This window comes from Peromyscus maniculatus, chromosome 10 (genome assembly GCF_049852395.1).
Source record: "Peromyscus maniculatus bairdii isolate BWxNUB_F1_BW_parent chromosome 10, HU_Pman_BW_mat_3.1, whole genome shotgun sequence".
Lineage (NCBI taxonomy): Eukaryota > Metazoa > Chordata > Mammalia > Rodentia > Cricetidae > Peromyscus > Peromyscus maniculatus.
Window position 1 is genome coordinate 83,121,529 of NC_134861.1, and position 143,812 is coordinate 83,265,340.

The 143,812-nt window shown below is 44.3% G+C and overlaps 2 protein-coding genes and 1 long non-coding RNA gene across 26 annotated transcripts; 2 read left to right on the forward strand and 1 right to left on the reverse strand.

The window, feature by feature from the left end:
• Nucleotides 1–866: 866 nt before the first annotated feature.
• Nucleotides 867–78,832, forward strand: Rufy3 (RUN and FYVE domain containing 3). 23 transcript variants are annotated; one of them, XM_076546582.1, is made up of 19 exons: nucleotides 14,079–14,112; nucleotides 29,978–30,031; nucleotides 40,669–40,842; nucleotides 42,372–42,489; nucleotides 43,189–43,290; nucleotides 50,791–50,914; nucleotides 53,647–53,708; nucleotides 54,772–54,837; nucleotides 57,409–57,478; nucleotides 59,645–59,737; nucleotides 61,971–62,054; nucleotides 63,283–63,450; nucleotides 64,151–64,248; nucleotides 68,463–68,582; nucleotides 69,741–69,837; nucleotides 71,363–71,427; nucleotides 72,998–73,025; nucleotides 75,142–75,210; nucleotides 77,529–78,832. In XM_076546582.1, the coding sequence occupies exons 3-19, from the start codon at nucleotides 40,683–40,685 to the stop codon at nucleotides 77,670–77,672; spliced, it is 1,668 nt and encodes a 555-aa protein (XP_076402697.1). In that variant the 5' UTR covers nucleotides 14,079–14,112; nucleotides 29,978–30,031; nucleotides 40,669–40,682; the 3' UTR covers nucleotides 77,673–78,832. The 23 variants fall into 23 exon arrangements, 9 of the variants coding, with proteins under 9 accessions (XP_006991714.2, XP_076402698.1, XP_076402693.1 ...); XM_076546580.1 differs by lacking the exon at nucleotides 29,978–30,031 and adding an exon at nucleotides 16,581–16,768 and having other exon boundaries at nucleotides 14,084–14,112; XR_013042990.1 differs by lacking the exon at nucleotides 29,978–30,031 and adding an exon at nucleotides 16,581–16,768 and having other exon boundaries at nucleotides 14,096–14,112; nucleotides 68,443–68,582.
• Nucleotides 78,833–88,524: 9,692 nt separating this feature from the next.
• Nucleotides 88,525–104,512, reverse strand: Grsf1 (G-rich RNA sequence binding factor 1). 2 transcript variants are annotated; one of them, XM_076546585.1, is made up of 10 exons: nucleotides 104,103–104,512; nucleotides 102,057–102,213; nucleotides 100,833–100,988; nucleotides 99,859–100,002; nucleotides 98,974–99,109; nucleotides 94,993–95,177; nucleotides 93,563–93,684; nucleotides 92,636–92,771; nucleotides 91,971–92,047; nucleotides 88,525–89,591 (listed from the first exon to the last, which is right to left on the reverse strand). In XM_076546585.1, the coding sequence occupies exons 1-9, from the start codon at nucleotides 104,454–104,456 to the stop codon at nucleotides 91,998–92,000; spliced, it is 1,440 nt and encodes a 479-aa protein (XP_076402700.1). In that variant the 5' UTR covers nucleotides 104,457–104,512; the 3' UTR covers nucleotides 88,525–89,591; nucleotides 91,971–91,997. The 2 variants fall into 2 exon arrangements, with proteins under 2 accessions (XP_076402700.1, XP_006991717.1); XM_006991655.4 differs by lacking the exon at nucleotides 104,103–104,512 and adding an exon at nucleotides 103,834–104,040.
• Nucleotides 104,513–104,598: 86 nt separating this feature from the next.
• Nucleotides 104,599–108,873, forward strand: LOC121820946 (uncharacterized). Its single transcript, XR_006061587.2, has 2 exons — nucleotides 104,599–104,729; nucleotides 106,127–108,873. It is a non-coding gene; the product is annotated as an uncharacterized LOC121820946 (long non-coding RNA).
• Nucleotides 108,874–143,812: the final 34,939 nt, after the last annotated feature.

Genomic DNA, 143,812 nt, shown 5'->3' on the forward strand with positions numbered 1-143,812 from the left:
AGTGAGCCTCGATTCAAACAAACAAACAAACAAAAAAACTAGGAATTTTCTTTTGGGGGGTGGAAATTTACTTTGGGCACTTACTGATTCAAATATTTGAAATAAAATAACAGCAGCCAATTGACTAACAAAACTCAAAACACCACGAAAGGGAAAACTACCACCCTGTAATGGACGAGTGTCCTGTCAATTTTGAATTTGCTGGTTTAACCCACCCATGCTCCCCTGGAGTTCTGGAAAACCGGGGAACAATGTAAAAAAAAAGCACACACACGGTCTCTCAATCGCCCCCGTGAAATGCAAAGCCGGTGGGAAGAACATCGTCTCCTAGTTTATCCTATACAAAGTTCCTGAATCAAAACCATAAATCAACGGTTGAGAGTTCTAGTGTGTGAACGAACAGCAAACTATAGTCGAGTACCCCTGGCGGCGGGGGTGCGGGGAGGGGGTTGTCATTTAAAAAACAAAAACAAAAAAAACGAGCGTTGGCCTTTTCAGCCCAGATCTTGGTGTCTGTCACTACCCATGAAGTTGGGGGGGGGGGGGGTCACACATAGAAAACGCCGCGGGCTTCAAGCGCCGCACCTGACCTCCAGGGTCGAGCCGGGCGGCGGAGGAGCAGGCCCTGCACACCCTCGGGCCCCCGGGGTCCGGGGTCCGGGAGGGATCGGTGCGCGCGAGCGGAGCCGAAGGTGCGGTGCGGAGCGGCGGCGGCGGCGGAGGAGGAGGGAGGACGCTGCCCCCTAGGGGTGCCGAGCCGCGGCGGGGGGCGGCGAGAGGGGCGGAGGCCGGAGGCGGTGCTGGGCAGGCCGCGCCGTCGGACGGGGCGGTCCTCAGCGGGCCGGGCCCCGGCGGGGCGGGCAGAACCCGGAGCCCGAGCGGCCAGCGGCAGCGAACGGCTCGGGATCCTCGGCGGGAGCCTCGGGCTCGGGCCTGGCGAGGCGGCGACACCGCGCGCTCGCAGCCACCAAGCGACCATGGCCGAGTCCCCGCCAGCGGGCGCGGCGGCCGAAAGTTGCGGCCAGGACCCGGAGAGGGGCGGGGAGCGGCGAGCGGAGGAGCCCGAGGAGGAGCCGCGCGGGGCGGCCGCCCGCGGCACGGAGCGGGAGGACGAGGCGGGGCCCTCGGAGCCGGACTCGCCGGTGGCCGCCCCCTTCTTCCTGCTCTACCCGGGCGATGGAGGCGCGGGCTTCGCGGCGCGCCCGCCGCCGCAGCGCGCCTGGAGGACCCCGCCGTCGCCCGGCTCCCCGCTGCCCTTCCTGCTGCTGAGCTACCCGAGCGGCGGCAGCGGCGGCAAGCACCGTGAGTGTTGGGGACGGGGACGGGGACGCGGCTCAGCAGAGCCCCGCCTCTCGCCGGGCTTAGCAGCCAGCGCGGGCCGGGGGGTGGGAGGGTCCGCGCGCGCAGGGGTGCGGGGGTGGCCGTGCACCCCTCGATGGTCGCCAACCTCTCGGCTCGCCCAGGCCGCGCGACCCCCCACCATCCCCCGCCAGCTCGCTCCCCCTTCCTCGGCCTCCACGTGCTGGGGACCGAGGCGTCCCTTGGCGCCGGCCCGCCGGCTGGCGGCGCCGCCGCGCACTGGGCGCCCTTCCCGGAGGAACCGCGGAGCTGGCGTCCGGGACCGGCTGACGCGCCCCCACCGGTTCCCAGCTGCGGTGGCCCAAGTAGGTGTGGCTGCCGCGCCGCCGCCCTGCGGCCTCAGCCCGGCGGGCCAGGGCAGTGTCTAGGAGCGGTCCCCAAACCCATAAGTGAGAGTCGTGATCCCCACCCCTCCCTCCACTCCTCCCCTATCCACCCCGCAAGTGAGAAAAGAAATGGTCTCGGGGTGCGCAAGAGGAAGGGGAGGGAAAGTGTGGCTTGGGAAGAAGGGCACCTCCCAGTGTTGTGTCTTTTGTCAGGAAGATGCTTCCACGCCTTAAAGCCATGGCCACCACACTCTAGCCCCCTAAATGCAGCGAACCCCCATCGATGCTGTTTCGGGCAACAAATGTTTTTGTTGCTTCTGGCCCCTGAGCCGGTCTCTATTAAGAATAGGTCATGTGAGGACAGGAGTGTCTTGTCGGGAGGGTTTAAAAAGACAAGACCTTTGGATAAGAAAATGTCGCGGACTACTCAGAGGATGCTGTAATTGCCAAATACCTTACTCTAGGTAGGAGTTCTGAAACAGGAGGGAAAGTTGCCTGGGGTAAGTGAGGCTCCCCTCCCTCCGTATTTTTAAAGCTCTCCAGGGCAGATCTTGATTTGACGGCTCTCTGCAGCCAAGAAACTGACTTGGCGTTTTCTGCCTCCCCATTCAGCCTTGTGGAAAAGATAAACATTTGTTGAATGTCTCCTATGTACATGGGCCGTGATTATCATGGCTTGCAAGTCTCAGTGAGTGTAGAGGGCCCCTTTTCATAAGGGGAATCTGAAGATCAGACTAAATTACATTATTTGTCCCCAGTAAACCTACGAGAAGCGAACATGACCCAGATTCCTTGTCTTCTTCCATGACGGTGCTCTTTAGTCAAACATCAGAGGTCCAAAACGGAGATGCTGTATGTCAGGAAGTTAGCAGGAAGGAGCTGCTGGATCCAGCTAGTGCGAGTCCAGTGTTAACCTCCCTGCTTGCCTAGAAAGTGGTTCTAGATTGACCTGGCCCAGTCTTACAAACACAGCATTTCGCTTGAGTTGTGTGCTCTAATCTTCAGATGGGAGAGTTCAGATAGGAGTTGAGTCCTTTTGTGTGGCAGAAGAGGTAAAGATAAGAAGAATATTCTCCGCGCTGAATGCTTTTCCTTTTCAAAGGAATAGGCTTGCTGTGTACGGCGTTTTTGTTCTTTTTCTGTGTATTCTGCTTGTTAAAATCACATTACTGTAGAAGGAGGGAGGCTCTCTCAACAGTCCTGTGCAGCAACTGTACATGATTTGACGTAGATTTTTTTTTTCACCTGTTGGCTGTTGGGGATAATTTGAATTGCACTTGATGTGTTTGACTCTTTGTGCTCAGTAAAGATTGACTTTATTTTTAAGTATTATTAGAAATTTGGGGCTAAGTATCATCGTGATAGGAATTTAACTTCCTGGGTTTGAGTCTTGCACATGCCAGGCAAGCACTCTGCCACCAAAGTCGTACGTGTGATATCACACTGTGACCATACAGCACTAACAAGTATATGGAGTGACTTGTTAGCACACAAACAGCTTAAAATTAACTTTTTTTTCCTGAAATAGTTCAAGGTATAAAAACTCAGAAGAATACTGAGAAAATATGACTCCCTCCTCCTCTGGTTTTAAAAGACTAATTATGGACAATGCATTCTAGCAACAATATCCGGGACAGTGTCTCACTGTGTATCTCTGGCTATCCTGGAACTCTTTTCGTAGACCAGGCTGGCCTCAGGCTCACAGAGATCCACCTGCTTCTGCCTCCCAAGTGCTAGCATTAAAAGTGTGCAGCACTATGCCCTGCTACGTACTCTTGGAAAGATTTATTTTTAATTACGTGTGTGTGTGTGTGTGTGTGTGTGTGTGTGTGTGTGTGTGTGTAGGTGAATGCCAGTGCCCACAGGCATTGGATCCCACTGGAGTTACAGTCAGCTGTGAGCTGACTGATGTGGGTGCTGGGATCCAAACCCGGGTCTTCTGGAGCTTCAGTACACTCTTAACCACTCAGCTGTCTCTCTGGGCTATTGCTGAATACTTTATCCAAATTTCAAATTAAAGTACTTCTTTTGAGTTTTGTGTTTCCATGATTTTATTGGTACTTTAGACCCCATGCAGATGTCAGAAGGCTAAAAGGCCTCTCTCATTCTTACTACCCGGACATGAACTCAGACTCAACCCCAAGTGTCTGACTGTATGGTAGCTTCGCTCTACTTAGAACCCGTCCTCCCCTCCCCCAACACCCTGCTTTTTTTTTTTTTTTTTTTTTTTTGATAGACAGTCCAGATTAGCCTTGAACTTGAACTTGTCTTCTGGCCTTACCCGCTAAGATGCTAGGATTTACAAGTATGTGCCACCACATCCTCAGAACTCTACTTTTGCTTCCTGATCGTGTACCAAACATTTGTAAAATATACTAGCCTTAACGCTGGTGTTAAGATACTATCATTCTATTTTAGAAATTGTGGCTCTTCTTACATGCCTGTTTCTCGAGGCAGACTCTCATTTAGCTAGGGGTGACTAAGGACGTTGTTGACCTCCTGATCCGCTTACCTCTAGCTCCTCAGTGGGATTACAGGCATGGCCCACCACCATTGTCCTATGCTGAATTTTTTACAGTAACCTGAGTTCAGAAGCTTTGTTGTTAAATGACAGTGTGAGTACAAAAAAAAAGTATCCAAACAAACAGAAGAGGTAATCTAGCCTAAAGTTTTTAGGGTTTATACATATGGCATAAAATTGTATATGCTATCATGTTCATAAAAATCAATGTGCAAGAGATCAAAAGAAGGCTTCTGATAGGTTATGATGGGTTTTTGTTTATTTCTGAATATTTCTTGCTAATTTGTTTGTTTTTTTTTAGACTCAATTCTCCCCCCCCCCCACTCCCCCAGAGAAGATCTCACTGGCTAGCCTGGAACTTACTATGCAGACCAGGCTGGCCATGAACTCACAGAGATCTACCTCCCTCTGCCTCCTGAGTGCTGGGATTGAAGGCATGTGCCATCATGCCTGGTTATGCTCTCATTCTTAAATTTTATATTCTCTACATACTTTTGAAAATTAGCCGTATAATAATTACAAATAGCACATAGATCTGCTGACATTGATTAGATGTTTTATGGTACAAGTGTTCAACATGCAAAGTACCTTTCTGTTTTGTGGGCCCCAGTACCACCACCCCATCCATCATGTTCAATGTCAGATGATACCACACTTTTGAACTGGATGAACTTCCAGGACTTTTTCATAATTCATGTGCATCTATGTTCATGTTTTATGGTATCTTTTCCCTCTTGGTAATTGTGACCTGTGGTTTCTGATCAGCTGTTCTGCGATTGACTTTAAATGCCTTCCTTTTTCTGTTAAAACATTCCAGGCCTTCTTGTGAGTAGACAGTACAAAGTTGCAAACTTACTTAAAACATGAGATGGAGGGGGCACGATGAGTTTTAATTACTAGCTTTACACAATTTAGACTCACTTGGGAAAAGTGTCTCAGTGAAGGATTACGTAGATGAGGCTGGCATGTAGGCATGGATGTGAGGTATTATCTTTATTATATTATAGAAGCAAAAAAAGACCTTCTCATTGTGGGGAACCTCGTTCCCTGGGCAGGGGATCTTGGACTGTGTAAGTATGGAGAGGGTGCTGAACACAAGAAGCTCTTGGCCGTGAATGTGACTAATTGCTTCACATTCCTGCTTTGACTTTCCCACAATGATAGAATATCATCACCTAGAATTGTAAGCCAAACAAACTCTTTCTTCCTGGAAGTTGCTTTTGTCGTGGTATTTTGCCGTAGCAACAGGAAACAGAGGTAGTACAGTGTGTATAGTTGTATGTGAGTGAGCATACATGTAAAGTTCAGAGCACAACCTTGGGGGGTTAATTCTTTCCTTCCATTGCGGATTGCAAGGATTGAACTCAGATCATCAGGCTTGCGCAGCAAGTGTTTACCTGCTAGGCCATCTTGCTGGCCTAGTTGTTGCTTTAAACTTGGTTACTTAGTTCTTCAGCAAGAACTTTGTGGATGGCTGGGTTGTGTATCAATATCAAATGTCAGAAGGTTGACTCTCCTCTGGCGGACACGCACCCACCCACGCACGCACGCGCGCGCGCGCGCACACACACACACAACCTCTATCTGTAGTAATTCTCTTCTTTTCTGTAGACCAAGATAGCCTCAAAGATTCCTCTACCTCCCCAGTTTTGGGATTAAAGGCAAGCACCACCACTACCCCACCCAAAAAAGTGTCACTATGACTACCCATTTCAGACAGCCAACATTGAGGACCATGGTAGACATCTGATAGTTCTGCTGATGAGACATGGAGATGAACTTGATTCTCGTGTGTGCACTTGCAAATCCATAATGTGTGCAAGGAACATCTAGATTTACATAAATATGTTTATGTGTATAGGTGTTCTGCCTGTATACATGTCTGTCCCGTGTGCACCTGTGGTGTCTGAAGAGTCCAGAAAAGGACATCGGATCCTCTGGTACTGGAGTTACAGATGGTTGTGAGCGGCCATGTGGGTGCTGAGAATCTTCTACAAGAGCAGCCAGTGCTCTGCACTGACGAGTCGTCTCTCCAGCTCCATTTCTTGTTTTTTAATTGCTCATAGCCATTTAAAAGATATACCTAATTACGAGTTGAGTATTAATTAGTTATAATTCCAATCTGCTGTATATTTTTATACATTTTGAAATGATAAAAGTACTTTGTTTTGCCAGGCGGTGGTGGCGCACACCTTTAATCCCAGCACTCAGGAGGCAGAGGCAGGCGAATCTGTGAGTTCAAGGCCAGCCTGGTCTACAGAGAAACCCTGTCTCCAAAAACAACAACAAAAAAAAGGAATTTGTTTTGTAAATACAGAATCATCTGCCTGAACTAGGGGTTTTAGAGGAGCAGTCAATCAAATCGTGAGCACATGCTCCTTCACCCCCGTTTTCTTTTGGAACAGATTGTGACTCGTTTTGTTTTGTTGAATTTTTTTAGACAGGGTCTCCTGTAGCCCAGCTGGCTTGAACTTGACCCATTGCTGCCTGCACCTCTTGAGTGCATGTCTGGCCGTGACTTTTTAAAGAGTGGCCTCTTCAGGGTTCATCGCAGATTAATGTCTTGGTTGCAGTACTGTAATTCATTATTCCATTCATTTTCAAATAGCAAAACAGACCTTTTTCTGGTCCATGAAATGCCATTTGGTCACATGGCAGATAAATGCACCCATACTGAAGAGGGAATGGAGTCCACCAGAGAACCAGAGTTTAGCCCTTAGGAGAGTCAGAGTGCGGGCGGCCCCCTTTCCATACACGACTGGAGTGTCCTGGGATGTCCTGAACTTCTGCGGTGAGGGGCTAAATCAAGCCCCTGTTTCCCTCCTTCCCACTGGATGCTGCTTGCCCTCCGGGTGCTGAGTGTGTCCACAGTTGTTTAAGCCGTAGCGGTCAGTCTTCCCGGACAGTCCCTCCCTCTCCTCTGCATCCCTCCTCCTCCTTCCCCTGCGCTCTCATTGCCTGTCAGTGTGGAGCGGTCCAAGGAGACGTGATTGACAGCCACGGGTTCAGAGTGTTGTATTTTGTCCTTGAGTCTTGGCTTTTCTTTTGCTGCTTCTCTGTGGGTAACCACAGGTTTGGCTTGGGTTGGGTTTTTGCTTTTTTGTTTTTTAAAGCTTATATATTTTTATTTTGTGTGTATGACATTTTTGTTGTTGTTTGTTTTGTATTTGTAACACAGGGTTTCTTGGCTGTCCTGGAACTCACACTATAGACCAGGCTGGCCTCAAACTCAGAGCCTCACCTGCCTCTGCTGGGATTAAAGGCATGAGCCACCACAACCAGCCATAAATATCATGTTAATGAGTTTTACAGTATGTTACAGCTAGTATACTCCTACTCAAATGTTATTAATATTGAAACTTCTCCCAGTAATGCTAAATAGTTCATAGAGAGTCTTTAAAATTTGTTTTGGAGCCTGGTGGTGGCGGTGGTGGAGGCAGCGGCGGCAGCGCACGCCTTTAATCCCAGCACTCGGAGGCAGAGCCAGGTGGATCTCTGTGAGTTCGAGGCCAGCCTGGTTTACAGAGTAAGATCCAGGACAGGCACCAAAACTACACAGAGAAACCCTGTCTCGAAAAAAAACAAAAAAACAAAATTTGTTTTGGGAAGTTAGTATACCATAAGCTTTCAAGAATTGGTTTGAATTGTAACGGGCCTGGGGTAGAACTTAGGGGTAGAGCTTGTGCTGAGAATGCAGTGGGCCCTGGGTTTAGTCACCAGCACAGAAAGAAACAAAAGAAATTATATGAGAGGAAGCATTTTCAGAATTAGAAAGCAGTGGTGCTTAGAGGACGTTAATATGGTTGTGACCTGTACATACCCTTGTCTGTGTTTGTGAGACAGGAGCTTGCAATGTGCCGGAGCTGGCCTCACACCCACAGTGCTCTGACCTCATCCCTCTCTGCGCTGGGGTTACAGGTGTGCACTGCTATTCCATTAACCACTGAATAAACGTCCATGGTCCTTCTAAAACTTCCCAGGGCTCCTGGCCGGGAGGGCAGTCCTCCTGGTAAATCCTGGCTCTCATCGTGTTGGGCACCAGGTGGAAAGGACACTGAGCTTATGTTGGAAGGATTAGGGATGGGGCAGGGCTGGGCTAGTTTGGAGGAACAGTGTGAGATCCTTTCAAGTGCTCAAGAGGAGATTGGCGGGACAAGAGGCATGCATGGGAAAGCAGCAGAACTCGTCTCAAATGGGGTTCTTCTAGCTTCAGAATCTGTTTGGGGACTCTCCACGGATGTGCCTCTACTTCTGTCTCTTTTAGAGTTGATACTTAGCAGGATTCTGACCCATCTCTCTTCCTTCCTCACAACTTGAAAATTGTCACAGTACACCCTTTCCTCTCATCTTTCTTCTGAGTCACTCTCCTACACATCTGTCCTTACAAATTTATCATGAAGAGAATCGAGTTTTGTGTCTGGAGCATTCTCAGAAGCAGAAGCACTTACTGTAATGACTTATTGTTTGCTGGGTGCCAAATGTCATCCTAGCACTTTATTTACGTCACTTTATTTAATTCTGAAGTAGCTAACATTGTTTCCTGTTTGTTAGTGAAGAAATGGACAAAGGCAGAGGCAGGTGGGTCTCTGACTTCAAGGCCAGCCAGGCCTGCATAGTGAGACTCTTGTCCTCAAGAAAGAGAGGGAAGGGGGAGGGATGAACAACAGATGAGTTAGTTGGGCAAAGTTGCACAGTTTCTTTGTGGTAGACGTGGGACTCCCTGGGGACATTCTGCTTCCAGAGGTGCCATGCTCCACCAAGAACCCCTCCTTCTTCATCTGGAATCACAGACTAGACCTGTCTTTTCAGGCTACAGCCTCTAGAGTTTGTTCTTTACTCACTAAAACCATACCTGAATGAATGAATGAATGAATGAATGACCAAAACCTGTAAGTCATAAATTGGGTAGAATAGTGTATATACACACTGACTAGTCCACATGTGACAGGACTTCAGAACTTCTTGGACACCCGTGGTTGTTGCTTGTGTGTAGTCGTGGTTATTTCTTCAGGATTTCCAGTAGTTAACACTGTGCCTTCCCTGGCTGTGTTAAGTGCCTGAATCTTGTTTACACTGGAAAGGTTACTTTGGGAAGCTGTGGTGGGAGGATCGTAAGAGGAGGCCAGCCTGGGCTACATAGCAAGATCCCGTCAAAAAAGAAGGGAGGAAGGGAAAGCCCTCTTAGATTCTTATTTCGTAAGACGTACATTTAGTTTGATTTTGTAGAGCGGAAAACATTTCAAGATTGAAGTTTTTTTTTTTTTTTTTAAAGTGGGAAAATACCATTTTATGTATAGAGAGTGCTTTAGCATTACATTTCTATACCAGTAAGCATCCACTGAGACTGGTATTGGGTAGGTACTATTTTGAGCAATATCTATAAATAATATGCAAAACAGGTGAATTTCTTCTCATGGGGCTGTGCTCTCTGCAAAGCTGGTAATTTGGTTTATTTTACAGCTGAGCAAATTGAGGTGAGGGAGGCTAAACTTCCCAGAGACGTTTAGTAGTGAGCTGTTGGTAGCTCTGTGTGTGTAAGCCCTTACTTACTGCCACTGAGGCGTGCATGAAGTCAGTTCTGCATCCCAGGGTGGAAGTTATTTCCGGTCTTACGCTGGCTAATTTTATTAAGTAAAGATGAGACGCTGCAGTCCTCTGCTGGCATTTGCTTCTGACACAATAATAACTGAGCTTCCTGGGCGTAATCATTTTATAATTGCTCCCTGTCATCTTTGGTTAATATCTACAAACTGATCATGAGCCTGCCAAGTATATAAACCTCAGATTGAAGAAATCTGACACCACCAGGTAAACCTGGTAGATGTGGGTCCTGGGAAAAAGATACTGGGAAGGAGGAGTGGACAGTATGAAGTAGCCATGATCCTGACCTTCTACCCATGTTAACGTGACGATAACTAGTTAAAGTTTTCCTGGTTCTGGATGTGGTCTACTTCTTGTAATAACCACATCATGCCAACAGTCAATACTGAAATAGGAAAATATCTTTCTTGAGTTGTGAAACCATAAACCCAGAAAGAAGCATTAGGAAACAGAATTTTATGAGCATCTACAAATTGACTTAGTTGCACAAACTGACCATTTTTAAGAAGCCATTATGTGTGGATGAGGAACTAAAGAAAAACAGGAGACAGCTGACTTAAAGAGTGAGAAACGGAGCTCAGTTGGGAGCTTGCACGACTCTGTGTTCAATCCCTGGCAGCTCGTAAATCAGCTATGTATGGTATGGTATTGTGTGCCTGGAATCTCAGGGCCGGCAGATGGCAGCCAGAGGGTAAGTTCAGGATCATTCTCAGCTACATATCGAGTTCAAGGCCACCTTGAAATACTTGAGACTGTGTCTCTAAAACATGGAAAGAGGGGGAACCTGGGGATATAGTTCAAGTGGTGAAGTGTTTGCCACTCAAACTTGAGGACCCGGTTTTGATCCTGTGTCAAAAGGCTAGGTGTGGTCACACATTCTGTAAGCACTTCAGAGAGGCAGGTGGATCCCTAGGGCTTCTGTGTAGCCAGCCTAGCCTGTTGGGTGAGCTTTGGGACAAATGAGAGACCCGTTTTAAACCAGATGAATGGCACCTTTGGAACAACACCTGAGGTTGACCTTGGGCCTCCATACACACATTCATGTTGTTGGCCTGTGGAGATGAATCAGTAATGTACTTGCAAATACAAGGACCTAAAGTCAGTCCTCAGGGCCTGTGTAAAACAGCTGGGCCTGACAGGGAAACTGAGACAGGTGGATCCTGGGACTTGCTGGCCACCCGGCCTAACTTAACTGTTAAGCTCCAGGCCAGTGAGAGACCCCGTCCGACTGAGTGAGCATAACACACACACACACACACACACACACACACACACACACACACACCGAGAACATGCACGCTCGTGCACACACATACAATTGTACACACAGTAAAAATACAGTATTGAGTGAAAGGCTTAGAAGCTATAGTATCATGAAACTGTATTAGAACCAAACTAAATATTGTCTAGTCATTCATATATTTGTGATTCTATTTTTAGAGTAAAGTAGTTGTTTTTTCTTTAAAAATAAATAAATAAGGTGTCACGTAGCTCAGACTGACCTGAAATTCACTATGTAAATTTTGGTCTTCCTGCTTGGGACGGTATGTGTGCGCCACCACCCCTGGCTCTGAGATGACGTTACACAAAATTCCGAGTAGAGTGTCTTAGATGGAAGGAAACAGGGACTGGAGAGAAGGCTCGGCTGACAGAGCACTGCTGCTGTTGCACAGGACCCGCCTGGGTTTGGTTCCCAGCACCTACATGACAGCTCACAGCCATCTGTGACTCCAGTTCCTGGCATCCGACGCCCCTTTCTCGCCTCCTCAGAAACCAGAAACGAATGTGGTGCACGTGGCACGGATGGGGCAAGCCAGACACATAGAACAGAAACACACGTTTGAGAAACACGGGCTGAGAACCGTCAGTGTTGCAGCTCTTTCTGAAAAGCACAGGCAGTTCAGGAGAGAAAGAGCGTAGGTCTTGGAAGTTGTTGCTCCGTTTCTCCAGTTGATACTGGTTAATTCTTTGTAGAATTAAAGTTGTACAGTGAAGTCGTTCTTTAAAAGTCTGCAGTGGGTCATTGTAGATGATTCTCCCTTCATTTACCTTTTTCCTGGATCTGGATGTATCATGTTCTTTTTTTTTTTTTTTTTTCCTTTTTTCTTTTTTTTCGGGGCGGATTTTTCAAGACAGGGTTTCTGTATAGCTCTGGCTGTCCTAGAACTCACTCTGTAGACCAGACTGGCCTTGAACTCACAGAGATCCACCTGCCTCTGCCTCCTGAGTGCTGGGATTAAAGGCGTGGGCCATCAGTCCAGCAGCATCACCTGTTGTTAACCTAGAGGTCTGCCTGAGTAAAGAGTACACAGTGAGGTGCTTACCAGCTCTCTGCCCAGGGTTATAGCAGAGGGAACCAAGTGACGTATCCATCGTGGTGCCTGGGGGGAATTTGGATTAGCTCTTACCACCACATAACAGCAAAAATGTGCCCAGGGTTCTCTCTTTCTCAGAAACATTCCATATGAAGTGTTTCTGAGCTAAATGTGTAAGTCTAGGGGAGGGAGTGGCCGGGCAGAAGAAATGGTTTGGGAGACTTTAGGGTATAAAATGAAAAGGCTGATTTTTTAAAAGTCCTCTTCAGATCAGGAACCGGAAACTCATGTTTAGGATCTTTGAAGGACCCTGCCTGAGTACTGAAGTTGCAGAGTGTTAAAGAAAACACAGGTTGTGTTGTGTGTGTGGGGGGGGTCATTTAGCAGTGTAGAGTAGCAGATCGGCCACCTGGCCTTTGTGTGATCCTGGGCCAGTTCCTTGTGTGTATGAGGAGAGACCAGTGTCTGCTTCGCAGTGTGCTCAGGACGGCTCCATGTGGCGTTTGCTAAGTACCTAACGGAAAACAGAAATTCAGTGAATGAAGTCATTACATTGAGTAGTTTTTCCACCCTGCACACCGGGGGCCTGGGACCTACCAAGTCAGCCTTTGTGTTGTAGGAGCCGCATCTGAGTGTGAGCCTCAGTCTACGAGAAACGTGACTTCTAGCTCAGCTGTGCATCGTTTGCTTTGAGTCACTCGTGTGGAAAGTCCGAGCTGTATAAGCAGGTAGAACACAGTTGATAGTCTTTCGGGATCCCCCCTTCACCCTCCTCACACCCACCTTACAAAAACGCAGTTATTGACAAAGGGGTTCAAATGAGAAAAGCAGTTCAGTGTAACTTTAATTAGTGTATACATGAGAAAGGGGTAATTGTTATTTTTGTGATGCTGTGGACCGAACTTAGTACTTTGTGCATGCCAGGACGGTCACTCTACCACGGCTAAACCATTCAAGTCAAGACTGTATGTCTTTTTTTTTTTTTTTTTTGGAGCTGAAGACAGAACCCAGGGCCTTGCCCTTCCTAGGCAAGTGCTCTACTACTGAGCTAAATCCCCAACCCAAGACTGTATGTCTTACCAATGGCTTAATGTTTTGTTTTGTTTTTGTGTGAAGCTAATGTATTTATGTATCAGTAAAGACCATATATAAAATAGCACTTTGGAATATTTAGAAGTGTTTTTGTTCACTTCTGTGAGCTGTGCTGTTTTAAAATAATCTCATTGCTTCTGAACAATGAGCAGTTGTGAGGATGACTCAGTGGCGTTTATCTGATGGGCAGGTGAAAGTCATACTGAAGGTGAAGGTGCTCTTACCCAACTACAGTTCTTGTTTTCTTCAGTCACCCGAGTCCTGCCACAGACTGACAGATAAGGCAAACTAGCAGGCACGGGGCTGTTCTCCCTAGCCAAAGCTGTAGTTGGATTGGGCTCCCTCTCTGTGTCCTCTGGGGAGCAGAATGGGTTTAGGAGGGGTCAGAGGGATCGTAGCCGAGCTTCTTGCTCACTAGCCTGAGGGTTCCTGCTCTGCAGGTACGTTGTCTTGAGTCCGGATCCCTTTGGTGGTTAGTAAAGGCTGCCTGGTTGGTGAAAAGATAGAGTGTCATAGTGTGTGACCAGTCTGAACTGGTTCAGTATTTGTCCCTTAGCCATGATTTCTCTTTTGGGGTTCACTTAGCGGAGGTCAGCCGTAGTCTGAAAACACTAAGGTGAAAATTCCAAAAATAAGCAATTCATTCCTTTTAAATTGCACACCATCCTAACTAGTGTTATGAGATCTTCCGTCTTTCTGCCCCTGAGCTCAAGACCCAGATTTCTTTGTCTAGGGTGTCCACACTGCTGCCCTCCTGTTATCAGGTCATCCGCCCCGTGTTAAGTTCTCATTATGCTGTCATGTAATGCTATGTCATAATGCCTCCATAATCCACCTCAGCGGGCACTCTTACCATCTCCTGTCACTGCAAGAAGGGACTTGAGTTCAGGGAAATAAGGTGTGTATGTGTGTACGCACACACACTCGAGTACGTGGAGGCCACAGGAAGATGTTATTCCACAGGAGCGCTCTCCACCTTGGTTTTTGAGGCAGTCTCTCATTAGCCTGGAGCTCACCAGTTAGGCGAGGCGGACTGCCCAGCAAGTCCCAGGAGCACACCTGTCTGTCTCCCCAGAGCTGTGCCACCAAGCTGCTTGACTTGGCCCCTGGGGACCGAGTTCAGGTCCTTGTCCTTGAAAGATACACACTTTCCTGACTGACTCATCTCCACAGCACAGCAAGATGTTTGGAGGGTCTGGGAATGTAGTTGGTAGAATGCTTTCCCAGCATTGCACAAAGTTCTGGACTTGATCTCCAGAACAATATAAACCAGGTGTATCGGCGAAACCCATAATTTTAGCACTTGGGAGATGTGGGCAAGAGGATCTGCTAAGGGCATCCTCAGCTATATAGGGAGTTCAAGGCCAGCCAGTGCTACTCAAGTCCCTGTCTCAAAGACAAAGAGGGGAACAAAGACACAGTTATTCGTCAACAGGCCACATTCATTTAACTTTTATTGTGATATATTAATGATTCTACTTTATAATTAGTTACTGATCTCTTTGTTTTTGTTGGTTTGTTTTTCAAGACTGGGTTTCTTTGTATAGCCCTGGCTGTCCTGGAATTTGCTCTGTAGATGAGGCTGGCCTTGAACTTGGGGATCCACCTGTCTGCCTCCTGAGTGCTAGGATTAAAAGCAGGTGTGCCCAGTGGTTTTGATCTCTTACTTTACCTAATTTATGAATTAAGCTATCATATGTATGTACAGTATAAGAAAACAACTATCACTGGTTTCAGTTCTACTGGAAAACATGGAATGTACTCCCTGCAGATAAGGAAGAATCTGTATTGGACCCTAGACAAACACAGAGTACCTAAATTTATTTATATATTTGTTGTTCTATGTTTTCAACTATATCATTGACCTGGAGCCTTTTCTCTAGGTAGTTACTTCCTGGCTTTGTGTGTTTAAGGCATGAATATTAACACAAATTGGATTTCACACATGTACACACATATTGGCTGATTTAAGAATTTAATAATGTGTCCAGTACATTGCAGGATAGGAAGATTTTTAAAAATATGACATGGTTTTAATTTCTCTTTAGAAATGCATTTCATGTTTATAGCAGAAACTTGGTTAATATAGCAATATCAAAAGGAAAAGGAGTTGCCATTGATGAGGAAGTATTTTACTTTTTTAGCTTTAAGATTTTTGTTTGTTTTTTCCTGTCCTGTCTTAACAAGTCAGTCCTTTGTATTTTAGAAAACCAAATTATAAATGCCTGAGAATAAGATACTTAAAAAGCCTGCTTTAGCTTTTCTTAAAATGTCACCTTTTGCCAGGCAGTGGTGGTGCACGCCTTTAACCCCAGTGCACGGGAGGCAAAGGCAGGCGGAGCTCTCTGAGTTCGAGGCCAGCCTGGTCTACACAGTAAGTTTCAGGACAACCAGGGCTACACCGAGAAACCCTGTCTTGAGCACCTTGTATGTAGAAAAGAGTTTCAATAACTGAACGTACAGGGGTAGAAGTGAATTGTGTGCTTAGTAAATTATTCTAATTGCTTTTTATCACAGAGCATTATCTAGTATTGCCCCGTTTTTCTACCCTGCTATCCAAGAGTGTGGAGAATTGATGAGGATCTGTGCATTGTGTTAGGTCTGATCGTAGTTTGACTAGCACAGTCTGGAAGTGGGCTGTGCAGGATGAAAGAAGCAGCCTAATTGCTCTTCCTGCATCAGCAGCATCTATAAAGCATCCTGGGAATTGCTCGCCCAGTGCTCGGAGCAGCTGGTCACATGAGCCTGAATTTTCAGTTCAGTTCATTAGTCAGCCATTTTGGTCAACACCCTGCTTACTGCGCACAGCCAATCCTGTTAGAACTCAGCATCCCGGCTCGTCTGAGCAGGTCCTGTAGTGATTTCTGCTGGTCAAATTTTTTAAGATAAATTGAAAATATAGGTTGATTTTTTTTTTGTATTTTTTCTTTTGTATTTTTTTTTCTGCACCAAGAAGGAGGATTTTTTTTTTTTCACTTATTCGTGCTCAGACCAATTTTTGAAAGACAGCATTGGGTGTGTAGGATTTAAGCCTATAGATAGCCCGGCTGGAATAAAGGGAAAGGAAGAAAAAAGGAGAGGACGCTGAGAGAAGACAGACACCATCTAATTTTGCTGTTAGGAATTGCCAGTAAGAAAAGATAGTGTAGAATTGATTGTTTATTTTGAGGATACAGGGTATTTTTCTTCTCTTGTTCTTTTTTCTTTCTTTCTTTCTTTTTTTTTTTTTTAACCTCTCCTATCCCATTTTCTAAAAGCTTTGTTTAAGAGCTTGGGATTTGGGATTTTCTTTGGTACAGAGGTCTTCTTTATTTGTGTGTGTGTGTGTGTGTGTGTGTGTGTGTGTGTGTGTGTGTGTGGTCCCAGCTGAGTCATCATGTCGGCCCTGACGCCTCCGACCGATATGCCAACCCCCACTACTGACAAGATCACACAGGCTGCCATGGAGACCATCTACCTTTGCAAATTCCGAGTGTCTATGGATGGAGAATGGCTCTGCCTGCGAGAGCTGGATGACATCTCCCTTACACCTGACCCAGAGCCTACCCATGAAGGTATGGTCAGATCCCAGCTGCTGGCACCTGGTCTCAGTGGCGTCTTCGTTGTCACAGGGGTTGGGAGGGTCGGAGGGGACGAGAAGCCCCTCTTGGCTTTATTATTGTCTAGGGCTCAGCTTCCCTGCACCCCCGCCCCTCGTCTCTGCCTACTGGTGAAAGGATTTTTTCCCTACCCCCTGAGGTCTCCTTTCTCTACATGCTTGTGTTCTGTTACAGTTCTTTGTCTGAAAGCCCTTCAAAGGGAACAGTTGAGGTCATTTAAACATCAGTTGCTAACAGATAGGGAAAGAACTATCAATTTTGTGTTCCTGCTTTAAAATATTATCGGAATTAGTGATTCCTAACAGTAAATTAAGAAAACACAATTGTAGTTACAGGATATAGCAAATCTGGTGGGAAAGCTAGAGGAGTGTTGTATCAACTGGGTATTGTTAAACAAGGCAATGGCACCCCAGAAAACATTGGAAAAAGTTTCTCTTTTTAAATAGTATTAAGTGGGAAAGCAGTTTTAAATTCAGTGCTTAAGGAGTATGGACTGTTAACAAAAGTGTATCTTGAAGAGGCTCAGCATTGTTAGTGTGGTCATTCCTGTGTGTGGAATCTGTGGGCCATTGTTTTGTACATGTATAATACATATAAGTATATATACTTGCATACTTGGGTTTACAGTTGCAGCTAATCTTTGTGTGCTCTTGACTTTTTCTAAAAACAAGCTGTAAGGTGTTTTTAGCTTATACTCTTTAATTTCTCTGATGCCGAGCTGCAAATATAATGGCTTCTCATCTATGTTTATTCTCCTTCAAAAAACCAAAGTTAAAAATGTTAGCATGCACCAAGAAATCCTTTATGCATGTCTGCCTGGTACTCAGGCATATCTGCAGGGCAGGTGAATTATGCATAGCAGTTGGAGTTAGGCAAAGTGACTCTGTGCCCTTGACCTTGTGTTGGAATCGCGTCATGACTCAGATCTACTCAACTGTGTGTGATAAGACATGTCTTCTTTCCAGTCAGAGTTAGCCTTGAGGAAGTTTCAAAGTTAAGATCACAAAACAAAAGCAGTCATTTTGCATGTTTCTTCCTAACAGTGTGTTAGTAGTTTTAAAGATGTTTGGCATCTGTTAAATTGATTCTGTCTGCTGACCAGCTTCCTTTAGCTATGTTTCAGAATGTGCACCAGAGTTGGGGCCATCAGCTGAAACCCTGTACGATGCCAGTACTGTTTACACAACCTCCAAAGCCTTAGCAGTCTTTAGGGAAGAAAATTACAGTTTGGAAAAGCTACCAAGAAGTCTTGCAGCTAGTGCTCTCGCCATATTTTGTTGGAAAGAGAATCCCCATTCATTTTGAAAGTCATGCTATGAAATATTACCTTAGTTATAAAATCTAGTTTCTGTTTCCTAAAGATACTTTTGAGTATGTGTCTGACTCCTGTGTTAAAAGTTCTGTGGTGAGCACAAGTTTGTTGTTTGGTTCGTTTAAACATTTGTAATAGTACTGTTCAGATTCTTCATTGAGAAATGTGTTGGGGCTGACATGAGCCTTGGTAGGAAGGGGGAAGAGTGTGAGAAGTGTAGACTATCAGTGGCACAGCCTTTGATCTAGGAAGTCAGACCCTTAGTCAGTTATAAAGGATGTGGAACTCAATAAGACCCTCACAGTATATTTGAGCATTTTCCTTTAAATGAGGTGAAAAAAAAAAAAAACAATTATTTTTTTTAAAAGTCTAAGGCCAAGGAAACATGAGTTATAATGTTCTAGAAAACCAGGAGGTACTCCAGGGGAGGTTCGATTCTTTGCTCTACTGACTGTGTCTAAACAGCCATTTGGATCCAAGAAATGTCTGCTTTTCTTCTAAACCCTTGACAGCTGTATTGGATTTGACTGTGTGGTCAGTGATTATGTGAGTAACCGACAAATGGAGCTCCTAGACAGTCTCCAGGTTGATTTGTACAGAAAAGGTCCGACCCACTCAAACCCTAGAGATCCCTCGATTTCAGAAAAGAAAATGGGCAAAATTGTTGTCTCATGAGATAATGTGGTCTCCAAGTCTTATTTTTCTGTAAGAGTTCCTAGACTTCACCATGAGGCCACTGGCTAGAAAGGCCTTTCTGCAGTGCTTAGGAAATAAACACTTGGATTCTTTATCTCCGTGCCTTTTGGCATTTGGAATGATCCCTCCTTCTTACATGTCCTCTCCTAAAAATTAAAAGCTGATCTCCTGGTCAGAGTGAAAGATTGAGTCTACTGGAAAGGAGAGGGAAGGGCCAGGGAAGCTTCATGGCACAAGGCTTGAGCTAGATCTCTGACATAGTGACCATGGGGCAGGGCTTCTCGGTGCATACCAAGCTGTCCTTGCCAAGGAAGAGCAGGTGGTCAGAAGCCTGCAGGGCTGTGTGTGGCACCACGGGGGGGGGGGGGGGGGGGGGATGAGGTTGGAAAGATAACACTCTGCTGTGGGCCGCCTGGGCCTGACTCTAAGCTGCCGGGGCTTTATACCCGGGGATAACATGAACCGAGGTTCTTTATACAGAGTGAGCACTCTTGCAGCAACGTTGTGGGTAGATCAGGAAGATAAACGCTCTCCAGGGACCCTCGCCCTGACTATTAAAATGGTCCAGATTAGCGATAACGATTCCAGTCGAAAGTAGCAAAAAGTGAACACAGAGGGAAGGAAGAGCCACCCGAGAAGTGGAAGCTGCTTGATGACCCAGAGGCCCGTGGGGCTGGAGATAATGGTACAATGCCTAGGGTGGCTGTCAAGCTCTTATCTCCAGGTCCTCGGTCCCTTTCACCGGTAAAGAATTAAAAAGTAAGACAAAGCTTGCTCTTTGTGCTGCTAGACCTGGCTAACCAAGGAAGCATTATCATGTCATCAGTTTAACCTTCCAGCCGACGCCACAGAAACGTGGCTCACGGAGACTCTTTGCTGGGTGTTATCCTACCGTAGAAACAATACACAGCTCCCGTGAAGAGCTGAATTCACTGATTTAGGATATGACTTGGTTTTCTCTGTCTTGTCAACACTAAAGGAGCAATCTCATTTATGTGAAATTGAGTTTCTTTTGCTGTTAAGTTGTTTTGTTTTTGAGACAGGGTCTCCTATAGCCCGGGCTGCACTTGAATCTGGTATTCAGCCCTTGGCTGGCCTTGAACCCTTCATCCTCCTGCCTCCACATCTCAAGTGCTTTTGTGTGCTGATTTAAGAGACACACAACTGCCAGGGAACTGAACTATCAGAAATATTCTTTGGGTTTTGTTGTTGTTGTTGTTGTTGTTGTTGTTGTTTGAAGTTTCTGGAAGCATAGTGGAAGTTCCCAGTAAAGGACTTGTAAAGCTCTCATGCATGGGTCTGGAACCTGACTGGGGCGGTGAGGGAATGAAAGAAGGACAGACACAGACACGTGGACAGAAAAGCTGGGCTCGGGTGGTGTGGCACCAACTATACCACAGCAATCTGGAACCTCAGTGTTACTGTAGAACACCAGGTGTCTGCAGAGGAGCGGTCTCAGGCAGTAAGCACCCAGGAGGAGGCGGCTGAACTTGCTAGTTTTTGCACACACTGGTCAATCATTTGTAAACACTCCAACTTGTACCAGACAAAGGCCTCCCCAGTCCCGAGCTGTGCATGCCTCAGACAACATGCGTGGACTCAGGGCTTCCTCGGCTCCCTCCGCGAAGCACTCTGGGTACTCAGAGACTGCGCCCTTGGCTTTCTCAGGAATGGAAGCAAAACACCTTACACGTTTGTAGGAATTTAGAAATTGTGCCTTTTCCGAGATGAAGTGATGTGCTTTATAATTAGTTGGGCTCCTTTGTGTCTGGACTTCTTAGAGCATCATTCTTGAAACAAGAATGTTGTGCACTTCCTCCAGAATCAGGAAAACAAGAAACAAGACTGTTTTCAGAAACTAGTAAATGGCAGGCATGGGGACAGGGTAGGTCCCGTCATATTTCCGAGTGTTAACAGCAACCTGGCTGTGGTTCTGACCCCACTTATAATCAGGTTTCCTCATTGGTTACCTAGCTGACAATGTATGCTTACAAATCTTTTGGAACTTTAAAGAGAATCTTTAAAGAATGAAGTCCCGAGCCTTTGTGTTTTATCTGTTATGGGATTAAATTAAATTTAAGTTGAAAGTCTGAAGTAGTATTCTGTTTCAAGAGAGAAAATAGTATGTTTAGGTTTATTACCTTGACTCCGTAAATTGTAGACTTGTGATCTAAATGAAGTCTCTAAATCATTCTCAAACTAAATATCCAGCTTTTTAAGCTCATGTCCCTTTGTCTTCCATATTCCTTCACTTATTTATCTTTTGGGGATATCTGTATGGTTTGGGTGGCTAATAAGTTGTTTGTTTGTTTTTTTTTAATTCCTCAGTGTAGTGCTGTCCAGGGCTCAGTGGGTAGCGTGCTGGCTGTGTGAACTTGAGGAGCTGGTTCTCATGCCCAGCACCCACATGAGAAGGGTGTGGCCGCACAGACGTGAAATCCCAGCACTGGGAGGCAGACAGGAGAGGAGGACCCTGGGGCTCTCTGGTCAGCCAGGCCGGCCTGACCACTGAGTTCCAGGTTCAGTGGGAGGTAGAGAGCTGCTGAGGGTGACACTGACTGTCAATATCTGGCCTCCACACGTGCCCATGCTCGCACACCTGCATCCATGTGCATAGATACATATACCACATGCATAATGACATTCACATGCGCAGAAGTTTGGGGGGGGCACCCATCTGAAATGTCAGCTGCTTGGGATCTGAGGCAAGATGATAAAACCTAGATTAATCCTTACTGCCTTCCAGTTCCTTGGCTCAAAACCAGATAAATGGTAGGTAAGTTACCCTGTTACCAGGAATGGTCTAGCTCTCCATTGCCCTCTGATAGGGAACCCATCATTGAGAAGAGATGCGCAGATGGTTGGTTAACTGTATTAAACATACAAACAAGCAGAAACATTTGCTTAACTACAAATTTGAAGTTCTTTTTTGTTGTAGTTTGTGTAGTTTTTTGTTGTTGTTTCTCTGTGTAGCCCTGGCTGTCCTGGAACTCACTCTGTAGACCAGGCTTGAACTCACAGAGATCCACCTGCCTCTGCCTCCCAAGTGCTGGGATTCAAGGTGTGCACCACCACACCCAGCTTTTTTTTTTTTTTTTTTTTTAAGGCAGGATCTTACAGTGTAGCCTAGCCTACCCCCAACCTCCTGAGCACTGAGATTGCAGGGTTATTGACTTAAAACACTCTTCTCAAATACAGATAGCAAAAGAAAAATACTATGAAGAAATTATTTGTTCATTTATGTACTTATTTATTTTGAGCATGGTCTCACTGTAGCCCTGGCTGGCTTGGGAGGAATTACATGTTTTAGGACATGTTGAGAAATGAAGCTCTGCTCCTTTGACTTAGGTTGCCATAGAGACCGTGTGTGATAACAGAGCATGCAGAGGTTGATGCTGCAGAACCAGGGGTCCCTCCAGCAGGCGCCTGGGCCTTGCTGGTCAGATGTGCAGCATCTGTACTAGCAAGGGAGAGAGGATTGTAGGAAAACCAGCGAGCCTAGGACTTCAGACTAGGAGTGTGTGTTTTTGTCTGTTAGTTTGTTACTACTGTTGTGCATCCCTCGAGGCAGTTTAGTCCTTGGGGCCTTGCTCTCCAAGACCTCGTCATCACAGTGAAGGTTACAGTGAACTGAAGATACCAGAGGTCCCTGTGAAGCAAGTGTGGGCTGCTGGTTTGTCCAAGGGTAGTCCTGTTTTCTTAGAAACTGGAGTGTGGGCTTCAAACCCAGGCAGCACTTACCACTGATGGCATTTCCCGAGAGATGGTACAGGTGCAGGTTTGGAGTGAGGGTTTGGTGTCCAGTGGGAATATACTGCTGGGTTGATCATCTCAAGGTGAGAGAGAAGGGCTTGTCGTCTAGGGACTGTTAGACATGCTGATGCCAAGATCTCCCCGTTAGCATGAAGTACGTCTACCCATTCATGTTTCCTGTATGCAGGCATAGCCAGGGAATCACATAGGTGTTAGTAAAAAAATAAGTACAGTGTGTATTTTACAGGAGGAGCACAAGGAGGTCAGAAGAAGGCATAGCCACTGTGTGCCATAGACACTGTGTGCCATAGACACTGTGTGCCATAGACACTGTGTGCCATAGACACTGTGTGCCATAGACACCTGTGTGCCATCATCAACTGTGTGCCATCACCATAATTTTTAATACAAAAATACACATAAACATGCAAAAGAAAATATAAAAATTGATTATCTCTAGGTAGTGATATTCAAGTGATTTCTATATTTTTCCTACTTCTTTACACCTTCAGCGTAGCCAACAAAGGGTGTAGTTTTCTAATCCAGAAATCACTTTTTTAAAGGTGTTTTTTTTAAATTTCTTTCATTCTTATTTTATGTACATTGGTGGTGTTTTGCCTACATGTATGGCTGTGTGAGGGTGCCAAATCCCCTGGAACCGGCGTTACAGACAGTTGTGAGCTGCCATGTGGGTGCTGGGAACTGAACCCGGGTCCTCTGGAAGAGCAGCAATGCTCTTAGCCTCTGAGCCATCTCTCCAGCCCCTATTTTAAAAAAAAAAAAATGTTTATGAGTGTAGTTGCCCACGTTTCAAAAGAGGATGTCACATCGATAGTTGGAGATACAGACAGCCATGAGCCACCTTATATGGGGCCTGGGAACAGAACTCAGTTCCTCTGCAAGAGCAATACCTGCTTCTTAACTCCAAGCGTCTCTCTAGCCGGGAAAATGACTTCTCACTACAAAGTATTTATGAAAACCTGGGCACTTGTTGACCCATTCATCTCGCTTCTAGCCCAGTACTTCCTGTGAGAGGAGTTTCACGTGTGTGTGAGCAGAGACTGGAGCCCGAAGCAGAAGCATCGCTTTTTTTTTTTCATTTCCCAATATATTTTTCAATTCTTATTTTATGTGTGTGAGTGTTTTGCCTGCATATATGTCTGTGCACCTCATAGATGCAGTGCTAATGGAGGCCGGAAGAGGACATCAGATCCCTTAGGCCTAGAATTATAGATAGTTGTGAGCCACCATGTGAGTGCTGGGAATAAACGTAGGTCCTCTAGAAGAGTACCCAGTGTTCTTAACCACTGAGTCATCTCTCCATCTTTGAATTTGCACTATTTTTTTTTTCACATTTCTGTTAAAAGTGACAGTGTTGTGCTTGCTGGCTGCCATGAGCATGTCAGTGCTGTCACATGCCAAGTACACAGTGACCCCAGGTGTCCAGACCTAGGCACATTCAGCACAGCATCTCCTTTATTCCCTTACATTCCCTTAGCTTTTTGGGGCGTGGAGGGGTGGCAGCTTGTATAGCTCAGGCCAGCCTCAAAGTTGCTGTGTAGCAGGTCTTTGCTCTCTCAGTCCCCCGCCCCCACCTCTTCATCCCAATTGCTGGGATTGCAGAAGGAGGCCTCTGTACAGGGTTTGCTGCTCTCCTGAATGCTCAGAACACAAATCCTGGGGGCCGGAAGGTGGCTCAGTGGATGGGGTGCTTGTGTTGTGCGTTCATGTCTCCAGAGCGCGTTCAGTCTGGGTGCAGTAGTGCATCCCACCTGTGCTGGCAGCGCCGGGACAGGAGGATGGGTGCCTGCTGCAGAGAAACAGAACTCTGGGCTCAGTAAGAGTCAGTGTCTCAAAAAAGAAGGTAGAAAGCGATAGAGGACATCGCCCCGCACCCCCCCCCCCCACAGCCCTTTTGCAATCAGCCCTTGGGGAGACTTTTGGCACATTTGTTGCCAGTGGCAGTTAGTCTTAGGTTTATATTGTCAGGTTCTCAGTCGTGATTATGCGTGCACAAGGCAGTCTTTGTGAACTCCATGCAGAGCCAGGGGCAAAGTACTCTGGACAAGGTTCACCTTTTCTTGTCGCTCTGCTGGGAGAGCAGTGAGTCAGGCCACCCTCCTCGGTAAGTTTTACCCTCCTAGCCTCTGGATTCTGTAACTTCCTAAGTCTGGGTAAGAAATACTAGATTTTGCTTGTGTTTCAGCCCCACAGTCGCCGTCTGAGATTGCTGTAGGCGGGCTGGAGGCCTCTGTAACAGCACTGCTGTGGGGGAAGATCAGAACTGGCCCTCGCTGAGTGGCTTCCTCTTCCTCCCGGAGGTTACTCCTAGCCTTGCTTCTGTGGTTCTTTGCAGAGGCTTACAGTTTTACTCTCCGGTGGACAGAGGTTCTGTGCTAACCTTTAATTTAGGCCTTCAGAAAAATAGACTGTTTGAGTTGTTTTTGTTTAGTTGTTTGGGTTTGTGACAGTGTCTGGCCATGGGCCCCCAGGCTGGTCTCACCCTCCTGCCTCCACCTAGCAAGTGCCAGAGTTTAGTGTGTTCGTGTACCATGATGCCTGCTCCCCTGTGCTTTTAAAAATAAGTAATCATTGTGTGTGTGTGTGTGTGTGTGTGTGTGTGTGTGTGTGTGTGTGTGTGTGTCTGTCTGTCTGTCTGTCTGTCTGAGTGCATGTAATGTGTCTGGGCATGCACAGGACAGAAGAGGACATCAGCCCCCTGGGAGAAGGGATTAGAGACATTTGGGAGGCACCAGGCTTGTTACATGGATGTTGGGGTCTGATCTCTGGTCTTCTTCGGTGCTCCTAGCCAGGAAGCCATCTCCCTCACCCACCCCCACCCTTTGCGTCTTTGTCGTGAATGGAGGAGCCCCCACGGACTCTCCATTGGATCGTCAGCTTCAGCATCACAAATAAATGAAGCCCTTCGTTCTCATCTCTGAAATATAAAATCATTGCAGATTTTTCTAGCAGTGATAGTGGTTACACGAAACTCAGTTTTATCCAAATTGCCAGAGTCCCAAGCCTGGGTATCACGTTCCGGCTGGGAAGAGCGCACTCGCTGTGAGTGCCCACGGGGCCTCTGCTCTCAGCTTCGTTGCTTTCTGGCTTTTTGACAGGGTGGGGTTGGTTTGTGTTTCTGTGGTCCTGAGAAATCAAACCAAGGGTCCCATGCATGCATCAGCAGGCACTCAACCACTGAGCTGCATCTCTAGCGGAGAGCTTTTCTCTTGTGGTTTCTCTAGCCCCTGCCAGTTGCTGTGACCACCCGGAAGTGTTGGGGAATCGCTATGTTGCCCAGGGTTAACTTTGAGTTCGGCATCCTCCTGTCTCAGCATTTTGAATAGCTTTCAGGGGAGTAATCCTTTATAGTTTTTGTTGTTTTGTGTGTGTGTGTGTGTGTGTGTGTGTAAGCGCGCGCACGTGTGTGTAAAGTGTGTGTATGTACACAGTATGTGTAGGTATGTGTGTCCACATAAAGAGGCCCGAGGTTGACCTCAGGTGTCTTCCACTATCTCTTCTCCACTTTACTGTTTGAGAGACAAGTTCTCGCACTGATTGGCTGGACTGGCTGGCCAGCAGGCTCCACCCCAGAACTGCGGTTTACAGATATGGATAACCACGGGTCTTTGGGGTTCTACACTGAGATCCTCACCCTTGCACACCAGGTATTTTGCGCAGTGAACCATCTCCTCAGCCTCCAGTTTTTGTTGGTTACTGTTCTAGAGAAAAAATAGGATTCCTTGAGCTAGAAACATTTATGTAGATAAGTGAAACTGTTCCTAAGCAATTGTCTACTTTTCAGCATACTTAAATATCCCCAAAATACAAGTTTCTGTGTCAATATGTTCCAAGTAGTGGAATTTTTAAAAAAATGAAATGTTTAGTGTTATTATACATGTATATTTTCATTGAAACAACTTTATTTTGCTAAAGTCACAATAGACAAAAAAAATATAAAATAAGAGGTAATACATTTTACTTAATCTAGATGCTCTTTTTGAACATGCATGCCCAGTGTTCACATACATACTCACAGTGTTACACATCTGTGGTCATCTCCTGCATTACCTGTATGTTTTCCCTGCAGTATCTTAGACCTGTAATTCCAGCTGCTCAGAAGGCTGAAGCAGGATGTTCAAAGGTTCAGGGCCTATGTAAGCTACAAGAGTGGGTTTGAGGCCAGTCTTGGCAATTTAATGAACTCCTGTGTCAAAATTTAAAAGTACATTTTTTTTTCTCCTCGAGACAGGGTTTCTCTGTATTTTAAGTGCCTGTCCTGAAACTAGGCAGGCCTCAAACTCACAGAGATCCATCTGCCTCTGCCTCCCAAATGCTGGGATTACAGTCGTGCGCCACCACTGCCTGGCCTGGGTCAGTTTTAGAGATGGGAATTAAGCTGTTTAGCCAAAGTTGCTTCAGAAGCTTCCTGGCCATGCTTTAACACTGACATCTGGTGCAGTTATGAATCTATATAGCAAATACTTTTTTGTTTTGTTTTGTTTTTTTAATACTGAGTCTCTATGTAGTCAGGAAGTCGCTCTGTAGACCAGGTTGGTCTCAAACTCAGATCTGCCTGCCTCTGCCTCCCAAGTGCTGGGATTAAGGGAGTGTGTCATCACCGCCTGGCCTATAGCAAATTCTTAAGCCAGGCCTATCTGTGCTGTTAGCTAGCAGGTCATTTGAGATTGCTTTCGATTCCTGTAAAAAGCACCAACTCCGCCGGGTGGTGGTGGTGATGCACAGCTGTAATCCCAGCACTTGGGAGGCAGAGGCAAGCAGATCTCTGAGTTCAAGGCCAGCCTGGTTTACAGAGTGAGATCCAGGACAGCCAGGGCTGTTACACAGAGAAGCCCTATCTAGAAAAACACCAACCCAAACCAACTCTGGGCAAGAAAAGGTCTGTTACATCGTACATAATGGAGGGATGTCAAGGTGGTATGTATGGCTCAAGCGAGAACCTAGAGAAAATTGCTGGAGGTTCCCTCTTTCCAGGTTACACTAGCTCAGTGCTTCTCAACCTGTAGGTGGGGACACCCTTGTGGGTCGAATGACCCTTTCACAGGGGTCGCATGTCAGATAGCTTGCATATCAGGTATTTATTTTACGATTCATAACAATAGAAAAATTACAGTCATGAGATAGGAACAAAAATCACTTTATGGTTGAGATCACCACAGCACAGGAACTGTATTGGAGGGTTGCAGCCGCCGTTCAGAAGGTGGAGGAGCTGCCGTAGGTTGTGTCAAGTTGACGAACTAACCAGCCGACAGGCATTGCGACTGCGCTTGTCTCTGGTTTGTAAGTACGCGTTTTCTTGATACTTCCTGTTAATATGGTTGTTTAGAGCAGGAAAAGCATGCTTGAGGCAAAAATATACTCTTTCGAAAAATGGAGAGTTAGGAAAGAAGCAGGTGTTGTCTGCCCCCCACTCCTTGAGTTAATGTATCAAATACTGTTGTAACTGGAGAGGCAGAAGCAGGTGGATCTCTGTGAGTTTGAGACCAGCCTGGTCTACAGAGTAGGACCCTGTCCTCAAAACAAAACAAATATTTTATAAAACTTAGAGTTTGGGTTATAAAAGGATAGCATGCCCGTTCTTTTCTGGGGAGGTGGAGTGCTTGCTAGCCACACCCCAGCCCACTGTCCGTTCTGCAGTAAATTCCGGGGACACCCGAGGAAAGAGAAGTGAACGTGAGACAGCTCTTGACCTCTGTGAGAGGAGACTCTTCTCGGTGTTTGCGTTACTCACATACCTTTATTGAAAGGAAACCGACCTGAACATGATGGTGTATTTCTGAAATCCCACCTACCCCATAATCCCAGCACTCAAAAACCTGAGGCAGAACGATTGTTCTGAGTTCAAAGCCAGCTTGAGTTACAAAGAGTGTTCTAGGCCAGCCTGGGACAGGCTATGAGTGTGGTCCTGTAGAGATGGGGGGTGGGGAGGGGATCCAAAACTGTGCTCCACATAGGACACACTGAAGGAGACATCAGAGAGACCCTTGGTAGACACTACGCTTTCCAGATCCTCGGCACAAGTCTTGGAAGAGCTTTGTTTTTGTCTTGCTAAGGAGAGATTCTGTTTTATTAGGTGACCAGGTTTTAGTGAGTGGAAGGTAAGATGGGATGTGCAGCCTGTTGACTGGCAAGATGCCACAGTGGATCTGTAGAACAGTAATGTGAAAAGATGGCTGAAAGCATGTTGGCATGAACGGTGACCTTTCGTGGCGTACAGTGGCTGCACATAACACAGTCAAAGGATTATAACTAGAACAACATGCTCAGCTGTGTCTACACTTGAGATGTTTAGGTGCCGGCTCACTGTGACGATGGGAGCATCCTTTTTCCTATGTGAGACACTTCCTAAGGGATATTTGCACATACAAAGCCACAGCTTTAAAAAACAGTCTCTGGGAACTGGAGAGGTGGCTCGGGGGTAAAGAGCACCTGCTGCTGTTCCCGAGGACCAGAGTTTGGTTCCCAGCACTCACATTTGGCCACTTGGGTTACAACCACCTATGGCTGCAGTTCCAGGGACTCTGGCGCCCTCTTCAGGCTTCTGTGGACACCAGCACATGTGCAGTCTACACACAGAAACACACGTACACATAAAAAAACAATCTTTAGGAAGAAAACAAACTCCTGGAAGCCTGAAGTGTTTTTCATAAGTGTTCCTGAACTCATTTGGTAATAACGCATGCCTTGCATTTGCTTGAGGCTATATTAGACTTTATTATTTAATCTGAATATCCATTTATGTCCTGCAGAATGGATATTCATATTAAATTAATATTTGTGGTTGTGGGATGCTGCCCACACCTTCCTAATTCTGCATGATGAAGGTCACCTGACTTTAGTGACTTTTAGGTGGTTTATTTTATGTGTCTTCAAAATAGCATCTTTTGTCTTTGTCCTGTGGGCAAGAGTTAGAAATTATGCTTAGATTTTTTTTTTATTGTTTTAAGAAAAGTCAATTATTTTCATCATGAGATTTGCCCTGAGTCTGAAAACAATTCCACATGCTTTCAGCTGTACTGAAGTGGTCAAATAAGTGCCGAATGGTATTAATGTGGCATACATTAGATTTCAGAGTCTGATACGGTTTTCAACAGAAGAAAATCTGTGTTGCTTGTTTGTGAAGTGAGCGTACTTGTTTCTTCGCATTGAAAACCGCGGAGTGACCAACCTTAGCTTTGAAACATTCCGTAATCACAACGGCACCTCGGCCTCCTTGGTCATAGTCCCGGCCCCTTTCCCTGCTAGCCTCTGTGTTAAATGACTGAACCCCAGGCCGCCTCCCTCTCGGTACCCCTTGTGAAGTCTTATTTTTAATAGCACTTTCCTTTCTTGGCTTGCATGACATTTTTCTTTCTTTTCCTTTCTTTTTGCCGTTTGCAAAGACTCTTGGGAGGATTTGACAGATTTGGTGGAGCAAGTGCGTGATGATACAGAAGGTGCGTGCCACACCAGCATCTTTCAGCTTCTCCTTTCTGTTTCCTTTTCCTTTACTCCTTTTCTTTTTTTATTTTCTAACCACCTATCGATTGTCTTCCATAAGAAGGAGTGTCTGATTTGGGTTTTGTGTACCATGGCGATCACTGAGAAGTCCCTGTGCTTGCCTGCAGGTAGTACAGTGTTCTGTGTGTTTACAGTGCTCCTCAGGGTAGTTGTCCACAATTTTAATGACAAGGGACATTGATTTTTTAAGATAAAAAGAGTAACATTGTAAGATTACATCAAACTTTTCTATGACTTATTTTCAAATTTGCTTTTATATTTGTGAATTTCACAGCGGTCAAAAGTAATAGTAATTTTTGAAAATATTAAAAGTCCAGCCCACTTTTTAGAGTATTGGATCTCTGATATCTTTGTTTCAGTGGTCTGCATCAAGATGATACAAATTATGCATCACTGCCTCTTGAATCTCTTTAGTTTTTTTCCTAATGACAGCGTTATTGAGATGAATTTCTCACACCAGGTAAAGACTACCCTTTTACAGTATACACAGTGATTGTTAGTGCATTCACAAAGCTGCGTGTTTCCGTCACCACCATCCAATTCTATAATGTTTTCATCTCCCTAGAGCGGAACCCCTGCACCCATTATCAACCATTCCCTATTTCTTGTACCTCCCTGTCCGTGCCAATCCCCCGTGTCCTTTTCATCTTTGTAGATTGCCTGTTCTGGACATTCCATAGAAACACTGTCATGAAATACACGTCTGTTTGTTTGTAGCTTCTCTCATTTAGCATGTTTTCAAGGTTCGTCCATGTTATGGCCAGAAAACACTCTGTGGTATGAAATGCCATATTTCGTCTATCCATTATGTGTGTGGGGAGATATTGGACATGTTTGGGGCTAATTGTAAGGAATGTTTATGTGAAAACACACAATGGCTCCATGTTTCATATTGAGAAAATATCTTGAAGTAGAATTCTAGTATAAAATGATAATTCAACAATTTTTAACTTATTTTTTTTACTTTATGTGTATGGATGTTTTACCTAGATCTATGTCTTTGCACTACAGGTGTACCTGGTGCACATGGGGTCCAGAAGAGGGCATCATGGGACAGTTGTAAGGCTCCATCCATATGGGTGCTAGGACTCTAAGCCAGGTCCTCTGGAAGAGCAGTCAGGGCTCCTTACCAATGAGCCCCGTCTCCAGCCCAGCCCCTGACATTTTTGAGAAATGTCGGACTTGTCTAAAGCACCTGCACCATTTACATTGCAGCCAACAGCGCCTAAGATTGTAATTTCTTTAGATCCTCCATTAGTACTTGCTAGTTCTCTGTTTTCTGTTTTTAAAAACGTGTTATTAGTTTTGTGTCTGCATGCATATATGTGCAGTGTGTGTGTGTGTGTGTGTGTGTGTGTGTGTGTGTGTGTATGTGTGTGTTGTCCACGGAAGCCAGAAGAGGGTATCAGATCATCTGGAACTGGAGTTACAGATGGTTATGAGCTGCTGCTATGTGTGTGCTCATGTCTGAGCCGTCTCTCCAGCCCTCTTCCTTCCTTTGTTTTGCTATTATTTATTTATTTTCTAAAGATTCATTTATTTATTATGTATACAGTGTTCTGCTTGCATGTATGCCTGCACACCAGAAGAGGGCACCAGATCTCATTATAGATGGTTGTGAGTCACCATGTGGTTGCTGGGAATTGAACTCAGGACCTGTGGAAGAGCATCAATGCTCTTAACCTTTGAGCCATCTCTCCAGTCCCTTGTTTTTTATTTTTAAGACAGGGTTTTACTGTATATTTTTGGCTAGCCTGGAATTTTATATATAAACCAGGCTGGCCTTGAGTTTAAAGAGAGAGCTGACTGCCTCTTTCTGCTGAGTGCTGGAATAAGGGCATGTGTCTTTTTACTTTCTTGATTGTGTTCTTTGAAGCACAAATGTTTTGTTGAAATAAAGCTCTTTGTTTTTTTTTTTTTTCTTTTGTTGCATACTCTTTGGGTCTAGTCTCATATATCTAAGAAAAGATTGCCTATCCCAAGTTTACAGAATTTTGGATCTATGTTTTCTTTTCTTTTTTTCTTTTTAAGATTTATTTATTTATTATGTATACCGCATGTCAGATCTCATTACAGATGGTTGTGAGCCACCATATAGTTGCAGGGAATTGAACTCAGGACCTCTGGAAGAGCAATCAGTGCTTTTAACCGCTGAGCCACCTCTCCAGCCCAGATCTGTTTTCTATAATGAGTTTTATAGTTTTAGCTCTTGAATTTTGGTCTCTGGTTCTTTTCAATGAAAATTTTAAAGTTGATGTGTGTGTGTGTGTGTGTGTGTGTGTGTGTGTGTGTGTGTGTGTGTGTGTACACGCACAAGTGCAGGTGCCTGCAGAGGCCAGAGGTGTCAGGTTCCCTGGAGCTGGAGTTGCAGGGGGCTGTGAGGTGCTTGCTGTGGGTGCTGGGAACCGAACTCGGGTCCTCTGCAAGAGCACTGTGCACTCTAACACTGAAGCGTCTCTCCAACCCTCTCTTTCTCAGGATTATTTTGATTCATCTGGGTCCTTTGTATTCCTATAGGTATTTTAGGATAAGTTTGCCAGTTCCTGTAAATAAGACAGCTGGGGTTTTTGTTTTGTTTTCAAGACAGAGGTTTTTTTTTTTGTGTAGCTTTGCGCCTTTCCTGGATCTCGCTTTGTAGACCAGGCTGGCCTAGAACTCACAAAGATCCGCCTGCTGTGCCTCCCAAGTGCTGGGATTAAAGGCGTGCGCCACCACCGCCCGGCGACAGCTGGATTTTAATAGGGATTGCTTTGAATCTACATTATCTCAAGGAGTATTGCCATCTTAGTATAATTAAGTCTTTGAAATCCATTGACATTGGATTTCTGTTTATTTTGATGCTTTAAATTTTCGTTTTCACATTCTGTTTTCAGTGCACAAGACTTGCACCTCTCTTGTCAACTTATTTCTAAGTATTTTCTTTTTGGTACCATAGAAGTGAAGTCATTTGTGAGCTGCTCATTGCTAACTTGATCCCTTCTCATCTCTAAGGAATATATTCCAGATACAGTTGATTCATGAAACTGTAGTAGTACTAAAGGCTATATGCAATATGATTTTCTATATATTTCTCAAGGAAAACATTCTGTTTACTAGGCAGGATGAGAGATTAACATTAGCTAATAAGAGATAACAATATAACAGTATAGCCTAGTAAGGTTGATTGGACATGAGCCTCACATGCTTTGTGATACTGAAGCACAGCCACAGCGCATCTTTTCTTTCCTTTTACAGCTGAGGATGTTCATTTTCTCACGGAACAATACACTGTCCAACAGACTGTCTCTTTGGCCTATCTAACTTTACAGCATCACTACTCTTGCATTTTCAGGCCATTAATAAATAATGGCCATTAATAAATAACAGACACACTATAATACTATAACTAAGGCAGCTTCTGAGTGACTGACAGGCATATAGCTTATATTGCATAGTGTTGTTTGTTTTGTTTTGTTTTCTTTTAGGGGCCTGCCACCCAGCTCCCAAATAAATCACACATGGAAGCTTATATTTAATTATGAATGCCCGGCCTTAGCTTGGCTTGTTTCTAGCCAGCTTTTTCTTTGTTTGTTGAGATGGAGTCTTTTTCTTTTTTCTTTTTTTCATATTTCAACATGGTAACAGTTTAATGAAGATTTTATAGTTACAGAAGGAAAAAAAGTCGTAAATCAAGACACTTCTCAAATACATGGGTGGATCATTAGTTAGGCAATTACTGCAAAATGGGGAAATCTCTGTTACAGGCTTCAGGTGACATTCTTAGCCTTAGGGCTGGGGGGAAGCTGTGGTCTCCTAAGTTCATACAACCTAAAAGGTTTCAGATTATAGCCAGCTTTTCTTAACTTTAAATTATCCCTTCTACCTTCTGCCTCTGGGCTTTTCCTTTCCTTATTTCTGTAATTTTACTTTTACTCTTTTTTTGTTTGTTTGTTTGTTTGTTTGTTTGTTTGGAGACAGGGTTTCTCTGTGTAGCTTTGTGCCTTTCCTGAAACTCCCCAGGCTGGCCTCGAACTCACAGAGATCCGCCTCCCTGTCCCTCCCGAGTGCTGGGATTAAAGGCATGTGCCACCACCGCCCGGCTACTTTCACTCTTACTCCGTGGCTTACTGTGTAGCTGGGTGGCTGCCCTCTGATGTCCTCCTCCCCCTTTGGCTACTTCTTCCCTCCCAGATTTCTCCTTCTATATCTTCTCTGCCTGCCAGCCCCACCTATCCTTTCTCCTGCCTTGCTATTGGCTGGTTCAGTTCTTTATTAGACCATCAGGTGCTTTAGACAAAGTAACACAGCTTCACGGAGTTTAATAAATGCAACATAAAAGTAACACATCTTAAAATAATAGTCTATAATAGCATAGAGATGCCCAGACAAAGGGGTGATTCATTTCCACTGTGGGCAAGAAAGGAATACATTTCTATTACACTGCATAGAAAAGCATGCAATTTAAAACTTATTAGTCGTTTATTTCTGGAATTTTCCATTTAATATTTTTAGATCACTGTGACTTGCAGAAAGCAATATGCCAGGGGAGAGACTGGTATACAATTAAGTCTTGTATTGATCTTGTATCCTGCAGCCTTGCCAAGTGCACTTATTAGCTAATACTTGGTTTGTTTATGGATTCTTTAAATCTACAGTGTAGTCTCTGAAAATGTGATTTTACCCCTTGCTTCTAATCTAGATTATGCCTTTGTTTTTGTTTTTCCTGATTGCCATGACTCTCTTCTATGGCGTTATTTAGAAATGGGAAAAGTGATCATATGAATCTTGTTGCTGACCTTCAGCGGTCTCTCCTACCCATAGATACTGTATTAGATAGGAGTTTTTCCGAGTGCATTTTACCAGCTTAAAGGAATTATCTTCTCAGCTGGCCAGCAGTGGTCACGCCTCTAATCCCAGCACCGGGGAGGCAGAGGCAGGTGGATGGATCTCTGTGTATCTACAAAGCAAGTTCCGGGACAGCCAGAGCTGTTACACAGAGAAACCCTGTCTTAAAAAAACCAAAAGAAAAAAAAAAGGAAGAAGAGGAAGAAGAAGAAATTCCTTTCTTGTCCCAGTTTGTCATAAATGTTATAAATGTTTCTGGACATGTCAGCCATTTTGTCTGCGTCTCCTGGGATCACAGTCTCTATTGACTTGAACTGCATTGCTTGACTTATGTATGTTGAACTTCACACCTTGCCTTCTGGCATCAGTCCTCCTTGGCTGTGTTAGTGATCTCTGCATGTTGCCAGTGTTTTGTTGAGGCCTTTTTTGTCTTCATTCACAAGGAATATTCCAGTGCAGGTCTCTCTTTTCTTCTTCTGTCCCAAGGAGATATTGGTATGGTAGAGAAAGTTAGAATAGTTTGTGAAACATTGATATTAATTCTAAATGATTGATTAACTTCAACAGGAAGGTCATTTGTTTCTGGTCTTCTCTCTGTGGGACTTGGTTTATGCTTTATTACTAATTCAGTGTCTTTGCTGTTATATCTTTACTCGAGTTTTCTGTTTCTTGTTAGTTCTGATTGGTATGTATTTTTCTAGGAAATCACCCACATACATTTTTCCTTTACAATTTCGCTTGTTGCGTGGTGGCTCACACCTTTGATCCCAGCACTTAGAAGGCAGAAGCAGGTGGATCTCTGTGAGTTCAAGGCCAGCCTGGTCTACAGAGTGAATTCCAGGACAGCCGAGGACACAGAGAAACCCTGTCTCAAAAACAACTTTTAAAATTTTTTTTTCTGCTTGTTTCTGTAAGATGAGTGAGCCCAGTGTCTCGTCTTTCCTTTCCCTGGTTTCAGCCGTTCGACTCTTCTGTTGGTCGATGGATAAATGTTGGCTAATGTTTTCTTCCTGTTGTTGTTTTATGGGAAGAAGGGATTAGGTGGGATTACAGTGTGTGAAGGGATCTAGCTCCTCCAGGCAGGGCCTCCGGGCAGGGCGGATGTGGCACTGGAGCAGGAGGTGGCTGTCATTACTCTCCAGTAATGAAGCCTGGTGTTTTTGAGACATAGCATTGCCAGGTCGCCCAGGCCGACCTCGGGTCATGACCCTCTTGCCTCAGTCTCCTGGGTACTAGAATTGCAGACACGGGTCAGTGTTTCTGGCTTTCATATCGTTGACCTTTATCAGATTCAGCTTTGAGTTTTGTGATTTTTCTGAAGTTTGGGGTTTTGTTTGTTTTTTTTCCCCACTATTTAGTTATTTCTTCTCCATTTAATTTCATTCATTCTGCTTTCTGTTGAGCTACCTCATTTATATTTATAGTATTAGATGACATATTATATTACTGTGTTATTTGCCTTTGTGGAATCCTGAAGTTTTGACACACTAGAGACAAGGATCTCCTAAGCCGGTGCCTCTTCAACTTGAATGTGTAAGCAGATTGCCAGAGTTTCACTTCCTGGTGAAAGGTCAGAACATGGTTCACTAGCACCACTAGGCCTAAGCTCTAAACCCTAACAGTTCCCGTGATCTGATGCTGATGCAGGACCACAGAGGTCATGGTATTTGGTGTCAGAGTAATGGGGGGGGGGAGGGTTCTGAATGGGGACATGGCTGTTTCTCTATATTCGTGGATCTTTCTGAGCCACTCGGAAAAGAACCAGTGCCGCAGTGTATCATGAGGATGGTTGCTATCAGTGTTCGCTGTTTTCACAGGACAGAGTTATAGAACTCGTCCAGCTCTCTCACTGTTAGTTCACTGCAGCGGATGTGACCTCCAAGTGACAGGATTCCTTGCATAAAATCAAATGTTCATTTACACAGTAAATAGTTGATACCAAAGATTTAGAGTGGCTATAAACTTTTTAAAAGAGCCCAAGTTCAGCAGAGCCCATTTTGGATTATACGGCGAACAAGAAAAGATAGCAATAAATGTGAATGAACTTATGATTAGATGCTCTTGACCGGCCACTTTCACAGAGTGTGCCTCGTGACAGTGGTGCAGAAGTCAGTTTCTTCCGCCTCACTTCCGCCGAGTAGAAATGCGTGTGATAGCTGACATAGAGTTAGGAGCGAGCGCAGCCAGGACCATAATAATCAGGTTAGCGATGAAGACAAAGTTCGCGTAAATCAGCGTCTTCACGTTAGTTAGATGCTATCTTATTACAAAGGCTTTTTTTTTTTTTTAAAGAGTATTCATATAGTTCCCATCACTCTCTCTAGCCTCTGCTGCTCAGACTGCTTCCACTTCCTCTTCCCACACGTTCCCGAGCCTTGCTGGTGGTGTGTGGTGGTGTTCATTCATGTTTTTATTCGTTTATCCAGGATCAGATTTCCTTGTGGCTTTCTACACATCACTGGTTTGGGGTTAACCTCTCCCTCTGCTCCCTGTCCTCAGCTCCCTGCACTCCCCCACTTAACCCTTTCCGCCTCCGATACCCCCCACTGTCATGCGGCAGGCACCCTGCTGCCCTCCCCCACCTCCACAGTTTCCCCTTTGACTCGGTAATCCCCTTTGTAGTTTCCTTAGGTTCTCACTCACATAAATGCACATACATGGAAGTTAATAACCAAGATCTGCATTTAAAAGAGAACATGTGTTTGTCTTTATGAACCCGAGCTCTTCCCTTAGTACAGTATTTTCTAGTTCCATCCCTTTTCCTGCAGGTTTAACGACCTCATTTTTCTTTCTGTCTGAATAAAATTGCGTTGTGTCTGTGTACTACGTTGTCATTGTCCTTCATGAGCTGGTGGACATCTAGACTGGCTCCATTTCCGTGCCGTTGTGACTAGAGCAGCAGAGAACGTAGATGTGCAGGTGTCTGCCCTAGACCAGTCGCTCTATAATGAACAAAGAGAGCCAGCTACATCTGGGGCTCGAGAAGATGGCTGAGCTGGCAAGAGGGCGGACTGCTCCGCCAGAGGACCCAAGTTCAATTCCCAGCACCCACATGGCAGCCCACAAACCATCTGTAACTCCAGTTGTAGTGTGTCCCATGCCCTCTTCTGGCCTCTGTGGGCACCGTGCACACATGTGGTGCATAGATATAATGTGCCTGCAGAACACCACATACATGAAAAAAAGAGATGTCTGAAGGTAGCCTTAAACATGTTAATGTGCAAGAAATAAGTAATGGTAATAGTCCAATTTTGACGTCCACGCAAACTGTTTCTCTAGAATGTTAACCTAAGCTAGGTGCAAAGGCTTTTGTCCTTTATCTTGGCTGCTGAGGATGCTGAGGCATAAAGACTGAATTCAAGACTGGCCTGGACTACATAATGAGATGCTCCCTCTAAAAGTTAGTTAACCCGGTAATTACAATACCTAGGAGAACACTACAACAAACCAGAATTTTTAGTTAGGGCTGTAAGTCTGTTAGTCTCTAAAGTAAATGTAAATTAGTTTAGGATATGGTCATTTTTGCTTTATTGACTTTTAATGTAAATTAGTTTAGGATATGGTCATTTTTGCTTTATTGACTTACCTATGAAGGAATGTATAAATGAAAACACAGTGTGACAAAATGGCCTGTTTCGTCTCATTGTTTATTTGAATTATGTAAGTGTGATTTTAGCAGGACTTTGGTCTTCCTGAGCAGAGGCTAAGTGTTTCATAGAGCTTTTAGTTTATTTGCACAAACTGGATATGTGCTGATGCTTGGGAGGGTACACACTTACATGGTGTATTCCTATGTAATTTCTATGTATATGCATGCACACAGCTTTCATGGCAAGTCCAAGTCCAAATATTCCTTTATGGATTGTGGGACCTCCAGACCACAGCACTGTTATGTCCCTGCTCTGTTACCTAAACTGAAGAGGAAGCAGGGCTGGGGCCCCTTAACAGCACTTGCTGCTCTCAGGGGACCTGGATTCTCTTCCCAGCATATACATGGTGACTCACAAGAGCTACAGTTCCAGGTGATCTGTCATGCTCTCCTGGCCTCCAGAGGCACTGCATGGATGCAGTGTGCTCATATGCAGGCAAAACACTCATTCACATAAAAATAGATCTTAAGACGGGACAATACTTCGACAGTAATAATGAGACAGTGGGTCCATAAGATAATCATGTTAGGACTGGAGATCAACAGCATCTGTTCCCATCAGTTCGTTTGTAAGTAGATTGTGGTGGGGGAAGAGCACAGGCGTTGTGCTTCGAGTTGAACAAGGGCATTCTGGACTCTGGTTCTGGCATTGGTCACTGTGCTGTGGACCAGCTGTGTAGCTCATTACAAGAAGCAGTTAAGACCACAATTGAATATGTTTGGTGATACATGGATATAATCCCAGCACTATGGAGGCTCAGGATGAGACTAAGGATTGTTACTGGTTCTAGTGAAACCTTGTCTGGGGTTGGGGGAGGATCATAATTCTAAGAAGCACACAGTAGTACCTGGATCTTCTGTGATCAAATAGTTTCTCTCTGGTACTAAGAGCCAGACACGGTGTGCTGAGTGTTGAAAACTTGGAAGCTAATTTCTTTTTTCTTTCTCTTTCTTTTTTTTTAAAGATTTATTTATTTATTATGTATATACTCTTCTGTCTGCATGTACACCTGCCTGCCCAGTAGAAGAGGGCACAGAACTCATTATAGATGGTTGTGAGCTACCATGTGTTTGCTGGGAATTGAACTCAGGACCTCTGGAAGAGCAATCAGTGCTCTTAACCTTAGAGCCATCTCTCCAGCCTGGAAGTTAATTGGACCATACTGTAACAATAGTTTGTAATATTTAATGAACTAATTTAATAACTAATGTCTTAGTTAGCATTAGTATTGATGTGATGAAACTCCATTGCCCCAAAGCAGCTTGGGAAGGAAAGGGTTTATTTGGCGTACATACCCTGAATCACAGTCCATTGAGGGAAGCCAAGACAGGAACTCAAACCAGACAGGAACCTGCAGGCAGCAGCTGATGCAGAGGCCATGGAGGAACATCGGTTACTGGCTTGCTCCTCAAGGGTTGGTTTCTCAGCCTGCTTTCTTACAGCTTCTAGGACCACCAGCCCAGGAGTGTCCCCGCCTACAATGCAGTCACTAAGAAAATGCCCTACTGGATTGCCTGCAGCCCGATCTTTTAGAGGCATTTTCTCAGTAGAGGTTCCCTGAGTTGACTCCAGCCTGTGTCAGGTAGACATAAAAACTAGCAAGCGAGCTGGCCGTGGTGGTGCACTCCTTTCATCCCAGGAGTGATCTGTACTAATGCGAAGAAAGTTAAGTGGAACACTCGGAGCAGCTTGTCCAAGCACTTTGCCCACCTTGGTTCTCGTTAGGCACTCCACAGGCTACCAAACAGAGGGCAGTGAATGGCAGCTGAGCCATCTGTCAGTGTAGCCGAGTCGTAAGCCTTGGAGGTGCCCAGATAGGGACCAGAGGCGTATTTAAGACTTAAAGGCTGATAAAAATAATTCAATTTTTCTTTTAAAATGATTAAACAAGGAAACTGACATCTTTTCCTGCAGCACACGGCCGGGAAGAATACAACCAAAACTAATAATTTGGTGCCAGTTCCTCGGCTCATGACAGGTCACCAGCAGCCTGAGCCACCATTGCGTTTATGCCATCAATGCAGGCAGGCATCGGTGTGGTGAAATGATACTGTTTTCATGGTGTGCTCTCCACTAAGTAGTGCATTCCCTTCCCGCAGATCCTAATTACCTCATGGCTAACGAACGCATGAACCTGATGAACATGGCAAAGCTGAGCATCAAGGGCCTGATTGAGTCAGCGCTGAACCTGGGGCGGACCCTGGACTCCGACTACGCACCTCTCCAGCAGTTCTTCGTGGTGATGGAGCACTGTCTGAAGCACGGCTTGAAAGGTGGGCTGCGGCCTCGGAGTGCAAGCGCGCGGCCAGTCCTTAGCAGTGCCCAGATGGAAAGAAAGCCTTTTCCATGGAGGCAACAAATGAAAACCTTGCATGAGTAGTATTAATGGACTTGGCCTGTGGCTCACACCTTCACTTCCCAGCACTTAGCAGGCAGAGGCAGACACATTTCTGTGGGTTCAGGACCAGCCTGGTTATCGAGCAAGTTTCATGCCAGCCAGGGCTACATCATAATAAGAGACCTTGTCTTAAAAAAAACAAAACAAAACAGTGGAATACAACCTGTATAGGAGCAGAATTTTAATTGACTTAAAGGACTTATAGTACGTAAAAGTACTTTTGATGTTAGAGCTGAAAAGTCCTTCATAAATAAGCAAATCAAGATGGCCGCTCCATCTGATTCAGGGAAAATAGACCTGCCTAGAATGGACTAATTACCTGCCCAGGTCATAAGTTGGGGCAGAGCGCTGCTGGAGTCGGGTTTCCTGCTCGCTCACTTAACCAGTGTTGGGGTAGGCCCTGGTCTAAGTCTCCCTGTTTCCTTCCTCCCTCCCTTTTCAGTATTCAGTTTTTCATGGGGATATTTTCTTCACTAATACTATATGGTTTTCAGGACTAAATCATTAAATATTATTATAGGACTAGATCACAAGTCCTTTTTTAGTTTAATTTTATTTTGTATGTATATGGGTGTTCTGTTTGCATGTCTGCCTGTGTACCATGTTTGTGCCTGGTGACTACAGAGACCAGAGATGGCATCAGATCCCCTGGAACTGTAGTTACAGATGGTAGTGAGCTGCCATGTGGGTGCTGGGAGTTGTTTCTGGGTCTTCTACAAGAACAGCCAATGTTTTCATTGCTGAGCCATCTTTCCAGCCCCAATCACAAATTCTTCTTTAAAAAAGGAAGAACTGAGTCTTGGAAGTACAGATTTTTATTTTTGTAAATTTTTATCTATTATGAAACCATAATTTTTACCTGTGTTTCTGTGTATATATCTGGGTGCACACGTGTATGGGTGTGTGTGTGTGTGTGTGTGTGTGTGTGTGTGTGTGTGTGTGTGTGTGTGTGTGTGTGTGTGTATGGGCCAGAGATTGACGGTGAGTATCTTTTTCTGTTCTCCACTCTATTTACTAGCAAAGGGTCTTTGCAGTCTGGAACTCACAGACTTGGCTAGTGTAGCTAGCCAGCTCGCCCGAGAATTCCCTGTCTCAGTCGTCCTTGTGCTGGGGTCATGAGCCAGCCTCCATGCCCACCTGGCTTTTACATGGGATTAGGGATCCAAACTCTGGCCCCCACTTGTGTGGCAAACACTTACTCACTGAGCCGTCTCTTCAGCCTGCATGGACAATTTTTAAACTAATGGCGTAGGATTGGATGCCTAGAAAGGATGTTGGAGAGAGAGGATGAGAGAGTGTGAATACCTGTGCAAGCACAGATATACAAGCACCTTGATGTGTATGTAGTAGAGAGTATTTATGTTGGAAAGAATATTAAACTGCTGTTTTGTTTTGTTTCCTTAGCCAAGAAAACTTTTCTTGGACAAAATAAATCCTTCTGGGGGCCCCTCGAGCTGGTAGAAAAGCTTGTTCCGGAAGCTGCAGAGATAACAGCGAGTGTTAAAGACCTCCCAGGACTTAAGTGAGTCTCAGGCTGTTTTCTCTCTCTCCTTGAAAACTGAGGCTAATGATACTGTGCACATTTTTACAACAATCCAAGTCTGGAATGTTGTTACCACTAGACACTGTGAAGAAATGTGTACTCTTGAAGGGTGCTTACAGAAGAAGGGCCGGCCATCTTCATGTCAATACCAGACATCTCTGTTTTATTAACCTAGGGAGATGTTATGACTGGCTTGATTTCAGGAAAACGACTGTATTCCATGGGTTTTAAAGCCAAGATTACGTGAGCCTGAGAACATAGGGCCTGCCTTCAAACCTGAGGGAAAAAAAGGAGAGATTAGCTTCCCACAGGAATCTGATTTAATGTTAATTGGATAAAGCACAATTTGCCTGTGCCCATCTAAGTATCCGATTTCTTACATAATCCACTCTAAACTCAGGTTTCATCAGCTACTAAATTGATGGGACTTTTCCAGGTGAGCAGAAGAGTGCTCTGGTCTCTGGACTACAGCACATTTACTCACTAATACAAATGCAAGGTTATTTGTCCCAAACACCCAAGACTCACGATCCCACACAGTTACACGTACAAGCACAGGTGGGGGACCTTGCGAAGGGCTTTAGTGTTAACTACTGTAAGACGTGTCCTGTCCCACACTGGACCCGCCCTGCTGCCTTGGCTTGTCTCCTTGGTCACGTGGTTTCTGTGCTCTTGTAGGACACCGGTCGGCAGAGGAAGAGCCTGGCTTCGTTTGGCATTAATGCAAAAGAAGCTTTCTGAGTATATGAAAGCCTTGATCAATAAGAAGGAACTTCTCAGGTATGAACACAAGTCAAACTTTCTTCTTGACCAGTTCTGCCGATATCATACGGAGTCAAATCATAGAAACGTGCTGATTATGTAGGTCAGAAACACTTGATATGTGTAGCAGTTTCATCAGGTCTCTGTACCACAGCTCACACACTCACTCGTAGTCCCAAAAGGGTGTTTTATACAATGTATATTCTCTGTGGCTGTGGCTATATGCGTTCCTTTGTAGGACAGTTCAAAGTTTTGCACCACCAGAAAACAAGGAAATCTTATGACAAGAAGTTGACATTCATTTCATATGTACCATTAAAAAACATTCATATAGATCATGAATTGCCTAGGTTACATAGCAAATCCCTGTCCACAAATAAAAGGCAACCTATAGAGTGAAGGAGATGTTTGTAATAATTATTTTATAAATATATTATTTACATGTTCAACAAAGAATGTATATAATAAGGGATTCTACTGGCTGGCATAGTGGTGCATGCCTTTAATCCTGACACTTGGGAGGCAGAGGCAGGAGGATCTCTGTGAGTTCACGACCAGCCTGGTCTAGAACATAAGCTTCAGGACAGCATAGAAAGACTGTACGAATAATAATAGTAATAATAATAATAATAATAATAATAATAATAATAATAATAACTCTACTAAAGTAAAAAACTACAAACATATGAAGACAAACAGAAAATTTAAGCTTCAAAAAGAAAAAATGGGCCGGGCTGTGGTGGTGCACGCCTTTAATCCCAGCATTTGGGAGGTAGAGGCAGGTGGATCTCTGTGAGTTCAAGGCTAGCCTGGACTACAAAGTGAGTTCTAGGACAATCAGTGCTACACAGAGATACCCTGTCTCAGAAAAATACAAAAATTAAAAAGTGACTAGTAAACATAGAAAAAGGTGTGTGACTTCATCCACCATCATAAAAGTGCATATGAAAACACGATACAGGAGTCAGCAAGATGGCTGAGGGGGTAAAAATCACTTGTCCATGAGCCTGGTACCAGAGTTCAAGCCCCAGGACACACATGGTAGAAGGAGAGGACCAGTTCCTGCAAACTGTCTTCTGAATTTCATGCACATGCTGTATGTAGCACATACACCCATACACAAACACAGTAAGTAAATACATGTAATAAAACAAGGAGATACTGGTATTTACTCAAAATAACCAAAATGGAAGGGCAGATGGTACCACCAATTGGCCAGGTATAATGGCACACACCTGTAATCCAACACCAGGACATATGAAGGATTGCTCCAAGTTCTAGGCCACCCAGGCCTGCATAGTGAGACTCTGTCTCAATATATATACATTATATATATATCATATGCATGCATGTACGTAATGTTAGAAAGGATATGAGGTAACTTTCTGCTGATGGGAGAGCTAATTGGCACAGAAGACTTAAGGAACTATTTGATACTGTCTGTCAAGGCTGAGCATATGCCCTTCTCATGCAACTTGATTCAGTGACCTGGTTATCATAGCCAGTAGAAATGCACTGTGTCCAGTGGAAGTGCATGAACAAAAATGGTTATAGATGTTTGTAATAGCCACAGATGTGTCTGTTACACAGTTAATTACAAGCATGTCTTACAGTGTACTGACCCTAGTTACAATAACCAATATAAATATGTTATGTTCAACAAAATCCATGAACAACAGTTTTCATAGAAGCCAGCAAGATAGCTCAGTGGGCAAAGGTGTTTGCCACCAAACCTGAAGACCTGAATTCGATCCCTGGTACACACATGGTAGAAAGAAAAAACTGACTCCTGTAGACTGTCCTCTGACTTCCACACCTGTGCATGTACACAAATAAATAAATGCAATTGTTTTAAAGTTTTAAAATAATTTTCATAGTCATTACAATGTTTGTAGCCGGGCGGTGGTGGCGCACGCCTTTAATCCCAGCACTCGGGAGGCAGAGGCAGGCGGATCTCTGTGAGTTCGAGGCCAGCCTGGTCTACAGAGTGAGATCCAGGAAAGGCGCAAAGCTACACAGAGAAACCCTGTCTCAAAAAAACAAAAACAAAAACAAAAAAACAAAACAAAAAAAAAACAAAAACAATGTTTGTAATAAACCCCAAGTATCTATTTACAATAGAATAGATAAATAAATTGTACCATGTATATATGATGTAACATGTAGCAGCTATGTATAGCAACATGGATTAATCCTATTGAGTATATTGTTAGGCAGACTAATGAGTCACAAAAATACGTGTTGCTGCATTTACATAAAGCTTAGAAACATGTACAAAAGCTATCTTTCCTGATAGAAAAGAGACTCATCTTAGCCAGGTACAGTAGTCAGAATCAAGCCTGAGTGGGCTTCTGAGTTTCTGCTGTAAATTGCTTAATCTGGGTGCTGGTTTAATGAGTGTGTTCTCTTCATGAGCATACATCTGGTGGCTGGACATGATGGGGAATGCCTGCATAAGACATTCTAGACGTAAGAGCTAGACTTCTACAGGAGAGTCAAGAATTAAAAGTCACCTTCAGCTACTTAACTAGTTCAAGACCATCCTGGACTACATAAGAATCTGCCTCAAAACAAACGTGTGTGTGCATGTGTATGTGTACAGTGGCTTAAAATGTGTGTGTATGTGCATACATATACAATGGAAAACACATACTTTTTAGGCCAAAAGAAATTCAAATATGGCACTGGAGAGATGGCCCAGAGGTTAAGAGCACTGCTTGCTCTTCCAAAGGTCCTGAGTTCGATTCCCAGCAACCACATGGTGGCTCACAACCCTCTGTAATGAGATCTGGTGCCCACTTCTGGCTTGCAGGGATATATGCAGACAGAACACTGTTTACATAATAAATAAATCTTTAGAGAGAGAGAGAGAGAGAGAGAGAGAGAGAGAGAGAGAGAGAAAGAAAGAAAGAAATTCAAATACAGAAGCTGGCCCTGGAGAATAGCATAAGGAAAAGCATGTCATAAGAGTGTAAAGGGGAAGGGTTGGGGATTTAGCTCAGTGGTAGAGTGCTTGCCTAACAAGTGCAAGGCCCTGGGTTCGGTACTCAGCTCTGGAAAAAAAAGAAAAAGAAAGAAAAAAAGGGGTATAAAGGGGTGACTAGGTCCCAGGGAGCATCATGTTGGTACTGCTGCAGCTACAAATGCCGGTATTGTGTTCTTCCTGAGAAAGGGACAGAACGGGAGAATGAGAACTGACCCAGTCAGCAGAGCAGGGGCTCAACTTCATAGGAATCTAGTCTTGAGGTGGCAGGAGTCTAGCGCTCAGGCTGCAGGTAGCTCAAGCAGGGTTCTTCACCAAAACCGTATGCTTCTAAATGGGGTCTGAAATATTAACGCTTGTCCTTGTGAACTGGATGGAGAGGGTTTTGCTATATAGAACTTCATTCCATTTAACTCAACAATTAAACTCCTGAGTATGTCTAACAAAAATGTATCTGTGTTGCTCAGTAGCATGGCATGCACCTTTAATTCCAGCACTAGGGTGCAGAGGCAAGTGGATCTCTGTGAGTTCGAGGGCAGCCTGGTCTACATAGTGAGTTCTAGGCCAGCCAAGGCCATATAATGGGACTCTGTCTTAAAACAAAAACAAAAAGGCATCTAATGTGTCTACCCAAAAAATACACACAGCAGTGTTCTGAGAAACACTACAACTTCCATACACTGTGGACAACCCAGGTACCAACCAATGATAATAACCAGGTGTGAGAGCAAACACTTATGAATCTAGCCAGCACTCAGAAGGCTCAAGCAGGGGGATCCTGAATTCAAAGCCAGCATGGACCTGTAGCTAGAGTTTTCCTGCTTTGCCCACAGTTAGGACAAATCTCTGTCACCTGCCAGTCCCACAGCCACTCAGACCCAATCAAGTAAACACAGAGACTTATATTGCTTACAAACTGTATGGCTGTGGCAGGCTTCTTACTAACTGTTCTTATAGCTTAAATTAATCCATTTCTATAAATCTATATCTTGCCACGTGGCTCTCACATTCCACTTGTCCTGGCGGCGGCTCGCAGTGACTCCTTCTGCCTTCCTGTTCTTTCTTTTCTCCTGTTAGTCCCGCCTATACTTCCTGCCTAGCCACGGGCCAATCAGTGTTTTATTTATTGACCAATCAGAGCAATACTTTTGCCATACAGAACATCCTACAGCATGGACCCATTGTAAAGTCCAGGCCATCCTGTCCTAGATAATCAAAACTAAAAGTAGAATGGATAGTCTTATCTTATAATACAGCCCAGCAATGAAAACAAATGAACTAAAGTTATATACATCACAATTATCTTGTAAAATATACAAAATTCCAAATCCAAAGAAAAGTCAGGTTCTGTATAATTCACTACAAAAATTCAGAGATGGTTAAATCATTCTATGGTGGCAGAAAGCAGGGTAGTGGTTATCTTGGGAAGGGGAGGATGGGGATGGGGGAAGAGGAAGGTTTCTAAGAGTCTTTCTCTGGTTCAGTTAGTAATTGCACATATGAATGTGCTCTTGAGAAATTCATACACTTACACATGCATGATTTACTTATCCTTCTGTACCTACGTTAAAATTCAAGTCAGAGAGTTCTCTCTGACGCTCTTGAAATGTGTGATGTTGGCACGTGGCTCAGCTCCCGAGCTAGTGTGGAGAATGGTGAAGGTGCAGTCTGAGATTCAGCTGTTCAGCAGCACTGTTGGCGCCGTTCTGCTGAATCTCCTTCAAAGGCTGTCAGAGAACACAACAGCACATGATTAGTCGCTGAGAGAGTTGGTAAACTTGCCAGCAGTGTGCTGCTTTGAGCTGTTTTATCATTCGCTAATATACTTTGTAGAGTCAAAGAAGAAACAAGAAACTAAATTCGGGGTCCTACCCTAGTGGTTTCCAGAGATTGAGGGCGACCTTGTGTGAGGACTCCCCAGGGACTTACTGGACACCAATAGAGTAGAGTGTTTTTTCAAAACTTGATGTCAAGGTGGTGAAAGTTGTATGGCATGTCTCTGAGTCCTTTTGTTGTTTGGTTTTGGCTTTGGGGGTTGAAGGTTAAGCACACAAACTCAGACATGCTACACATACACACATGGTTTGCCTTGGAGCAGGGTTGCATTTGGTGTTTTTAGAGGGTTTGCCTATATAATCCAGACAGGACTTGGATTCAGAATCCTCCCAGATGCTGGGGTTACAGGCGTGCACCACCAAGATTGACTTCAAAAAGCTCTGTGAGTGTGTGTGTGTAGACAAGGTCTCATGGCTAGCTCAGTTTGACCTGGAATTCACCATGTTGTCTGGCCTTGCACTTGTAGTCTTTCTGCTTTGCCTCCCAAGTCCTAGGATTATAATTGTGAGACACCACGTCCAAACCAGAAAACCTAGACAAGATCATACTGTGGTAGCCCTGTTGGCCTGGAACTTACAATGAAGACCAGGCTGACCCCTAAAAGCATTTCAGTAGACTGGTTTTGGAGCCATTATAGATTCACAGCAATAGAGTTCAAGGTACAGAGACAGAATTCTTATATCCTCTGCCCTGCGTGTGCACATGCAGGTGCGCAGGCACACACACATGAACACACAGGCATATCTTGGTCTTTGGTTTGCATTAGGGCTCACTCTTGTGCTGTACATTCTGTGAATTCTGAAAGTGTGTCGTTGCTCTCATGGTCTTAGGTTCTACTATTTATGCCTCTCATTCAACTCTAATCCTAATCACTTTCCTGTCTCTTTGGTTTGCCTTTTCCAGAATATCAGCCAGTTAAAATCATAAATATAGGGGCTGGAGAGATAGCTCAGCGGTTAAGAGCACTGGCTGTTCTTCCAGAGGTCCTGAGTTCAATTCCCAGCAACCACATGGTGGCTCACAACCATCTGTAATGAGATCTGGCGCCCTCTTCTGGCCTGAAGGGACACATGCAGGCAGAACACTGTATACATAATCAATCAATCAATCAATCTTTAATAATAAATAAAAAATCATAAATATATATAGCCCTTTCACTTAGTAATATACACCTAAGGTGCTCCATGATTTTTCATGGCTTAGGAACTCACTTTTAGTGCTAAATAATATTCCATTCTTTCTGTGTTTGTTTATCCATCTTAGTTGCTTCCAATTTTTAAGTAAAGCTGCTCTCAGAACCCCTGTGCAGGTTTTTGTGTGGCTGTGAGCTTCCAGCGTGTCTCATTCATTCCAGAGTGAATGCTAAGAAACGTAGTTGTGAGATCATACAGTGTTTGGATAATATAGGTGTTTAACCATCTGTGGGTTTTGAAGACTCTCTGCCCCTTCATAATTTTCTAAATACTTGGGGTGTTTGCTTTGCTTTTTTGTCTCTGGGCTCTGTGGTGGTAAAAGCTCAGGCCTCCTGTTTCAGGGAGGGGCTGGCTAAAAAAGGGGAGTTTGCTAAATAATCACATAATACAGTGGGATACTATAAAACTAATGTAAACAAAATTATAGGAAATTATTTTTTGAAGTAAATATTTATAAGCCAGAAACTATTTTCAAATTTAATTACAATGGTATAATTGCTCTTTGGTTAATTATGACATATTTGCATATATGATATAATGATATACGTATTACAAAGTATATGTGTTTCATAAGTTATCAGACATCTTAAATCACTGGTAGATGGAATTAAAAGGTTTCATATGCATCTCTTTTATCTTTTTTTGTAATAAGAACTAATTTTATAATTAATATAATATTAATTTATAATATTATAATAATTAATATTAATTAATAATTATAACTAATAAGTTCTAAAGGAAATGAGTCTTTAAAACTTTGAGATTATCTTCAGGCTATTTACTGTACATATTATTAGGTAGGCAACTGTAGGGCTGGGTGGAGCTTGGTGGTAGAGGACTTTCGGAGCATTCGGAAAGGTCAGGGTTCAGTCTCCAGCAGAGCCTCATTTTCTAGCCGTGTGTGTGTGTGTGTGTGTGTGTGTGTGTGTGTGTGTGTGTGTGTGTGTGTGTATTACAATTTGCATTTTAAAAGATTCACTCATTAAAGAAATGTGCTTAAAATATAAAATATAGTTAGAAGAAAATAGTTTTTTAAAAGAAAAGAATGTCACCGGGTGGTGGTGGCACACGCTTTTAATCTCAGCACTCAGGAGGCAGAGGCAGACAGATCTTTGTGAGTTCGACGCCAGCCTGGTCTAGAGAGCAAGATCCAGGAAAGGCACCAAAACTACACAGAGAAACCCTGTCTTGAAAAATGAAAAAAAAAAAAGAATGTCTTAAAGAAGTGCATGAACGCTTGCAGCCTTGTCCCATGTCATCATGAACACAGACCAATCAGTCGAGTCCGTCTATTTGCCTCAACCACAGCAGCTCCTAGTGACACTTTTCCAGCCCAGCCAGCTATCTAGTACCTGCAGGGTTTACTCATGTGCCTCTTCCCAGAAATGTCTGCTTACGAAAGTACTCTCAGGATGCCCATGCTCATCAATGAGACGGGAGGTTTTCTCGTTGCTTCGTGCCTCCTTGGAGTGCCTTGTGACGATGCTGTGTGGGTGTCTGTTGCAGTGAGTTCTATGAAGCCAATGCCCTCATGATGGAAGAAGAAGGAGCTATTATTGCTGGTCTTCTGGTGGGTCTGAATGTCATCGATGCCAATTTCTGTATGAAAGGAGAAGACCTGGACTCTCAGGTATGGGAAAACTCTGATATAACCAATGGCGTCACCCTGTGTCCTGTCTCCTCGGGGCCTGGGTTGATTAGATCACACCAACCGAGTTAAAACACATTGTAAGCATCAAAACCAGGATTTCGCCTTCTCACTTGGTTGTTCCTATAAAGTTAATATGCCTTTGAAGTGAGAAACCGCTCTGCACACTTAGAGATCACTAGCGGAAAAGCTCGTCAGTGTGTGACTGGTTCTGGCTAAGCACATAAGGGAGCCAGCCTCAAGTGGTAACTTACCAGTTTATCTGTATGGGCCCCAGGCTTGTGCAATGTACACATATTGTCATCCTTAAATCCCCGTCAGGTCTCAGCCCCAGGTTACACTGTGAACCATTTCAACAGAGCTAGGAAAGTGTAAGTCTGGCCGTTTGGGCAGATGGGAGATTTACACAGCGCAGATAATGCCCGATTTCTTGAGTACACCAGTGTTGTTACCCAGGTTCAGCTTGCCTCGCTGTCAGCGTTGTGCTTTTCCTGTGAAGAGCACTGGGGACTTAATGGCAGACCAGGATTTAATGATGGCTGTGACCCTCTCACTGGGAACTTAATGGCAGACCAGGATTTAATGATGGTTGTGACCCTCTGGTGTTCCTAGAGCCCCTTAGAGGCTTGTTTTTTGTTATGGAATGGTCCTAATGGCCAGTTAAGAGTCAGAATTGTCTCCTTTTGTTGTGGAAATGGAGTCTCATTGGAGGTCAGTCTTCATGAACAGATTAGCAGAAACTTTCTCAGCAGCCCTAAACTTCCAATTGAGGAACAAAATGTTCTTTCTCTCAGTTTCTAACAAGCCTGGTCAGTACATTATGGTTTTCCAGTCATATTGGAGGCAGCGTCTCCTTAGATAAATTAACTTTCTATAACTTATTTTTCCCACGTAAGTTTATTAGTAAATCCCTCCTAACATCAGTTGTCCTGCCTCAAGTTCCTCTGCATCTCAGTGTGAATATAAAAAAATAGATTTTTGTCTTTTTCAAGCTCTTGCCTTCTTGGGTGTACCTCCTTTAATATAAGGATCTAAATTAAAAGTCAGGCTCGAATAGGAGTGCCATGAAGGCGATAGAGCCCGACTACTTAGTTTCAAATCTGTCTTATTTTCTAGCTGAGTACATCTTGTAGTTGGTTTTGGTGCTTTCCATGTCTTGATATATACAGGTAAAAAGGGGTAGTTAGAGGGGTTCTTGTGAGCCATAAAGGAGTTTGTAAATGCCGTTCACCTTGATCAGAGCCATGCTTGAGTTAATTGCCCAATAATAAAGAGTTCACTGAGACTATTTTTCACCCCTTCTGTAGGAAACAATGTGATGGGTTTTGTTCCGTTTTACTCAGGGAAAATAGGAAAGGATATGCTGTGTGATTTGGGTTTTTAAAAAGAAATAAGTTGTGTAATGAAGTGGCAGATCTGAAAAATGAAGATGTTCCTCATTGAAAGTTGGAACAGACACCAAAGTGTTAGTAGTGGTCATTTGGGGTGGTGTGAAGAATGTGGGTATTTAAATTGCTTTTGTTTTTCTGATCCTGTGAAACATAAACAAGGGAATAGGTGTTGTTTTTTAATTATAGCTGTAATGGTTTTATTATTTTTTGACATTATAGTGTAATTACATCATTTCTCTCTTCCCTTTCCTCCCTCCATATCCTGTAATCACCCCCTCCTTAGTCTCTTTCAAATCATAGGCCCCCTTTTTAATTGTGTTACATATATATATATATATATATATACATATATATATATGTATGTATGTATGTATGTATATCCCGTAAATATAACCTGCTCCGTCTGTGTACTGTGACGTGTGTGTGTGTTTTCAGGGCTGACCATTTGGTATTGGAGCACACGCCGCTGGTGTGCTCTTCCCCGGAGGAGACTGTCCCTCCTCTTGTCCGCAGTCCTTAGTGACCTGGAGTTCTTCCTGTGGGCTTGGGGCCTGACGGTCCCCTGTCCACTGTGACATGTATTTTGTTGCTGTCCTTGGTTACCTCAGGCTTAGGCGATCGTGTTGGGGAGACTTTGTGATTTAGTTTCTGAGTATAAATTTTTAAACTGTGAAACTGAATAGGTGACCACAGAGGGGGACATATGAGGTGCTGACAAAGATGGGGGGAGGTCAAAAGGTCACATGTGATCTGAAAGTGCAAAGGAAGCTCTAGGGCAAGAAGGCGGGGGAGGGACAGGGCACTGGGGAGTGTGCAGTGAAGCCCAGTTCTTGGCAAGCTCGTAGAAATTAAGTTAAAAATAACTTTTAAAAAGTTTTTCCTAGAAGAAAATAAAATCAGTAGCAGAATGCCTGAAAAGGAGAAAGAAAATTTAAACCTTATTCTTTATGTTCACTGTCATGAATTGTCTTTTCTTTTCTTTTTCTTTTGTTATTTTTAGTAGTGATGGTGTGTGTGTGCGTGTGCGTGTGCGTGTGCGTGTGCGTGTGCGTGTGTGTGTGTGTGTGGGCATGGACTAAGAGTTTGTGCCTGTTAGGGGAATGCTCTGCTGTTGGGCTGCACCCTCAGCCCCTGTGACTTACCTTGGCTCTTCTAATTTCTCCCTTTACCATTATATTCAGAGTAAAATGTTAAATGTTTACCATATACGTTCTAGTGATTGTCGTGGTTGTGTTGTTTTTGAATGCCTAGAAAGCAACATTGTTTTATGTCTTGAGAATAGTATCATATTTTTTTATTAACTTCTAAACATTTTCTCTGTAGGTTGGAGTTATAGATTTTTCTATGTATCTCAAAGATGGAAACAGCAGTAAAGGTAGTGAAGGGTATGTATGAAGAAATTGTGTTTCCCTTCCTCTCAGATGTAGCATATTTTTCCTTGGCTAGTTTATAACAATGTTGTATTAGCAGATTTAGTAGAAGAATTTTTCATTACATAACTTAATACAGTCTTGACAAAAATATCTGATTATTGGGTCTATGATTAAAAGGACTTTTAGGTAAATGACTCTCTGGCTAGGTATTTCAGGGGTAGACATAATAAAGATATATAAAGTCAATTCAATTCTCCATATTGTTTGGTTTTTGTTTTTCTGGTAGAGTTGCATACTCTAGCTCAGACTGACCTAGGGCTCCCCATGTAGATCAGGCTGGCCTTGAACTCACGGCTTCCCTGCTGCCTCTGCTTCTCAGCATAGGATCCAAAGGTGTGAAATCACCGTGCCCAGCCAGTTCTCCAATAACTTGAAGTAGGGCGTGAAAATTTGGACAAGCTCAGCATTGCTGTGCCCTGTCTATGTCCTACTGTGGGAGGCTGAGCCTGGATGACCAGAAACTCAAAAAAAGAAACAAGCCAGGCATGATGGCGCATACCTTTAATCCCAACACTCAAGAGGCAGAGACAGGCAGATCTTTGTGCATTCCAGGACAACCAGAGCTGCATGGAGAGACCCCGTATTTAAAAAAATAAAATCAATGAACAGGAGCTGGTGAGATGGCTCAGTGGATAAGAGCACTAGCTGCTCTTCCAGAGGACCTGGGTTCCATTCCCAGCACCCCATATCGTGGCCCACAACCATCTGTAACTCCAGTTCCAGGGGACCCAAGGGTACTGCACACACTTGGTGCAGACATCCACAAAAGCAAAACATGCATTCACACAAAATAGTTTTTAAACTATCTTGACCCTCATGAAAGCCTTACTAATGTGGGTTGTTTTTCCCACTTTTGAACCACTGACTCTTCCTTGTTGAGATGTCAAAATAATGATGTATCAAGTGTGACTTCTGGTTCAGTGTGTATCCTTTAGGAAACGCTCGGGTGAAAGATGTATCTTGGTATTTCTGTCACTTCTCTTACTTCTGTTTCTGCCATTATTTTCTCCTCCAGGGATGGTCAGATTACTGCAATTCTAGACCAGAAGAACTACGTAGAAGAACTCAACAGACACTTGAAGTAAAGAATGAATAAAATTCTTTTATTGGGGGTTTATTAAGAGAGCAAGGAATGAGAAAACAATGAGCAATGAAGACCCATTTGGTCAAAGTTCAGCAGATTCACAGAAAAATCCATTTGCCATTCACAGAGCTAAGTACTGGATAAGTTAGGTAACTTTTAGTGGAAGGCAGTAAAGGATTATCCTGAGATTGTAACTCTGGAGGTTAAGTAAGTATATTCGATTAAGAATTATAAAATGTTGCCGGGCGGTGGTGGCGCACGCCTTTAATCCCAGCACTCGGGAGGCAGAGGCAGGCGGATCTTTGTGAGTTCGAGGCCAGCCTGGGCTACCAAGTGAGTTCCAGGAAAGGCGCAAAGCTACACAGAGAAACCCTGTCTCGAAAAACCAAAAAAAAAAAAAAAAAAAAAAGAATTATAAAATGTGACCCGAATGCGTGATCCTGGCCTCCGATAAAGCACCGACCACAGTACTGGCCTTGGGTAAACCATCTCTTGTTCCCGTGCGTTTCTCACTTCCACACTCAGTTGATAGTCACTTTCCCTCTCTGCTTTCACTACCAAGCACTCACCAGACACTTCAGACTCTCCAGAATTACTTAATATTCTCCTGTTAAAATTGGCTTAATAATTTTAGGAGAATAACTAACATTAATGCAGTCATTAATTATTATCTTGTTTGTAGCTTACAGAGCCTTTGTAAGGTCTGTTATAAAAGCCATCCCCCCCCCCAATACCCCTCTGTCTCTTGAGACCCTGTGTAGTCTTAGCTGGCTTAGAAATTACTATGTAGACCAGGCTGGCCGCTGGCTTTGAACTCATGGAGATCACCTGCCCCTGGCTTCAAGTGCTGGGATTAAAGGTGTGTGCCACCATGCCTAGCATAAAAGACATTCTTAATTGACTTAAAATGTAGATATGTTTCTGTAGGCACAAAGGCAGAATACCCTTTGTAGGTCTCTGGTCTCATTAATAGAATACTTTTAAAATGGACTGGGGACTGGAGAAATATCTCAGCAGTTATGAGCTCTGACTGTCCTTCCCGAGGATCCAGGTTCGATTCCCAGCACCTCATAAGGACTCACAACCATCTGTAACTCTGGTCCCAGAGGCTCTGATGCCCTCTTCTTGACAGCTGCTGAGCTGAAGAATGGGCAAAGTTAATCTGTAGCAATATACAAGTAAGGCTAAGTTACACATTCTGGGAAGTGGGGGGAAAAGCTGCGTTGGAAGGCAGGTCCTTACCACTCTACTGAAGGGTGCAGTCTTGCCCTTCTCACAGAGTATGTGAGTGTGAGTGCAAAGCAGTATTCTGGCCTGTAGGGCCAACCAAGGAAGAGATGTTTACTCTGGCTCTTTTCTTTAGTCTGGTGGTCTAAAGAGTTGCTCTGGGTAGCCTAGCTGTGAGGATGTGTCTGAGATGGAAGGGTGGTAACTGGCTGCGTTTCTGTCAGTTATGTTCTTCTGACCTTAGCTCGGGGCCGGGAAGGCGTGGCCAGCAGCAGCTGCTTCTGTGGGTTTACCTTTGACTTCTGATTTTGGGCTAGTTGAAAGGCAAAGCACGTGCCATTGGTTTATGTTTGACCTGGCAGTTTGTTTCAACTTCTAGATCTATGTGAACTGCCTGGAAGGCCAGTCACAGGGGTTTATTCTTAATCTAGCTGGGAAGGCTAGCACTTGAAAGTAAGTTAGGAGAGGCTTGGGGATTTTCCACAGGAGTGCTTGATACTGGCCTCCTTTATATATTTGTATTTATACATTTATCTTTGGTTTTACCATGATATTCTGGCTGTTATTTGTCGCAGAGGAAGCTGGCATATTGATACTCCTATTTCAAATGTTCCCTAAGGAAATGATAGTGACAGAGGACCCTTTTAATACTGCCTAGGATCCTCTATCAGTGTCAGTATAAATTTGAGTAGTCCTGGTTCCAGCTAGGAAATTCAAGAACAATTTAAACATATTTTCTCTGGGGATTAAGAAGTAAGCATGGCTATAATGATCTGTCAATGCCAGTCAAGCAAAGATGTGCATAATTGATACCCAAATAAAAACTCGATTCTTCCTCACCCTTTCTATACCGCAGTTTCTCTCTCTGTAGTCAGAGACACCTGACAGAAGCTACAGAAAGAAGGAAACGATCGAGTGCAGTGAAGCCAGGGGAAGAGTGGTCCGTGTGCACGTAGGCTGTCGTGTCTCGTTTAGGGAGAGTTAGGACACACCGTGTATCCATCCATCCACTCTTTCATTTCACTCAGCAAATACTGGACACTGCCTCTGTGTCAAGGACACAGCAGTTAGGGGCGGAGCTCCTTGTATGCGGTCTCAGAGCATACAAGTCTGGCAGAAATTGAGTGCATTAAAGAAGGTTTGGGGATATAGATGTGATCAAAATGTGTTGTATGCCTGTATGAGAAATCACAAACTCATTCTGTATAATTAATGGGATCTAGTTAAACTTGTGAAGAGTTGATATGGACTGCTAAGTATGATGGGGTTAGGGTTAGGGCATGGACAGGCTGTTGTACTGGTTTTTCAGAAGAGACTGTTCTGTTCTTCTTGTCTTGATAGTGCTACCGTAAACAACCTGCAGGCAAAAGTAGACGCACTAGAAAAATCCAACACGAAACTGACAGAGGAGGTAAGTGTTTTGGAAACTATTTGACTTATAAACTTAATAATATAAATTAGTGAAACCAGTCATGCCTATTACCGTGTGAAAGGATGATCATCGGCGCTGGTTACCGGCAGAAAAGTCACGAGCCAGGGCCACGACTACCAGAATTACAGAGAGCTTTATTAGAGGAGAAGTGAGGGGACCAGGCCTGGTGAGAGAGAACGATGGTGGGCTGGGGGAGAGGGGAGCAGAGCAGAGAGAGAGCGTGGGGTCTGCATCCGGCTTTTTAAGGTGTATACGTCGCCCCCAGTGACGTAAGACGCAAGACCCAGGGCTGCGCATGCACAGGAGTGAGGGCAGGATCCTAACACCATGGACATGAAAGATTTGACCCTTCAGATAAGAACTGTTGTAGGACATAACTTTTGTTCTGGCTCAGTAGTCACTCCTTTTCCCGGTGGGATTAGATAGAATGCAGAGTGATACTCAGAATTCAGGAAGCGTTTTGGCCACCGTTGATGTGGTACAAGTGGACAAAGACTGCCCCTCCCCCACCTCTTTTAGACAGATTTCTCTGGAACACTGATTGTGTTCCAAGCTGGCGAGCCCCTGACCCCTTCATCCTGTCTGCTCTTGAGCATGTCTAACACGGGCAGAACTGGTCGGATGCCAGCATGCCTGCTTCTCATTATGCTTCTTACCGTCATGTGCCCCTGACTAAGCTGGTCACTTGACCTCTGAAAAAGCCCAGTTCCCCCGCTGGCAAATGGGGGTGCTTATACTTCCTCTTTCAACTCCACGATGACTCTGGAGAGTAGGCAAGAATGTAAATGTGAAAGCTCTTAGAAAAGTCCTTAGAATAAGAAGAGGACATTAACCTGATGGATGACATCTGATTAGTAGGCTAAATCTGTAGCTTAGCCTTTGTTTAATAGAAGTAGATGTTTTCATCAAGATCTTAAGTAAATGAGCCAGAATGCAAGCTCATTTGCTGTTTCTAATCGTCCTGTTAGGCACAGTGAGATAAACTTGGTTTAAATAAATTCAGTGCACTAATTAGGAGTATGCTAATTAGCTTTTGTTTAGAACTTAGAGAAAGAGAGATAGGCAGGATAGATAGATAGATAAATAGATAGATAGATAGATAGATAGATAGATAGATAGATAGATAGATAGATAGATAGATAGATAGATGATAGATAGATGATAGATAATATATAGTTGCTGTCTTTTTTGAAACACAGTCTTATTTAGCTCACCCTGGCCTTACACTTAAGCCCTCCTGCCTCAGCCGCCTAAGTACTGAATTACCTATAAAAGGTCTTTGGAGAGTTCGCAGTGTGACTCCCTTGACAGGAAGTGAGTACTTTTTTAAACCTTTGTTTAGATATTGTTTCACAATCTTCTGTTCATTTGTTTTTGAGACAAGACCTCACTCTGTGAATATTTTAGAAGCATTCTTAATAACTGTGTTTAGAATGTAGCCATGGAGATGCTCTGGAATCAAACAGTCTTACCACTGGGGCATAGTAAAAAGGTAACAGCAAGAGATGATTAAGTGAATAATGTGTTCTCTGTGTAAGCATGAGGACCTCAGTACCTGTGTGAAAACTGGGCCTGGCAGCACACATTTGCCGCCCTAGTCCTGGGGGATGGACACCGGCAAGCCCTGGGCCTCACTGGCTAGTCGGTGTAAGCCAAAGCTGGAGTGTCAGGTTCAGAGAGAGAGACCTTGTCTCAAACAGAACGGGAGAGGACACTAAAGGGAGACTCCCAGCACAAACCTCTGCCCTGCACACACGCACACACACACTCAGACGTGCGCACCTGTGCACACACATCCAAAATAGAAGTATTCCAGAAGCAATATCAGGTGATTTTGATTTCTATTTTACCTACTTGAAAGATACTTCCCCTATGTACCTCATTAGAACACTTATTTTGCTGAGACTGGATCTCACTTTGTAGTTGAAGCTAAAGAGAATTTACTAACCCCAGCCTCCAGAATGGTGGGATCACAGCATACACCACATAACTGACTTGAGAACAGTTTTAGTAGGTGATAGATAGCTTCCTTTAGCTGTAGATTCCGAAGAACATTCAAGCCGAAAAGTTATGCCTTAGCAGATAATAAATTATTCTATTTAATAAAAGAATAAAAGGGTTTTTGGTTTTAATTTTGGTCAACAGCTTGCCGTTGCCAACAACAGAATTATTACCTTACAAGAAGAAATGGAACGGGTTAAAGAGGAGAGCTCCTATCTACTGGAATCCAGTCGGAAGGTGAGTCCTGAGTGGGTTCTAAGACTTGGTGGAGCGGACACGGCACTGGTGTGAGCCACAGGGAGGCGGCCGGGTCTGGACCCTGACGCCTGTCGATTGCACTTTTTCCCTGGACTTGCGCCTGCTCCGCCACAGCTCATCATTGCTCACATTTGTTTAGAGACTTGGGAAGTCTAATTGAGGCTCTTGTTTGTGTGCGCTAATAATTTATACTGTGTCTAGCAGTTAGAGTCTGGATAATGGAGCTGGAGAGGTGGCTCAGCGGTTAAGAAAGTTATTGCTGTTCCAGAGGACCTGGGTTCAGTTCTCAGTTCCCAAATGGCAGCTCACAGCTGTCTGTAACTCCAGTTCTAGGTGATCCAGTTCCCTCTTCTGCTCTCTGGGATCACCAGGCACACAAGTGTGCATAGACATTCATGTAGGCAAAACATTCATGTCGTAAAATAATTTTTTTTTATCTGTTGCCACTGGGAAAGGTTAGCATGCAAATGAATTTTCTATATAACAACACTTTCGAGGACCAAGCTTTTGTTTTGTTTTATGTGAGAGGGCTGTTTGTTTGTTTATTTGTTTGTTTGTCTGTCTGAAACAGGTTTCTCTGTGTAGCCCTGGCTGTCCTGGAACTCACTCTGTAGATCAGCCTGGCCTCTAACTCATTAGAGATCTGCCTCCTGAGTGCTGGATTAAAGGTGTGCACCACCACTGCCCAGCCAAGGACCAAGTTTTTATATAGTGCAGTGTTTCCGGATATTTGATTACAGTGTATAAAGATAACGTTGCTCTGATTGGTTTCATAAAGAGCCGATCAGCCATTAGCTAGGCAGGAGACACAAAGCATGCTGGGAAGAAGGACAGAGTTGTCATCCAGGCACAGAGGAAGCAGGAAAGGAGCATGGGTAGTACAGAATAAAGGTAATAAAGCCACGAGGCAGAAAGTGAATTAATAGAAATGGGTTAATTTAAGTTGTAAAAGCTAATTAGTAATAAGCACAAGCTATTGGCTAAGCTTTTATAATTAGTAATATGTCTCCCTGTGGTTATTTGGGAGCTGGCTGGCAGGACAGAAAAATCCACCTACAGTGTAGTTTTGCAAACTTATTTTATATTGTTCAGTTCTGCCTTTTTATTTTTCTTGTTGTTACTCTTTGAGACAGAGTCTCACTGTGTGACCCAGATTGACCTCAGACTCTTGCCTCTGCCTCCCAAGCTCTGGGCTTGCAAGTGAGCATACCTGTGTTCAGCCTCCGTAGGGAGCATAATGTGATGCTTTCAGCCCTGATGATGATACTCTGATGATGGTACCCTAGTTGTTCTAAATTAGGATAGTGTTACTTCAGGGGAATATTCTAACTGATAGATCTATCAACTGCGAGTGTAGGGTTGCTTGTTGTTTGTTCTCTGACTTCACCGGCATCTTTCCTTGCTACTGCTCGTGTTTCTAGAGGTATAAATGGGATAAGAGCAGTTTCCTGTATATTAGTGTTTGACTTTTATGCATGACATCATTAAAGCAACTGTAAATGCTCAGAAGAATTTCCCGAATGGCCTCCTTCCTTTTTGTCATGATCTTTGGACAGCTACATGTGAAATCTCTGGGAAACAATGGAGTACCACCCAAACCTCTGAAGTAACTCATGTTTTGCAGTGAATCAGGGTATCAGGGTTTTGGGTTTTGTTCTTAATTGTTTTTGTTTTTTGTTTTGAACCATGGTCCCATGAAACCCAAGCTGGCCTAGAACTTAGTATATAACCAAGGATGGCTTCAAACTCTTAATCCTCCTGCTTCTACCTGGCAAGTGCCAGGGTTAAAGATCTGAGCCATCGTTCCTGTTTTATGAGGTGCTAGGGATTGAATGCCAGGCTTCGTGGTTTTTGTTTGGGGTGTGTGTGTGTGTGTATGTGTGTTTCTTTTTTCTTTTTTAGACCGTGTCTTAGTCTGTAATCCAGGCTGGCCTCAGACTCTCCACAGTCTCCTTGCCAGGCCTCCAAGTGCTCAGACTACAGGCACTGGCAACCAACCACACAGCCATGATGGTATTTTCCAAGACTGATGTGAGGGATCTCCACCACCAGTTTTGGGAACTCTCTTTTGGGTTGTAAATGAAGAGACAGCAAACTTCCAATTCAACATGACCTTTTAAAATATACTCAGCTTGAATTTCTTCATTGTATCTGCTGATTTGGTGCAGAGTCTTTAAGTCCTTAAACATGTGCTCGTATTTACCTTCCCAAGGCTCCTAAGCAAGACCGATCTGCCGAAGGACAAGCACTGAGCGAGGCGAGAAAGCATTTGAAGGAGGAGACGCAGTTGCGACTGGTAAACCTCCTAAGTTCTGGTAGCCGGGACACTCGAGAAGGCCGGGCTCTGGGGAGCTTCCAGTGACGAAGCAAGGTCCCGACGCCCAGTAATGCGCCCTTGCTTTTACAAATCCTATAAAATTATTTCTTACCCTTGTCCATTCTGCAGTATCTCTAAGAATGTGGAAAGTTGAAAATGAGGGGTGATTTTAATTAGTACTAATTAGTTACTTCAAGGTAAGAGTACATGGCAGAGGGGCTGGAGAGATGGCTCAGAGGTTAAGAGCCCTGGCTGCTCTTCCAGAGGACCTGAGTTCAATTCCCAGCAACCACATGGTGGCTCACAACCATCTATAGTGGGATCTGATGCCCTCTTCTGGTGAAAAGTTGTGCATGCAGGCAGAGCACTCACACATAAAATAAATCCTAAAAAGAAAAGAGTACATGGCAGAAATTGAGGTTTCCTAAAAATACAACCTTCTTAATGCACTTTAAATAACATTTACTCTCTGTATGATTGTAAATTAGATATTAAAATGGTTTCCATAAGAAGTATCCTAGAAATAATGTCAGCATGTGGTAGCATGATTCATTTTTATCATAACTATTTAAAGAATGAACACCTGATACAAAATTTGAAAGTTGTTACATGCTTGTACCACATTAAGAGACATGAAACTAAGACGGTCCAAGGTATGCCCTGAACACAGCCTGAATGCAGAAGAACTCCAGTCTGTATCTTTGTTCTGTTAAATATTACTGCTGTGATTATGGTAGAAACTGGAGTTTCATATGAAGTGATAAGATTACACTCTGCCTTATTGACCATTCCCAGTAACTGAACTGTTATTCCAGGGGTCTTAGCTATATCAAGAACATCCCAGCAAATGTTCCTCTCAATCCTAATAGTTGTTATTATTATTATTTTGTTGTTGTTTTCTGAGACAGGGTTTCTCTATGTAGCCCTAGTTTTCCTGGAACTCATTTTGTAGAGCAGGGTGGCCTCCAACCCAGATATCCGCCTGCCTCTGCCTCCCAAGTGCTAGATTAAACGTATGTGCCACCACCACCCGGCTCTTAATAGTTTCTATTAATGTCACTTATCAGTTATTATTATTAATGTCTCTTAAAATAAATACCTTCTACGAAAATACTCAGCATTGAGAGTGTTCATCTGCTTTTTCTTGTGAAATGCTATGGCATTTACTTAAGGAAAGAGTGTAAGCAGTTTATTTGCTTTGGGGCAGGACGTTGAAAAGGAACTGGAACTCCAGATCAGCATGAGACAGGAGATGGAACTGGCTATGAAGATGCTGGAGAAGGATGTCTGTGAGAAGCAGGATGCCCTGGTGTCTCTGCGGCAGCAACTGGACGATCTCCGAGCTCTCAAGCATGAGCTTGCCTTTAAGCTGCAGGTAGGAAAAAGACGAGTAGACGCCCTGGCTCTCCGAATGCCTGATGCTGTATTTAAAGTTAGTGTGTGTGTTTAAATCTAGGTTCCACATGAGAGGACATGTGATATTTATTTGTCTTTTTATTCCTTCCCATTCATTACCCTCTTTCCTCCGGTCCCCACTTCCCCCGTAGACTCCTCCTCTCTCCACCTAGTTCTCTTTCTACCTTTATGTTGTATTTCTCCTCTATATAATATTGAAATATATTTATAATTTATTTAATATAAATATTTGTGAGAGTGTGTGTATTGGGGGGAGGGGATGGAAGGGTGGGACCTGGGATGACTGGGAAGTGAGTGTAATCAGGGTGCATTATGTGAAATTCTCAAATCACTAAAAATATTATGTTGGGAAAAAAGCTACAAAGATAAAAAAAATAATATAAATGTGTGTATCCTACAATGTCTACTTTGCAGTGTAGCATATCAGCTGAATTGTAAACTGCATTAGATCTTTAATGGACAGAAAAATCGATGAGCCTTCTGATACTGTGATAAGCTTCATATAATAGTACTTATTTTAGCAAAAATGCTTCTTGGTTTTCTTTTTCTACTTAGAAATGAACTGACACACAAATGTAGATCAGTTCCCTTTATTTCCTGTTTGCAATTATGATTAGAACAGACATGTCCCATAGATCTGTACAATTCTTTTCTCCCAGAGCTCAGACCTAGGAGTGAAACAGAAAAGTGAGTTGAACAGCCGCTTAGAAGAGAAGACCAATCAGATGGCTGCCACCATCAAACAGCTGGAGCACAGGTAACCGCGCTGTTTCCGTGATGCCCCTTTCCGTGTCGGAAGTGCCGAGAACAGGCTCCGCACACGGAAAGTGCGCAAGTGGATGCAACCCAAGTCAGACACGTTGCTCAAATTTTATCTGTGTGTGTTCCACGATGTTCCTGAAACATTGTTAAGAGTGGTCTATAGAATAGACAGGCTAACGTGGAATGAATCTCACATGCCCGCACCCCTAGACCCAGAACTACAGGTGCCTAGCAACAGCTGAGAGAGGGAGAGATAGTCATGATGAGCCTCCTAACTGGGTATCCAGTACCAAGTGGCCAGTTCTAAAACCATGCTCATACAAGCAACACAAAATGGACTCAGCAGGTTGTGTGTGTGTGTGTGTGTGTGTGTGTATGCACGTGCGAGTGCGATAAGAAAAAGAGGTCATGGGTTTGAGAGGGAAGAAGGAAGGTAACAAATTATGTAATTATATTTTAATTAAATGTTTTAAGTTTTAAAAAAATGGTCTGTATATAGTGAGTTCCAGGCTAGACTGGGTTAAAGCATGAGACCCTATCTAAAGAAATACTGTTTGGGGGTTGGGGATTTAGCTCAATGGTAGCGCACATGCCTAGCAAGGCCTTGGGTTCGGTCCTCAGCTCCAGGGGAAAAAAGAAAAAGAAAGAAATACTGTTTGTAATTGTATAGTTTTGTTTGTCACTACAGTCTTTAACTTTTTCCATACTAGGTGAGGTAGGAATTCTGAAAGGCAGATGTCCTCCAAGTATTGATCATGGCTTGTTCTCTCATCTTGAACTCCTCTCTCTGTTCTCTCTCACCTCCCCTCTGTCTTTCTCCTGAAGAGCTGGGTGCTTTCACTAACTCCAGTACGTCTCCCTGACCTCCACCTGTCACCCATCGGGAGTTTTTATCTTCTACTTGATCCTGTCCACCAGTGCTTGTAATTCTCCCCCAAACCTGTCTTCTTCCTGTGACATCCTCTTTCTCCTTCTGTCTGAAATCATCCAGCGGTGGAGAAGTGTTTGAGACTTCACAGTTGAATGCATTGTAGCACCCAAGACATCTGCCATTTCTCCCTCTAACCTGCCCATCACCCTTCGTCTACTCCGCAAACTAAACCGCGCTGGCCCTGCCTTCTTTTCCATCCCTCATCATTCTGACGGTTCCACCAGCTAGGAACGCTCCCTTCCCACTCCCTTCTTCAAATCCACTGCTTACATGAAGGCTCGAGGGCCACCACCCGACATTGGCTTCCTCCCATAGCTCTTTCCAGCTAGAAATGGCACTTCCTCTCCACTGCTCCCCATTCTGCCTGGCCTCTCTCACTGTGCGCCTCACCGTAGTCTGTTCAGGGTCTTGTCTTCCGAGAGTGTGAGCTCTTTGCAGATAGTTAACTAATTGTTCCAGTCCTGTCAGTTCTTGAATGTACATGGCATATGTTGATGAATGAATGAGTGAGTGAGTGAATAAATGAATGAGATGGGTGACTTCCTTCAAATGATTCTTCACCAGGAGGGAGTGTCCTGAACAGCAGAGCATATTTGTGTTAATAATGAAGCTAGTTGCAAACTTAGAAATAGGTTGAAACCTTTGGCATGATTGATACTGCAGTGACTGCTAGATAAGAATGAATCCATTTATAGACCAGGTTATCCGAGTGCTTGTTCATAAGCACTGATATGTGTATGATTTAATAGACCGATGCTCGTGTTCATTCATAAGTGGTACTTTTGTAATGTTTGAACTATTCCTCGGTGATTTTGACTTGGCATTTAAGGCCAACAGAACTAAAATAATGACTCATCTGACTTTGTTTCTTACTGTCTTTGTTTCCTGTTTATCCATTTTCTCATTACCCTTCCAACTCATTTTTTGTTTTTATTTCATTAAGTGAAAAAGATCTGGTGAAACAGGCAAAGACCTTAAATAGTGCAGCAAATAAACTGATCCCAAAGCATCACTAGACACTTGGGAGCTGGTCGCCTCACAGTCTGATGTTACAAAATAACTACAAGAGGAAGAAGTCAGAAATCCCTACATTTAAGCTCTGATTCTATATAAAAAGTCACCAAAACTGACCTTGAATTTGTTGGACTTAAAAAAAAAAATAGTTGGCTATATAGGCTGGGTTTGTTGTTGCTGCTGCTGCTGTTTTCTTCCCCAGAGTTAGAAATTTTGGTATGGGTTCCTCATTAAATACCAAATAAACTTTGAGAAATTTTTCTGAGTTGAACAGTAAATCAAAAGACCATTTTCAGGAAGCCTGGGGAACGGAAGCCTTGTACGTGTGTCCTCGATAGTGATCGGACTCTGAAGGTGGCCTGTGTCCACAGCAGGGAGCCTGTTCTCTGCGGTGCGACTCCTACAGGTGTCACCTGGTGACCCTGGACCTGAAGTAGCTCTGTCTTAGCCCATGAACCCTCTCTTCTCTTGCCTTGTGTAGGTTTAATCCCCAGCCCAAGAAAAGTACTTAGTATTTCATTACAGTTCTATTCTCAGTAACCAAGATTGCTTGCAATTTATTTTTCCCTTAGTGATTTTGGACAAAGAAGAAGAACAGCATCCTTGCATTTCTTTAAGTACTTAGAAACCAAGTAGTAATTAGGTAGCTCTTAACATCACAGTGCAGAAGCTGGGAAACCCCCTCAACATGCGTCATCTTCTACCTCTGCCCTTCTCTGTCACTCTACTTACGACTTAGGTAGCTCAGAGAGAACAATTTGACACAAATACGATGTTCAGATCTCCCCTGCTTGTCCTACTGGGAAAGAGAGGCCACGGTGTAGTCTCAACTTCGGGCCTGCCGTCCGTCCTTGCCTGGAACACTTGCCCAGGCTTCTATCACTTTTTCTGTGATGGGAGTTTGCTAAAGGTTCTGGAAAACTAATCTAGCTACTAAAAAAACAATTTCAAATGAGAAATCAATAATGCGCTGGCATTGGTTAGTATCAAATAAAGATCCACAAGCAATACTAGCAGGACTGCTTTTTCTAAGTGACTACAAATCTAACCCTTTCTAGGCTCTACATTGTAAATAATCCTATAAATACTTTGATTTAAAAAAAACTATTTTTGATTTGGGGAGGCAGGCTTTTATAGACAGGAGCCTTTACTCCACCCGGCGGGTTTGGCGCAATGCCCGGGTTCTGTTCCGTTTCCCGCCCTTCCTCCTGGCGTGCTGCGTAGCATTGCCCCCGCTAAGAGAGAGGCGAAGATAATTCCTTTGCTTCAAATGTTTTACCTTCTTGGCAAACCAGAATTAAGAGTACAACAGAGTTCGCGTGTTTTTATAGGTCCTCAAAGGGCCGGCGTTAGAGCCAACTTAGTGGAGGGTCCTTGAACTCATTTTAATTCTTATAATTTTGCACCTGTATTAATAAAGCTCCTACTGCGTTCTGCTGTTCATCAGCCTTTTACGGTGATGAGTTGCCTTTTACATGAGCATCAGAAAAGAATAATCAAATCAATAAAAGTTAGACTACACATAGCATGCCTCTAAATTCTATTATAGAAAGCCTCAAATATTTCACCTTATCAAACATGATTCTTTATAGGTGCAAAGTTATAAGACATTTAGAAGAAAGCATCCGTAAGAATCTTCAGAGAATATGGTCAGGAGTCTGACAAACCCCAATGTGGAGTTCTTGTCGCTTGGTCACACACCACCTGATAGGAAAGGAAAGACACAGCCAGGCGTTCAGAGACGCTTGTCCTTGTGGAGTCGGGAGCCTGGCTAAGGGTTGCTAGAGATTGCCCTCCGGCCTCCTGTGGTCCAGGGAAGGATCAGGAAATCGTGCTAAGCCCACGTGAGAAGCAGCTTGGCCTGCTCGTTCAGCTATATGTGGAAGACAGAAGGATAGCATACCAGCTGTTAGGAAAGAGAGACCATGGCATCAGCATAAACTGTTGTGTACTTGAGGGTGGCTCTGGATTTGGATTTCCAAAAAGTGATGTCTTGTTGTTGATCATCTGATGGCTGTAAACTGTAGTACTAGAATAAAAACATAGAACACCAGCTCTCCCTCTGCCTGGTTCACCTTCATCTTGCTTTTCTTTAGAATTTGTTTCTTCATATTTTTCCCCATCATAATTTCTTCCTGTGTCCTGCTTTTTTTTTTCTCCCTGTCCTTCTTCCTTGGGTTGTTTTATTTTGTGTTTGTGAAGTTGGTCTTCCTCCCCACCATGGCTTTTGTTTTTTATCACAAGTTCATATGGCTCACATCCAGATTGCGCCAGGCTGAGCGAGGCCGCCAGTCTGCCGAGTTGGACAATCGGCTCTTCAAACAGGACTTCGGAGACAAGATCAACAGTCTGCAGCTGGAAGTGGAGGCACTCACCAGACAGCGGTGAACAGGGGCAGCGTCACCAGCAGGGTGGTGGTGGGTACTGCAGAGGCTAAACAAGGAGGAGTCAGGTCCTGGGCCGTCTCGGCTTGGTCTTTCCAGCGTCCTTTATGAACAGTTGGAACTCAGAAAGCTTCACATGGGTGAACAGTTCCAACATCTACTCAACATCCTTGTAATCAAATAGTGTGGAACTGGCTGCTGGCCATGGTGGCGCAGGCCTGAACTCTCAGGCGAGACAAGAGCCCAAAGCCAACTTGGGCAGCACGCAGTGACACTCTGGTCTTCGAAAACTAAAATAAAAAGAGAACTAGAGACCAAGTTCCCAAATCTGTAGTAACTGATATCTAATCCGATTTTAGTGATAACACTTAACGTCTCCTGAATTCCCGCAGTATGTTGTGTACGTTTTACAACACTTCACACACTGGTGTTCCTAGTGTCTTCTGGCAATCCTTTTAATAGGTGACGTTATTGCCCCTACCTTCAGATAGAGTGACAGCTTAGAGGGGTTCAGTTTGTCCCAGTTCACACTGTTAAGCTAGGTCAGTGGCTACAGTGTCCCTTAAAGGGACAAAAAAGAAACCTGTTTCTCTGACTAAACCCCAAGTCCTCTCTCATGTCACCTCTTAAGTTGGTCGTACTTTGGTGATAAAGCCACTGACTGCAGATGAGGGAGTGCGGTGGCTGTAAAACACAAAGCTACCAAGGACGCTGCGTGGTTTGGGGACGGGGTGTGTGGGGACTGATTACATAAGCATAGGGACCAGCCAAAGAGTATGAAATAGAAATGCACCGCCTAGCCTTTCAGTGTGTCTTACTGAAAACGTAAAAAGGCTCTCCTTCAGCTGTAGTGTAAGTGCATTGCCATCCAGGTCACTGCAACTCAAGAATTAATGTAGAATAATTGACCTGCTGGACCTGGGTGCTCCTCGCTTACATTCTGAATTCCCAGAGAAAGAGCGCACCTGTGTTACGTGTTATAGAATTGCTAGTTTACGGTATTCTGATATTTCAGAGCTTGGTTGTCCACATATCCCTGGTAACTTTACCAGGCATTAAAACTTAACTGCGGAACTTTAAGGGAAAGGTCTGGCATTCTTTAGAATATATGAATACAGAAATCAGAATGTTCGTCCTTCTCTTCTCTCGCCTGACCAGGACTCAGCTGGAGTTAGAACTGAGACAAGAAAAGGAGAGGAGGTCACAGAGCAGGGGCACCCCAGGAAAGGGAGCCCCGAAGCTGGAGCCCCCGACGGTAACGTGTGTTCTTTATTCCCCTGCTCTGTTCCTACATCCCGGGCTAGCTTTATGGGTGCAGCGGGTCTTTCCCAGCCCACATGCTTAGTTCCTGTGGTCTGTAGTGTGCAGACAGCAAAGCAAGCTTCCCAGAATGGAGGAAAATGTGACCCTGAGCTGACCTCTAAGATGGCCTTGGGCCTGCTCCACTGGAGAGAATGACTCTTCCTTTGGACTGTTCAGTAAAACTGTTCCGGTGTCAGAGTAAATGTGCCTCTTGGAGTCCTAACTAATGCTCTGTACTTTGTATAATGGTCCCTCCTAGGCCCAAGTTCCCCTTCAGCAGAAGCCCCTCAGCTGCGGGTTGGCTTCTTGAGGCCTCTATATCATGTGAATTCCAGTGTGAATATACGCAAGGAGCTTCTTTTAGAAGGAGAAGAAGCTCGAATTACAGAAGGGAACATTGTGTAGAATGGTTAAAGAACGGAATAGAACTTTCTGTACAACAGTCCTGAAAGTCGCCAACACCTGCAGGGGTGAGGAGCCACAATTCTGCAAGAGCATCTCTGGGACCAGGAACAGGGCCAGCCTCCGAAAATGATGCAACATAAAAAGCATGAGACATGTCTGTTCTATTCAGAGGCGCAAGTGCTTTTGTCTGTGTTAACGCATAGAGCATAGGGCATGCTTTATCATTTCTAGAGAGCGAGCTGCTAATCTGCTGCAGAGTCCACAGGAATGGTGAATAGAAACTAGTTACGTAATACACATTGCTGTTTGAAATGTGCAGAGAACCACCATGCAGTGTGCTCTTTACTACTTTGAGTACGTGTAAATCTAAAGGACTGAGGGGGTCTGCCTATCTTACTTTTCTTTCCTAAGAAGGCTGTAAGTTTCTGTCTTGAATTGCCCTGAACTGGGCTTCTTGGAGGGTGAATGTTGCATTGACCTCTCTTGCCTGATACCTGAGTGGTCTAAAGAACTTAGTCTGCTTTTGGAAGCAAGTGGACTGCAGTTCAGAGCAGGCAGTGGTGTGTGTATGTATATATATATATATATATATCACACAGAAGCTGACCTAAAAACTACCCAGGCCACCTTAGCAGCCTGGGTCCATTGCCCTTCAGAGCAGAAAACTCACCTGCATCCAGGTTGGAGTCACTGGCAGTGGGTCAGCTGTGTGAGTGTCCAGAGGGTCACACATCCAGCTGGATAGGCTGTGCTGGGTTTGGCCAGCTTCAGGAAATAAAATACTCCAAAAATAACTCATTCTAAACTGTATCAGAATGTTTTAATAACTACTTACTTGGAGCAGAGTATGAGAAAACTTGTTTGAAAGTTGAGTCCTTTCTCTAAGTAAGTAAGTAAGTATTACATATGGAAGGAGAGAGACAGAGACAAGGAGAGAGATGGGGAGGGAGGGAGGGAGGGAGAGAGAGAGAGAGAGAAAGCTCCTCTCTTTGTACCCAAGCTGAGACACTACAGAGGAAACTGTGGTGCCCTCACCATTGAGCATCCTGAATAATGCTGTTTTCTTTTGGCAGGACGGGAAGCACAGAGTTCAAGAGGAAAATGTTACATTAAAAAGGCCGCTGGAAGAAAACCAGAGGTGTTTGTAATGCACATTAAGCTATAAAGTCATTCTGGGGTGGTGGGAAGGGGGGCTCCTGTTAGAAGGACACTGACCTCAAGACAGGCCAGACATGGACTGGTAAAGTAGAAAGACAGTTAAAAGGGAAGCTAGTAGATAAGAAACCAGATAACACAATTGCCACATCAAAAGAGGATTAACCTTTTTAAACTTGTTTGAAAGTTAAGTCCTTTCTCTAAATAAGTATGTAAGTATTACATATGGAAGGAGAGAGACAGAGAGGAGAGAGACACAGACAAGGAGAGAGATGGGGAGGGAAAAGGGAGGGAGGGAGGGAGGGAGGGAGGGGGAGAGAGAGAGAGAGAGAGAGAGAGAGAGAGAGAGAGAGAGCACCAGCCTGTGCTCTGACTTCCCCAACTTAAATTATCATTTCAAAAGGTTATTTCTCAACTGAGTATAATTCTTCACACCCGTAGTCCCAGGCCTTGGATGAGTAAAGCAGGATATGAATTCAGTGTCAACATGGTTTACACTGGGACACCCTGTCCAAAAAGAAAAAAACAGTGTATATATATTTCACCCGTGAGTCACTCAGGGTCTCAAGAGAAGGAAGCACTAGTGATCTCAGGTTTGTGAGTGAATGCTAGTGTGAATTGTTTCCACCCGCCTGCGAGGTTTGAGATAAACGTTCTCATTCCCTCACATCAGTGTTTTGGTTTTGTTTGTTGAGACAGGGTTTTCCTATGTGGGCTGTTTGGAAACTCACTCTGTAGCCCAGGCTGGCCTCGAACTCACAGAGATCCACCTGCCTTTGCCTCCCGAGTGCTGGGATTAAAGGCGTGGCGCCACCGCTGCCAGCTCCTGTTATTTTTAATTCCTTTATCTCTGTGACATTGTGGCAGCGTCTAGAACCTATCTAGAACTGCAACGGCAGAACACAGAAAGTTAACCGGGGACATTTGAAGGCTTGGGCACCGTAGGTGTTTGTCTGTCCTCTGCCTCTCAACTGAAGTTCACGGGAATCATAGCTGTGTTATATTTTACTGAATAGGAGTGGCCTCTTTGCTAGGCTTCTGAAGGAAGAGTTCAACCTGTGTGATAGGATTTGTATATACAATCTCATGACAGTCTGATTCATTTATTTCCTTGATTAGTTTCCTAAAGCTTCCAATTTAAGAGTATTTGAGGCCTGTAGATGAGTACATGGCACATGATAATGGGTAGATTCCCATGTCACATACAATAAAACTTTAAAAAAATGTATGATTAATGAGCCACTGGAATTTTACATGATATAAGACAAATGCTATTTTTTTCTAGGTAGTAAAAAGGAAAGATAAACTATAACTCCATATATATTTGTAAACCAGAACTGTGGTGTGTATCAGGGATCAGGTAGTCTAGTAAAAGATTTAACCCAATTGCCCAGAATCTCGGAGGTCAAGATTTACAATTACACTGTCCTCAGCAATGTGAAGGGGGGCAGCATTGCTTGTTGAATGAGTATTGTCCTGAGCATTTCTTGAGATGATATAATGGAGAAAACAGTAAGTTAATATTTGTTACCCTTTTTATTTCTCCCCTGTAGACTGCTGACCCAGCCTGCAGATGAATTGGTAAGTAAGGCTCCTGTTTTAAAATGTCACGCACACAATTACAAAGTCAGTGTGTCATGACTAGCCAGTAAAGACATAGTCCTCAGTGTTACATCTTAATGACCTTTTAATTTTATTTATGATTAGTTTTTCAAGACAGGGTTCCTCTGTGTCCCTGACTGTCCTAGAGCTCGCTCTATAGACTAGGCAGGCCTTGAACTCACAGAGATCCGCCTGCCTCTGCCTCTCCAGTGCTGGGATCAAAGCGTGTGCCACCGCTGCCTGGCTATCTTCTTAATAGTCTAAAATGCACCCCCACATGTTGAAAAACAGATGTTTGGCGTGTTGGAAAACAAAAGTGAAAATTGTAGCCAAATTTGTAAATGGGAATCATAATGTGACTGGGGGTCAGTGGTGTGGCTCAGAGCACTTAGTACACTGGCCGAGCCAACAGCGATCTCACTTTCTAGCTGATGTCACCTCTGATGAATCTGCAACTGAGAATGCTCACCGCTCCTCTCTTTCTCCCTGACATAAAATAGATAGGGAAAAGATTTTTTGGTCACTTTAAAAAAAGGTTTTGTTGCCGGGCGGTGGTGGCGCACGCCTTTAGTCCCAGCACTCGGGAGGCAGAGGCAGGTGGATCTCTGTGAGTTCGAGGCCAGCCTGGTCTACAGAGCGAGTTCCAGGAAAGGCGCAAAGCTACACAGAGAAACCCTGTCTCGAAAAACTAAAAAAAAAAAAAAGTTTTTATTGTCATTTTATTTTACATGTATTGATAATCTGCCTGTATGCCGAATGCATGCCTGGTGCCCATGGAGGCTAGAAGAGGAGTTATGGACAGTTGTGAGCTGCCATATGGGTGCTGGAAATCGAACCCAGGTCCTCTGAAAGAGCAGCCAGTACATTAACTGCTGAGCATTCTCTCCAGCCCCCTTTTGATCACTTCTGAACATTTTAAATTTTTCTTTTATCGACTCTCACGTTGTATCCCGACTGCACTTCCCCCTTCCCCTCCCCTCCCAGCTGCCCTCCCCCCTCCACTCCTGTTTCCTTTCAGAGAAGGGCAGGCCTCCAAGGGATATCAGCCAAACATGGAATATCAAGTGGCAATAAGACTAGGTACCTCCTCTCACGTTAAGGCTGGACAAGGCAACCCAGGAGGGAAGGGACCCCCAAAACAGGCAAGAGTCAGAGACAGCTGCCCCCCGACCTGCTTCTACTGTTAGGAGTCCCACAAGAAGCCCAAGCCACCCAACTGTAACATATATGCAGAGGGCCTAGGTCAGACCCGTGCGTGCATGCTCCCTGGTGATTGGTTCAGTCTCTGTGAGCCCCTATGAGCCCTGGCTAATTGATTTTTGTGGGCTTTCTGGTGGTCTTCTTGGCCCCTCTGGCTCCTCCAATCCTTCCTCCCCCTCTTCGGCAGGACCCCCCAAGCTCCACCTAATGTTTGTGTGTGGGTCTCTGCATCTGCTCCCATCAGTTGCTGGGTGAAACCTCTCCGGTGGCTGTAATGCCAGGCTTCTATCTACAAGTACAGCAGAGTATCATTAGGAATCGTTTCATTGACTCTGTTTGGTTCTCTCCTCGGTCTCTGGGTCCCGGCATTCCAGGCAGTGTCGGGTGGGCTCCCTCTCGTGGCATGGGTCTCAGGCTGGACCAGTCATTGGTTGGCCACGCCCACAGTTCCTGTGCCACCTCTACCTCAGCACATCTTGCAGGCAGGACAAACTGTAGGTCGAAGGGTTTGTGGCTGGGTTGGAGTCCCAATCCCTCCACTGGCAATCTTGCCTGGTTACAGGAGATGGTGGTTTTGGCCGTTATAAAACACCTTGAAAATACAATATGGCCACCCCATGAGAAAGACATGTACTACTATGCCTGAGGCATATCATCACCTTACAAGATTTAAGATGGAGCCAGTGTTAACATGCTCAGTGGAGAATGGAACAGGGATGAGGCCATGAACGCTTGAGTTCTCTTGATATAAGTAAAATTCAGAGTTAAGGTGATAGGATATGGCGTTTGTTTCTTCACCTCCAGTGTGTAGTCTGGTTTTAGTAGCTAAAAACACAAAAGCGTTCATGTTCCTTGTGTTCAGGGAGGTGACCGGCTTACTGTGTGTATATCTTAGGGTCAACTCAAGCTCTCTGAAAAACCACAAGCGTGTCAGCTCTGCCAGGAAGACGAGAGCCTGACAAAGGTGAGTAGTCTTCACAGAGGTGGTCTGCTCCTCAGCTCCTTGTCCAGAGTCAGTAGGACTTTGATGTGCGGACACAGCATGCTTCTCATGGTGCCTGGAATGAACTAGAAAGCTAAGACGAGGAACTTATTCTTTAAAAGAAATACAGATAAGTGCATACATACTTTGAAACAAATAAGGGGGTGCTAATCTACAAAGTACAGTGTTTGTTGTTGTAACTGGGTGAGAGGGAGGGACATTCCTCATATGCCGTGGTGCCCATGTGAAGGTCAGAGGACAGCTTTGAAGGGTCTCTTCTCTTCTCCAGCCATGGGTTCTAGTCCTCGCTCTTTCATATTAAGCCCCGTTACCTGCAGAGGCTTCTCACTGGGCCCCTGTCTGGGTTTTGAGCCCCAGCCTCCTGCGTGGTCCACATGGCCTGGGGCTGGCTGAGTAGTGGGGACGTCACCAAACATGTCCGCCTCCTGCCCATGCCCACGTGCTGAAGTTGCAGCGCACCATATGCCTGCCCGGGTCTGTGTGTTCCCTTTTCTGTTCTGTTGATGGAATCCAGCCCTGGTGTACACTGGGTACCTGCTCTACACTGAGCCACATCCAGCTCTCTACTACACAGCACATTATCCCAGGTCCGTGTGCTGAAGACGGCTAACACTCAAGTCCTAGTCCCTGGCTCATGTTCCTTCCAGGTTGCCGTGTGCTCAGAGGAGCGGAGGACTGTCCCCACTGGGCCCCTTTCCATTTGCCTTCATAGAGTGGGTGAAAGCCTAGATTAGAAAGTCCTCACGGCTAGGCCTCGGACTGGCTAATGATAGAATCATTCAGCATCAATATGGTGCCCAGAGAAGCTCAAGAGGTATTATGTTCAAAGGGATCTTACAAATAAGTGCTTTAAGAAGTATAAGAAATGTGCCCAAATTCTGGATTACATCATGCTGAATCTTAACAAAATTACAGTGTGATCTAGCCTTAGATTAACAGAACCATTGCTATATGGATGGAAATTCATAAATACTCCAAAACAGAAGACACTGCTAACTTAATTCTGTCTTTCCCCTTCTAAGCCCTGTTAACAAACTTCCAATAAAAATGACAAACCTATGCCAACAATGCAGCACTTAGGAGACCGAGGCAGGAGGGTTCCAAGTCCAAGCCTTCTGCACTACACAGTAAAACCTTGTCTTAAAAAACAGCCAGGTGCCAGGCAGTGGTGGAGCACGCCTTTAATCCCAGCACTTGGGAGGCAGACCCAGGGGGATCTTTCTGAGTACAAGACCAGCCTGGTCTACAGAGCGAGTTCCAGGACAGGCACTAAAACTACACACTGTCTCAAAAAACCATCCCAGCATTCCTGGAGGCAGAGCAGGCAGGTCTCTGTTAGTTCAAGACCAGCAAAGGCTACATGGTGAGACCCTGCCTCAAAAACAGCAGCCCTGCCCATCTCATTCTGTGCACTCTGCAGATGATGAAGTCTTTCACAGGAGAAGTGACTCTCTGAAGCCTCTATGAGGAGCTGGCTGTGTGACCAACCCTGCTGTGGTCGCATTGCTTGGCTACCAAAGGTTCAGAATGTTTGTAGAGACAGCTTCCCTAGAAACGAGGTGCAGGTCGCAGGACAGGAGCTGTGCCCATGGGCATCAGCGAGAGGCATTAAGCTGGCGGTGCTCTGGGAACTTAAAGTGTCAGCTTCTCCAAACGACTGCTAGTTCACTGCCGCATTTCGAGTTTCGGTGTGCTTAGGTATTTGCTAGAATTTAGAATTAGCCTACCCAAAAGTGACTCTAAGGATCAAAAGTACAAAGTGTTCTCCAGAGACTGGATACTCTCTTTTCTCCTGGTTCTGTGACACCATGCTGCTTCATTTAGATCTAATAGCTGACCTCATGCTCCTTATGAACAAGTCTGGTGTAGAGGACCAGCCCCCACCATTATTTACCCCAGGAACTCTTGAGGAATGAGGGATAAGAGACTTAGAAATAGAGAGGGGAGAAAACACAGGATAGACTCAGATGGGCCTGGATCCTTATCCACCAGCCCAGAACTTTATTCCAAAGGTCTATTTATAACAATGCCAAGGGTGGAGCAAAAGACCTCCCCCTTGCTAGTTACAGTCACCTGGTACCCAGGCCCGTGGTCTAATCAGCCTCTTACGCAGTCCTGCTGGGTACAGCCACTAGGAAACCTAGTGGGCTCCAACAGTCTGGTCAGGGCCATTTGGCACACAGCAGCCATGCCATACCTGATTCTGCACTGAGCAGTTCCATATTTGAGCCTTTCTATCCTTAGCATGTTCTTGTGATCCCTCCCCCCTCATCTTGCAGAGCATGTGTATGAACTGCAGAGGAACCTTCTGTGATGCCTGCACGACCAATGAACTGCCTCTTCCCTCAAGCATCAAGCCTGAGCGCGTGTGTAACCCCTGTCACAAGCAGCTGATGAAGCAGTATTCCACCAGCCCATCCTAGACCGGAGGCCAAGACCCAGGCCAGTGTAAATGCTGGGCCTCTCCCTCCGCCTGTGAGTCCTCAGAACCAGCCGTAGTTGGTAGGAAAGACGGCAGTGAACCGGGGGAAGGCAGTGAGTGGAGGAGCTCAGACCTTTGCTCACCTCCTCTAACGAGTGTATCAATAAAAGTTGCTGAGCCGTTCTCTTGGACACCTAAACAAGCCCGCTTTGGAGGGTTTAGAAGCGTAGCGTTGGGCTTTTTTATTCTTACGAAGTGATAAAGCTGGGCTGCAGCTGAGTGGAAAAGCATTGCCTGGCAAGTGTGCGGCCCCGCCTGCAGCATCACTGCCAGAAACGACGGAAAGAAACATTGCGTCTCCATTCTGAGGGGGTACCGTGAATGTTCACAGATAGAAGTAAGTGCTGCCCAGGTGCCACTGGACACACAGTTCCTCTCACCTTCCACCACCTACCTCTTTAATCTACCAAACTGTGAACCCAAGCTCAGGGACAGAAACGAAGAGTAATATAAATTCTGAATGTATTAGTAACAATATTGTAGTGCACTATAATTTCAGGACCAGAATTTATCTTTTTTTGGGGGGTGGGTGGGTCCTTTATCTAAAGAGTTTTCATTCTGTGAACAGGAACATCTCTTGTTTTTCCACATAATGGCTCCAGAAGTGTCTGCTTTTTTCAGAATCCCTACCACAGAGCAAGCCATCTGTCTCGCCCAGTGCCTCCCTCTTGCAAGTAGAAGATTAAAGTAAGGCTAGGCCAGGTACACTTACCACGGACTCTGTTTTGTCAGTGGCTAAGGACAGTAGCTCAACATTTATTAAACTGTTTACTTGATAACAAGTCCTCCTTCTAAACTACAGATCAGAACCTGTCGTCAGGGTTCCGGGAAAGGACAATACTCAAACATCTCTTCATAATAAACCCTCTGTAGAAAAGTGGGGGTCACTGAACAAGAGATGGAAAGAAATGGTTTAATTACTACGATTATGTTGTATGTCTGGTTTGTTCGATTCCAGTTAAGACTCAGAAAACATGATTCTATGCACACTTGGAATCTGGGAAATGAATTCTGTCTCTGGGGAAGTCACTCTCTCACAGTTTGGCCTGCTGGTGAAGCTGAAGTGGGAGAGTATTAGGGGAATAAAATTAGCAATTCTGACCTATTGTATCGGTTGCCTTTTCTCTTTAAAAGAATTGTTTAATGTTTATATGTTTGTCCTGGAGGGCTGCCTTGTGGGTGATGAGACCTGAACCCCAGTCCTCTGAAAGAGGAGCCAGTGCTCTTAACCACTGAGCCACATCACATCTCTAGCCCCCACCTTTTTTCTGCAAAATACTTTTTTCGGGGAGAGGGCGTTGAGACAGGATTTCTCTGTGTAGTCCTGGATGTCCAGGAACTGGCTCTGTAGCCCAGGCTGGCCTTGAACTCACAGAGATCCGCCTGCCTCTGCCTCATGAGTGCTGGGATTAAGGCGCATGCCACTGCCGCCTGGCATGCAATTTTAGGAACTACATGTGAGGTCCCGAAGTCCTGATTAGTTTTGAATTAAGTAAACACTTGGGAGTGCAGTCACTTTGCCTCTTCAAACAGCCCCAGAGATTTGTGGCTGCTGTTTTTTGCATCCCCATCCCAAAGACAAGGGACCAAGTCATGGACACTCCTGTAATATCCCCTAGGGAATCTTAAATAGCGCTTCCAAACATTTAACAACAGCAAGAACCAAGTGAAAGTGAGATTAACTAGAGGTGAGACCTCACACAGTAAAACCACAGAATGTTCCACATGAAATTAAATGACGCCGTGTGTTCATAGACTAGACACCGTCACCGCACAAACACTGCAGGAGGCAGGCCCTGAATCCAGCACATAAAGCCCGAGGCAAAGGGATCACAAATTCAGGGCCTGACCCACATGGGACAATCCTAAAAAAAAAAAAAAAAAAAAATACCCATAAGACCTAAATTTTCTGTAGAAATGGGGAGGGGGAGGATCTTTCCTAAAATTTTATACATACTATTTCCGGGAACTCTCTAGTCAACTCTATAAATTATGAATTCAGGAGCCATATAATTGATTTCAAAGCTTAAAACTACAGTAACCAAGTCAAAATGATACTGGCATAAAGCACAGACAGTTGTCCAGAAATAAACTTTTAAGTATAAAGTCAAATCATCTCTGACAAAGGTGCCAAGACCACTTGCTGCAACAAAGTACTGGGAAAACTGGACACCCATGTGCACAGAGATGAAGCTGGACTCTTGTATCACACAGACTAAGTATAAGAGCTAAACCTCTGGAAAAGCTTCATGACATTGGATTTAGTGACGATTTTCTAGGGCTGACGTAGTAGCATGGGCAACGAAAGAAATAAAACCTGCAGAAATAAAAGTCTGTATGTCTAGCTGAGCATGTGTGTCCATATAGTGCCAGCATTTGGTAGGTTGAGGCAGACGGCCGAGTTCAAGGCCAGCAGGAACTGCAGGTGGAATGGGGACCCAAAACAGAAAATGTCTGCAGCGTGTCCAGTGTGCTAGCCAGTTCTGTGTCAGTTTGACAAACGCTGTAGTAATCTGAGAGGAGGAAACGACTGAGGAAACGCCTCTCTAAGATTGGGCTGCAGGGCATTTTCTCCTGGCGGAAGCCCAAGGCTCCAGTCCATGTCAACGGGACCACCCCTGGACTAGTGGTCCTGAGGAGTATTAAAAAGCAGCAGTTCGCCAGGCAGTGGTGGCACACGCCTTTAATCCCAGCACTCGGGAGGCAGAGGCAGGTGGATCTCTGTGAGTTCGAGGCCAGCCTGGTCTACCAAGTTCTCCACGGCTCTGCATCGGCACCTGTCTCTGGGCTGCTGTCCTGATGGCTTTATTGGTGAACTGAAATAGAGAGGTATGAGTGGAATAAACCCATCCCTCCGAGCTGTTTTTGGTCATGGTGTTTCATCACAGCAACTAACCCTAACTAAAGCATCTGGTAAAGGATTTCTATCCAGAATACATATTTTTAAACGAGAAAAGTGAAAAGATATTTCTCACAAAGAAGATACACAAATGTCCAATATGCACGTGAAGCTCAGTATCAGTACTGCAGATGTACAAATCAACCCTCCCTCTCCCCCACAAAAAATAGCACTCACACCCAAGATCTTGTCAGCATTCTGTTTTCTTTGTTGCTTTGTTTTTCAAGACAGGGTTTCTCTGTGTAGCCCTGACTGTCCTAGAACTCACTCTGTAGACCAGTCTGGCCTTGAACTCAGATATCTGCCTGCCTCTGCCTCCCAAGTGCTGGGACTAAAGGCATGGGACACTACTGCCTGGTCAGCATCTTATTTCCTAACACCATCCTCCAATAAGGACCAGAAGGCCTCATGGGAAATGACTAATTCCAGGTCTGGGGTATCTTAGAAGCTAGGAATTGCTAACAGATAACAGGGACAAAGGAGCCAACTGAAAGGACTCCAAATGGCTAAATAAGAAACTCTGAGCAGCAAGTTATATACTGTAGGGTTATACCTCCAGTGGTAGACCACCCCCAGATGCATATGTAAGTGGAACTGAATTCCCCTGTGCTATGTAAATTGTTTCAAAAGAATACAGAAAGCAGGGAGTGCTTCATACTGACTGACAATTGTGGCCTTGACCAAATGATGAAAGTTACCCTATCATTGGTAAATCTGGCAACAGGACTTGATAGAAGATGAAATGCCCCTGTGGGCATTGCAGAAACCCCTAACTCCAAAGAAAACAGAAGGGAAGACGCATTTGAAACATTGTATGTAAGTATGAAAAAAAATTAAAAATAACTGAGCAGTACTTAATCAGGTAAAAGGCTGAGAATCTGAGGTCAAAAACATCTGTGTACACACACACACAAAGTGGCACTTTTCATACAATTTACAGCCTACTTAGTAGAGCCTGAGTAAGACTCCCTCGTGCAGCTTATTTGCAAATAAGATCCAAGGATTTTTTAGAATTGATAAGCAGATGTAGAACACTGAGGTTGATTTATTAGTCAAATCAACTTCTGAATAAGGACTCCAGGTACTCAAAAAAACCCAACTACTGACCATGTGCGAGTGTGGACACACACGCATGTATGCACACGTGCGCACACGCACGCGCGCGCACACACACACTCTCTCTTAAAATTTTATTTCAGGATTTATAGCAAAATTCCTTTTTAAATGACTTATTAAATAGTCAAGTGTTCCAGTCAAATTTCTGGTTTGAGGATTGTCAGCAATCTTGGTCTTCCATTCTCAACACTCCTAAGACAGGTGGTTAACATACAAATTTCTTTCCTATTATATGTGCATGTCATTTAATAAAGCAAATCAAGCCGGGGAGTGGTGGTACACAGCTTTAATCCCAGCACTCTAGAAGCAGAGGTAAGATCTCTGTGAGCTCAAGGCCAACTTGGTCTAGAGTTCAGGACAACCAGAACTGTTATGCAGATAAACCCTGTCTCAAAAAAATACACACACACACACACACACACACACACACACACACACACACACACACACACACCAAATCAGAAAACAGATATTCAACAAGCAATTTCTACACATAGAAGAAATTAATTCTGACAGGATATTATTTTGAAATATAAAATCAGTTTAAAAACAGAATCAGTAAGCAGTTGTAAGCATTGCTGAGGATAGTGGAGCCTTTGGGTTAATAAGAAAGTGGAACAGAGCTGCACAGGCATCCAGGAAGCAGTACAGCCTCGTCATTGGGGGCGCTGCTTCCTGGCACGAAAGCATCTATCAAATTGCATGATCAGTCACAAATTTGGCTCACTACACACACACACACACACACCCCACTTCCTGCTTTAAAAGAACTATTTCAGGATTTATAGCAAAGTTTCTTTTTATAAACAACTGCTTAACAATTCTGATTTTAAACTAATTTTACATTTCAAGATAATATCCTGTCAGAATTTGTGTCTTTTACTCTGTGTAGAAATTTCATTCTTATAAATTAGAGCAGGTGAGACAGTACCATGGCAATATCACGTGCTGTCTTTCATGAGGCGTGAACAGCATCACAGCCAACCTATCAGAACTTGTGACTCCTTCAGCCTCTGCCACTTTTCATCAGGCTTCAAAGGGTAAGGTTATTTTAGTTAGAATCATGTGTGTGTTGAGATCACAAGCTTTTTAATATACGTTTGAAGTTTGCCTGTAGGCTTCAAATTGTGATTGCTGTCCCCACCTACTTGCTTTGCTGGGAATGACCTAATACCTTTTAGGCAAAATTTCTATCCTATAACCTCTTAAAGGCTATCTTTGGTGATCCTGTGACCCTGACTCCAGTCATATCCCAGAGTTTACCATGCCACACACTTCCATGCCTCACCAATCAGAATCACTTCGTTTAGACACCTTGATCCTTATACAAAACCCAGAAACTATAAAAGGGGCAATAGGAGGATTAAGCCATTGACCCCCATGTGATAGATTGCACTTGAAATCCTAGCACTCAGAAGATAAAGGCCGAATAACAAATCTGAGGCCAGCTCAGTAAGATCCCATCGTAAAAACTAACCAAAAAACATGCACCACAAGGTGCATTCTGCTGATTATCAAAGAACAAAATAGAGTGTAAGTATTATTAAAGACCAAACTCAAGAAAACTTACAAATAAACATCAAAAACAATCCAGTAACTAGCAAATTCAAACAATAGATTGTACAGGTGATTAACTTGTATTCAAAAAAAAAAAAATCCCGAGTTTGCATTTTGTGTTAATTAAATAAAATCAATCGGATCAGGAGGCAGAGACAGCAATTAGTTCACAGAAAGTAGTCATAGTAAGAGGGAGTCTGGAAGACGGAAAGAGATGCACATGTAGTAGAAAGGGACTTCACAACAAGAGATACGCTATTTCTGAAATGCTGTCGAAGAAAGGCCAGCTAGTCGCTGCTCACCCTCTCTGAGCTAGCAGGTTCTCACCCCAGCCTCTGACTCCTAAGTCTTATTGGTAAGCAGAACAAGAAATTGAGCTTAAAACTACATTAGGCCGGGCGGTGGTGGCACACGCCTTTAATCCCAGCACCCAGGAGGCAGAGCCAGGCGGATCTCTGTGAGTTCGAGGCCAACCTGGGCTACCAAGTGAGCTCCAGGAAAGGTGCAAAGCTACGCAGAGAAACCCTGTCTCAAAAAACAAACAAACAAACAACAACAAAAAAAAAAACACAATAAATTAAAAATCTTAAAAAAAGAAAAAAAACTTCAAAGGCTACACTAACACGTTCCACCTGCCTGTAATTCAAGAAAACCAGTTCAAACACAAGTGCTGAGAAGTTCAACAAGAAATCATCTACAACAAAATTATGTTGTAGATGATTTCTTCTACAACATACTTTGCTATGGAAAAAGACTGATGGACTGGGGCTGGAGAGATGGCTCAGAGGTTAAGAGCACTGACTGCTCCTCCAGAGGTCCTGAGTTCAAGTCCCAGCAACCACATGGTGGCTCACAACCATCTGTAATGAGATCTGGCGCCCTCTTCTGTATACATAATAAATAAATAAATCTTAAAAAAAAAAACTGATGGACGGACAGGCATGACAGAATGAGGCATGGTGTTACTTGTAGCATTTGAGTACAAAGCATACTGGCCATTCAAATGCTAAGTATGCTTTAAAGTTTCATTTGGAAAAAAACCAAAAGGTGCAGGGCAAAGCAGGCACAGTGTCCACTACAACAGACTGTCTGGTCTTGACTCACACCTTCCTTTGACATTGCAGATAATTGCATTTTTTAGAAATTAACTTTTTAAAGTTTTCTTTAAGTGAAATGCTTACTGAAATTCATACAAATGGATTGTTACGTAGGGATTTAAAATGGGGAGAAAAAAGGTCACATGGAATGGAGTGGACCTACAGTCCCAGCTCCTCAGGAGTCTGACCCTAGAGAATTACTTGAGCTCAAGGATTTGGAAGCAGCCTGGGCAACAGAGATTCTTGTTTTGTTTGTACCAGATGGTCTCACTGTGTAGCTCAGGCTGGCCAAACTCATGATCCTGCCCCAGCCTCCTGAGTGCTGGGACTAGAGGCATGTGCCACCAATCCTGACAGAGAGCCCTGTCTCAAAACTTAGTGGGCAGAGACTGTATATGAAACAATGTTGACTATGAACTGGTAACTTCTGGCTCTGTGGAGGGTGACTGTCCAAGTGAAGACTTATTTAAGAGAAAGGAAAACCGCAAGAAGCAACTAAGACATTTCACAACTGTGGAGGAAGGCTGTCATGGAACAGGGCCTGTTCCGACTATCAGACTTGCAGGGATTGCAGGCTGCCGGCAAGGCTGTGGGGACAGGGTTCCTGAGGGTCCGCTGTGCTCCATGGGAACTTCAGATCTGAGGTGAGGATGGACACTGCAAGTGCACGCTAGCTCACCACTCATCCCACAGAAACTTAGGTCCACACAAATGGCACACATCTGTACAAGTAGTTCATTTCAGCATTTTAACAGCAAAACACTAGAAGCAATTTAAACATGATCGTCAGTACAGGACCCGTTACATCGCATACACCTACACTATACAACCTGGAGAAAGATTTTTTTTAAATACAGATATAAAATAGTCAGGCTGGTAAGATAGCTCAGCAGGTAAAAGCTGAGTTGTCAGTCTGCTGCCTGATAACCTGAGTCCGACACCTGGTCCCACTCTAGGAAGACCCCTGAAAGTTGTCCTCTGACCTACACACACCGTAGTACGTGGATTTTATATGCACACCTGCACACAAACCCATCTTTAGGTTGGATAAGTGTGTGTGTGGGGGGGTGGATCAGAGTACTATGTATACTTTACTTTTTAAATTTGTAATTTAAAAAGAAATCATGTGTCTAGTATTTGCTTATAGATATAATAAAAATCAGTATGCCTAGGAAGCTGGTAATGGGGAAGCCTGAGAACTAACTGGCTAGTATATAAATGGGAAATAGGCTGCCTGGTGTATACCCTTTACTGCTATTTTCTTGAAAAACAAAAAACCATTATTCTTTTCATATCAAGACTTTAGTCTGAAATCTTCATATCTCCTAATACCCAGTAAAAATAAATTTAAAAAATTGTGCAAAAGACTTAGACAGACTTCCATAGAGACAGTTTACAGATGGTGGTAAGTATGTCAAAAGACCTAGACAGACTTCCAGAGATGGTCTACAGATGGTGGTATGTATATAAAAAGATGTTTAATGTCATCATTGAACTGAAATTCAAACAAAAACATATACCCTATTAGAAAAGTTAAAACCCAAAATAACACTACCAAACACTGAGGGCACGGAGCTGCAAGACCCATTCATCAGGGTGGGGCTACACCAGGGAAGTAAGGTTTCTCTAAGACCCCTCCAGCATACAACCCAGCTAGCACCTCCCCAGTACTCACCCCAAGCTGAAAACACGTCCACATAAACCTGCATATTACAGTTTATAGCCACTTGATCCCCCACCTAGAAGCTTATGAAAATACTTTCTCGTCTAGTAAAACCAGGGGCAGAAGTATTTAGACATTAGAGAAGTCCTATTAGTCAAAGCCTCTCAACTTGAACCTGCCTGTACTTCACACTGCCGCCACCAACTGGACGGGAATTCTTTCCCATTCTCAGAACTAAATGTAGTGTTTTAATTATATGGTGAATAGTATGTAACACCAAGTAGGATAAAAATCTCCAGGTGAAACCTACTGAGGATTGTTGGTGGCGGAGGATGCTTATAGGAATGTTATGCTAACCAATAAGTGGGGTCATAGCATGTCACCTTTGTTAGGCAAAAGCAGACCAAACACCTGGTATACCCCCTAATCCTGTTTCATGGTTTTTTTCTTTAAAAGAAGTTTGTAGGGACAAGATTTCACTATGTAGCTCAGGCTGAACTCTAACTTGTGATCCTCCTGCCTCAGCTTTGTGACTGCTAGGGTTATAACTATGACCCTCATGCTTAACTCCACTACTCATTATGACAGCTTTACAACAAATATAAGGAATTCCAAACTAATTAGGGAAAACCATCACTGATGCCTGTGAATAGCAAATCACATCTTAAGAGAAGAACACTGGCTGGGCGGTGGTGGCACACACCCTTAATCCCAGCACTCGGGAGGCAGAGGCAGGCGATCTCTGTGAGTTCAAGGCCAGCCTGGGCTACCAAGTGAGTTCCAGGAAAGGCACAAAGCTACACAGAGAAACCCTGTCTCGGAGACAGAGAGAAGAACACTGGATATGCCTCGACTCAACAGAAATTAAACTTTTTCAAGTCATGTGATTCTCCCCAAGTAACTACACTTACTCTAATTGAATGGCCTAAGTTCTGAGAAATCCTAAAGTGAGAATGTGAGTTCCTAACTTTTCAGGGTTAGCCCTGCTCTGCATGGAGAATTCAGCCTCCAGAGAGGTAAGCCACATCCCCTCAAACTTACTCAACACACAGTACTTAATGCTTTCGCTTTCATTCTCATCCCAGAGATGGACAAATGAATCTCATGAGTTGAAAATAAATTGGAAATGAATCAGTTCTTCAACAACCCCAATCCCAAGAGACCCTACAAATCTTGCCCACAGCAATTTAGAGACCAGCTATGACAGAAAGATCACACCCTCACATATCACATAACTCTAGATCAGTTCTTGTGGTCTGGTCAACTACTTACGAAAACATCCCCAACCTAAGTTGTCTACTGTTAAGTTGGTTAAGCCATCGTAGTTGGATTTTTCTTTGGGCTGCCAGCTCACAAATGACAGACTTGTTACCAATTTTGAAAGCTCAGCCTTAGCTTCGGCTTGTCCCACTAGCTCTTACAACTTAAATTAACCCGTTTATTTTAATCCATGTTCTGTCACACGGCTCATCACCTCATCTCCTTCCTGTAATGCTCATATTGCTTCCTCAGTGTCTGGCTGTCAACTCTGCCCTACTTCCCAGAGTCCTCTCTCCCGGAAGTCCTGCCTAATCTCTTCCTAGCTATTGGCCATTCAGGTTTTTATTTCACCAATCACAGCAATACATTTTCACACAGTGTACAAATATCCCACAAGCCATAATTTGTTTGATTTTTGAGACAGGGTCTCACTATGTAGCCCTCGTTTGCCACAAACTTGCAGAGATTTGCCTATCTCTGCCTCTAGTGTGTATGGTTTGTTTGGTTTTTGAGACAGGGTCTCACAGTGTAGCCTAGTTGGCCAGGAACTCAACATTTAGACCACTCTGGCCTCAAACTTACCAAGATTTGCCCACCTTTAATCCAGTGTGCTGGGATTAAAAGCTTGTATGCCACCACTACTGTACACAACCCTAAGCCACTTTCTTATTGATTTTTTTAAACATACCTGAAAACCATCTCTTATATATTAATGCACCAGGACTTGATATAATAAACAAATTTAGTTGACTCATACATTCCAATAATAAACACTCTTATGCAATCTCTCACCTGAAACAAACCTCCACTTATTGTCTACAGGACAGTTGTCTTGACCCTTAGCTAGTAATCAAAAACAGTTATATACTAAGTGATACACGTTTCCAGGTTATCACTTCTCTGTAAGCTCTGAAAATTCAATCTTAAGAATGAGAATTGTTGCCAGTGGTGGTTGTGTGTGCCTTTAATCCCAGGACTCAGGAGGTGGAGGTGGAGGCAGAGGCAGGTGGATCTCTGTGAGTTTGAGGCCAGCCTGGTCTACAAAGTGAGTTCCAGGACAGCCAGAGCTACACAGAGAAACTCAGTCTCGAAAAACAAAAACAAAACAGTGAGATTTATTATATCTTGGTGGCAGCTGTCACCCCGAAAACAGGAACAAGGAAAAGAAAATATACAGAACTTTAATTCTTCTACACAGGTATACATAAAGTTAAGTTTATTAATGACTATTTTTGAAGCCAGCCATTTTGTCCAATATTTAAATAACAAGCTATTTAGTATTAAAGCAGAAGGTACTGCCACAACGTGACAGAAATACAGCTCTATCCATACACCCTTCACACAATTATATTAAATGCTAGTTTTATTGAAGCAAGGCACCCCTACTTGTTCTACATAAGGGTTGGCCACCCCACTGGGAAAGCAAATGAGGAGACTCAGATTGGTTTTGTGTTTTCCTATCTAGAGCTGGTTTAATTCAAGTGAAGCTATTAATGTCCTTACTAGTCTGGACTGCTTTGATGTGTCACTGTATGATTTTAAACCTAACAAACAGCCTTAGGATTGGTCTAAAACCAAAAAAAAAAAAAAAAAAAAAGGTGAAGGAAAGGGAGACTCAGTGAGGTTTTAAGTTAGCCTAGACTTCCGTGACACAGACAGGCACCCACGTTAAAAGCCTTTAGGTCAAGGCTTAGGGAGGCAAAGTGTCTCTAAAGATAAAACTGCCAAGTGACCACTTACACTCAATAACCTGTGGTTTGTATGTTGTAAAATTTCTACTCCTACACAATCAAATACAGACAAAATTAAACAGTACCGATCAGATCACACTGGCTTATTAAAGTTCTGAGACCTTCCCTTGCTTTGGTGAGTGTTTGGTAAAAATACACCATTATTTTATTCCATGAGAAGTTTTATATCAGAGCTCTCAATCATAGGCAAAAACAAGCGGGAGTAAGGTTCTGAAGAGCAGCACTGAATGGAAACATCATCTCACAACTGTAATATATCTTCTACAACAGAAAACTAAGTTACAGAAACCAGACTTTCTCAATCAGATCCAGGACTGTTTAAACGGAATTTTAAATTTGTAACTTATTTCATAATTCTAAACTGAATCTTTCTCGATCTGAACACTCCACCATGAATTTTTCTTAGAAGCACTATGGTTAGCTGCCCAGATCCCTTCTCCAGCGGCCGCTGCCAATCGAGTGGATCTTTATATCCCATGTTCGAGAGATGTGCAAATGAGATGCTTCCTGCTTCATCCTGAAAACAAACAAAAGTGCTGTGTGTTTATTCACAATGACGGATGTTTGCATGTTTCCCCACATGGCTTAAAATGACAAATTCAACCCTCCCCCATTAGCCAATAAAACAATTAATACAGGTAAGGAAAATTAGGTATTAGGTAGGTACGAAGCCTGGAATAAATCCAGAAGTGAACACAAAATATGTTTTTGCAGAAAACTGATCTATATGTGTTTAACAGTTATAAAGTATTGGAGCTTTATGTCCAAAAATATATTACCATGTTTTTAAAAGACAGCAAGCTCCTTAAAGAATCCATCATTACATTCAGAAAAGAGCTACAGCGCACTATACTGAAACACATTCAAACATGAAAGAAAAAGAGCACTTCATGTTTATAAGAGAAGCAACATCAAGATGTGTCTAGCCAAATGTTGCAGGTAAGTTAACCTAGATATGACATCGAGTACTTAAGACAGAAACTTACTTTACAGCCAGGTGCAGTATACATGAAATAAACCCCAGCACTCAGGACACTAAACTGAGAGGATTAAAAGTTCAAGGCTAGCTTGGCCTATATAACACAAACCCCTTCTCAAAAAGCCAAAACCAAAAAAGAAAAAGAAAGAAAAAGAAAATTATGACATGAAAAAATCAAACAGTGGCAAATTAGCTCTGAAACAATGATAAGACCACGTTCGGTACAGCACTCACCCTCATCAGAGGAGCTTTCTGCACGAGAAAGACTATTACAGGGATCCAGAACTGGTAAAATGCACAGAATAAAGGACTGTGGGTGGCCAGCCGCACGGATACATGCACTACACACCCCACACCAAGGGTTAGGAAGCATCTCAGGAGAGGGGTGGGAAAAGGATAAATGCCAGACGCTCAGCATGCCTGAGGCAGCAGTGTCTTCTAGACAGGAGAGGGAAGGCTGAACTGTGAAATCTCAGTAATATGGATGACACCACCAGCTGGCATGTCAACATGGATGGCGGAAACGTCAGAGGCTCCAACCTGGATCAAGAGCTATAGGAATCAGCTGGGCAGTGATGGCGCGCGCCTTAATCCCAGCACTCAGGAGGCAGAGGCAGACGGATCTCTGTGAGTTCAGGGCCAGCCTAGGCGACAGAGTGCCAGGAAAGCCAGGACAGTTACATAGAGAAACCTTGTCTTGGAAAAAGGAAGAGCTAGCAGGTGATCAACAGCAGCTGAAAGGGAGAATAATCAGCTTTCTCTAGGGATGAGACGTCAGACAGGCTATCCAATCCCAGGTGCTCAGCTCAGAACGAACATACAGGGAACACTAAAGGACTCCATAGGGGTGAGTGTGTATGTGTGTGTTGATCTACTGTGTCCCCCAATATATTGTGCATCCTAATAAACTTATCTGGGGAGAGTGAGTGAGTAAGAGTGTGTGTGTGGGGGGGGGGTGATATATTGTGTCCCCCAATATACTGTGCACCCTAATAAACTTATCTGGGGTCAGAGGACAGAACAGCCACTATACAGACATAGAGGCCAGAAAATGGTAGCACACACACCTTTAATACTATCACTTGGGAGGCAGAGATCCATTCAGATCTCTGTGAGTTCAAGGCCACAATGGAAACTGCCGGGCATGGTGACTCACACCTTTAATCCCAGGAAGTGATGGCAGAAAAGCAGAAAGGTATATAAGGTGTGAGGACCAGGAACTAGGCTAGTTAAGCTTCTAGGCTTTCGAGAAGCAGTTCAGCTGAGATTCATTTGGATGAGGACTCAGAGGCTTCCAGCCTGAGGAAACAGGATCAGCTGAGGAATTGGCAAGGTGAGATAACTGTGGCTTGTTCTGTTTCTCTGATCATCCAGCGTTCACCCCAATACCTGGCTCCAGGTTTGATTAATAAGATCTTTTAAGATTCCTGCTACATGTGTGTATAAAATATTCAATGCAGTAGCCATTAATTTGAGAGGAAGGAGGGAGCTTGGGAGGAATTGGAAGATAAGGGTAGAAAAGATGTAAATAGAGCACTCAAATATGAAATTCTAAAAAGAAATTTATGTGTGTGTTGGTGTGTATAGATATATTACAACTGAAGAAATGTACTTAAGTTTTAAAGGAATAAAAAGCTAATGTAAAATACATTTTCTGTGTTATGGTTATAGCTATTAACCATAGCTGTACAATTAGTTTAGGCATACAGCATGATGTGAAGAATTATGCAAAATGATTCTATATAAAGATGATGCTTAAAGCCATACACAATCAATTTTATTTTTCACAATTTTTTATATTGATGCTTCACAATCATTAATTTGATCTTTACTGGAGAGAATGGTTTCTGTCATATTACCAATTAGTGAATTGATTATTAATTAACACAAGTTTTTCCACAGTTGTAATTTAATTACCTTATCATCTGGGGTTCTGCTCAAGTCTTATTTTCCTTTAGGACATGAATTTAGGAACAGCTCAATATACCTATGTTCTGAATTAAAAAAAAAAAAAAAAGGTTAGTTTTCCAAAGACTAAAAAAGACTTAAAGCCCTTTTAATCATACTTTAGAGAGCAACACAAATCCTTTACCCTTTCCCTAATTAAATAAAAAACAAAGCTAAATGTGGTGGCACACACCTCTATCCCTAGCTACTTAGATGCTGAAGTGGAGGCTCACCTGAGCCCCTTGAGTTGAGATCAATCTGGATAACATAGTGAGATCCCCATCTCAAATGATAATAACGGTTACTATTATGATATAGGTGTGCTGGCCTACATCTGTAACCCTGGTACAGGGGAACCTAAGGAAAGAGAACTCTGAGTCTGATGCTGGTCTAGGCTACACAGTGAGACTTTGTCTCAAGCTAAATACATACGTAAAATTAAAAAAATAAAAACAGGTAGACATCAAGAAAAACTAACTCTAGACAGAAATATGCAAAATAACCGGACAAATTTTGATCCTTGGCGTCCAATTTAGTAGTGCTAAAGGAATGCAATTTGCAAAGGAAAAGTTCCGGGCCCATTCCCCAGTGACTGTCTGAACAAAGCGCTGACGGAGAACAACGGTCATACTCACGAACATGGGACCGATCCTTGAGCATGGCTGCAACGGCGTCCTCATGGGTGTCAAAGTGCACGTCAGCTTCTCCAGTGGCCTTCCCACTAGAGCTGTACTCCATGGTGATTCTCACAGGCTTCAACGGAGCAAAGAACTAGACAAGGCCAGGCAAACAAACAGCTGAACTAGGAAGTGTAAATTCATTCCGTTCTTTCTCTAGTTAATATACCCAGTGATATATACTGGGTGAAGACACTGGGAAATGGCCATCGAGATGACTCGGCAAGTAAAGGCACTGACCGGCCAATCCCAGGACCACATGGTCCCGCTAGGTGACTTCTGACCTCCATATACACACCATGGTTAGCCCCCCACCCCTCCAAATTTCACACGATAGTTTTTAAAAGCTGTTGCCAAGTGGCAGCAAGCCAAAACTCCCAGTCAACCATGAGAACAAAATCATTACTCCCCAGAAGCCAAGCTGGGTTCAGCAGGTAGCTGTATGAAGGGCACTTTCAACAGAGTATCGGGGACACAGCCCCTGAATGCAACAGCTGCCCTGTACTGGCAGCCGGAGCCTAAGGGCCTAATCTACAACTAAATGGAGTAAACCAACTTACTCAAAACCAACCTTTCTTATGCTGATTATTAAACCTACACCTTATTTGTCTGTGTAAAATCCTGATGTTTTTCCGCTTTAAATTATAATACGCTTTTTGGAAGTGATAAACTCTAACTACAGTGTCCAAGCTGGCCTCAAACTACTGGGATCATGTCCTCTGTCAGGCTCGCACTTCAGCTACAGAGGATGGAACGAGCCTCTGCTGGGATGGAGATGCTAGCTAACAAAGGACACTCCATAATTAGTGCTTTCCCCGACTTTCCTCAAATTAACACAAGTCTAACTGTAGACTGCTCAAGCCTACGAAGCTTACTGCCACACACATTTATGATGTCTTGGGCATTGGCTTGGAAAGGCAATCCTCTCATGTGGACAAAATGAAGTGATGGTGTAGATCCAAAATCAACAGCCTCGGGAAGTTTTTCCGACATCTCCTTAGGCAGCTCTGAGGAAAAACAACAAAAGTCAAGGACACAAAACTATTAGCAGATTATAATGAGATATGACCTTTAAGTCAAAATCCTCAATTCATTTTGACCCTAGAGCACTTGGGCTTTAAAGGGAAAAACATGACATTTCTGCTACTTCAGAGCTGTCACCTGAACAACCATTAAAAGCACTTAGGGCCGGGCGGTGGTGGGAAAAAAAAAAAAAAAGCACTTAGGAACTCAAGCCATTCCCAAATGAAGACTTCATCTCAAGTGACCATAAGATAAAATAGCCATTAATTAAACTGTAAAATAAGAGAAACTGTCTCAGTTGTAGGAACTAAAAACAAAAAGATAGGAAATATAGGGACGGGATGATCCCAGAGCACTGGATTTGTAAGCATTTCCAAATTTCAACGATCCAAAATGTTGCTTAGGAGTTACAGATGAAAGAACTAAATCCAGAGGCAAACAAAAGTCCTTAGTCAACATTCTGCTGTCTATCCAAATGATTTCCCACTTGAGTTTAAATGCTGGCATTTTTTCTTTGATCTGAAACATTTGCACTACCCAGCTTCTGAAACAGTCTACAAAATGATCGGGGTAGAAAACAAACAAGTGGTATCGGAACAATAGCTCGGTGGTCAGGAGCAATGGCTGCTCCTCCATTCCCAGCACCCACACGGTGGCTCACAACTGCCTGTAACTCCTTGTCCAGGGGATCTGAAGGTACTATGTGATACACAGATTTACACCCACACAGAAAATAAGTACTAATAGTAATAAAAACTAATAGAATGTTGTGGGGAGATGGCTCAGTGGCTAGCATGCACAACTCTAGCAGAAGAGCCGAGTTTAGTTCCTAGAACCCACATCAGGCAGCTCCCAATTGCCTGTAACTCCAGCTCTAGGATGCCCTTTGGCCTTCATGGGTACCAGCACATGTACACGAACACAATACACTAATTAAAAATAATAGTAATTTTAAAAACTAACAATAGCTGTCAGTCAAGATTGTTCCATTAGTAAAGGCAACCAACGTAAGTTCTATTCCTGGGTCACCTAGTGGAGAGAACCAACTCTGGAAGTTGTCCTCTGACCTCCACACATGTGGATTCACATAGATATTCATACAAAACACATGCAATTTTTTATTTAAAAACATAAACCTTTGTGTATCTAGACAAAGTACATTCTACACTCATATTCAATCTTTAACTCAACCCCTCTGTTCTGAATCTCCTAATTTTATATAAGCTGATGATGAAAACAGTTTAACAAAACCTAAATACACAAGACAATCTTCAGAAGAGGCAGGACCTTACCTATCTCTTTCTCACTTTCAAAAGCTGTCATAGGCCGAATATCCTCATTGACTTCATGTTCCTCAAATACCACTTCTGGCTCAGTTATATATTTAGCAGGAGGGGACAACACCATTTTCTTTCCCTTATGAGCTCCAACATGTGTTCGAACTTCATTCCTTCTGCTTGGAAATATCTCTATGTACCTATAATAACAAAGCAAAATGAAAAGGCACAAATGGTGTAAAGTAACTTAAAATAATAATCATTAGATACGTGTGGCTAGAGAGATGGCTCAGCAGCTAAGAGCACTTGTTCCTCTTCCAGAGAACCCAGGTTCAGTTCCCAGCACCCACACGGGGCAGCCCACAACCATCTGTAAGCCCAGCACAGGGGATCCGACATCCTCTTCCAGTGTTCTGGGGCACTTGCACACACACAACATACCAGTTTTTTTAAATCAAAATAACCAGGTATATATTATATTTCCACAGCTTATAACACATAGATATCCAAAGATATCAGCAAGAATAAAAAGTCCACCTACACATTAGTTTATGACAAAGTGCTTTCAACAGGATAGGTCAACATGCTAATTTTAGTCAATAAGACTTTTGCTCCAAAATATCAGGCTCATTTATTTATGTTTACATATATATGGTACTTTTTACTTAGGTAGTTTTTAAATTGTGTTTTTTGAAAGAGCTTATTGTTGTTGTTACTACTACTACTACTACTACTACTACTACTACTACTACTACTACTTGGTATTTCAAGACAAGTTTTCTATGTATAACAACCCTGGCTGTCCTGGAACTCACTCTGTAGACCAGGCTGGCCTTGAACTCCTGCCTCTGCCTCCCAAGTGCTGGGATGTGCCACCACTGCCCAACCATTGAAAGAGCTTATTAAATATGACCTTTTTTTTTTGTTTTGGTTTTTTGAGACAGGTTTTTTTCTGTGTAGCTGTAGAGCCTGTCCTGGATCTCGCTCTGTAGACCAGGCTGGCCTCGAACTTACAAAGATCTGCCTGACTCTGCCTCCTGTGTGCTGGGATTAAAGGCATACACCACCACCACCCGACACAAATATGACCTTTTTAGAATTTAAATCTCACAGTACTTAGATGATTTTTGTGCACACATACCATGACTGTGAGCTCCCTGCTCCCCCTTTCAAGTGAAAAACTTAAAAGCTAACATCACATCACATCTACTTAAAATATTTATAATAGTATTATTTTGCTTCATGAGAACAACTACACTAAAGTTAAGTATGTTCATGAAAAGTAACCTGAAAGCTGGGCATGGCAGCACACACCTGCAATTCTAGCACTCGGAAGGCAGAGGCAGGTGGATCTCTGTGAGTTGGAGGCCAGCCTGGTCTACAGAGAAAGTTCCAGGACAGCCAGGACTACACAGAGGAAACACTGTACTGGGAGATACTATGGAGCCATTAAGAGATGAGGGAGAGCTTTTGGTCCCTGGGACACTGACGATGCAAAGTTCTCGGGCCACGAGAAAACTGTTACAGAAGTCTGACCACACATAACCTCTAAGTCATCTTATTTATAGCTTCCTTTTCCAAAATGTTTTCTTTTAAACTTATTATTGTGTAAATTACGGCAGGATATTTGATCACACTGTGAACCCCAAGATTGCATTATTTACTGGAAAAACCTGTTACTAGCTGTGGTGTGGCTCAGCTCTAACACACACTTTTAATCCAAGACCTTTCTGCTTGAATATTGTAAACAGGACTAAATAGTCAACCACAGGTCAAGAGGCGGAGCAAGCAACCAGCTGACAGGAAGTGAACGTAGGATTATTAAGAAAAAAACCACAGAGTAAGGGGGAGTCAGGAGAGATGCACAGGAAGTAGAAGGGAGGGACATCCAGTTTGAAAAGAGAAAGATCAGCTGGGTGCTTCCTCTGCCCCTCTGAGCTAGCAGGCTTTCACCCCAGCATCTGGCTTAGCATGCACAAAGCCCTAGGTTCCATCCGTAAATCCCAGGACGGACAAACAACGAGGACTATCAGGTGGACACCACTTCTTTGAATGACAGCAGTGGTGACACACACGTAATACTGAGGAGGCAGAGGCAGGAGTCCGGCAAGTGTGAGGCCAGCCTGATCCATTAGCAAGTTCCAGGCCAGTCTAGGCTACACAGAAAGACCTTGTGCCAGTCAGTAGTTAAGAGACTTGCTCTTCCTGAGGAGCCAGGTTCAATGCCCATCACCCCATGGTGGCTCACGACCATCTACAACTCCAGTTCCACCAGATCCAACAAGAGGCATGCATGTGGTACTCACACATGCATGGAGGCAAACCAGTCATACATATAAAATAAAAATATTTTTAAAAACAAAAAAGTCTTTTTAAAAGGCCTTGTGCCCTCCAAAAGAAAACAAGGAAAACTCAATCAATTCTTTAAGAGGATCCTGAAATACACTAGCTTTGAAAAACTTCCTTTGCTTTGAATTTTAAAAGGAATGAAGTAAAAGGCACCAAAGCAGACTGGAGCTGGCTCAGCAGTTAAGAGCACTTGTTCTTGCAGAGGACTGGGTTCAATTCCCAGCACCCAGAGGGTGGCTCACAACCACCTAACTCTAGCTCCAGGGGGTCTGACACCCTCTTTTGACCTTCTTGGGTACTAGGCATGCGTGTAATGTACAGATAATCCATGTGAACAAAACATAAGTAAATCTAAAAAAAAAATTTTTTAAAGAACATAGCAAAATAGATTTAAAAGAATGCATTTTTACTAGATCTCCAAAAATGAAGTTAAAACACGCATCTCCTACTTCATTATTCTAATATGATACGAACATGAAACACTATACAAGACAACTGACTTCTTTAAAAAGCTGACCATCACATTCTTAAAAGGAGAGGGACTGGGCTAGGGAGCAGGCTCACGTGGTTGCATGCTTGCTGAACCTGCGAGGGGATCTGAGTTCATGTACGCTTACAGTATCCATGTGAAAGCAGGCTGTGCAAACAGCTCTAACCTCAGAGCTGGAGGGGAGGAGGGTGGAGGCAGGTGGGTCCCAGGGGCTTGCTGGCCACCAGTCTATCTAACCAAGCTCCAGGTTCAGTGAGACTCATCTCAAATAAATAAGGTGGAAAAAATTGAGGAAGATACAATGTTAACTTCTGGCCTCCAGCATCCACATGTACATGCCTGGGTGGGCAAGCACACCTACCACATGCACACACATAAAAAGGAGAGGGACTGCCAGCGGCGGTGGCACACGCCTTTAATCCCAACCCTCCGGAGACAGAGGCAGGAGGATCTCTGTGAGTTCAAGGCCAGCCTGGGCTACACAGAGAAACAGAGAAACCCTGTCTCAAAAAACAAAAACAAAAAAAAAAAAAAAAAAGGAGAGGGACTGGAAAAAAATGTGGATGTGCTCTAGTTTCCTAAAATTAGTGATGTATCAAATGGATTATATGAATGCTTAGATTCTGTTCACACAAGTCAATTATAAAGACGTTTTTGTTACCAATGGAAAAATGTGAGTGTGGGCAGCTATTAGACAATAACATAGTGCTAATTTTGTTAAAATGTGATTATGAAAGAAAACTTCATGAAAAGCACATACTAAAAAACAAAAATAACAGAGAGAGTTTTTGCTGGTCAGAGGTGGCGCTGAATAGTCCCACCACTTGGGAGGCAGAAGCAGGTGGATCTCTGTGAATCTGAGGCCAGCCTGGTCTACAGAGTGAGTTCCAGGGCAGCCTGGGCTACACAAAGAAAGCCTGTCTTGAAAAACAGAAGCAAACAAAGGGAACACAGGACACAGCTACACTCGGATTTTAAGGACTGCCTGTCACTTAGCCTCCCACTTAACATTATCAAAGAAATTCATCCGAGTGATGAGCATTTCCTAGCTCACCGTGTCCCCCTCATTTCCTAGGTTTGGACAATCTGACAGCCACAGTACAATACACTCCTCAAAACCACTGACAGACAGCTCCGCTAACCCCTGCTTCTCTCACCTGTTACCAATTTCCTCCCTGTGCTTCAATAGTGCTTGGTTGGCCATCTCTGGTTCTTCAAACTGCACATAGGCTTCCCCTGTTTTCCTTCTTCCTCTATAGTCCATCACGAAAGTAATGTCTACTATGTTCAGTCCTAAGATACAGAATTTACACATCAGTGTTGCCCACAGCAGCTTTCTCCAGTAGACCTAATGAGTTTATTCATGCGCTAATAACATTTAGATACTATTTACCAACTTCAAAGCCATACAAGCTCAAGGACAAAGAATCATTATATAACTAAAACCCCAGCCCTTGTCAGGCAAAGACAGGCAGATACAAAGTCAAGGTCAGCCTTGGCTTCATAGTATGTTTGAAGCCTTGGGAATGTTACAAAGATATACACATGTATCTCCCGCAGTTTTTCCTGGGGGGGGGGGGGGGGAGGGGGAGGTGGGGGGGGGGTGCACTGGTTATATTTTAGGAGACAGTATTTAAACAAGCAGAGTTACTGACAGGCATATTTTGCAGCTAGAAGTTAGATAATGCTTTTTCTTCCTCTTCCTGGTGTTGGGATTATAGGTGTGTACCACCATACCCAGGTTATGTGGTACTGGGATCTAATACAAAGCTTTGTGAATGCTGGGCAAGTAATCTACCAACTGAGCTACATCCCCAGCCCAGATGCTTTTAAGTCATGTAAATTATTATTGTCTTGGACAAATACGACCACTATTTTAAGAAAATAGTTTCTTCATAGTTAAACAAATGTCATGGATCTATTCTGAAAGTTGACATGCCCCGAAGATTTGTCTGAAAGACTGAAACACATCCAAAGTACAAAAGGAAGAATAATGATGGGAAAGAGAATGTAAGTCCAAACACGAGGTAACTGCCAAGCACCTGCAAAGAAGTCGACGATGTCTTTCTCGTTGCAACTATAAGGAAGTCCTCTCAAGCGAACCACACCATCATTTACCACAGGTGAAGATTTGACCTGCAGGCTCTTCATTAAGGCATCCACATCTTCATTGTTTATCTCATATACTACAAAAAAAAAAAAAAAAAAGCACAAAAATGTATTCAAAACTTATACAACAAAGGAAACCCAACTTAAAAAAAATCAAATTACACTGTTGAATTCAAACATTGTTTTAATCCTTATGAATTTAATCTGTCAAGAATATAACAAGTAACATTAACTGAATATTTACTGTGTTCCAGTTATAATCATTTAATCCTCACAACTTTATAATAAACTTGGGCAATACTTTAGATTTAAAAACTGAGATTGAGCCAAGGAGACGGTTCAGCAGTTCCAAGTGCACTAGAATCCACAATGGAATCAACTTCCTCCAGCTCTTCTCTAGTATCCCCATGTGGACCCTATCACACATACACAAAGAATCAGAAAAACTATCTTTAAAAAAGAGAGAGAGAGAACAAGCGAGCTGAAGAGATAGCTCAGCAGCTGGAGGCAAGCACTTTTCTTCCAAGAGGACCCAGTTTGGTTCCCAGCAGCCCCAGCAGGTAGCTCACGACCTTCCACTAACTTCCGCTGCAAGGGATCGGACACCTGTCAGCTCAGGCGCCAGCCTTCACATATACATTCCACACCCAGATACAGACACACAGACACAGACACACAGACACACACACACACACACACACACACACACACACACACGCTTCACTTTCACAAGCTGTAAAATAATGCCTAACACGCTGTCTGAAAAATGCTAATGACACTTAATTCTTAGTAAGCTAATGAAAAACCCAGTGAGATGTGTAACATCTAACTACTGTACACTGTTAAAGATGTCCTGACAACGGCCTGGAGAAGCTGACAGTCTCAGAGTTCACCTGAGTTCACACACCTTCCACGTAGCGCTGCCCCATGTACATCCGGTGCTTTTCTAAGGCCTTCTGCACGTCCTGCTCCGACTCCATCTCAATTAAGGCATCGCCCCTCCGTTTCCCATCTCTATTTAAGAGGAAATGGATTCCATTCTCACTGTTGCGGATCCTGCAGTCTAAAAACACATGATTAAAGTCACTTAAAAGTAGAAATCAAACTTTTGTCTCAATTCTACATATCACTACAATGCAATTTTCCAACAATGCAGGAACCAAAAATGCCTACCAAATCCTCTTAATCTTTTTGTACAACACACTCATGTCACATTTTCCCTCCTTCAACCACTCCACTCCCAGATTCTTTTCTTACACCCACCGAAACCATCCAAATGCTAATGAAGGTGGTGGCGGAGTCTAAAAATGTCTGGTCCAAGTAGAAAAGATAAGTGGCGCACGCCTTTAATCCCAGCACTTGGAAGGCAGAGGCAGGTGGATCTCTGAGTCTGAGGCCAGCTTGGTCTACAGAGTGAGTTTCAAGACACCCAGGGCTACATAGGGAGACCCTGGCAAGTTGGGGGAGGGGAGATTAAAAAAAAAAAAAAAAGAAAGCAAACCAAGCTCAGAAGCTCACTGTTGCCCAACCATTAAATGGTATCTTCCTTTAAAAACAGATCCATAAAGTACTTCCTGCAAAAATAATCACTACAATAATCTAACTTCCCCCCTTTTCCTTACACCCAAAGACAACTTTATACTGTGCATTTCTTATTATGCAAACCCAAAACATAAGCAGTGAGTGACTTTTAGAATGTCTGACCCACATGGCGCCATCGAGTTTACAGTAGTTGATATGTTCGGTTTAAGAGGAAAACTTAAAATCACAGTCAGAGTGGTAATAAAAACTGACCACACACTGGGAAATTTCCCAGACATAAAAGAACTGGCGAGGATCTTCTAAAACTCTACTACAGATCCCTGTGGGCATAGTTACGCACATAGTAAAACTTGAGTGCTAACTGATTTCACACTCCATAATTTTAACAGTACTTACTTTTGTTATATTCAGTCTTTAAACCTGTATGTACTACATATGGTACCCACAGTGGTACATGGTATGAATGGGTAATCAGCCAGAACAGGGACCATTCCTCACCCTCAGGGCTGCCTCCGGAGCATCTAGACTTGGATTTTGTAGGACTTCCACTCAGACCAAACTGCTTACTCAAAACACATGTAAGATATACCTGAGAAAAAGTTAAGAACATCTTCCACAGTGCAGGACCAAGGCAGTCCCTGAGCACGAATGAGATAAACATCATCCACCTCCTGTCCTAACTTGGACGGGCTCAACTCATACTCGGGCAGTGGTGGGAGGTCTTCCAGGTAGGTAGTTTTGGACTCCTTTTAAGAAAAAAAGAATTATAAAAATATTTTTTGGACAAACTACTTAGAAAATGCTTACACCTACAAACAGATGCACATAATGTTATTCCAAGTGAAAAACACACTTCTCCATCCTCTGGTTTTGTTTCAGTTTGAGCATGTGTTTCTCCATGTAACCCAGACTGCCCCAACCTCACCATAATCCTCCTGCCTCAGCTTCCAGAGTGCTGGCTACAGGCTTACTCTACCAGTGTGGCTTTGTTTTGGGTTTCTATTTTATATCCTAAGACAATATGCAAGTATATTCTGGTGGCAGTACACGCACTAAAGGCAACAGTGCCTTCCAAACACTGGCAGTTAAGAGTAACTCCATTAAAATCGGTACAATGGTCCCTGCAATTGACAATATTTAAGGGCCCCATACACACAAAACATTTCAGGCTATCATCTCAAAGCACTATCTAGAACAAGATGACTTATGTGTTCTTTATGTGTTATAATCAAAATATAAAATATTGGAGATTAAAAAATACTGAAAAAAGAATAAAGATATGAGATGGCCTTATAAGAGATAGGGCATTCCGATTTAAGAGGGATGGGGAAATAGTGGCATTTGAAAAACCCCAATCCCATTTGTCTAAATTGGACGGTAAAATTAAAAGCCAAACATGAGCCGGCAAAAAAAAACATGAGCTGTCAGTACCAGACAGTAGCGGCTGGCCTTGCGTGTTGGACTCAATGAAGGACACTTCACTTGCTAGGCAAAGGGAGTTAATAAACAGACATGGGGACGTGGGTAAAGGATTAACGTGAGAACAAGTGGATAAGGGAAAGAACATCAAAGGCAACACTGCTCCTTTCCTTGTTTTCCCAGAATTCCATTAACAACTCAGGCTTTTGCCGAAAAGGGCAGCAGAAAGTATTGGGCCGGGATTCAAATCAATTAGCTCAGCTACTGGCAGACATCAGCCATGCAGATTCACCTCCCAGACAGCATTAATTCAAGCAGACGCAAAACTGAGTTAAGATAAACATGGCCCGTGGCATCAGGGGATAGCCAGACCAAAAGCGTGCGCACACTTCCTGGATGCCATGTAAGACACGAAAGAGAAATGCTTCACATACAGAGGACAAACAAAACATTTGCAATATGAATTTTTAAAACGTCTTTCTCAAAACGATAGAGAAAAAGAGCCTCGGTTCACAACCGAGGCCCCTAAATCCTCAACCCACGGACGCCCCCGCCCATCATCACACGTTCTCCCCAATTTCCCACGGTCTCCCCACAGCTCTCCGCGTCCGCGGAGACCCGCGGCCCGAAGGCCCTTCTGCCAAGGCAAGTGGACTTGCAGAGGTGACCTTCAGTCAGGTGGACGCCCGCCTGTCCCCGCGGACGCGCGAGAGAGGGGCGCGCGGGGGGCCCGTTCCCAGGCTAGCCCACGCTCCCGTGCGCACGGGGCTGGCTGCGCGTCGGTGGCCGGCCGAGGAGGCCCGAGCCACCCGGCCTACCGCTCCCACCGCACGGCCGGCCCCGACCCTCGGCGGGCTCTCCGGCCTCTCCAGCTTCACCTCCAGCGGGCGGGCAGAAGGCTAGGGGGACGCGGGGTGGGGGCGTTCGGCGGGCCCCCCAAAACCTACCATGGGCCCGGCGGGAAGCAAGGCCTCAACATCCACCCCAGCCACACTTACACTGCCCAACCGCCCAGACTCGGAGGGAACAAAACAAGGAGAAGAGCCGGGGCCGGGGAGAGCGTCCCTTGTTCCCGTGCCCAATAGGAGGACGGAGCGGGAGGGAGGCGGGGGTGCGGCGCGTGCCGCGGATCCCCCGGCGCGCACGCGGGCGGACGGACGGACGCGGGGGCGCGCGGCCGGCGCCGAGGGTCCCTCCCGCGCGCGGCGCCACGTACCTGGCTGTAACCCCGCGCCGGACCCGCGGCGGCCGCCAGCGATCGCGGGAGCAGCGGGGCGCGCAGGGCCGAGTAGGACGCGGCGGCGGCCGCGGCGGCGGAGGGCCGGGCAGGGACGGGACCCGCCAGTCTCCCGGCGGGCGCAGGCCCGAGCTGGAGGCCGCGCGTCTGGGAGGCGGCGGCCGCGGCGGCCCCGAGGAGCAGCAGCAGGCGGCGGCGGCCCGACACGCCCGACGGGAAGGTGCCGGCGGCCGAGTAGAAGGGCAGGCAGGCGGCGCCGGTGCGCCGGCAGCTGCTGCAGTTGCAGCCGCAGCCCCGGAGCAACGCCCCTAGCACCCAGCGCGTCCCGGCCATGGGCTCCGGAGGCGGCGCGGGGCCCGGAGGTGGCCGCTGTGGCGCGAGCCGAGGGGAAGTGGAATCCAGGGCGGGGGAGGGGGCTCCGCGCACATGCGCCGCGCGCACCAGGGCGCTGAGACCGGAGTCCCGGAGGTGGAGGAGAGCGGCCGGCTCCGCCTGGGCTCCGCCCTGGGGGCGGGGCTGCCTGGCGGGTAGGGGTGCGGACCGGGTGCGGACGGGGTGACCTGAGAGCCTCTGGAGTAGAATCAGATCTAGGCCCTCCTGCTCAAGGTAGAGCTGAGATGTTTCTGGAAAGAATGTGATACGTGACTCTAAAACGTGTTGGGACGATGCTGAAGGGGGCGTTCGGGAACCCTCAACCTTGAGATGGGTTCAGAAGGCCAACTCTGTTTTGAACTGAAGCACTGGTTTTGTGTGTGTGTGTGTGTATAATTTATGTTATATAATTCACACACACACACACACACACACACACACACAGAGACACACACACACACACAAAATGAAACCTTCCTTAATAAGACAGTATAGTCACAAATGGATGTGCAGAGATTATAAATAAATAAACGAGTGGTTTGCAGTTTTCCTCCTGTGGCCAGGACCTGTCAAAGGCAAAACAGATAAAGACAAATAGTTCTTAGATTTTAAAAAGTGGAGAGGCTGGTAGTGTGGGAGAACTGTATCAGTGGGGTGTAGCTTGGTGGCAGGGTAATAACCTTGATTGCCCCAACCTCATAGAGATGTGGATACTCCCTCCCCCCAAGCTTTCTATCACGGAAAATTTTAACATATTTCAAAAACTTCAAAATTCAGCCTTTTCAATTTCTTGAAGTAAAGGAACCGTCTTCACATTTTTCATAGTCACTTTTCATTTTTGCCCCATTGCTAGCTCTAAAACATCTTCTTTTGAAGTGTATAATGGCAATCATCCTATGGTATTTATCTTAAACCAATACAGACTAAATTAACCAATTTAATTAATTGTTTTTATTTAAATGTACGTGTGTGCGTGTGGACACCAGACAAGGGCATTGGATCTCCTGGCACTGGAATTCAAGAAGGTTGTAAACCACCATGTGGGTGCTGGGGATTGAACCTGGTCCCTCTGAAAGAGCAGCCAGTGCTCCTGAACAGTAAGCCATCTCTCCAGCCCCAAAACAGACATTTTTAAAAGTAATATTATGATATTACCTTTTAGATTTTTAGGATTATTTTGTTTAAACTTTGGTTTGTTTAACCTGGGCTACTTTTAGATAAGGAAAGCTAAGTATATCCCAGACAAAAACCTTCCTCTGCCCAAGAAGAAAGAGTGGAAAACCTGAGTGGTTTGTACCTTTTATACCTGAACTGTCCAAGACGAGAGGCTCTTCCTCATTTCATCTATGAGACAGAAATCCAAGTGTTTCTCAACCTTCCTAATGCTGCGTGCAACCCTTTAATGCAATTCCTCATGTTGTGGTGACCCCCAACCATAAAGCTATTTTCATTGCTACTTCGTAACTATAATTTTGCTACTGTTATGAATGGTAATGTTAATAGCTGTGTTTTCAGACGTTCTTAGGTTACCCCCTGGTGAAGGGTCATTTGACGCCCTTGGGGTCGCAACCCTCAGGTTGAGAATCATCCTGGAGGTTTGTCTGCCTTCTCTCTCTTTCTTCCTTGCCCAGTTCTCAGGCTGGGGACTAGAGATGCCTCCCAAACCCCAGGTAAGAAATCATCGACCGAGGTATATACTCGCAGCCAGATCTATTAAATGTTTCTTTTTCCATTGCATTTATTTATTTATTGTGTAATAATAAATACACAATATTTATTATTATTGTTGCAGGTACCATGGCCCCAGTGTGGTGGCCAGAAGATAGCTCAGGGGTCAGTTCCCTCCTTCTGTGTAGGTCACTGGGATGGAATTCCGGTAGTCGGGCTTGGCAGCAAGGGTTCTATCCACCCAGTCATCACAGCTCCTATAAACTTTCCTTTCCAGAAAGAAGATGGGCAGTCCCTTCATTGCAGATTATCAGCCCAAGGGAAAACCTGCAGAGTTATTGAAGATTCTCCTTCTCCTCCTTTTCCCTTTTTGTGTCTCTGTGTGTGCTTGTGCAGGCCAGAGGGCGACATCGAGTGTCATTCTGTCACTCTCGGCCTATGTTTTAGACAGGGCCTCTCACTGAACGTGGAGCTCACCGCGTCCACTGGCTTGGCTGTCCAGCAGGACTCCCCAGATGTGTCTCTCTACCTCCCCACACTGGGGTTATGGATGTATACTAATTAATGTACATGGCTTTTACACTGTGCTAGAGAAAGGAACCTAAGTCATTGTTTCACACAGCACTTTACAGAAATCCATCTGCCTCCTGAGTGCTGGGATTAAAGGCGTGTGCAGCAGCAGCAGCAGCAGCAGCAGCAGCCGCCGCCGCCGCCGCCGCCGCCGCCGCCGCCGCCACCCAGCTTTCCTCTTTTTTTTTTTTGTTATTGTTGTTGTTTTGTTTTGTTCAGTAGCTGCAACAATCATTCAAAATGTATTAGTCAAAATTGCCAAAACCCACAGTACATAAAAGGATAACTTGTAGCTTTTTTGTATGTTTGTTTTTGAGACAATGTGTTACTATGTAGCCCTGGTTGTCCTGGAACTCACTATGTAGACCAGTCTAGCCTTGAACTCACAGAGATCTCCTGCCTCTGCCTCCCGGGTGCTGGGGATTAGTCAGGAGTAAAACCAAAATTCTAATAGAAAACTCCTTTTTACATAGAGGAAGTTGGAAGGGTTGTAAAGGAGAAAAGAAGCTGGAGAATTATTCATTTGGCTAACAAACATGCACTGTTATTTTTCTGTTCCACGTAGAGTGCTATATATGCCTCGTACATTCAGAGATGTCATGGGCTTTCAGGTGAACTAGAGTGATGTGTACTTTACCAGGCAGTGGTGGCGCACACCTTTAGTCCCAGCTCTCGGGAGGCAGAGCCAGGTGGATCTCTGTGAGTTTGAGGCCAGCCTGGTCTACAGAGCAAGATCCAGGAGAGGCATAAAAACAACACAGAGAAACCCTGTGTGGGGGGGGGGGCAAAAAGTGCTGTTTACTTGGGTTTATGTATAATAACGTTTTGGAACATTGTAGCACTGCCAGCAGGGTGGCACATGCTTTTAATCCCAGCACTTGGGAGGCAGAAGCAGGAGAGCTCTGTAGGTTGGAGGGCAGCCTGGTCTACATAGTCAACCAGGACTGCCACAGAGCAATTCTGTCTCGGAAATAAGGAAACATATTATTTAAAACTCCACTATAAATGGCTGTGTGTGTTCTGTTTGGATTACATCTGGTGCTATTCGAGTGATGTTGGGAAGGGTTTAGTCGATAAGGACTAAGTAACGCGGAGAAGCCAGGCAGGCTTGATGTACGATGAGTTCCAAGGAAGGTAAAACGGCAAGCGTCAAAGCTCAGGTACAGAGATTGCTTCAGAGAGCAGAGAGCACTGCTGTTTATCTGTAAGTTAATCATAAAACGCTGTTTTCCGGTTCTGTTGTAGCGATCTCTTAGGCATAGCGCTGGCGGGTTGTCAACCGACTTCCTTGATGGCTTTTCAGGTAAAGCTGGTCTACATTGCTGGAAACACTAGTTGGGGGAGAGTACGGAGAAAAGCCGTCAAGCCTTCACAGCTCTGCAGAAGACATTACTATGAGCTGGGGGGAGCTAGAAGGGGGCAATTGCTCTCGTTGCTAATAAAGGAAGAGTTCATTTTATTATCTGTGCCCTTCCATTGTGAGAGGTGAGCATGCGCTTCCTCTGATGTGTAATGAAGCCGAATTCATCTCAAAGGACCCCCCCACACACACCCCTCTTTGCATTTGAAAGGAACTAAAAATCGTGAGCCACACATGGCAGCGAGCCCGGGGTGGCAGAGGGAATTGCAGTCATGCAGCACCATAAAGAAATGGTGCCCATTTGTGTGACCTTGGGTTGAGGTGCGAGGCCACATCCAAGATTAAAGGAAGTTTATTAGGTTGAGTGGATGCAAAGGAGCTTGAAGAATTGGGGCTCCCAGTTATTTCCAGGAACAGACAAAGAACCAGCTTTGTTACCGCCATCGCTCCCCGTTCCTTTTATCCGAGAGGAAACCTGGCCCTCTAGAGTTACGAACGCAGACTCGGCAATGACGCGAGCCTTGCTTCAGCGGTTGGCTTCCACTCGCGACGAAGAAATCTACACCAAGCAGTTTTTGTCTCTCACATGGATTCCGTCTGTGAAGGAAGAAAATATACTTACTTATGATTGACAGCTGACAAAGTAGTACATTTCCAAATGCTGCCACATCTCCTCTGGTTAAAATTGAACCAGGCCCTCTGGGAAAGACAGCAGTTGGTTACTTATTTGAATGAAATGTTCTGTCAAGAAAGGATAGTTTCAATAAAAAGTAAACCAGATGTTTTATATTTATTTTTTAATTGCATTTTATTAATTTGGCAGGGTTGGGGCGGGAGCACGTGGAGGTCAGAGGACAGCTCACCAGAGTCAGTTCTGTCTCTATACCCTGTGGGGATCAGGGATCAGGCTGTCTGACTTGGCAGCGAGCACCTTTCCTGCCCCATATTTTTTCTTCGGGAGACTGCGACTTGCTGTGTGGTGCGGTCACCCAGCTGAAGGACCTGTGAACGCCGAGTCAGCGCGACTCTGAGAAGTGCAGTCTGGGACTCCTTAGAAGGTGGAAGGATGGGGTATGGCCTCTTCTAGCCATGCTCATGAAAGCAGGTGGAAGAGGTGCTTGCCGTTCAGCTGCTGAGCAGTTATGTCTCATGTTTCTTCCAGAACAGCAAACAGTAGTTTATGACCATCTAGCCCCAGATAGAAAATGTGAGGACTATGAACTCTTGCTCAATAGGCACCATCCTCAATCATCACCACTTCTATATAGAGGACACATAAACAGGGTGAAAAAGAACCAGGGAAACTGCAAGAGTGGACCTGCACACATGCAAGTGTGTTTGCACACTGCTTCTACCTCAGCTTACTCTAGTGCAGGAGTGTATCTGCACACATACAAGTGTGTGTCCACACTGCTTCTACCTCAGCTTACTCTAGTGCAGGAGTGTATCTGCACACATACAAGTGTGTGTGCACACTGCTTCTACCCTCAGCTTGCCCTAGTGCAAGAGTGTATCTGCACACATACAAGTGTGTGTTCACACTGTTTGCTTCTACCCTCAGCTTACTCTAGTGCAGGAGTGTATCTGCACACATACAAGTGTGTGTCCACACTGCTTCTACCTCAGCTTATTCTAGTGCAGGAGTGTATCTGCACACATACAAGTGTGTGTTCACACTGTTTGCTTCTACCCTCAGCTTACTCTAGTGCAGGAGTGTATCTGCACACATACAAGTGTGTGTCCACACTGCTTCTACCTGAGCTTACTCTAGTGCAGGAGTGTATCTGCACACATACAAGTGTGTGTCCACACTGCTTCTACCTGAGCTTACTCTAGTGCAGGAGTATATCTGCACACATACAAGTGTGTGTGCACACTGCTTCTACCCTCAGCTTGCCCTAGTGCAAGTGTGTATCTGCACACATACAAGAGTGTGTGCACACTGCTTCTACCCTCAGCTTACTCGGGTGTCATCCGGTCCTCGAGGTAGATGCTGTTCCCACGTTCTGGTGTATCCCTTTCAGGACGGCCACGCAGTGTTTTTTCACGTGTAAATTTGGTGACTTCCCTGTGCCTGGGGTTCTGACAAGTTTTGTACCTGCTCTGAAAGGGCATGCTGAAGCTGCCGTCCTCCTAAACTGAGAAGAAAATAAAAAGGAAGCACAGTAAGTGAGTGAGAGCGAGCCTGTATTACAAGGAACAGGGGACACTGAGGAAAAGACACAGACGAAAGCCAGCAGTAAATCCGTGAGAACATCTGGCAGAATGTCCTCCTTCTTCAGCAACACAGCTTAGAACGTAACTTTAAGGTTGTTTTCTTTTTCCATATAATTTGCTTCCAGGGGAAATTCATGTTCCTCAGGAAAGACACTGCCCTATGTCCCTTTATGCCAAACTAAAGTATAAACAAATATCACAGCAGAGTTGGAGGGTAGAAACATACAAATAAAACACAAGACTTTAAAATCAGACATTTTCATATGGCTGTATCACATCTAGCTTTGGGACTTTGATGAAGGCATTTCTCTCTCTGAACTTTGTTTTTCTAATTAGAAATACCGAGATAATGCTAACTACCATGTAGAGTGATGAGGTACCTCATTCATTACGTAGGGAGACCCGGTAACTGGTGACTATCATTATTTTGTTAGTTATTGTTAAAATGGTAATGGTAGTGGCTTTGTGTGTGTCTTCCCTCCAATTCCATCTCAGTATTTACCTGTTGATAATCTGTCTTGACTCCAAAGGAGTATAAGGCAGCTGCCATCAAAGGGAAACAAATTTTCTTTTAAACAAATTCTGTGGAGAAGGGAACTGTCAGGCTTAAGTTACGCTTTAAGAGGCCTGTTTAGCATATCCAGCGTGTGGGACAGGAATATGCCCAGCGGGACAACAGCACATAGGAGGGATGCGGGTTTGGGGTTTGGATTGGTTGGCTTTTGGTTTTTTGAGACAAGATTTCACTCTTGCCCACAGTGGCCTGGGAACTTGCTAGGTAGTCCAGGCTGGACTTTGAACTTGCAGGGAACATCCCACTTCAGCTTCCTGTGAGTGCTGTTATTATAGATCTGCACTATGGTTTATTTGTAATATCTCTAGCACAAAAAAAAAAATGTGCAAACAGCCAATGGTAAATTAGATTCTGGATAGGATTTTTTCCCCTAATGAATATAGAAATATATACATTTTCAAATTTCTCTTCATGTGCATAGGTGTCTGTGTGAGTGTGTGCCACTGCTCTCAGAGGTCAGGAGTGGCATCATATCTCTTGGAGCTGAAGTTACAGCCAGCTGTGACCTGTCTAACACGGGTGCTAGGAACTTGGGTTCTCTTCGGAGAGCAGCAAGCACTCTTAACCACTGAGCCACCTCTTCGGCCCAGACACTTGAGCTTGGGAATAATCTTCCTGTGTGGTTTTAACTGTATTTGTAGGTTCCTTTTATAACAAACACTAGAAGCCGGAGGAAGTGCAATTACAGCAATTTATATCGTCATTTAAACAAAAGCCATACCTTTACTTATGGGATAACATGGGAAATGATTCAACCAGTGTAGAATCCGCTATGCTCAGCTGCAGTCACTATTCTGTCTGCTTTAGGGGAGAGTGGAGCTGCGCCTCTAGTGCTCCTGTGGACTCACCTCAGGGCAGATGCAAGACAAACAGCCCACCACAGAGCTACAGCAGCAGCCCCTCTACCTACTACAATAGCCGTGATTTAATCTAGATTTCAGGATGGGATCAACTGGAATTCACAGGCCTAACTAGGTTTGGTTTGGTTGGTTGGTTTATTGTTTCTGTGTGGTTGGTTGGTTTGAGACAGGGTCTAACGATGTAGCCCTGGCTGGCCTGAAACTAGCTGTGTGTAGACCAGGCAGGTCTTAAATTCTCTATGTAGCTCGGACTAGCCTTAATGTCACAGAGATCCACCCGCCTCTGCCTTCTGATGCTGGGATTAAAGGCGTGTGCCACCGCACCTGGGTTGGGAGGGTTTTTGTTTGTTTTGTTTTTATGAACATGAAATAGTTGGGAGCCTAAGTTCTCATAAGAACTGTCCCCAGAAATTTCCAAGAAAGTTAATTTTATTCCCCCCACCACTGCCACCACCTATGACACTCCTTGTACTCTGTGGGCATCGTCCGAAGCTCTAGCTCTCACTCCATTAAATGTGTATGCTGAGGGTATTTCAGCAGTGTACCCAGCCGTGGTGTGGTCTGGTCTTCTGCGGTACTTCCCACACAAGGGTTTGTTGCTTTGCCATTCACTGAAATTCTGTGAATCTGATGGTGAATCTGACCTAATCCTTTTTCACAACATGGAGTTGGGAGTTATCTATATTATCTGAGATAATTCCTTCCAGAAACAACAATGTGCACTTTTTGTGCCAGAGACATCTGCAAATGAATGTAGTCCTTTCTTTCAAGGTTCTCACAGTCGAGTATGGAAAACAGATAGGAAGCCAACTGTAGAAGGGTGCAATTAGTGGCTGTAATAAACTTTCCTTAGGACGCCATTGGACTTCAAAGGAAGGGCATTTCGCATGCTTATGGAATGGAAGATGACAAGAGGTTGACATCAAAGTTGGATTGTAAAGAAATAAAGATTAACAAAATAAAGGAGAAGCCTGCTATTCAAAGCCTAGGGAGCTTCCCCCCCCCCCCCCCCCCCCCCCCCCCGCCTTGAAAGGGAACCTGGAGAATTCAGTGAATTTCAAATGGTTTATACTGAGGATTTGGGGGTGCCTAGCAGAAGTAGGGACATTAAAAGGCCCCATGCATGGGTGTGTGTTTGTTTTCTTTGTAGTGTTGGGCATCACACCCAAGGCCTTGGTCACGCTGGGTCTGTGCTCTGTCACAGAAGGCCGTCTTTAACCTTTATGTTTGAAGCACTTGAACTTTTATATGGAAGAAGATGGACAGGCTGTCTATTGAAGTAGAAAGTGGAAAAAAACAGATTTATATTCAGAAATGCCATGGATTCGAGGAAGGACTGTAGAAAGTCAAGAGACAGAGGTAGTTAGGGGGCTGAAGCAATAACTCAGGGGAAAGCAGGCCCTGGAGCAGGAGAGGGACTTCAAAAGCAGTGTGGACCGTCTCTGAACTCATCCTGGAAGAGCCTTTTCTAAATCCTCTGGTGACCTGAGAAAGGCTTCCAGGAGGAGCAGCCAGCAGAGGTGTTTGTGGGGAAAGCTTTAATCCTTCTTGTCATAAACGGGAAGAATAAAAAGGTTCTTTTGGCTCTGTCAGAGGATAATAAAGTCTTTGGGAAGAAAAAAGTATTAAAGATTATTGAAAGATTCTAATCCAGCTTAATCCCTTTTACAACACCCCCTGCCCAGTAGCGACTCAGTCTATGTTGAACAAACCTGTATTCCCTGGGGAAAACATTCCCTGTAAGGAAGGAAGGGGAGAGGGGGAGGGAGAGGAAAGGGAGGAAGAATGGAAAAGGGAGAGGGGGAAGGAGAGAGGAGGGGGAAGGAGAGAGGAGGGGGAGAGAGAGAGGAGGGTCAGTCAATAAGACTTGAAAGTAACGCTCCCAGGTGCTGCCTAGATTTTTCCATGGATGTCATTTGCACGTTCATCATGAAGTTCATCTCTGCGCAGTGATGTGTGATTTGTACGTAGAGGACAGACTATACAGTGGGTAAAAGGAAGTGATTCCGAAAGGCATCCGTGGGGCCAGGGAGCAAAGCTTTTCTTCCTTCAGCCCCTCCCTACACTAACCTATGGTAGGGTCTCAAATCCACCATTAGCATTTCTGAAGAAACGGGCACATTAAGTCACATTAAGGTGTTAATGACCTATCAGATAGCCTTCAAACTGGTATAGGGACCCTAGGAAGAACAGAACAGCCAGCAAAAGGTCCCTAAGAGAAGAAACCACCCAGATTCCTAGTGATTGATATGGGGGTAGGGGGTGTAACTGAGCTCAATGCTTTAGGACCTAGAGTTTGTTCAAAATACTATTTTCCAGGACTTCCGCTTGTGTTATTTTGTCTCAGTAATCCAGGGTGGGTTTCGGGGAGATTTTTTATATGTAGCTAAATTTAAGAGCTGTTAACTGTGCTGGCTCATCAGCACACCACACCAAGAACTCCCACTTCACACAATCACAGGAAGTCAGGCTGCATGCAGCCATCTTTGGTCAGCCAGAGCTAACGTCTTCGAGACAGATGTTACGGTTTAAAAAAAAAAAGGCACACGAGGTGCATGTTGAAATGTGTTGCTGACATTCAAAGTTTCTGAGTATACCCCAGCCGCTTGTGTGTGTGTGTGTAATGTAGTATACGTACTTGTTAGCGTGTACATGCAGGTGCCCATGCCCCTTCGTACACACGTGTAGAAGTCAGATGCACGGGAAGTCAACATGTGCATATATCTTTAAATAAGTCCGAGGGTTAGGAAATGGCTTTGAATGTGTTGCTAGATGGTGCAAGGTTCAGATGGTTGAGAAATGAAAGGAAAATTTAAGTGAATAAAATAAAAGACCTTTAGGGGCTGGGGAGATGGCTCAGTAGATAAGAGCAATGGCTGCTCATGTGTAGAGGACCTGATTTAAATTCCCAGTACCCACAGGGTGGCTCACAACTGCCTGTAACTCCAACTCCAAGGGACCCAATGTCCTTTCTGGAATCCAAGGTCACTAGGCACACACACAGTGCACAGACGTTCATGCAGGCAAAGCACCCATGCATATAAAGTGAGAGATTTATTTATGTATTTATTTGGCTGTTTTGTTTGGAGGCAGAGTTTCACTATGTAGCCTTGGGTGGCCTGGAATTCACTACACAGATCAAACTGGCCCTGCACTCACAGAGATCTGCCTGCCTCTACCTCCTGATTGGTAGGCTTAAAGGTGTGGGCCACCAGGCCCATCAAATTACTTTTTAATTAAACAGTAAATGCTTGTTAATAATTCAGTGGTTACAGAGCATGCTAATTGGCTGCTTATTTAGAATACTATTACCTTCTGTATATTTGGTATTTCACAACTTATAAAGTGCTTAATGTAAGAGTTCAGATAAGAATTTAAGAAAGTGATCGTATTATTGTCATCTTTCCCCAAGATCCCAACTAGCCAGTGACTTGTGTGTAGCATCATTTCTTCTGGTCAGTGAGACGTAGGTCTTCAAAGTGAGCTCTGTAGTGCGTTAGCTGCAGCCCTTCCTACCATGTGGCTATTTATTCATTCTTTTCTATAAAAGCATGCTGTATGTTTTCATGTTTACAGGCAGGATTACAAAGTGCTCTTTCAGTCCGGTCCTCAATTTTGTCATCACTAATAGAACAAGATAATATACTTCCTACTGTGCACGAGATCATTTATAGCATCATTAGCCTTATTCTGGGCAGGTTGTGTGTCTTGAATCAGTATAAGACTTTTAAACTCTTTTACATTTGGGGTGTGTGCGTGTGTGTGTGTGTGTGTGTGTGTGTGTGTGTGTGTGTCTGTATCTGTGTCTTTCTCTGTGTCTCTGTCTCTGTCTGTCTGTCTCTGTGTGTGTGTGTAGGGTGGGGGGGGGGGGGCGACATTAAGAGGACAGTTTACGGGAGTTCCATCTCTCCTTCTACTGTGGTTTTCCTGGAGATTGAACTCAGGTCATCAGCCTTGGGTGTCAGCAGCATCTTTGCCTGCTGAGCCTTCTCACTGTTTAGCTCCCCGTTTCTAAGCCCTTTATATTGAACTTCCAGTTGACAGGAAACGCGGGGTAGAACTGACTTAACGAGCAGCCAGCCGCTGGACAAATTCTGAATGTAGCATATTTGATCTCTTCAACAGGTCCGCGTCAGGAAAGAACAGTGGAGGTGGGAGGCAGGCAATGTAGATTTAGAGAATGCCGAAATGCCACTGCTTCACGGTTTCAGTGTGGTCTTTGGCCCCTCGTTCTTACCAAGAACAGTGTGGGGGCGGGGCAGCTGTTCGGGAGCCGCTGTCGGCACCTACATCAGCCCCGTCTCACGTGGGTCCCACCCTCCAGGAGTTCGTCTTCTGTGTACGCTTTGTAATCTGTCTCTTGTCCAGAGCGCTCCTAGGACATTGAGATGCTGCTGGATGTCGTCTGTGTGTTTGAAACCCAGAAAAATAGCAGTGCTCATGAAAAAAAACCTTTGGTCAACCGGAACTAGCCTGTGGATAAATTCCTCCCGGGCTTCCCTAAAACGCATTTATTTGTTCCCTCAGCCTCCCAGAAGATGGCCCCAGAGGACCAAGCACTCGGTCACCCTTGATGAAAGGGGTAGCACCGAGAGACACATTAGCTTTAAGCTCTGCCCTTTGCATTGGCACGAATAGAAAAGGTGACCAGGAGGCTGAGAGCTCCCCCCCACACACACCCTGTAACCGGAGGCTCTGAGCTGTGAAATGATACATGCATTTGAAAAGCTTCCTCTAAACAAGGAGAGCATGCAGACGGTGTGCTCGAACACATCACCTAAGAAAGAGGTCTTCCTGATCCAGCTGGTCCAGCATGGGAGGCCGCTGCACGCAGGGGCCAAAGCTACCAACTAAACCTCGGGCCTAGACGCAGAACCTGGCATTGTCCACACGGCACTGGCTTTGAAGGGGTGACAGGACCGTGGAGTCTTTCAACAGGAGTTTTAAGGAAAGCCAAAGAGGCCAGGCTGTTTCCAGCAGGGTCCAAGAGTCCCCTGAAGGACCCCTTGAACTTATGCGTGAAATGGTAAAGTGAAGCCTAGCTTGCAGTGTTGAAGAGACCGCAGGTATGTGCCAAGAAAAGCTAGAGATGCTAAATGGTAGAGGTTGAAAGTGTGACAGGCGACGGTATGGCAGGCGCAGGGCGGTGGCGGTATGGCAGGCGCAGGGTGGTGGCGGTATGGCAGGCACCGGGCGGTACAAGTCCATTAGGCACTTACAGGATGACATCATGTACCTCTGATGCAAGATGTGGAGCTTCAGAATTCAGCGTTTGCCCTGCTGGGTTTTGGTCTCACCGTGGAGTCCAGTCTCTTCTTGCTTTTCTTCTGTTCCTCTCTTGAGAATGGGAATATTTACTCTGGGCCACTGTATATTGGGAGTATGTAACTTGTTTCCTGTTTTCATAGGGTAGCATAGTTAAGATTTTGCCTTAAGTTTTAGAAGCGACTTTGAACTTGGGAAATTTGAACAGTTTGGATACAGCTAAAACTATTAACTTATTTATTTTATGCACATTGGTGTTTTAGTATCCTAGGACTAGAGTTATAGACAGTTGTGAGCAGCCATTTGGGCGCTGGGAATTGAACATGGGTCCTCTGGAAGAACAGTCAGTGCTCTTAAGCCATCTCGCCAGCCCCTAACTTTTCTTCTTAAGGGAATGGCATAATTGGTGAAGTGGAGGGAGCTTGCACAAAGCATTCATTGTCCTGGTGGAGTACATCAATGCTATTGCCACTCAGACTCTAGCTTCCATTCGAGGCTGGACAAACAAAGCTAAATTTCAAATAGAAAACACTAGCCTTTCTGAAAAAACCAACTCAGCAGCCACATGACAAAAAAGGATGGAGTGGGACCAGCCATTGGAATAGAGTGGCAGATACTGGGGCTCTCTACTTACATGATCTGATGGTGATTCTTGCTCTAATTTCCAAACACTGACCTTCAGGGGGATAGTAAAGGGATGAGTAACTCCGCAGACGTTTTTTCTGGGGATGGTGCTCTCTTTACCAGGGATCCTTGGGAAGCCAGTATCCCCATGTCTGAACTCTCTCTGAGATGATGTATGCATGGGGTCAGCCCAAGTTACAAAACCAATGCAATTTCTGAGCAGAAATAGACCCAATGAACCTTTGACGTATGGCTGCTTCTGTGCTCCTCCGTGAAATGTGGTATGATATTGGGTGTAAACACTAGCTTGGCAGATCTCAGACGTCATAGATCTTCATATGTAAACAAAAACTTTTAGAGGAAGCAAACAAGGCAAAGAAAATCATCTGATCATGTAGGTTCACTCAACATTCTGTGTATATGTTAATTATTGTGCAGTATAAACTTGTCATAACAAGATCTTTTTAAAAATACAGTGACTTAAGCTGGGCATGGTGGCACATATCTTTGATCCCCGTGGCGGGGGGAGAACGGGAGTTGGGGGGCAGAGGCAGGTGGATCTCTGTGAGTTGGAGGCCAGCCAGGTCTACAAAGAGTTTCAGGATGGGTAGGGTTGTTACACAGAGAAACCCTGTATTGAAAAACAGAAAATAAAAAATAAAATACCATGACTTAAACAGGGGAGATGTTTCACTGAGTAGCCCAGACATGGACGGTTCTGGGCTGGTAAGATGGTTCCATCATATTCAACTTAAGAGTCTGGTCTCTGGGCCCAAGCTAGGTTTGCTTTTTCATCCCATCCAGAGCACAGGAAAAACACAAGTCAATGTAAGGCCAGATTTTGAGGGCCTTATTTTGGTTTGTTTGTTTGTTTTTTGAGGCAGAGTCTCATTGTGTAGTCCATGCTAATGTCTTTAAGGAAACTATCCAGTGGTGACAGAAATCATTTCTGCTCATATTCCATTGCCCAGAACTTAAGACATATGGCCCCAGAAAGCTGTAAGAGTCTGGCTAGGTGGCACAGCAAAAATTACAGGGCTGTTACGAAAAGATTTAACTATCATTAGTCTGGGCATCTGAAATTTAGATGTGCATGAAAATGTTCATCAGACTTGGGGCCAGGGGTTGGGGGGGGGGTAGGGAGAGTTCAAAGGCCCTGGGTTTGAGCTCCAGAACATAAAGAAAGTTCATTCGCGTTACATTGTGTATTAATCACATTTGCAGCCTACGATTTCCCAGTCTTGGCTCATAGTATGGAAGGCACTGTGCAGTTCGTGGTCATGAGACAACGTGGTGGAGAGTCCTCACGTGGCAGTGGGACAGAAAGAGTGGTGCCAGAATCAGGGGCCAGGTCTGACATCCAAAATCACTACCCAGACTGCACCTCCAAAAGGTTCCACGGCCTCCCAACAGCTCCACTGCTGAGGAAGAGATGCATTCAAGGGACATTCTAATTCTAAACGTAAGTTTCCACCCTATCACCTAGACACTCTTGGCAATCTTGTAATGCAAAATACATTCAGCCCAATTTCAAGAGCCTCTATAGGGCTGGAGATGGCTCAGGGTTAAGAGTTGTACTGTCCAGAGGACCCAGGTGTAGTTCTGAGCACCCATGTCAAGTGGCTTATAATGACCTGTAACTCCAGCTCCTGGGGATCCCATGCCCTCTTCTAGACATGAACTGGCTTATGATACACATAATTTAAAAGGGTTTTTTTTAAATATTAAAAAAGCAAAACTGAGCCAGTGAGCTACCTCAGGGTTCATCATGTAAAAGTGCTTGCAGACAAACCTGAGGACCTGAGTTCAATTCCCAGAAATCATATGGTGTGAAGAGGCTACTGATGTTCTTCAGTTCTGACCTTTATATTCAAGGTGTATGCCCCCTTGCACAATAAAGAAACATAAAGATTTCTTAAAGCAAAACTAACATACTAATATTTTATGACAAAATATGTTCTCCAGAAAGATAATAGAATTCTATATAATATGTTTATTTGCATTTCAAAAGAATTTGTTTTTCCCCCTTCAGTGTATAGTTTGACAAGAGTGTTGTCAGAGATGGAAAATAAATTCAATTATTGCTTATACTTTGTTATTTACACCCTGCCAAAAATATTGGGTAATATTATTTTATTATTTTGTGCTTATGAATGTTTTTGACACAAAATGGCATCAGATCCCCTAGAACTGAAGCTACAGACAGCTGTGGGTGCTAGGAATCGAACTCAGGTCCTCTGGAAGAGCAGCCAGCTCTTAACCACTGAACCACCCTATACTGGGTAATTTTAAAATATACATATGTGGGTGAGCGAGCATGAATGTACACACACACACACACACACACACACACACACACACACACACACACACACTAAAGCAACTACAGCAACTGATTTGTTGAGCCAGATCATGATGGTAAACTGATTTCAATATAGGTAAGCCTTTTCTGTGATGCATTATTTTCACATAAATAGCAATACTTACTTTAAAATAACTTATTACTTCGTCTATTAAGGTACCTAGTGTGAGAGAGAGAGAGAGACAGAGAGACCGATAGGAGAGAGAGATGCAGATGCCTACAGAGGCATTGGAAGCCCTGGAGCTAGACAGGCTGTTTTGAACTGTCTCACATGGGTTCTGGGGATTGAACTCAGGACCTCTGGAAGAGCAGCAAGTGCTCTTAATGGCTGAGCCATCTCTCCAGTACCTTTTTCACTTTAAAATACAGTATGTTTATTAACTCCTTAGCTATTTTATTTTATTTTATTTTATTTTTTGGAGCTGAGAACTGAACCCATGGCCTTGTGCTTGCTAGGCAAGCGCTCTACCACTGAGCCAAATCCACAACCCCTCCTTAGCAATTTTATACAGTTATTTTGATCACATTCTCCAGTGCTTTTTCTAACTCCTCCCAGAATCCACCATCCACCTCCTGACCACCTCCTAATGTTGTGTCCTTTTTGCCCTTCAAATTCAATAATTCCCTGAATCTGATTTGTGCTGCCCATATACTCATAGACATGGGACCATCTGTGGAAGCGTGGTTTACCCTCCAGGGGCCACGACTTTTAAAGGAAACTAACTTTTCCTCCCAAGGGGCCATCTACTGTCAACAGTGCCTCAGTGACAGGAAAGAAAATGTGGACTGGCTTGATGTTGTGCAGGACGTGTGCAGCAACTGGAGTTGTTGTAAGTTCATGAGTGCAGAGGTCCTGTCATGCCCAGAAGACACTGTTTTCTTCCAGCCCTCCCCACCCTCTGGCTCTTACAGTCTTTCTGCTCCCTCTTCTCGATGGTCCCTGAGCGCTCTCTCTCTCTCTCTCTCTCTCTCTCTGTGTCTGTCTCTGTCTCTCTGTGTGTGTGTGTCTGTCTCTGTCTCTCTCTCTCTCTGTGTATATGTGTGTGTGTGTGTGTGTGTGTGTGTGTGTGTGTGTGTGTGTGTGTTGATATATATGTCACAGTTATGGCTGAGCACTCCACTAACACTCATTCTCTATTCTTTGAGTAGTGAATTTCCATATTAACCACCTTTCACTGCACAAAGAAACTTTTCTGATAAGGTCTGAGAGCTGCACCAATGGATAGGTACCGAAATACAAATTTAGAAGGCAGTTTGATGCTATGCTCTCTGTTCACTTAGCAGAAGAATCGTAGTGGGTTCACTTCTGAGTCCTATGAGCTCCCCAACCATGGGTACTTGGTCAGATTTACAGTACCAGGCATGTGTTTCCTATGATGTTGTTTGGTTGGTTGGTTGGTTGGTTTTCCAAGGCATGGTTTCTCTATGTAGCTCTGACTGTCCCAGAACTGGCTTTGTAGATCCGGTTGGCCTGGTTGTAGTGGGTAGCCATTCCAGCTTGGATCTGGAAGTTCCAACCCCCATTGAGACTCTGGCAACTGTCACGCCTATGAGGCAGAGGCACCTGGAGACCCGAGATCTGGATGGGCCAGCGCACTCTCTGTTCCGGGACCCTGGACAGTGGAGGTGGACGGAGCAGAGCTCCAGAGAACACCGTTGGACTTCGATACACCTTCCCCAGACCCCACAACCTACCTTTCCCTTTTTTGTAAGTTACCCACTAAATAAATCTTCCTTTTAACTATGTGGAGTGGCCATAATAATTTCACCAATACCTGGTACTCACAGAGATCTGCTTGCCTTCACCTCTTGGGTGCTGGGATTAAAGGCATGTACTACTATGTCCAGCTATGTGTTTCCTATGTTGTGGGCCATAAATCCAACCAGGAAGTGGTTGTTACCACATAACATCATTGCTATTGTTGCAATCATGAGCATAGCTCAACACATACTTTCTTTCTATAATGAGTCTTTTCTCTGTTCTTTGAGCCAGCTCCCAGATAATGACAGGGAGACTTTTTATGAATTGTGAAAGGTCAGCCTGTAGCTTAGGTTTGTTCCTAACTAGCTCTTAAATTGATCCATTTCTATTAATCTATGTTTTACCATGTGGCTTTTCACCTGTCTTTCATTCTGTATGTCCCACTCCCTCCAAGCTTCACTGACATACTTTGCACCTCGATTATCTTCTCCCACTTCCTCTCTTTTCCCAGAAGTCCCGCCTATACCTCCTGCCTAGCTGTTGGCTGGTCAGCTCTTTATTAAACCAATCACAGCAGTGTATCTTCACACAGTGTACAAATATCCCACAACATCTTTCTTTGCATCCCTTGACCCCAAGGCAGGGTCTCTCACCCCTGGCTGGGCTGGATATCACTATGTAAAACAAGCTGGCCTCAAACTCAGATTTGCCTGCCTCTGATTCCTGAGTTCTGGGAAATATTTCTTAAAATATCAACTATATGACAATTACTTAGGTAAACACTGGAGATAGTATAAATAAAGTGTCTCCAGCAAATTCATATTCTAGTGGGGAGATTTATTTATTTATTTATCTTTTAAAGATTTATTTATTTATTATGTATACAGCATGTATGACTGCAGGCCAGAAGAGAGCACCAGATCTCATTACAGATGGTTGTGAGCTACCATGTGGTTGCCGAGAATTGAACTCAGGACCTCTGGAAGAGCAGTCAATGCTCTTGACCTCTGAGCTAGGGAGATTTATTTTTTAATTTAAATAGTATATAAACTTCTTAAATGTGTTTGCATTTTAATTATCTTTAATTATGAAATAGAAATTCAAGTTTTAGATTTAAAAGGTCTCATCATTTAAGAGTTTGGCTTCTCTTCCAGAGGACCTAGGTTCAATTCCCAGCATCCACATGGCCACTTACAGTCATCTGTAACTCCCCAGGGGAAGTGATGCCCTCTTCTCTGGGCACCATGCATGCATGTGGCACAAATGCATATATACATGCAACCAAACACTGATACACATAGAATAAAAATAAATGGGCATGGTGGTACACACCTTCAATCCCAGCACTCAGGAGGCAGAGGCAAGTGGACCTCTGTGAGTTTGAGGCCAGCCTGTTCTACAGAGTGAGTTCCAGGACAGCTGGGCCTGTTACACAGAGAAACTGTGTCTCAAAAAAACAAACAAAACAATAAAAAAAAAAAAAGAAAAAAAATCTTTAGTTAACACGGAATCACACACCCAAATCCTGTGGGAGGTACTGATTACAGTTGTTAACTCGATGGCTACGTGGACAAATGGCCAACCCAAAATTAATGGAGGGGTAGATGTGTAGAAATTAAGATGGGCCTACAACTAACTATCTAAGAAAAAAGCCTCCACGATCAAACTGTCCCCTTACACTATGTGGCAATCTCCAGGGACTTGTGTCCTCTGTCACAGGGTTGGCTTGCTTGTTATTTGCCTAAGTCTTCCCTGGATCATCTACACCCCTCCTGGGGCCAAGGGCTGGTTCCTCCCTGGAGGACTTCCTGGTGGGTAGGACTGAAAGCGACCCTTGTTCCCTGGGATACCCTGGGGTCAACTGTGGTTGTGTTGGCCACAGCTGCTCAAAGAGAGATTCATAACCATGGAAGCTCATGGCAAGGTGGGCCAAGATCGGAAAGAGACCCCAGAGTCTTCAGGGAACAAGAAAAAGGAACTATTTTTTTTTTTCTGCTCTGCATGCAATTTCTGCCAACACTCTGGTGAGACTCTACATAACATTTAATTCTCACCACAACTCTGTAACTCAGAGGCTATTGTCCCAGTTTTGTGGTGAAAAATGGCATCACGTCTGATCTATAATCTAGTAAGAAGCAGATCCAGAGTCTGAGTCCAGGTCTGTTTAGCTCATGTAGAATCAGTTTGTCCCAGGTTATGTTATTATTGAAGAAGTTGGCTTTTAAGTCGAAAAAAAAAATAGCATCATATGACACTAAATCCCAAACCAAGAAAGTTCTTCGTAAATTTATCTTATTAAGTGAGATATTGCTTATCAACCCCACCCTCAGGGCTCAGGGACCATTATGGAAGAGGTAGTAGAAAGTCAGAGCCAGTGGATGGGGAGGTGTATAAATTACCTTCTGTTTCAGAGATAAAATACCATGACCAAGGCAACTTACCGGAGAGAGGGTATAGTCGGCAGCATCTCTAATCTCTCTCCAGCTGGTGCATATGTCTCTCTGACCCTCAATTACAACAAGACCAAACTCCTCCTAGACGTTGTCAGTGTCTCTAGGAGGCAAAAACCACCTTTTGGAAAACTGCTTTTTTAAAGGAAAGCTTTAGGTGAAAATCCTGCTTTGAGATGACAGACACCTCAGAGTATTGTGGGAAACCCTGAAGCTGGAAAACTTGTTCTAAGTAAACGCTATTTGAAAACCAACTCTAAAAATAAGAATTTACTATTTTTATATGAAAGTTATTCATACACTCAGTTTCTTATCTAAACTAAAAAGTATGTGAACTTCAAAATCAGCAGCACTGATAAATACATGAAATTGATTTTAATTTTCTTTCACCTCCCTTTTCTTCACTAATGATGTTTTAAGAAAGAAGAAAAAAGTCAGGGGCCTGGAGGGATGGTGCAGCAGTTAAGAGCATTCATTGCTTTCCAGAGGTCCAGGTTCAGTTCCCAGCAGCCACAGTTCCCCGTAGCCACGCCCTCTGTAACGCCAGGTCCAGGGGATCCGACACCCTCTTCAGGCCTCTTTGGGCATTGTTACACACTGCGTGTACAGACATGCATGCGGGCAAATACATACATAAAATAAAAGTAAAATCTTCAAATAAAGAAAACAATAATAATTTTTAAGGTATTGTTTTTGTTTTATGTGTATTGACATTTTTGTTGGCATGTGTGCCTGAAGTCATTCGAGGTCAATAATGAATGTTCAGCCCCCCCATTCATTCAGCCTTGTCCCTGAAGCTCATTAGCCGCTGCTGATAGGTTACATGGATAACATGCTGGAAATCACCTTGTCAACAAATACATAGTGAGAAAGTATCCTTCCTTGGAAGGCCCCCTTTTAAAGAGTTAACAAATCTGTTTAGATAGGTCATTCATAAAAGTGTTACTGTATCAATGCTCAGAGAACAATGAGAAAAAAAATGTCAAGAAAACTCTAAAACTAAATGCCTTCCTAGGACCAAAATTGTCTCACATAGATCTGGTGAGCCATTTCAGCTCAAGGATGCTTGGGAGAACTTGACCGGAGAGTTCACCGAGTTCAGCTGTGCTCTGCCCTCCCATCCTTTAGCTAGGTTAGGTGTTGTTACTTTCTTCTATCCTGCTGTCAACTGCAAGGTTGTTTTGGCATTTGTCATTCAAAATGCCAGGATGATGAGGATGAATGATTTCAATGATAACTCATAATTCGGGGTGAGGGGCACGGCACATCAGAGGTAACTGAGCAGCTTGTGGGGAGACTACTGGTGGTCTCTGTGACTAATGTTTTTCAAAACTAATGGGAATCAATCCTTTCACACTTACAGTATCGTGTAAAAATAAAAATAAATTGATTTAAGTCACCGAGGAAACATTATGTGAAAATATCAGTGCTCTGGAGCTGGCCACAGTGCCACATAGCCGTGATCTCAGCAGCTGTGAAACTTAGGCTAAAGGGTGCACAGTATCAGATCAGTCTGGGTTACTTAACAAGATCCTGTCTTAAAATAAAAGAGAAATCGTGCTATAATTAAAATATCAGCTGGTCCTGTGTACCTTCACTCATGGAGCTGCTGTCAATCTTGTCAATAATTCCTTTCTAATCTGAACTATCTGCTCATTTTGAACAGATGTTGCAAACAAAACCAACATCAACTTAATGTAATCCCTTACTCAACGAAGACAGCATAGGCTAAGATTTCTTTTTCTCTCCTTCTCCTTCTCCTTCTCCTTCTCCTTCTCCTTCTCCTTCTCCTTCTCCTCCTTCTCCTTCTCCTCCTCCTCCTCCTCCTTCTTCTTCTTCAAAGAAAAAAGAAGAAAATGCTGGTAAAGGTGACAGAAAAAGGAACCTTACACACTGCTGGTGGGAAAGTAAACTGAGACAACCACCATGGAAATCAGTGCGAATGCTTATCAAAAAGCTAAAAATAGAACTACTTGATGACCCAGCTGTACCAGTCCTGAGTGTGGACACAGGGCCCACGTCAACACACCACAGTGATGTATGTGCCTCGATGCTTACTGCTGCCCTGATCACAGTAGCCAGGAAACGGAGGCAACCTAGATGCCCGTCAACAGAGGAGTACACAAAGAAAACGTGGCTCTTGGACACAACCTAATTTTATGAATTTTATGGTGGGATAAAGAAAAATGAAATGTTGACATTTGCAAAATTATGGATGAAACTACAGATCATTAGATTAAGCAAAATAAGCTCAACTTGGGACAACGAACACCACCTGTTTCCTCACATGTGGACCCTACATTTTAATTCATGTATGATACAGATAATGCATGTGTACACAGCTCTCTGTGTGTGGAGGTCATGAAAGTACAAAGAGGCTGCAGGTGTTACTATAGTTATTGCCCAATCCACTGCCCTTTGCTCCCTAGTCAATACATCTTTCTGGGGGCTGGAGAGATGGCTCAGAGGTTAGGAGCACTGACTGCTCTTCCAGAGGTCCTGAGTTCAATTCCCAGCAACCACATGGTGGCTCACAACCATCTGTAATGAGATCTGGGGCCCTCTTCTGGCCTGCAGGCGTACATACTGTATACATAATAAATAAATAAATCTTTAAAAGAAATCTTTCTGGAAGGAAGGAAAGAAGGAAGGACGGAGAGAGAGAGGAAGGGAGAGAGAGAGAGAGAGAGAGAGAGAGAGAGAGAGAGAGAGAAAGGGGACCATGAATGAAGGAGGAGAAACAGATCCTAAAGGATGGGGAAGGGAGAGAAAAGGACTTGTGACATGAAACAGAAGGGAGACTATTTGGGGGACAGGAAGGGGACTAGCAAGGAGAACAGGTTATGAAGGACAGCAGGAGGGGATGGAAGGAACAACAAAGTCTAGTGTGTGTGTGTGTGTGTGTGTGTGTGTGTGTGTGTGTGTGTGTGTGTGTCCAGTGTTGAACATTAATTCAAAATAATATAAAAAACAGAATTATCAGAAAAACTGAAATGTACAAACTCGGTCAGGATAAATCTATAAGTGAGGAGAATAAGGAGGAGGAGGGAGTAATATAAAGGACTATTCAGCTGAAATCTTTGAACTCTTGAGAAGAAAAGTAGGTCAATGAAAAAAATAGGAAGGAGAGAAATAGCAGGAGGTAGTGGGTCATGTTTGTAATCTGAGCAATTTCCAGGCTGAGGTAAGGAGGACTGCCATGAGTTCAAGATCAGCCTGAGCTACTTAATGGGTTTCAGTTCAGCATGGATTATATAGAGAGACCCTGTCTTGAAGAAACAACAACAAAATTAAAGTTGAATTCATCTCTCTCTCTCTCTCTCTCTCTCTCTCTCTCTCTCTCTCTCTCTCTCTCTCTCTCTCTCTGTGTGTGTGTGTGTGTGTGTATATACTAGGAAAATAGGAAGGGATTTTGTATTGATTTCATTTTGTGTGTGTGTGTGTGTGTGTGTGTGTGTGTGTGTGTGCTGTGTTGTGTACGTATCTCTGTCTGTCTCTGGAGATGAAAGTCAGGGTATATATGCTATCATTGAGTTATGTCCTCATCCTGGAGATAATTTTCAATAATCTTAATTGTAGGGCCCTGGCCCCCATTCTGGGTAGCTGTTGCCTTGCTTGCTGACCTTGACCTTGATATCTTCCCTATGCTAATTCCCTGCCAGTTTCCACTTTCCTGAATGTTTAAGGGAAGTTCCTTGTTTGTGTATCCTGCATATTGGGCGTTAACAGCTTAGATGCAAGATTGTAAACATCGGTAGCGAACTTCTGCCCTCCGGGGTTCTCCCATTTTGCTGTAAGCCTGTACTTAAGGCCTCCTCCCTCCTCCAATAAATGGCATTCGGCATTCTACCGAGGCGAATGACCTGCTGTCTTTTGTCTCTGTTCTGCGATCCACAGCTCAGACATGGTGAACGGGTGGTGGTAGCATGGGCGTTACCGCTACACTTAATCTTATTAGGAAAAGAAAACTTTCCAAATTTAACATAATTCTAAAATCCATAAAGATATTCAAACCAGTTTTCAATAAATTTGATAAATATGGTAGTTTGGATGTAACTGCCCCCAAAAGCTCATAGGGAGTGGCACTATTAGGAGGCGTGGCTTTGTTGAAGTAGGTTTGGCCTTGTTGGAGGAAGTGTGTCACTGTAGAAATGGGCTTTGAGGTCTCATATATACTCAAGCCATGCCCAGTGACTCAGACCACTTCCTGTTGCCTGTGTGTCAAGATGTAGGGCTCTCAGCTCTTTCTCCAGCACCATGTCTTCCTGTATGCCACCATGTTGCATCATGATGATAATGGACTAAACATCTGAAAATGTAAGCCACCCTAATTAAATATTTTTCCTTTATAAGAGTTGCCATGGTCATGGTATCTCTTCACACCGATAGAAACCTTAACTAAGACAGTTCCTATCTGTGTTTATCATCATTTCCCAAGCCAGCTGATATGTTCTGGAAGTCCCCTCTCAGGCTAATGTTGAAATGTCATTCCATTGTAACAGTATTAGGAGGTGGAACCTTTTAAGGGATGATTGGGTAAGGAGGCTCTGCCATTATACATGGAGTAATGCCAGTGCAGTAGGAGCGAGTTCCTGACAGAAAGGACAGGTTTAGCTGCATTTCTTTTCTGTCTCCAATGTCCTCACTTGCCCTTCTGCCACATTAGGACGTGAACCTCCCAGACACCAGGGATGTGTGCTAAATAAGCTTCTATTTGTTATCAGTTACTCAGCCTATAGCAGCAAACAGATGCTCCAAACCCATCTAGAACGCTATCAGACCCAGAGAGAGAGACACATGATTTTTTGAACAGTATTTATTGTTTGTTTGTACACATGCATGTGAATGCCATGGCACATGTGTAGAGTTACCACTGTGGTGATCAATTCTTTCCTTCTGTGATGTGCACTGTGGTGACTGAATTTATTAGGCTTGATTGACAGCTGGCACCTTTCTTGCTGAGACATCTCATTGGCCCATTAAAAAATTTGTTATTAGTATTGTGTGTGTGTGTGAGTGTATGCTCATGCATGTGCATGTGTCTTGAATTTTAAATATTTTATTTATTCTTTGACAATTTCATGCATCTATACGATGTATCTTGGCCAAATCTGCCTCCATTCTCCTTTCTGAACCTTGGGTAACTGCAGGAATGAACTACAACTCCTGCACACCACCCCCTCATCCTACTTTCTTTCCTCTGATCTATTATTTATAGGGTTGCATTTAAAGTATTGGGTATAACAAGAAGTCCTCAAAGGCACCAGGCCAGCAAGGCCTAGACTAGCCGAGAGCACATTAAGGTTCCTTAGTAAACGTCTGTTGAGGAAATGAGGAGGTTAGTTAAACACTTTTTTCTATTTCACCGATGACTTGTTCCTTTAAAAATATAATGAATTTTTGAGGGGCCTGGAGAGATGGCTCAGTGTTTAAGAGCACTGGCTACTTTTCCAGGGAGCCCAGGTTGGCTTTGCCTCACTCATATGGTGGCTCACAACTGTCTGTAACTCCAAGATCTGACACCCTCATACAGACAAAAATGCAGGCAAAACACCACTGCACACAAAACAAAAATAAATAAATTTAAAGTGTTAAATATAAATAATATTAATATATTGACCACATGACAGTTTAAAGTAGTTTTATACATTCTTAGTTGAGTTTTTCTGTTGGGATCACATGTGATAAGTTAGAATAATGGCTTTCAGTGGGATTAAGCAACTCTTCTAGGTTGATGTAACTTGTATTAATAACAGTTACGTTAATAAAGAAAAAACTAGCCAGGTGGTGGTGGCACACTCCTTTAATCCCAGCATTCAGGAAGCAAAGGCAGCCGGCTCTGTGTGAGTTCGAGGCCAGCCTGGCCTACAGAAGGTGTTCCAGGACAGCCAGGGCTACACAGAGAAATCCTGTCTCCAAAAGAAACCCTAACGTGTGTTAAACATTTCCAATGTCCAAGCTCTATTTTGTTTTTGCTAGGAATACCATTAGTATCTCTATTCTGTAGTCAGGAGAACTAAGTTTGCCAGGGAGGGAAGGCAAGGCTGACAGTGGAGTACAATGAGTCAGTGTTCCCATCACTGTGCCGTGCTCACCCGTCGGCTGTGACATCTCCGACAGCTACCCTAATCATCGCGATGACGGAATACCTGAAGAAAGGACTTACGGGAAGAATGCCATAGCTCAGAGTGTGAGAGTTTCAGTCTGTCACAGGGGGAGGGTACCAGAGTTCAAAGTAGCAGGAGTGCAAGGCAGGAGGCAGAGAGCGCTAGCTCAGAACCAGAAGCAAAGCTCTGCTCCGGTGGCCACTTCCAGCAGCCAGCGCCACTTCCTAAAGCCTCTGCAGCCTTCAAAACAGCCGGGGCCTGAGCGCTCAAAACACGAGCCGATGGGGGCCGTTCAGATTCTAATCATAAGAACCTCTTACTTTTTCTTGGTGTTTTGTTTGTTTGTTTTTAAGATTTATTTATTTATCATGTATACCGTGTTCTGCCTGCAGGCCAGAAGAGGGCGCCAGATCTCATTACAGATGGTTGTAAGCCACCATGTGGTTGCTGGGAACTGAACTCAGGACCTCTGGAAGAAGAGCCAGTGCTGTTGACCTCTGAGCCACTTCTCCAGCCCCTGTTGGTGGGTTTTCGTACTGCAGATTGAACTCAGGGCTTCACGCGTGCTAGGCAAACACTTTACCACAAACTTTTCGGCACTTGGTTTTACCCACCTGTAGCAAAAAGACAAAGGTCCTAGCTAGTTTCACAAGCCTTCCGTGGAATGTCTGTAACTTAAACTGCTCCGACATGTTAAGTGGCTGGAATGGCAAATGGTTATTGTCACAGTTTGCCCTTTGTGACTAGGATAAAGCACTGATCAAAACCAATTTAGGGAGGAAAGAATTTGTGTCCGCTTACGGTCCATCACTGAAGGAAGCTGGGGCAGGGCCCCAAGGGCTGGCGCCTGGGAGCAAGAAATGAAGCAGAAACCTCAGAACTCTGCAGTTAAGAAAATGCCTCACAGATGTGGTCACATGCCAGTCTGATCTAGGCAACTCCTCGGCTGAGGTTCCGTCTTCCCAGATGACAACTGTTACATATACATACTATATATTCCTAAAGATATAAATACAACCTGCTCAGTCAATATAACATTACTTGCATGTATGTTTTCAGGGCTGACTACTTGGTATTAGATAACCAACTGATGTGCTCTTCTGTGGGGAAGACTATTTCTCCCACTCTTGGCCTTCCTTTCCTGCCTATAGTTCTTCATCTAGGGTTGAGGCTTTGTGCACTTTCTCTATAATAACCAGTTTTTACTTTTAAATATAAAACCTCAGATTATCATAAAGCATTGTGAATTAGTTGCCTTTGTCGTACTGGGGATTAAACCTAGGTGTTCAAATGTGCCCTATAGTCACAGTGTGTATGAAACATATTCCCAATTCAGCATTCTAAAATTTGCATACCAATGTCAGATTTCCCAAAATATACTTCCTCAAAAATAAGAGGCCAAATACAATAATTGAATACTATTAGTACTAAAAAAGAGAACTATTGCCAGGTGGTGGTGGCACACACCTTTAATCCCAGCTGTCGGGAAGCAGAGCCAGGAGTATCTCTGTGAGTTCGAGGCCAGCCTGGGCTACCAAGCGAGTTCCAGGAAAGGCGCAAAGCTACACAGGGAAACCCTGTCTCAAAAAAACCAAAACCAAAACCAAAACCAAAACACAAAAGAGAACTATTTGGAGGGAGAAAGGGGACCACTGGGATGAGGAGGGGGAGGCAGGAGAGTTTTTGGGGAGGGTGAATATGAACAACATAGAATGACATAAACATATCAGAATGAAACCCTTTGCTTTGTATTTTATATGTCAACTGAAGAGGAGAAATGCTACCACTGGAATACAATTGAAGATTCATTTTTATTATTTTGACTTATGTGTGTCTCTGTAAGCCAGATATTTGTGGGTGCCCAAGGAGGCCAGAGAGGGTGTCAGAGCCCCTGGACCTGGAGTTACAGGCAGTTGTGAGCTGCCCATGTAGGTGCTAGGAATCAAACTCAGAGCAGCAAGTGTTCTTAACCACTGATCCATCGCTCCAGCCCTTGAAATGTGTTTTAAAAATAAACATACAGGGGGCTGGAGAGATGGCTCAACGGTTAAGAGCACTGGCTGTTCTTCCAAAGGTCCTGAGTTCAATTCCCAGCAACCACATGGTGGCTTACAACCATCTGTAATGAGATCTGGCCAGCAGGTATACATGCAGGCAGAACACTGTGTACATAATAAATAAAAATAAATCTTAAAAAAAAAAAAAAGAAAGACCTGGACTCAAATCCATAGAATCTTTATAAAAAAATAAATAAATAAACATACAGGATGGTGCTCTGCCATATTTTAGGCTTCATAAAGCATAACGTTAGTTTCTTAATGGTGGCATAAGAAAATGCAGCATACTTGTATCCTAAAACAACTCTTACTGTCTTGCAATTCTGGAGGTCCAGTGCAGAAATGGGACTGACTGTGCTAAACCCCAGGCTTTCTCAGGGCTATGTTCCATCTGGGGCACCCAGGAGAGGAGCGTTTGCTTCACATTTCCAGGCTCCATGAGGCTTCCTGGATTCCTTAGCCCAAGGCTCCATTCCTCCATCTTCAAAGTAAACCACTGCGGTGGTACCTGTGGTGAGATTCTGAAAGTGTCTTTAGTTTTTGTCTTTACAGTATTTTCTTTACAGAAGGAAAAAAGAAAAGCGTGTCATGGGTCTGCCAGTAAACAATTTAGAAAACTGTGCTGGTGGATATTAACAGCAGAGATCGGCAGGAGTCGAGGCTATTTGGGTCTGCTCGGGACAAAAAGCATTACCAATTTTATACCCTTGCAATTGAATGAACAGTGAGGAGCCACTGCTTTTTGTTTGCTTTTTCAACAAATGCTGCAATCCGGATATGGTGGTGGCACATGCTTGTAATCCTAGCCCTCGGAAGGCTGAAGCAGGCCTGTGAGTTTGGGGCCAAGCTGTATGTCACAGGATGTTTCAGGCTAGCCTGGGCTACCTCAAACAACACAGAAGCTGTGATGATTATATTGAAAGATCACTCCTACCATTTTCCATCATTTTCAAAAATAAAATAGCATTTTGTCTATGTGTTTGTTTCTTTTGTTTGTTTGTTTGAGACAGTATTTCATGTAGTTAGTCTAGGCTGGTCTGGAACTTCTCATGTAACTGAGGATGACCTTGAACTCCTGGCCTGTGTGCCGCTCCATCTCCTAAGTACTGGGATGACAATCATTCTATTTAATTCACTTTCCTATGTTGTAGAGACCAAACATTTATATTCTCATGGAGGAATGCCTCGGGGGTTTGTTTGCTTGTTTTGCCCAGGACAGAGGCACAAATGACAAAGGCTATCTGGTTGGCACTAAAACACTGCTGTGTCAAGTGAGCCAAATGCTCTCAATCGGTGATTGAAGTGGGAGAAGTTCCTGCCAGCTTTCATCATTCATTACCCTGGGTGCTCCGCCACATGACACTGGAGTCTTCTTGAACTCTGGCCAGGGGGAAACAGCGGTGCTGATTCATTGGAAGCAGTGCCGATGTGGAGAACAGATTTTCAGAAGACCTGGGATCCTGAGCAGCAGACTCTGTGGGTGAGAGCACTCACGGGGTGGAATTCCTTTTCTGTCCCCGTCACCGGACTCAAAGGCTGCTGAAGGGAACTCCGTATTTGTCTGCCTTACAGTATTTATTATTAGATTTTATATGAGAAGGGGGACCCGGCAGTTTAAGAGTCTTGAAATATACTATGGTAACTGCGCTGGACAGTTTTCTGTCAACTTTGACACAAGGTGCAGCCATTCCAGGGGAGCGAGCCTCAACTGAGAAAATGCCTCCCTTAGAGCTGGCTATAGGCTGGCCTGTAATAGCATTTTCTTAATTAGTGATTGATGGGGGAGGGTCCAGCCCTTTGTGGGTGGTGTCATTCCCTAGGCTGGTGGTCCTGGGTGGGCGGTGTCATTCCCTAGGCTGGTGGTCCTGGGTTCTATAAGAAAGCAGGCTGAGCTAACCATGAGAAACAAGCCAGTTAGCAGCACCCCTCCATGGCCTCTGCATCAGCTCCTTCCTCCAGGTTCCTGCCCTGTTTGAGTTCCTGTCCTGACTTCCTTCAGTGATGAACAGCGATGTGGAAGTATAAGCCGAATGAACTCTTTCCTCCTTAACTTGTTTTCGGTCAGAGTGTTTCACTGTAGCAATAGAAACCCTAACTGACACACCTTTTCTCTGTCTTTATTCTCCATTCAATTTTCTAATTCTTGGTGCTGGGGAGATGGCTCAGTGGGCAAAGCTCTTGCCACACAAGAACAAGGTCCTGATCAAGTTTGGGTATCTGACACCTGCATAAAAAGTTGGCTGTGGTCTCTCAGCACTCCGTAGATGGATATAGGTAGATCCCTGGGGCTTGCTGGCCAGTTGGCCTCATCAGTGAGCTCCAGCTTCAGTCAGAGACCTTGTCTCAAAAACTAAGGTAGTGTGCATTGGAGGAAGACCCCTGAGGTTGACATGTGGTCTCTGCATGCACTTGTACCACCCCCAACACCAGACACAAACAAAAAGATGGGGCTGGAGAGGTGGCTCGGTTGTTAAGAACACTTGCTGCTCTTGCAGAAGATCCAGGTTCAGTTCCCTGCACATATCAGCTAGTTCACAAACACCTGTAACTCCAGTTCCAGGGAACCTCGCATATTCCTCTGACCTCTGTGGGCATATTGTGCATATATACTCAGGCACATACACATCACATATGAGTAAATTAAAAATAATAATTTTTTAAAAAGAACAGAGAAAAAGGATGGAGAAAATTAAAAAATGATTGCTTTTTCCCCCCTCCTCAATCTTCTCATATTACAGTAACCCCTTGTCCCCAGATGGGTACCTCTAATCCTATGTATATAGCCTGTGATGAGGAGTCATTCTGTGTTGTTGTAGCTGGAAGTTTTCCTGTGTCCTGGCCAGCCAGCGGCCGCTCAGACCCAAATCAACAGACAGAGGCTTATATTATTTATGAACTGTGTGGCCTAATGACTCAGACTTCTCGCTAGCTAGCTCTTACATCTTAAATCAACACATTTCTATAAATCTACACTTTGCCACATGGCTTGTGGCTTACCAGTACTTTTACATCTTGCTGCTTCTGGCGGCAGCTAACAGCATCTCCTCAGCTCTACCTTTCTCCTTCCTCTCTCTCTACTTAGAATGTCCCGCCTAACCTTATTCTTCCTCACCACTGGCCAGCTTTATTTTTCAACCAATCAGAGCAGCATATATTCACAGCATACAGAACGACAGTCCACAGCATGTTGTGATGACTTCTTACAGGCAAGTGTCTGAAGCTAGAAATGTTATTTGAGATGATGATGCTGTCTGTCTCTTTCTTGACCTCCTGTTAGATGGTTATTGGGTTATAGCAGGTGTCTCTCAAATGTTAGTGACAGATTCTTCCAGGGGATTCTCCAGGAAGGGCCCACTAAGGCCTCAGAGCTCTCAGAATCAGTTACTACAAGGCTCCTTTTTTGTCTTTTTAAGATAAGGTTTTACTTTATGGTCTAGGCCTTAAACTTTTAATGCCTCTGGAATGCTGGGAACATAGGCATTTGTCATGTGCCTAGGTAAGGCTTGCTTTTTTTTTTTTTAATGTGCATTGGTGTTCTGCCATGGGTGTCGGGTCCCCTGGAACTGGAGGAGCAGATAGCTGTGAAGTGCCATGTAGGTGCTGGGAATTGAACCCAGGTCCTCTGGAAGAGCAGTCAGTGCTCTTAACCGCTGGACCATCTCTCCAGCCCCCAAGGCTTGCTTTTGAACTTAAATGATCAGTGGTGAAACACAGGATTATTTGAAAACAAATCAGATTTCAAAATGGATTATTTTGATTTTTTTTTCCAGTGGTGGGGGTTGGTGGGTACTTTGAAACCACAGAGTCCCCAAGCATAGCAATACGCCAGAAGAACTACATTATTTCTCCTGAGGCAAAAAAAAAAAAAAAAAAATGGTTTGACTCTATGTGATCAGGTTCCTACAGGAGCAGGACGGGGTCACTGTGTTGTATAAGGTAGAATATCATGTCTCCAGCTCTAAGAGGATTGTGGCCTGCTTGGGTTACTGTGGCTGTGACTATGACAACCTAGGAAAACATGACAGAGATGCCAAAAAGCAGGTGTAGCAATGGCCAAGGTGAGGAAGAGCAAATGGCCAAAGGAAGGAGGGCCTGGGGCCCTTGGATTCCTTCGGTCTCACAGGCAGGGGTTCAAAACTGTATACAAAGATGACTCCCTCCTTCTCTTCCCTCCTCTCCTCTCTTCCCTCCTCCCTCTCATCCTCTTCTTTGGCCTGGCACTCACTATCAGAACCTAGGCTCACAGCAATTCTCCCGTTTCATTATTTAAATTTATGCGGCCCCTTACATTCTCATAACTGACCCCTTTCGCGCTCTCCCGGGCTGCTTTTTGTTATTCTGAGGTAGAGAGCGGAACAGGAGAAAACAGTGTAAACCTAGGGCACACCCCTGCCCCCCATCAAAGGCGGCAGCTCTTAGAACAAGTGCTGTTTTATTAAGCCAACTGTAAACGTGTGGGAGAAAGTAACAGCTGCTGGTTCCTAGAGTATTTTTAAGTGGTACCCGGTTGAGATGCTCTTTATGTCTATATTTGGTCCTCCAGGCTACAGGACCTCCAGGAGATGATGGGCTAAAAACATAGCCTCCTTGAAATGACACCTTCGTCTCTTGACCTCCCTCCGCCAGCACATCAGCAGCCCGCTCTCTGGGAAATTTCAACAAGGTTAAAAGTTAAGCCTCCTTCTGGCTAACTCGGCTGTGACTCCTTCATCCCCCACCCTGTCTCCAGGCTTTTCTGAGATTCAAGGAGAGACTTATTTAGTCTCCATATATTTCAAGCTGCTTAGTTACCGTGTCTCGCACTCCAGGCAAACAAACTTTGTACAAGTAGACTGGATTGCAGGAGCAAGTGAACCCAGCCGCCTGAGCCCCCTGGGCCCATGTGTTATATGAAGCAAACCAAATCACAGCTGGTAGAGCTAATTTTAGACTTCAGAACTTGGCAATGGCCTTCCCATTTGTGGAAGGTAACTTTGGGTAGCTTTAAGAGGACTCTCTCTCTCCTCATCTGCGTGTAGCATACTAATGAAGTAACTGTTTTCATGTCTTGTGGGGAAGACAATTGTGGGCAATACTAAATGTTTTGATTGAGAAATAAAACTCTGCGTTTACTGAAAAAGTACAAGGTCCATTTTGTCTTACATTTTAAAGATGTGTGTGTACGCGCGCATGTGTGTGTGTGTGTGTGTGTGTGTGTGTGTGTGTGTGTGTACGTACAGGGGGTACATGTGCCACAGTGTGAGGGTGGAAGCCAGAAAGTTAGTTCTTCAGGAGTTAGTTCTCTCCCTCAAGCACCTGGTTCTGGGGATCGAATGCAGGTCTGAAGGTGACGTCATCCACACAGCCATCTTGATAACTCACTTTCTTTTTCAGGTGTGGGGGGTTGACCGAGGGCTTGGACTTATCACAGAGCTACAATTCCAGCCCATAAGAAAGCTCTTCTATTTCTGTCCTATGGACTGAGATCCTCAAACTTACACTACAAATAGCATTTCCTAAAAAGTCCCGTGAAGCTGACTCTCGGGGGTGGGGGTGGGAAGGAACTAAGTTCCCTATTGTACTTCCAAACACCTTGAGAGGACCAAGAATTTCACCTCTTATTAAGCTGCTGTTTATAAACGCAGTACTAATTTAAATGTGAGAAGTAACTACACAGTATCCAGTCTTCTAGGGGATGCTATAGGCTAAACCCAGGGCCTGCCATGCCAGGCAAGCCCTCTATCACTGTTACACCCCAAACCATACCCTCTATACTGTTTGTTTCTGAATACACAGGATCTAATACTGTGATCAACAAAACAAGAGACATTGTTTGTTTGTATGTTTGTTTGAGAAAGGGTCTTACTATGGCTGGCCTGGTACCCATAGAAATCCACCTGCTTCTGCCTCCTGAGTGCTGGAATGAAGGGCAAGTTCCACCATACCTGGCAGGAGATATCCTTGTAATACACAGTCACACAAAACACAAACCTTTCCTCACGACATGATCTCTTGTTGTAGAATATTAGTTTAAGATGTACATTTGTTTATGCTGTGGAACATTTGTTTAATGATGCAAAGATGTGTTGCCTTCTTCTTTTTTTTTTTCTTTTTCTTTTTCGAGACAGGGTTTCTCTGTGTAGTTTTGGTGCCTGTCCTGGATCTCGCTCCGTAGACCAGGCTGGCCTTGAACTCACAGAGATTTGCCTGGTTCTGCCTCCCGAGTGCTGGGATTATGCCGCCCGGCTGTTGTATTCTTTTATGTTGCATTTGTTTAACTCTGTGAAGCTGTGTTACTGTGCCTGTGTAAAACACCTGATGGTCTAATAAAGAGCTGAATGGCCAATAGTGAGGAAGGAGGAAGGAGGGGTTGGCAGGCAGAGAGGATAGATAGGAGAAATATGGGAGTAAAAAGAAGGAGCAAGAAAAGGAGGACATCAGGGGTCAGCCACCCAGCTACACAGCAAGCCACTACGTAAGAGTAAGATTTACAGAAGTTAGAGAATGGGAAAACCCCGAAGGCAAAAGGTAGATGGGATAACTTGAGTTAAGGAAAGCTGTCAAGAAATAAGCCAAACTAAGGCCAGGCATTCATAATTAAGAATAAGCCTCCGTGTGTGATTTGTTTGGGAGCTGGGTGGCGGGTTCCTCCCCCAAAAAGAGCCAAAATCCAACCAACAAGAAGTGTGTCCCAGGGTGGGCCTCACTGCGGAGCCCACAGCCACACCAGCTGCAGTAGTGACCATCTGGGCCATCAGGCCTGGCTGCTGGGTGCAGCCGCAGGTGAGCCAACTGTAGGTGCTGCTGCTGCTGCTGCTGCTGGAGGTTGAGCTGCAGGTGCTCCTCGAGGAGCAGCCTCCTTTTGAGGGGCCTGGCTGGCTGTAGGGGCCACCTGGGAGGAGTGGCTTTGGCTTCCTGGGTGCTCATACACTCAGTGCACAGAGACAACAAACTGCCGGCCATATAATTCCTCAGTATGCTTGTTTACTTATTTTTTAGCTATAGGGTTCACAAGACAGGGATATGTCTTGTACACATTCCTTTTTTTTCCCTCTAAGAATCCTCTCAAATGCTTGTCAAGTGGGCAATCATGATTTGTCCCTTATTCACTAAAATCTAGCCTTTTCTGTGCATGAGCCCTGCTGGGGATGGCTTTCTGTATGCTGTGAATGTGCTGCTCTGATTGATTGATAAATAAAATGCTGATTGGCCAGTAGCCAGGCAGGAAGTATAGTATATGTGGGTTAAGGAGAGAGGAGAATTCTTGCAAGTGGAAGGCAGAGTCAGGAGCCGCTGCCAGCCTCTGCCATGAGAGGTAAGATGTAAAGATACCGGTAAGCCACAAGTCAGGTGGCAAGGTATAGATTTATAGAAATGGGTTAATTTAAGATATAAGAACTAGATAGCTGGGCTGGAGAGATGACTCAGAGGTTAAGAGCACTGCTTGTTCTTCCAAAGGTCCTGAGTTCAATTCCCAGCAACCACATGGTGGCTCACAACCATCTGTAATGAGATCTGGTGCCTTCTTCTGGCCTGCAGGGCTATGTGCAGACAGAACACTGTACACACACACACACACACACACACACACACACACACACACACACACACATACACAAGAACTGGATAGCAAGAAGCCTGCCATAGCCATACAGTTTATAAATAATACAAGTCTCTGTGTGTTTACTTGGGTCTGGGTGGCTTCAGGAGCCAGGTGGACACAGGAAAACTCCAACTACAGAACCCCATCTGCAAAGAATGAACAACTTGAAGTAGAAGTATCTTATTATGTTTGTGATCAAGAGAAGATCTATTTTTCTTCCATCTTCAGCAAAGAGTTATTTAAAATGTTTTGTTCTGCTTGATCATTTTTTCATAAAGGAATGCATCAAGAGACACCAAGCTTTCTGAACCTACATCTCATGCGTCCAGTATTGTGTGTGCTGAATGTGTGTGTACATGCACTTGCCTATGTGCACAGATGGAGGCCGTATGAAAACACTGGGTATTTTCCTAGCCTAATTTCCTTGGTTTTTGAGACAGGGTCTCCACTGATTTGGGAGCTGGCCATTTTGGCTGGATTGGCTAGACCACTAGCTGTAACATGAATTGTTAGAAGGTCTTATTAATAAAAACAAACCCGGAGCTAGATATTGGGGTGAACGCTGAAAGATCAGAGAGACAGAACAGGTCTCAACTAACCTCACCTTGCCAGCTTCTCAGCCGATCCCGTTTCCTCAAACTGGAAGCCTCTGAATCCTCATCCAAATGGATCTCAGCTGAACTGCTGCTAAAAGCTAAAAGCTTAAAAAGCTTACCCAGGCCTAGTTCCTGGTCCTCACACCTTATATACCTTTCTGCTTCCTGCCATCACTTACTGGGATTAAAGGTGTGAGTCACTATGCCTGGCTGTTTCCAGTGTGGTTTGAATTCACAGAGATCCAGACAGATCTCTGCCTTTGGAATGCTAGGATTAAAGATGTGTGTGCCACCATTTTCTGGCATCTATGTCTACCTAGCGGTTGTTCTGTCCTCTGACCCCAGATAAGTTTATTAGAGTGCACAATATATTGGGTAACACAATATCACCACAACTAGCAAGCCTCTGGAATCCTCCTGTCTCCTCCCAGCCCAGCCCCCAGTGTTACGGATACAGGTCATGACCTGTGTGCCTATGTTTCTTTTTTTTTGTTGTTTGTTTGCTGGTGTTTTGAGATGGAGTCTCATCATGTAGCAATGGCTGGCCTGAGACCCACAGAGATCTGCCTGCCTTTGCCTCCTGAGTTCTGGGACTAGAGCCATGCCCAGCTATGCTTGGCCTTTTATGTGGGTGCTGGGCATCCGACTCAGATCTTCATGTTTGCACAGCAACCACTCCCGGGCATCTCCCCAGACCTTCTGTTCTTTCCTGGGCCAAACTCCTCTGTCCCTAGAAGCATTTATAAATGCAGTTTATCTCTGATGAAACACCAAGTCAGGTTGAATTGCTGGCTATAAGTAGAATCGTTTAACATGTCAGAATTTACTTAGAATATATCTATTTTAATTCAGTGTAGCTGGGAGCGGGAGAGAGTGGGAAAATGGAGATTTCTAAGTTCAGATTGTACTTACTAGCTGTGATCTTGGGCAAATTATAGACTCTTTCCTTTGTTTATAAAAAAAGGGGAAAACAGCACATAATATCAACCTCATGAAGTATGAACCATAAATAAAAAAATTAAAAGTGAAAATTTAAAGTGATTCGCTCATAGGAATATTTGATAAACCGTTTCTGCAAAAAACAATCTTATGCAATGAACTAATCAGATAGAATAATTACCGTTGCTATCTAAATATTACACAACCAAGACAACCCTGCAGGACACATTTCATCTTATCAGGTTACTAAGGCTTGGTCACCAGGTATCGTTTTCTAGATTTGCTGTTGATCACATTTCTGAATCAAAGAGAACAGCTACTCAAGGGCTCTTAAGGATTTGGGCTGGAGTAAGCCTTTCTTCCTTCGGACATTAGTAATGTCTGCTTTTAGTTTATAGTTGAAAGACTGTATCTTTAAATAGATGCAGAAAGAAAGCTGTGGGGCAAAGAATACTTCCTTCAGTCCATAAAGCATTATCTTCATCTCTAGCAACTTTATGAAAAGATCTTTTACTTATTCATTGACAATTCATACCGGTATATAACATATCATGATCATATCTACCCCCAACTCCCTCCTAATTCGGACACCCTTCCCCAATACCCCCCCAGCCACTTTCCTGTCTTCTCTTTCATTTTGAACCCACTGAGTACAGCTAGTGCTGCCTTCTGGAGTGCTGACTGATCTGGGCTTGATCGCATGCGGGTCACCACAGCTGCAGTGAGTGGGAGTGAGGGCGGTGGCTATGTCCTGTCCAGAAGACTGTTTCCTAGCCCTCCTTCCCATTCTCCAGCTTACCTTCTTCCCGTTTCTTCTTCCTTGTTTCCTGAGCCCTGTGCATATCTGTGTGTGTGTGTGTGTGTGTGTGTGTGTGTGTGTGTGTGTGTGTGTGTGTGTGTTCAGCTAGATGTCCTACTTTGGGCTGAACACTTACTAGTCACCTTTTCCCAGCACTTTAACCAGTTATGAGTCATTAACTGGTTCCCACTGCAGGAAGAAGCTTCTCTGAGAAAGGCTGAGAACAGCCCTCATCAGTTTATGGGTATAAACACCTTTCAGCCTCACCAGGTTGATTATCAAGTCTTTTGTCACAGTATAGGAAAGCTGACTACAGTTGCTCATCATTCGGTGCCTTTCTTTTCTCTTGGTGAAGGAATTGGGTCTGGCATGGTTTCCCTACAGTCTGAACTTTGCTGACTGCATGTGGTAAAATTTTAATTTTATTTATTTATTTATTTTTTTTTTGGTTTTTTCGAGACAGGGTTTCTCTGTGTAGCTTTGCGCCTTTCCTGGAGCTCACTTGGTAGCCCAGGCTGGCCTCGAACTCACAGAGATCCGCCTGCCTCTGCCTCCCAAGTGCTGGGATTAAAGGCGTGCGCCACCACGCCCGGCCGTTATTTATTTTTTTGCCACATCCTTTTCTCACCTGTATTTTCACTGAGTTGGTAGATTAACGAGGACTATGGGGGTCCAGCCCCTCGATAGTCCTCTCCCAGGGTCCGCGGAAGGCTCTATCAACCAGCAGAGAATCTTTAGGGTCGGTAAATCAGTCTACGCACTCAGAGTTCTTTGATCCATTCGCTTTAATTCCTCTGGCATAACATCCTTTATACACAGCTTCAGTTCCGTTCTCATGTCTAGCTCCTTTCTTGCCTGATTTCTCTCTATATTTATCTACTGTCCCCTCTATGTTCTATCTTAATTCCTTCACCTAGTTCTGTCCCTTCTAGGTTCTCATCTATCTAGTTCTTTCCCCTATCAGCTCCTCTCCTGTCTCCTTCTCTCTCACCTGGCTCTTCCTCATCTTGTTCTTCCCCATCTGGCTCTTCCTCATCTTCCATCTCGTTCCTCTAGTCCTCTCTTTTAGCTCTTCAATCTAGTTCTTCCCCATCTTAGCTTGTTCCTCTCAAGTTCTTACCCATCTCGTTCTTCCATTCTCTTCTCTCTTCTCTCTCCTCTCCTGCCCTGGGAGTTCTGGTATATATACATTTACAAGTAGTATTTCCTTAGCAGTGCAAAGCCAGGCTTCCAGGGTCAAATGGAGGGGTGATAAGAATAGGCTTAATTGACACATCCGCCAGGCCTTCTCAAACAGGTAGCCTGGATGCTTAAGTCTGTTCTTAGAGAGTACAAAAGTATCTCTGATAAGGTACTTTCCTCCATCCAGTGATGGACCTGGCCAGATGCTACCAATAATGATAATTACAGGGAGGCTTGAACTGGGAGTTCTGGCTGAGCATAGCTGTTAGCACAGAAGGTTATCTAAATATTCCTAGAAGTGGTTAGGTAAGTAGTTAGAGGTCTATAAAGTTAGTAAGGCTGTAAGAAAGGAGGGGTCTGAGCTAAATTGTGTAAAGCTATTACTTAATGTCTACCTGACCTA

Excerpts from the sequence above, each read along its gene's own strand:
- Grsf1 (XM_076546585.1), bottom strand. The coding sequence starts at position 104,456 with ATGGCCGGGACGCGCTGGGTGCTAGGGGCGTTGCTCCGGGGCTGCGGC. Across the intron at positions 102,214-104,102 it reads CGGCGCGGGGTTACAGCCAG|GAGTCCAAAACTACCTACCT; the intron begins GTACGTGGCGCC and ends TTTTCTTAAAAG. Across the intron at positions 99,110-99,858 it reads CATCGTCGACTTCTTTGCAG|GACTGAACATAGTAGACATT; the intron begins GTGCTTGGCAGT and ends TCTGTATCTTAG.
- Rufy3 (XM_006991652.4), top strand. The coding sequence starts at position 978 with ATGGCCGAGTCCCCGCCAGCGGGCGCGGCGGCCGAAAGTTGCGGCCAG. Across the intron at positions 64,249-68,462 it reads ATCAAACAGCTGGAGCACAG|ATTGCGCCAGGCTGAGCGAG; the intron begins GTAACCGCGCTG and ends GCTCACATCCAG. Across the intron at positions 75,211-77,528 it reads AAGACGAGAGCCTGACAAAG|AGCATGTGTATGAACTGCAG; the intron begins GTGAGTAGTCTT and ends CTCATCTTGCAG.